This window comes from Grammomys surdaster, unplaced genomic scaffold (assembly GCF_004785775.1).
Source record: "Grammomys surdaster isolate TR1022 unplaced genomic scaffold, NIH_TR_1.0 126163, whole genome shotgun sequence".
NCBI classification, from domain to species: Eukaryota; Metazoa; Chordata; class Mammalia; order Rodentia; family Muridae; genus Grammomys; species Grammomys surdaster.
In genome coordinates this window covers 6,981,692-7,110,771 of record NW_021620970.1, presented here as the reverse complement: position 1 = coordinate 7,110,771, position 129,080 = coordinate 6,981,692, and the positions used below count along the sequence as shown (strand labels likewise).

Genomic DNA, 129,080 nt, shown 5'->3' with positions numbered 1-129,080 from the left:
ACCCTTTGGTCTGGTGTTGTCTGTTCCAAGCTGCGCACCGAAGTCTAACGTGTGTGTGTGTGTGTGTGTACACGCACGCATGCTCATGTATATACATGAAATGAAAGCTAAAGGAGGATGGGGATTTAGTTTTGTGTTGAAGGCTTGCCTAACATGTGTCACAGCTTGGGTTGGATGCTCAGTGCTATTAAAATAATAATACTACAGGGGCCGGCGAGAGGCTTCTGTCGGTAAAGGCACTGCTGCTATGTCTGACCAGAGTGCAGTATCCAGAGCCCACATGGTGGAAGGAGAGAATGGACTACCCCCCCCCCCGAAAAAAATAAATGCAATAAAAACAAATAATATAAATAAAATATAATCAAATAATAAATGAAATAACAAAAAGCCAACAGTATTAAAGCAAGAACCAGACAAATCAACAATAGTATTGGGAACACTGCGATGTTCTCGTTTCAGTCATTGTTACAACGTCTAGGCAAGTGACTGAGGAGAGAGAGCCTACGAAGCACATCAGCAGCACTACGTGGCAACTCACAACTGCCTGGAACTCCAGTTCCAGGGGCCTGACATCCTCACACGGGCATCCATGCAGGTAGAACACCAGTGCACATAGGATAAGTCATTTAAGCTGGGTGGTGGTGGCGCACGCCTGTAATCCCAGCACTTGGGAGGCAGAGGCAGGTGGATTTCTGAGTTTGAGGCCAGCCTGGTCTACAGAGTGAGTTCCAGGCCAGCCAGGGCTATACTGAGAAACCCTGTCTCGAAAAACCAAAAAAAAAAAAAAAAAAAAAAAGTCATTTAAAACAAAACCTGTCAGATTGGTGTGTGACGCATTAAAAATGGTCCCTACATATGAAAATGTGCCTGAGCTGTGATGTTACTTTAAGTTCAACCAAGGACAATCCAGTGAGGGCAAAATCACTTGTGCAGACCCATTAACAGGCCTTTCTGTCTGTCCCACATTGCAGAGACGAAATGGTTTTGTAGTCCCTGGGATATATGTCTGCCAGTCTTAGCCAGTCTGCCTGTTTTTCAGTCTCATGGTAGGTACCTCAGGGCTGGTTCTCAACACTGGGACTGTTGTCCTAGAGGATACTGTGGAACAATCGGCATTCTAAGCCCATAAACTTGAAGGCAATACCATAAATGCTACCACTTTCCAAATGGAACTAAGAACTCAATGTAATCCCTATTAAACTGTAGCTGTGAGGGCAGGGAAAATGGCTCAGGAGTCAAGAGCACTTGCAGCTCTTGCAGAGGACCCTGGTTAGGTTCCCAAACTCCTAAAGGTAATTCGCAATCATCCTTGACTCCTGTTCCAGGTGACCCAATGCCCTCTTCTGACCTCTAAGGGCACCAGGTACACAGACAAACATGCAGACAAAACACTCTTACACAAACAACAAAAAGGAAACTTTTTAAGGTTTTAAAAATCATAGTTGTTTTCTTTTTTGTTTTCTTTTTTTTTTTCTTTGTTTATGTTTTTCACAATTGGCAAGCTGATCTTAAGATGTAAGGAAATGCCAGGAACACAGGAAGCCATAACAATCTTGAAAAGGGAAATCCATTTGAATTCTGCATGCCTAATTTGAAAACACATAGCAGGATTATTGTAATTAAGTAGGGGAGTTGGCATAAGAATGGATATGGAAGCCGGATGTAGGTGGTGTTTACCTTTAATCCCAGCACTTGGGAGGCAGAGCTAGGTGGATTTCTGTGAGTTCAAGGCTAGCCTGGTCTACAGAGTGAGTTCCAGGACAGCCAGGGCTACACAGAGAAACCAACCCCCAAAAAACAACAACAAAAAGAGTTCAAAGCCATCCTCAACTTCAAATCAGTTCAAGGCTAGTCTGGGTTACATAAAAGCCCATGTCAACAAAGACAAAACCCTGAACACAAGCAAGCATAGCTACAATTTCAGTACTCTGGAAGCTTAGGCAAGATTACAGTATGTTTGAGGCCAGCCCCAGCTACATAATTCCAGGCCAGCTTGGACTCTAGGAGACTCAATCTCAAAAGCAAACAAATAACAAACAAACAAAAGACAAAATGATAAACTTCATGGTGTTTAAATGATAATAATTTTAATAAAGTAGTTATATCTGTATCTATATGTCATATATATATAACTGAAAACTAAATACAAATTTATTGAAATCGAGTAATACATGGAAATCATATGGCCATTAATGAATTTCAAAGAAAACTAGTCTAGCCAGCAGTTGGCTGCAGATTTTCTGGGATTCATTTAGTTGATGAAGAAGTGCCCTGTTCTTCTCTAGAATACCTCAGCATCCGCATTTCCATGTCACTCGAGATGCAGTCTGCAGCTGTTACCAGTCATTGGAACTTCCCTAGAATATCAAACATTGTTCCTTGGGCTGAGTTTATATTACATATTAAATAGTAAATTCTGACTTTCCAATCTCGGTCTTTGTTTATAGAAAGAAGGGAGTATATGTATGTGTATTATTGTGTGTCTGTAGATCAGAGGACAATTTGCAGGAGCTAGTTCTCTTCAGGGATCAAACTAGGTCATCAATCTCGTTACAAGGGCCTCTACCAGCTGAGACATCTCTATGGCCCCTGCACCTTAGTTTTTGAGACAAGGTCTTTTACTGTACCTGGAACTCACCTTCTGGGATTATACTGGATGGTTAAGGAGCCCAGGAGTCTCTTGTCTCTGTAACACTAGCACTGGGGTTACAGATAGTGTACAGGTACCAGTCTTTTTATGTGATGCTGGGTATCAAAACTCAGGTCACCCTGATTGTGTAGCAAGCACTTGCCTGCTAGTACCAATGTAGGTTTTATACACAATAATTCAGAGAATTTGTGGCAAAACACCTCCAGGGAAGCGGTAATTTGGGTTTTGAATGACCTAAATAGATTCTCTCCTAAGCAGCTTCCCTGGCTAGCCATTCATCACTCTATTCTGCTACTGCAGACCACTGATCTGAGGAGAGATAGAATTTTTATGTTAATGAACACATATCTACTTTCTCAGGCTGACCAACAGAAGCAGGAAAAACTGTTCCCTGGGTAACAGATGGGCTGGGATGCTGACTGGCAGTTGATTTTGGTCAGCATAAAAAGCACAAGGAAGAAAAGTAGATAAAAAGTTTTAAAAGTTCAAGGAAGGGGTTTTAGGTCTAGTTTAATATCATACTCCCTTTATATTAGTTAACAATAAGAATATATATATATATATATATATATATATATATATATGACTTTATATGTTCATTTTTGAGATAGGGTTATGGGCCTTCGCCATGATGCCTGGTTTTCCACAGGGCTGGGATCAAACTCAAGGCTTGTTTGTGATAGCTATCCAAGCACTCTAGGATTAGGATTCTTTGAGAAACCATGACATTGTTATCTGAGACGAAAACAATCAATAGTCATCACTTAGTATATCCAGAAAAAAAGTTTAAAAAATTCTGCAACTTCTCCAACACACATTTTGCAATTGATAATATTCTTCATAAAAATAAGGTTACTGAAAAGTTTTTACATTTTGTAGTACATTTCTCATTTCTACTTTTACTGTAGAAGTACATTTTTACTTTTGCAAATTAGGTTCTACTTTTCCTTTAACTAAGCTTATTGGATGGTACTCATGCATCTAAGTATGCTAAAGCAGGACAACAGACCTCTTATTTACCGGTAAGAAAAAAATTTCCTCAAGACAAAAGGAACAGGATGTTAGCAAATTATGGAAGAGTTTATTAGCCTTGGAACAGGAACAACTGACTAGGAACACAGGGTATCTAGCATTTACAACTACTGTTTGGTTTTTGACTCTACTACCAAGGGATATGGCAGCTATAGTGAATCATATAACAATGTATCAATATTCTAGGATTTATTTTAAGTGCATCACTTAAAAAATGTTTAGGAAAACAATGATGATCCCTGGAAGACAGTTATTACTTAGAATTAGCCAATATAAGATAAACTTACTATCATCAAAAAACTTTTTATTCTGAAACAAAGTTTAGACTTATCAAAATTGCAAAAAAAAAAAAAAAAAGCTAAGCTTAGTGTTTTATGCTTGTAATCCTAGCATTTGAGAGGCAGATGTCCATGAGTTCAAGGCCAGGCTTAGCTACAAAGCAAGTTCTAGGTAGTAAGCCCTTGTCATAAAACCACAAGTTGCAAAAATTATTTTTAAAAATTCCTATTCAGCCTTTACCAAGGTTCCCCAAATGTTGTTGGGATTTCATCGATGATATAAATGAATTTCAAGCAGGTATTTGAGGACTGGCAAGATGGCTCAGTGAGTAAAGGCACTTATCACCAGGACCGATGATTCTTCTACCTACATGGCAGAAGGAGAGAACTGTCTCCTACAAATTGTCCTCTGACCTCCACACAGATACCATTGGCACATACGGACATTCACATACACTCTCTCTCTCTCTCGCACTCTAAATCAGTAAATGTAATAAAAAATTAAAAGTATTTGACTAGATATCCATTAAAATTTTGGAGACAAATATATACATTCTGTATTATACAGTTAATTTTTAAATTCCACTTTGTAAATACTGTCAACTTTTACATAAAAGCATATTAGAATTCACATTTCTAAAACGGGAGTAAGTTGAGGTAGTCACAGCTGTTACACAGGCACACCAGAGAATAGTACCTAATGGATGGATTGATAAGGGCTTGAAGAAATGTTGGTATGTCAGCTTTTGAAGGGTATGTATTTATTCACCTACTAAAGGATGTCTTAGTTGCTAGTATTTTGTGGAACAAAAGGCCTTGTACATAATAAGCAGAAGAGCTCCAATGCTGAGATAGACTCTGTCTTTTTCCTAAATTTTAACAATTATGAATAAAATAGCTCTAAGTATCTGTATGCACCTTGTGGTCCGTGCCTGCGATCCCTGTACTTGGGAGGTGGTGGGAAAAAGACCCAGAGGACCAGGTCATCCTCAGCTACATAGTGAACTGGAGGCCATCATGTGCCAAGTGAGACCTGATCTCAAAAAACAAAATGAAACAAATAAAAAATCCCCTCAAAAGTTTTCAGCATTGGACTTAAGTTTTCAGCTCCTTTGGATAAATAATGAGGGTGGCTGATTATCTGGTAAAGGTATATTCTTTATATATATAATCTTTTCTCTATATATACTTTATTTTTTGAGATAAGGGTTCGCTATGTAGCCATGAGTAGCCTGGAACTCACTGAATGCATCAGGCTGGTGTTGAACTCATAGTGAACTAGTGCCTTTGCTTCCTGTGTGCTGAGAGTAAAGGCATATACCACCTCGCCCATCTATTTATTTATTATTAGTGTATAAATGATGTGTCAGTGTGGGTGCGTGAGTGCCTGGTATGCATGTGGAGGTTAAGACCATATCTTCTTGGCAGCCTCAGTTTGTGGACTGTTAGAGCAGCTGAATTATGCTGACAGGTTTTGACGGCTCTGGTAGGCAGCTGTGGACATCCAGGTGGGATGTTGAATAAATTTGGTCTGAGGGCATCTTACTGCTTTTTAAATTATTTTTAAGTTTTTAGTGTGTATTGATTGGTGTTTTGCCTGCATGCTTGTCTGTTTGAAGGTGTAGGATATCCCAGAATTGGAGTTACAGATATGAGCTTCCATGTGTGGGTGCTGGGAATTGAAACCCAGTCCTCTGGGATAGCAGCTAGTACTCTTAGCTGCCCCCAAACATCACCTTGTTATTCCTGTTTTGGAGAATACATATTTGTGGCTTTTGGTTCAACTACCTTTTTTCTCCCTAGCCCAGCAATAATCTAGAAGCAGAAGAACCTTGGTACCTTTTTAAAAATATTGTCTGTTTTCTTAAAAAAAAAAAAAAGAGTTTATGGATAGAATGTTGCCTGTTATTTGTACATAACAAATTTGTTTTGTTGGAGACAGGGTCTCATTATATAGTTTTCTGGGCTGACCTCAAACTGCCAGAGACCTTCCTGCTTCTGACTCCTGAGTGCCATAATTAAAGGTGGGTGCCATAAATAAAGCAACTTGTAAAGTAAAAACAAAACAAATCCCTATGAGTTTTGGGAGTTGGTTTTCTTTCTCCCTTCTTTCTTCCCTGCATCATACTGTAGCTGGATAGCTGGTCTGTAAGATTCCAGGTGATTCTTCTGTATCTGCCTATCTCTCTTAGGAGGTACTGGGACTGCAGGCACCTGTCACTGCCTGCTGCTGTTATCTGAGTTCTAGGTCTAGGTCGTTGGCTTTGTCCACCACTGCTTTCACAAAACCAGTCTTTTTTTTTAAGAAACAGCTAAAATATCTCACACTGTCACTTTGCATGGGAACCAAGAGAGAGCTCCGGCTCAATCACACTCTTCCAGCGTGTGGTGTCCTCCGGCTTTGGTGTTTCACCCTTCTAATGATGTTTAGAAGTATTGTGTTCCTTCCTCTCCTCTGCTCCCCTTTCCTTTCTTGAGACAGGATCATTCTATGTATTCTAGGCTGGAACCCAATTCATTATGGAGCTGAGGATGATCTTGAACTTCTGACTCTTGGGGCTGTGATGGGAATCATAGTCTGTCCCACCATACCCTGTTTAAGAGCCTGGTTCTATCCAGTCCTGGGCATAGAGCTCAGGCCTTGTGTGTAGTAGTTAAGTACCCTACTAACTGAGCTGTATCTATAGCTCTAGAGTATTAGTTTTAAATTTCTTTTCCTCGAAGATTTATCTGTATTACTTTTACATTATGTGCACATGTGCACATCTGTGTGTGGGTAAATGCATGTAAATGCAGGTGCTCGCGGAGGCCAGAGGCAGCAGGTGACCCTGGACCTGGAGTTGAGACAATAGTAAGCTGTCTGATATGGGTACTGGGAACCAAACCCAGGTCTTCTGTAAGAACAGACCAGCAGGGAGTATCTTCCGTTTCTCAAGGACAGGTGACGTTAAGCATCTTGCCAAATGCTTACTTGCCACCGGTATGTCTTCTTGGTTAAATGTCTCTTCGGGTCTTTTACCATTTTTAATCAAAGGTTTTTCTTACTCTTGGGTTTGAAGAAATTTTGATTCGTTCTGTCAACAGTCCTGAACTAGCTAAGTTGTTTGAAAGTATTTTTCTTGTTGGAGAACTCTGGAAACTTCGGAGGTGTGAGCCATTCATAGTCGGTCGAGGTAGATTCCAGGCATCTGTATGTGAATAAACACATTGTGTTACATCTAAACAACTTACTACTATTCAGCATTAAGAACAAATGAGCTCCCAGGCCAGGTGTGATACACTCTTGTTGGCATATTCAGGAAGCTGAGGCAGGAGGATATTGACTTTGAGGCCAGCCAGGGTTACATAAGCATTCTTATTTCAAAACAAAAAAGAAAAACAAATAGCAAAAACAAAACCAAGTAAAAAAAATCCAGTACGACCAAACAAAACAGCGAATAAATGAGCTACCAAACTATAAAAAGTCACAGAGGACCCTTAAAGAGTGCTAGTGAATTTAAAAAGACCTTCTGGAAGGGCTATATGGATAGTATGTTTCCAACTATACGCGATAGTTTGCAAAGGGCAAAAACCATAAACAAAGAGATGAGTAGTGGGAACTTTCGGTCCTTAGCCCTACCTGGCCAGGAACACATTATATCGAACAAGGTAGTCCTAAGTTATTCTCTGTACTTTCTGTCCAATTTGCTGTGGATCTAAAACTCTTCTAAAGAAAACTTTTCCGGGTGAATCTAATGTGCTGCTACGGTTGAAAACTAGTAGCCTCGGTCTTTGTATACAGTTTCTTTCTAAAGTTAGGTATTTTTTTTTTGTTGTTGTTCGAAAGATGATGAATAAATGAGAGTTCAGTAAGGAGTCTTTTTCTTCCTCTTTCTCTCCTTTTGCTGCACCTCCTTCATCACCACCATCACCACAGCCGGGTCGCCCAGACAAGTCCGGACCTCATTGTAGCCAAGGATGACCTTGAACTCCAGCCTCCAGTTCTCTAGTGTCACAGTTACATGAGGACTCCACTAGCAGCGGGAGCATTTGATTTGCAATGTCCATGAAGTAAAGGCTTGACGGGAATAATTACGGAAGTCCTCGTGACCACAAGTCGAAGGCAAATGTGTTGAAAGCCCTCGGTGCCTGCTGTTACCCGGGACTCCGGGGTGGGCAGCCAGGAGGCACGAGTTCCTGCAGCCTCCGTTCTCCCATCTGCACCGAGGCGATAACGCCCGACTGGGCAGCGCACACCGAGTTCCCAGGCTCGCTGTGAAGCGTTCCGGTAAACAGCTGGGTGATACTCCTTACAACTCCAGAGGAGGGGGGTGACCTGAGCGCCGAGCGCCTCGGGGACGGTGGCCTCCGTTCCGCAGGACTCCGGAGTGGCCCGCGCTGGGCGAGACGGGCGGAGCGTGCGCGAACCAGCTGCTGGCGGCGCGCGCGGATTGACAGCGCGGCGATTCGGGCGCCGGGAGGCCTGGCTGAGGACAGCGGTAGCCGACCGCCGAGGGAGCCCGGCGCCCCCGTCGTCGCCCCGTGCGGCGGGCCGGCCTCCGCAGCGCCCCAGGTGGCCGCGGGCAGGGCGGCCGGGAGGCGTTCGCTCCGCCTCCGCCGGCGCGGCCTTCCCCAGCCTCCCCGCCCGGCGCTCGGCCGACCCTTCTCCTGCCCCCGCCCGGCTGGCGATGGACGCGGCCTCTCCCCGCTGCCGCCGGCAGCTCCGCGCGGACCTGGCTTTGAACCGCAGGGTCTGAGGAGCCGCGTGCTGGGGTCGGGACCCGCGCTGGCTGCCGCCGCTCGGGGGAACCTCTCGCTTCCTTGTCACCGGGTCCCCGAGGAGGAAGGGGAGGGACGAGACACGGCTTTTCCTGTGCCGCCTGCCTGGCTCGACCTGCGCGGCCTGCGGTTTCCTGGGAACTCGAGGGCCGCGGCCGGGCCAGGCTCTGCCCGCGGCCTGCTTGGAGCTGGACCGGAGCTGTTTGGTACGGCGAGCCAGGGTAAGAGCCTGCGGTAAGGGTAGGCGGGGGCGCTGGGCGCCGTCGGCAGGCTGGGCCTGCGCGAGGATCCGGGCCGCCGAGTCCGGCGGCGGGCGCGGAGCTGGACCCCGGCGCGGTAGGTCGGTCGTCCGCCGTCGCCTCTGCGTCTCGGGCCCTTTGTTCCCCTCCCTGGGCCCTACGGGGCTTGGCTTGCTGGCTCCAGAGCTCCGGCTACGCTCCCCATGTCCTTGGTGAGGCTCAGCTGCCCGGCGGGGACCGGGGATGTCCGGCTGGGCCTCCGAGTTCCGGGAGACCCGCACCCTGGCCGCTCGGCGGCTTCCTCTCGAGCTCGTAGGCTTGCTGCTTCTCTAGAACTTCGCCCTGCTCCCAGAGGGAGGTAGCTAACTTAGCCAGGTTGGGTGTCAGTGTCGCGGCTCCGGCCTTGATCGGGCCGAGGACGATGGGGCAGCCCCGCCGGGCGCGGCCGATGGGAGCCCACCGTGACCCGCCTCTAGGTTCCCACACCGGCAGGTGGATTTCGTGGGACCCAGAGCTGTCCTTTGGTCAGGCACCTAGGAGCTTTTGTAATGACTTGCCTGCCTACACTACTTCTCGATTTTTTTTTTTTTAAATAAAAACTAACTGCTCCATCCTGTGGGAACCGGGAAAGAATTTCATTGGGGGGGGGGGGGGGGGCGGGGGGAACCTGTTAGATGCATTTACTTTAGCATCAAAAGCTAAAAACAAAAAAAAGTTTTAAGAACATTTGCCAAGATTGCCAGAAGTTCTTATCAGTATTTCCTCGAATAGGCAGATTTCATATCTAATTACTATTTGTAGTTGAACATATTTAGGAATAAGTTTGAGAACTCAAACTTTGTGAGAAGAGAAATTCACTTCGAAGGGGAATTGAATCGGAAAGTGTGGTCTTTAAAATTGCTGGATCTGACCCGGATCTGAAGCCCCGATTTTTGGCGAGGTTTGGGGGCAGGTTGCAGGGAGAAGTTCACTGGTAAAAGAACTTTTTTGTAGATGTTCTTTGCCTTTTGGCACAGACATTTGTGATAACAACACTGGGATCCAAAACTTGTTTCATAGTGTTTGACCAAGACAGCTCTGGTTTCTAGTTAACTAGCGAACTAATCGGTATATAGTCCTTCGGTATATAGTCCTGTGTTAAATTGTTTTGTGTTTAGTGTATCTGCATTAAACCCAGGAAGTAGAGGGAAGTCCAAAACTGCTGCATATATAGCATACTTTTTGAAGTAATACTTTGCAGTTTGGAAGGTTTTTTTTAAAAAATTATGTTTATTTGTTTATTTTGTATGTGCGTGTGCATGTCACAGTGCAATATGGAAATCAGAATAGCTCTGTATGTACACACACACACACACACACACACGTCTGTCTGTCTTTGTGTGTGTGTTTATCTTGAGGACCTTACAGAAACTTGGTTCTAGCAGATGGACAAGAAAAAAGTCTATACACAGCAAATGTTTGAAAACCCCTTTTCCATTTTTCAATTTAGGCAAAGGGGCATTGTAAAAGACCATGGCAGATGTGGATCCTGATACGTTGCTGGAATGGCTGCAGATGGGGCAGGGAGATGAGAGGGACATGCAGCTGATAGCTCTGGAACAGCTATGCATGCTGCTTTTGATGTCTGACAATGTGGATCGGTGTTTTGAAACGTAAGTGCATTCCTCCATCACCTTCCTCTAGGGCCACTGTGCTGACATCTGTTTCCAGCCATTTGCTGACTTCAATTTGTGTGAAAACTTTGCTAGGGAACTTTAAAATATCCCTTTAGACATTTCTGCAGTTGTCTGTGGATAATGGAACCCTAGTAATGATAATCATGATTATGTAAATACATATTTGTTCAGTGAGTATGGATTAGACTAATACTAACCCATAGCTTGGTTGAGTCAGCTATGAACCATCTCATAAATTAAAAAGATTATAAATGTTTATCTTCTTTAAATCCGTTTCTATATTATATGACTTGGAGAATAAGATTAGAACTGCCTGTTTCTTTGGTTTTTGTATGTCATTGCTTTTGTTAAAATAATTCTCCTGTTTATAACATTTCATTTTGGATGATATGTATATATATTAATTATACTTTTTGGAGTACAGAAGCTCTGAAGTTATATTTGTGTGTGTGTGTATGTGTGTGTGTGCGCGCGCATGCATATGTGTCATGGTGTGCATATGGAAATCAGAGGGCAGCTTTTGAACTCGGGTTCTCAGGCTTCATGGTAAGTACCTTTACAACTTGAGCCATCTCACCACCCAAATTTGGAGCGTTTTACACAGTTATATTCAGAGGAAGATAATAGAGACTGCATAGAAACAGAAAAGGAAATTCTCTGCTGGCCCGGCCACTTACGACGCCATGCTTTCCTTTTGTGTGATTCTGGTTCAGTAAGGGAATAAACATTCTTCTGAGTTCATTTATATTTATTGTTGTGAATTCCTATAAGTCATTAACTTATATATATGTACTTTAATATGTGCTTTTATGTGTGCTTTAATGCTCTTTAAAGGTAATTAAAAAAATATTTGAGATATTGGCTTAAAGCTTGGTGTAATTAATGCTTTTGAGGTGGAAATAGACTATATTCCTTGCTAAATCTCCATTTTTTTTCTTGATTTTTAAGTACTAGTTTGTATTTTTGTTAAAACAGTATTATTTTAGCTGGCTATGGCTCATGCCTTTAACCTCAGCAAGTGGGATGTGGAGACAGAAGGAGCAGCAGTTACAGGTCATCCTCGGCTACATAGTGTGGACGGGCTGAGCTAGAGGACACTGTGTCTCAAGAGAGAAAAAAGTCAAAGTAAGGGTGCCTGTGGAGGTGGCTCCGTGGACAAAGGGCATGACAGCCACTAAGGCCAAGGACATGGGCTCAGTGCTCAGAGCTTGTGATGGAGACGGTGGGCACCGGCTCTGATGAGTTGTTCTCTGACATCTCTAGCATCTCCTCATACACAGATTGATAAAAGTTCTTATAAACAAGCATCCACATCACAGTGCTTTGCTTAATTCCTTTTTATCAGATTTCTTTTTTTTTGAAATTATTTATTTTATGTATATGAATATACATAAAGAACTTTTTTTTTGTTTTTGCTTTTGTTTTTTTTTGAGACAGGGTTTCTCTATGTAGCCCTGGTTGTCCTCGAACTCACTCTGTAGACCAGGCTGGCCTCCAACTCAGAAATCCGCCTGCCTCTGCCTCCCAAGTGCTGGGATTAAAGGCGTGCGCCACCACTGCCTAGCCCATAAAGAACTTTTTTTTTTTTTTTTAAAGAACTTTTTAGAAGGAAATTTTAACAGTGTAAAATTGGTTCTTATGAAAAATTCTACAACTAAACAGAACAGCTGTGTTACATTTTTTACTTTCCCTTCTGTTCCCTTTTCATATTTCATGTAATGAAATTTAAAAGAAAAAGAAGTTAAAATGATTTCAGATATGATGTACTATGTAAAGGAATAAGGATTTTTTTTTTTTTTTTAGTTTTAAAGATGTATTTATTTTTATTTTATTTATATGAGAGTTTTGTCTGCCTTGTGCACCATGTGTGAAGGTACACTTGGAGACCAGAAGAGGGCATTGGGTCTCCTGGAACGGGAGTTAAGTCAACTGTGAGCTGCCAGGTGCTGTTGGAAACTGAATCTGGGTGCTCTCCAAGAGCTCTTATTCATTGAGCCGTCTCTTCAGCCCCAGGATATTGTCAGTTAGACTGGTTAGTCCTGTGTCATGTAACATAGCAGCTATGTATTCAAAGTAGACATCTGTTTACATTTTGTGACCTTTGCTTTTCTAACTACCCCTCTTATTAACCTTTGTTTTTCCATTTTTTTTATTTTATTTAAAAATTTTCTAAAATGTACGTATAACATGTTGTGATGTATGAGTGTGTGTGTGTTTGCCTTTACTTGGTGGTGCGTGTGGACAGCAAAGGCTAACTTACAGGGCCTGGTTCTGTCCTCTCACTCTGCTCTGGGGATTGTTCCTAGGTTTCCTTTTTAGATCTTGGCTTGTTTTTTTATCACTCCACAGCCTTGTATATTTCCCACAAGAAGTTATCTTGTTAGGCTGTGTGGTAGCACATGTCTTTAATCCCAGCACTTGGGAGGCAGATGCAGGTAGATCTCTGAGTTCAAGGTCAGCCTGGTCTACAGAGTGAGTTCTAGAACAGCCAGGGTTACACAGAGAAACCTTGTCTTGAACCCCCCCCCCCCCATGAACACACAAAGTTATCTTGTAGTTTTTGGTTATGGCATTATGGTCCTAGGTTCAAGTTGTTTTTATTAACATTTATTTCTATTATATGTGTATGAATGTTTTGCTTGTATGTGTGGACATGTGACTTACAGTGGATGCCAGAACCCCTGCAGCTGCAGCTGCATGTGGTGTGAGGGACCATGTGCATGCTGGGAATCAAACTGGGGTCCTCTGCAAGAGCAGCAGCTGCTTCTAACCACTGAGCAGTCTCTCTAGCCCCAGGTTCGACTTCTTGTAGTCTGCTTGTCTGTTTAGCTCCTGAGAGAACCTTAGTTTGTTCTCTGTAAAATGACTTTTGTCTTATTTCAGTGGATTTCTTGTGGGGATTAATGGAGAGAATATATGTGAAAAAAAAATGTTTCCTGTGAAGAAGTGATATAATACCTAATTTTGAATTATATTTTGGTACTTTTATTTCCTGAAACTAATTTGAGAGTCTTTCTTGTTTTGAGACAGGTTCTCGTGTAACCTGGGCTGGCCCGAAATTTGCTGTCTAGCCAAGGTGGCCTTGGATTCTCTTGCCTGCACCTGCTGGCATTGCTATCTTTTGTTTGTTTTTTGAGCCAGGGTATCACTCTATAGTCCAGTGTGGCCTAGAGCTCATGATGTAATGCAGCCTGCCTTCCAGCTCAAGGGGAACTTCCTGAGTGCTGGGATACCAGTTTATGCATCACATCTGTCTTTCCTTCTGCCTCAGCTTCCTCAATGCTGGAATTTCAGGCAGGAATCCCCCAAATCCAGCTTTTAAAATTTTTTAAAGTCAACAAATAGGGCAAATGAAATCAAGACGTACATATTGTGAATATACCAGAGGAAATCTTCTAGTTGGATTTTATAAGGTTAATAGTTTAGGTTATGTCTAATAAATTACATGTTCATATATTTGATACATTTTCCTTAGTGGTTTGTACTGAAAGTGTGCGTCTGTTTAGTTAAGGCACACAGTGCATGGCAGACCATGGCCTTGGAGACGGGCCAGAGCTGAGTTCAGGGTCCTGCCTTTCCCGCTCCGAGTAGTCATGCTTTAAGCCTCATTCCTAATCCTTGTTGGGTTTTTATGAAAATCAAGTGAGATTTACTCCTGTGAAATGCTATCAGGTGCTTTTTGCTTGATAGTTAAATAATTTCCCCTTTGATTTGTTCTGAATTTTTATGGTCTTGTTTTGGCTCTCCTTTTGGAGTGAAAGAATATGCTTTTTGTGATGTTGCACTGCTTCTTAATAATGCCCGAATTTACCAAGGCAGTAAAGTAAAATAAGCTGGAGGTTCATGTGTAATTATCTTTAGCCTCACAAATGTAATAGGAATCATTAGCTAATGAGTGGTCTTTGAGAAAAGGATTTCACTGGGTTTGCTGGCTCACATCTATAATTCCAATGTTTGGAGGCTGAGGCAGGAGGATTATCATGATCTTGTAAGCAGCCTGGGGAACAGACTGAAACCCTGTTTCAAAAGACAAACAAAAAGGGAAGGGACTTGATTGAGGGCAATTGAGATTATAGGAGGACAGGACTTTTGGGAAGACGCTGTGGCATCCAGTTGGGGAGATGCAGGGCAGGGGAGGTGCAGGGGCAGGGGAGGTGCAGGGGCAGAGGAGGTGCAGGGGCACTTAGCCTCATGGAGTAGGACTGGCCTGCTGAGTCTGTGTATGGTGCACAGGCGTTGGATTCTTATTATACGGGAGTACCGGGAGGGCATTGGAATGCTGCCAGTGAGGGTTATGATGGTCTTTATATTTTTTCTTTCTGTGCTTCTGGGATCAAGTTCACCTACCCAGTTCTTAAATTTGTCTTTTAAAATGATTACTTAAATCAAGTATGATAGAACATACCTGTAACCTAACTCAGGCCAAGGCAAGACCTTGTCTCAAAAAAACAAGCCATAGACTAGGGGTTGAACTCAGTTGTAAGACACTTGCACGTGCCAGGCTTAGCATTCAGTCCCTAGCACTGTGAGGGGCTCCTGCTAAAGGCTAGAGGCCATGGTTTGATCCCTGGAACTCACTGCAAGAGGAGGCTGACTCCTGCAGTGTGTCCTTTGACTTCCACATATGCACGGTAGCATACATATCACACACAGAAGTAAATGTACTTAAATAGGAGACAGCCCATAATGCAGCAGGCTGCACACAGAAGCAAGTAGGAGAGAGAATAAGGTCTCGTCCATTAGGCAGACTTCCGAGATGTATAAACGATGTTAATTACTGCCTTACTTCTGGTCTTCTCGCAAATGTGTTATTTGTTTATTTTATGTTAACTCCATTTTTACAAGCTGTGTTTAACATATAAGAAGGCTATCTTATTTTCAGTTTTGTTTATTTAATGAAGCAGAGTTGGGGTGCTTTTTCTAATTTTTAAAAAATGGCTTATTTATTTTATGTATTTTGCCAATGCATGTATGCCAGTGTGAGGGTGTCAGATCCCCTGAAGCTAGAGTTACAGACAGTTGTGAGCTGTCATGTGGGTGCTAGGGATTGAACCGGGGTCCTCTGCAAGAACAGAAGGTGCTCTTAATCGATAAGCCATCTCTCCAGACCCACTGATTTTCTAATTTTTTATTACATTACATTTTATTACTATGTGTGTTATTTTGTGTATGTGTGGATATGTATGCACATACGTATGTATGTATGTATGCATGCATGCATGAATGCATGAATGCATGCATTTGAGTGTATGGGAATGGCATGCTGGTCACGGTCAGAGGATGGCTTGCAAGGCGTTGTTCTCTCCTATTATGTAGGTCCATCAGCTAGCTTGCTATAAAAGCCTTTTTTTTTTTTTTTTTTTAAGTTAAAAAAGAAAAAGAATAAAAAGGGGGTTGGAGAGATGGCTCAGCAGTTAAGAGTACTAACTGCTCTCCCAGAGGTCCTGAGTTTAATTCCCAGCAACCACATGGTGGCTCACAACCATCTGTCATGGTATCTGACATGTCATCTGTCATGGATCTCTTCTGGTGACAAAGAACTGGTGGCAATAGTGTACTTATATAAATAAATAAATCTTTAAAAATAAATCTTTAAAAAATTAAAATAATATTTTTTATTTACTTATTTTACATCCCATTCTCTGCCCCCCACCCCCTCCCACAATCCTCTCATCCCCACTTTCTTCTCTGAGCTGGTGCCCCCCCACCCCCCCGAGTCTTCCCCTACCCTCTCATATGAAGTCTCTGTGAGGCTAGGCACAACCTTTCCCACTGAGGCTAGACAAGGCATCCCAGCTAGAGGAACATATCTAACATATAGGCAATGACTTTTGAAATACCCTCCCCCTGCCTTCCCACCCCAGTTGCCTAGGTCTAGCCCGTGTCTGTTCTTTGGTTGGTGGTTCAGTCTCTGAGAGTTGCAAAGGACCAGGTTAGTTGACTCTGTTGGTCTTCCTGTGGAGTTCCTATCCCCTTCAGGACCTTCAGTCCTTCCCCTTATTCTTCCATAAGAGTCTCCAAGCTCCATCCACTGTTTGGCTGTGGGTGACTATATCTATCTGAGTCAGGTGTTGGGTGGAGCCTGTCAGAGGACAACATGCTCCTGTCTGCAAGCAAAACAGAGTGTCATTAATAGTGGCATGGATTGGTGCTTGTCCATGTGGTGGGTCTCAAGTTTGGCCAGTTATTGGTTAGCCATTCCTTCAGTCTCTGCCCTATCCTCCTTTCCTGCATTTCTTGTAGACAGGATAAATTTTGGGCCGAATGTTTTGTGGGTGGGTTCGTGTCTCCATACTCCACTGGGTTCCCACCTAGCTACAGGAGGTGGCCTCTTCAAGGTTCACATCTCCAATGCTGTGAGTCACAGCTAAGGACACCTTCTTTTTTTTTTTTTTTGGTGACAGGGTCTTACTATGTAGTCCTGCCTGGAACTTACTACATTCCAGGATAGCCTCAAACTCAAGAAAGAGGTCTGCCTGCTCTGCCTCGTGAGTACTAGGAAAAGGTGTGTGCCACCATACCTGGCCTAAAGACTTTTAAAATAGCAATTTTGAGCATGAGGGTTAGGAGAAAGAAGGCACTTGTGAGGCTATACTAGAGCTTGGAAATAGACTTCTCAAAGAGAGTTACAGTTTGTTAAAAAGACCTGTGTGAGTGTGTGGGTACTTATGGAGACCCTCAGGAGCTATCCAGGTTTTTAATTTAAGTTTATTATTGGGAGTAAGTATATATGGCAGGGGCTGTTCCTGCACCTGCCATGGCCTGAATTTACCGGTCAGAGGACAATTTTTTCGGAGGTGTTTCTTTCCTGGCTTTATATGGGTTCTGGGGGTTAACCTCAGGTCATCAGGTGGGAGGCAAGCTACTTACCAAATGAGCCATCTCTCCAGCCCCACCTACTCTGTTTTGAGACAAGTTCTCCCAGTGGAACAGGAGGCCTGCCAGACTAAGCTGGCTAACCACATCTCTACCTCAATAGTCCTGGGACTACAAACCACGACACATGCCCAGCTTTTTTTTTTCTTTTGTAGTTAAGAAAAATTATATTTTATTTGTGTGCTCGTGTGTGTGTGTGTGTGTGTGTTGCAAATGCACATGTCAGAATAGTTTTCTGAAGCTGGTTCTGTTCTACTACATAGGACTCAGGAATCAGACTCATATTCTCAGGCCATTTTAAAATGTACAGCTATGTGTGTCTGAGTGTGGGTATGGGGGTATGAGTGTGATGCTCTCAGAGGCCAGAGATGCTAGATCCCCTAGAGCAGGAGTTACAGACAGTTGAAAGTTGTCTGATGTGACAGAGGAACCAAACTCTGAACCTCTGCAAGAGAAGCAAGTGTTCTTAACCATTGAGTCATTTCTCTAGCCCTTAAAAGACATTTTAACAGATTTTAAGCATGGATGTTCTAGAAAAGAATAAGACATACATCAGAGTGGAAGTGGCACATACCTTTAATCCCATCACTTGGGAACCAGGGTCAGGTAGATCTCTGTGAGTTCAAGGCTAGCCTGATATATAGAGTGAAGTCCAAGACAGCCATGACTACACAATGAAACCCTGTCTGAGGGGAAAAAAAAGTAAGACGTGTAAGTGTGGGAAGCTCATGCTGGAGAGTTGCCAGCGTCTATTTTTTTTTTTTTTTTTTTGGTTTTTCGAGACAGGGTTTCTCTGTATAGCCCGGGCTGTCCTGGAACTCACTCTGTAGACCAGGCTGGCCTCGAACTCAGAAATCCGCCTGCCTCTGCCTCCCGAGTGCTGGGATTAAAGGCGTGCGCCACCACCGCCCGGCGCCAGCGTCTATTTTAAAGTAAACTGTAAATGCATTTCTAAGTTCCCCGGATTCATTTGAGTGTAGCTGGGAATCATAGGTGTAAGCCGTGCGTGGCTTCTGCAGAGCTGAAGATTGGACTTAGGGTTTTGTGCATTCCAGGCAGGAGGCCTACCAGGTGAGCTATGGCTCCAGCTTTCCAGCCCCTTTAAAACCATGGTATGTGAAGACAGAGTCTTACACTTACTGCTTAGGCCAGCCATGAATTTACTCTAGCCTAAGCAGGCCTTGAATTTGGTGTTCCATCTGTTTTAGCCTCCCAAAGCAGGGATTGTAGGCATGAACCCTCAGACCTGCTTGATGTGTCTTATACGTTAAGTGAATGACTCCTCCCCCCCCCTTTTTTTTTTTTTCGAGACAGGGTTTCTCTGTGTAGCCCTGGCTGTTCTGGAACTCACTCTGTAGACCAGGCTGGCCTCGAACTCAGAGATCCACCTGCCTCTGCCTCCCAAGTGCTAGGATTAAAGGTATGTGCCACCACTGCCCGATTCCCCTATTTTTAATTTTATAAAATCTTCCATTGGTCATGTGGAAAATACTTTCCACTGGGTCATACAGATATTTTAAATGTTGACATATTTCAATCTAACATTATGAAAAGCATATGTTTGTTATTTATATCAAAAGCATCTTTATTAGGATGCTGTCAGCTCTTTGTGGCAAATATATTCTGTAACTTTCCCTTGAAAGCTTGAATGTTTTTATAGTTGGTAATAAGCCCTGTATTAATTGTTTTACTTGCAGTAAAAGGTATGCTTCATTAATTTTTGAAAAATGTTTACCAGATGTCTTAATTACATTTTATTGATTGAGTGATTGTGCATGTGTGTGTGCACGTGTGTGTGCGCGTGCGTGTGTGCATGCTAGTGCCACAGTGAGTCTTGCAGAGGTTGGAGTACAACTTTTGAAGTCCATTTTGTTACTACCTGAGTTATTGGGAATTGAACTCAGGTTATCAGGCTTGGTGGCAAGTTTCTTTGCTTGCTTAACCATCTACCAACTGTTTGCCAGACACTGAGCCTGTATCCTTTGTTCTTCGAGTAAAAAGTTTCCTGCAAGAACACAGCCACTGGTTCGCCTCTCGGACAGCTGAGCAGTCACTTTCACTGACTTTGCTTATGTAGAAGTGCTTTGTGCTTATTTCAGATTTTCTTTGTAGAATATTAAAAAGATTTATATCTGAAGGGTTCAGATTTAGTAAAGTTAATAATTTGGTTGCTTCATCAGAGTTGTTCTTTGAGATTGGCCTTCATTTCTGTGTTAGTTCCTACAGTGAAGGATACAGTTACTAATATTAACTGCCTTCATCAGGGTAGAGCACTGGCAGTTGCTTGTTTGTTTTAGAGACAGGTTCTCACTGTAGCCCTGGCTAGCCTGGAACTCACTCAGTAGATGAAGCTGAAGTCACAGTGGTGTGCATGCCTCTGCCACCGGTTTCAGCAGTTTTATCCCGCCTTGCTCCTACGTCATCAGTGCCCTTGTCTGCACAGAAACAGTGATTCAGGAAGAGAACGTGCAGTTTCCTGGAGCCCTGGTGAGGTCAAGTAGAGTGAAGATTGAGAGGTGTCCTTTGTACTTCAGCAGTGTTCTAAAGGGTGCTAGCCAGGAGGGCAGACTGAATGGACTGAGGAGTCCCTGGGAATGAAGATGTGGAGATAGAACTTATGGAAAGCTTCTTTGAGTTGTAAGGGGAAAGGAGGAGGGTCAGAGGATAAATAACCCATAGTGTGAATTGCCGTTTGTCTAGGCAGTGCTGCCGGTTTCAGTTCTGGGGTCAGACCGAGAGCCTTGTCTTAGGTAAGAGCTGTACACTGAGCCAGCCCTGAGCCTTAACTTCTAATGTTCACAGTGAGAGTCACCTCTGGGGCCCTTGCTAAATCGAGTATTCTGATTAAGTTGTCAGTATTCCTTTTTTTTTAATTTTTATTTTATATATGTGAGTATTTTGCCTGCATGTATCTGTATACCGTGTGTGTGTGTGTGTGTGTGTGTGTGTGTGTGTGTGTTGTTCTTAGTGGCCAGAGAGAACATCTTATTCCCTGGAACTGAATTTACAGACACTTATGAGTCCCCACATGGGTGCTATTAATTAAACCTGGGTCCTCTAGAAGCAACAAGGGCTTTCAACTGCTGAGCCATCTCTCTAGGCCTTGTCTACATTCGTAATATGGTTCTAGGTAATGCAAAGAGAGTTGGCCAGAAAATTCCACATACCTGTAATCCCAGCATTTGAGAGGCTGAGGCAAAAGGATCACCAAGAGTTTGAGGCCAGCCAGGACTATGCAGCACATCTGGCTCAAAAACAAATAAACAAAGAAATAAACAACAAACAAATCTATTGGGTGGCAAATCTCAGATGTACTGGTTAAAGATAGTTATAGAAAAAGGTAAACAGTCTAGGTTCAGTGGTGAGATGGTGAACCCATTTTAGTCTGACCTGTACTTTGTCTTTGAGGTAGGAGGTTAAAAGGATTGTTTATATCTAGGATTGGTATGGGGAAATGCTTATATTCATGTAGTAACTAGTGGCTTCCTGAGCCCTCTCTAAGCTAACCAGAGTTACAGACTTAAAATACTATTATTGGCCTTTAGAGAATCTATCTTCTTTTTAAAGTTAGTAGGTCAATCTAAAGACTACTTTTATAGTCTCATGTGTGTGTGACTACTGTTTACTATATTAACTATGAATTTTTCACTGGATTATGAACTCATTGCCCCTTACCCTCTCCCTTGGCACACAAATATTTAAATGCAAATGCTGATTGAATTGTAGACATTCTCTTGTTTTTTTGTTTGTTTTGTTTTTTCGAGACAGGGTTTCTCTGTGCAGCCCTGGCTATCCTGGAACTCACTCTGTAGACCAGGCTGGCCTCGAACTCAGAAGCCACCTGCCTCTGGCAGGTGCTGGGATTAAAGGCGTGCGCACGACTGCCTGGCTATAGACATTCTTTTTATTGGATATATTTTCCACTTCATCTTGAAATTCCTGTGTAGAATATTTCCCGAGTCTGGACACTGCTTGTGAGAGTGCTAGAGAAAGATTTAGGTTTTTCCGTGTTAACCCTGTCTTCGTCTCCTTACTTACCCAACAGGGAGTGAAGTTATTCTGTTCCCTTCAGTACTATCCTCAACTAGATAGCTTGTTGAGGCCAGCCTGCATACACTGTGGACCTTACCTCAAAATACCCACACTAGAGGATAGTTAAGAAACCAAATTCATTATTTTTCAGTTGAAAATTTAAAAGTTTTTATATTTATATAATTGTATTTTTAGTGTTTTCATTCAGATATAATAATGGGTTTCATTAAGGTTTTTTTGTTTGTTTGTTTTTGTTTTTTTGAGACAGGGTCTTTCTGTGTAGCCATGACTGTCCTGTAACTTTCTGTATAGACCAGGCTGGCCTCAAACTCATCTGCCTGACTCTGCCTCCTGAGCTTTAAAGGTGTGTCTCACCAGGCCTGGCTCAGTCATAGGGTTTAAATTATTTTAGGTTTATTAAGGAAAAATCAGAAAGAACTCTGGAAAGTGGGAGGGATACCGAGGGAGGAATAATGCTTCAGCGGCTGCCACCACTGCCTCCTCCTTCCCCTCCTCCTCTTCCTCTTCCTCTTCCCCCTCCTCTTCCTCTGTTTTGTTTGTAAGTGTAGCCTTTAATACCTGAGCCATCTTTGTAGCCTCTATCCCTGTTTTTTGTTTTTTACTTTTAATAAAGGAAGTAGCCCATAGACTGCTAAAAATATCTCCAAAGAAATCAGGTAGGAAGTTCCATTAACAAATAGTTTCAAAAGAAAAAACAAGAGCCTAGTAATAAAGCAAAGAGGTAGAAGACTTGTGAATTTACAAGGTAAAGTACTGGCGACATGGGAAAGGATGCTAGGAGCTGGTGAGCACCACCGTGCCGTGGATGGGCAGAGTTCTGTTGTGAAAATGGCTGCAGTACTGGAAATGATCTGTAGATTCCAGAGCCATTCATTCTTCATAGAGAAAAAGACTCTTAGGAGCTAAAGTATTCCTACACAGAACAAGCAAGGCTGCAGATCTATAGCACCTGAGCTTAAAGTATACTCCAGAGCCATAATGACAAACACAACATGGTCCTTTTACAAACACAGATGTGTAGACTATAGAGACCAGAGGACCTAGAAGTAAAGCTAGTAGGAACAGAAAAGAGGCCTTTATTAGACGACTTATTGTAGTCTGGGTACTACAACAAGGGTTGTCTTCACAGCAGACAGGGAGAGAACCAGGACCTGCTTAGTTTCTTCAGCAGTCTCAGTCTGGTCTGAAACCAGATTCCTGTGAAAGCTCTGCTCTTCAGTTTGTTAGTAGGTCAGAGAAGCTGATGTTAGCAAAAAAAATGGCAGTAGTAGAAGCAGCTGGATGAGATGAGTTGCCAGCAACCTGAAAGGCATCTCTCAGGCAGAAAGCAGAGCCATTCTCTTCTTTTTGACTTCTTTTTATCTAGTTACCGTCAAAAAATGGCACTAACATGAAAGGTAACTCTTCTTACTTTGCATACCCTGATGAAGAAAGTCCCCTAATGGGCATGCACAGCAGTGTGTGTCTTAGTTGGTTCCAGGGCCTGTTAAGTTGATAACCAAGATGAACTATCCAAACAGTTGTTTGTGACCCAGTTGTCAAAAACTTATATTGGAAAAAAGATGTTCTCTTGCCGGGCGGTGGTGGCGCACGCCTTTAATCCCAGCACTTGGGAGCCAGAGGCAGGTGGATTTCTGAGTTCGAGGACAGCCTGGTCTACTGAGTGAGTTCTAGGACAGCCAGGGCTACACAGAGAAACCCTGTCTCGAAAAACAACAACAAAAAAAAGATGTTCTCTTTAATAAATGATACTGGTAAAATTGATTTTCAACATGTAGAAGAGTGAAATTTCATCCATCTTTCTTACATTGAACAAAAGTCACTTCAAATGGATTATCAATCAGAAGGCCTGAAATTCTGAAGCTAATAACAATGGCATTTCAGCTGTTTGACATTGTGACATGACTCTGTGATCTATAAATGCATTGAGTCACATTCATAACTACCCTAGGTGCATCAGGTCACAGGGTGGACATACTTGTAATTATTGGTAAACACTTAAAGGTGTAGGCATAGGCAAGGACTTTCTGAAAAAGACTTAAAAAACTCAGGAAATAATTTCAAGAAATGGAATTGTATAAAAGTAAATCACTGTTAAGCAAAGGAATTGATCACCACAGCCTAGAGAATGGGAGAAATTCTTGGCCAATTATAAATCTTAAAGGGGATTAGTATTTGGAACATAGAGAGGACTCACAGCCAGGCATGGTGACATATTCCTATAATCCTAGGATTTGGGAGATGGAGGTAATAGAGTCAGGAACTCAAGGTCATCCTTGGCTACATTCGTGGTGTGAGGACATCTTGAACTATATAGGAAACCCTGTCTCAAACAATACTAACCAACCAAACATAAAAACACAAGCTGTCTAGCCAGTGGATGGACAGAGGAATTGGGCATGATAAGCTGTACCTACAGTTCCAACGTTTGGGAGGCTAAGATAGGAAGATCTTGAATTCAAGGTCAGCTTGTGTTCATAGTTAGACCCTGTCTCCAGAAAACCAAACCAAAACAAGAAAGCGGAAGCGGGAGGATGACTTCTCCACTTAGAGTAGAGCTGCGGCAGTCAGGACAGTGATGTTGATGGTGACAGGACAGACAAGTAGATCAGTGGAACAGAAAGTAGTTCAGAGACAGACACATGCATGGATGAGTAACTGTTGAAGAAATTAGTTTTATTTTGTATTTTCCTGGAACAGAGTGTTTATGTACCACTGGATAGCCTGGAACTTGCTATAGCTAAGGATAACTTTGAATTCCCAGTCCTCCTCTCTCTACCTCTGATTGCTGGGATTACAAGGTGCTGACAGTGCATTAGTTCTGGAGAACTTATTCTGACAGTGAACCAAAGACAGTTGAGTGGGAAAAGAGTAATTCCTCCTCCCCCCTCCTCCCATACTGAGAATGAAACCCAGGGCCTCACACACATACAGCACTCCATCGCTGAGCTGTTCCACCAGCCCAAGGCTTTTCCACGGGACTGAGACATTATGCTGGGCCGTGGAAGTGTATGCCTTTAGTCACAGTACTCAAGAGGCAGAAGATCTCTCTGTGAGTTCGAGGCCAGCCTGGTTCTGGGTAGGGCTACACAAAGAAATCCTGTCTCAAAAAAACAAACAAACAAAAATGAATAAAATTCACATCATACAATGTATAAAAATAAACCCAAAATTATAGACATAAATGTATAGCACAAAGCAGTAAGACTAAAAGAACATGTAAGATGGGCTGGAGAGATGGCTCAGTGGTTAAGAGCACTGACTGCTCTTCCAGAGGTCCTGAGTGCAATTCCCAGCAACCACATGGTGGTTTATAACCATCTGTAATGGCATCTGATGCCCTCTTCTGGTGTGTGTTTGAAGACAGCTACAGTGTACTCATATACATAAAATAAATAAATAAATAAATCTTAAAACAAAACAAAAAAGAACATGTAAAGATAACTTTCTGCTGTTGTGTTAGTAGGCAAATATTCTAGGCAAATAGCAAAAGCACAGCCCATAAAAGAATAAATTCATGTGTCTGAATATTTTCACTATTAATTGAGTTTCTTTAAACTACTTTAAAAAAAGTTTTGTTTTGTTTTTTTTGAGACAGAGTTTCTTTGTGTAGCCCTGGCTGTCCTGCAACTCTGTACACCAGGCTGACCTTGAACTCAAGAGATCCTTTTGCTGCTGCCTTCTGGATGCTGTGTGGGATCAAAGGCATGTGCCACTGCCTGGCTCACTTTTTAAAATTTGTGTGTGTGTATTTCTTTCCTTTTATGTTGGGGCCCTAGAGATTGAGCTCAGATCATCAGGTTTGGCATTTACCTGCTGAGCTATCTCACATTCCCATTTTAGGTTTATTTATCTTATATGTGCATGTACATCTGTGCAATATGTATGTTCCTGACACCCAGGGAGGCCAGAAGAGGGCACCAGATCCTCGCTGGAAACTGGAGTTACAGATGGTTTTGAATTGCCATGTGGCTGCTGGAAATTGAACATAGGAATTGAACCTTGAGCTTCAAGTGCTCTTTATATCTGTCTAGCCTCCCAGGGATTCCTTTGTTTGTTCTTTTCTCTCTTCCACCATCTTTTAACCCTTCAGCTCCCAGGAGCTCTTTTAATTAGTCTTCTATGTAGAAAGCTAAGTCGAGTTTTTAGCCATGTTTTGTCCCACTCTCCATTCCATTATCTTGGCCGGTATTGACTTTGTTCTCATACTTGGACTACCCTCAGGATGAAAGTGGTGAGAAAATGGGTGTGAGGAGGTAACAAGAACACCTGATAACAGGATTTTTCTCAGGCTCTTTGGATCATAGGAGCCTTGTTCTGAGGTCCCAGGAGTTTTGAAGCATGTGCTGGAGCCAGCTCTGGGGCCAGATTAGGAGTCCCAAGGAATCACCCCACATTCCCCTCTTCTCAGTTCTGTTGTGTGCTTCTGCTACACAGTTTTGGTATGTGGCTTTGCTATGCTATGTTAGCTTTCTATAGCTATGAGAGAATTCTTGAGAACAACTTAAAAGGAAAGATTCCTTTCAGTTCATGGTTTTATGTGTTTCAGTATGTATTCATTTGGCTTTATTGCTTTAGGGTGTATGGCAGGGATCCTGGGCTAGAGCAAAGCTATTCACCATGTGACAGCCTGGAAGCTGAAAGGAAAGGACTGGAGCCCTTCTATCCTGCTGTTGCCTGCTGTGGATGACCCAGCTTTCTCTACTAGGCCTTAGATCCCAAAGACTGCTTATTACTGACACAGTGCTGCAGTCTGCTTTGAACACATGAACCTCTGGGGGGACATTCAGATCTAAGCGATAAGCAGAGGCCAGAGTATGAGAGAGAAGAGAAAAGGGAGGAAGGGATGGCTCAGTGGTTAGGAATGTGTACTGCTTTTGCAAGGAACAGAAGTTCTAGCTCAGTTCCCAGTTCCCACACTGAGTGACTCAATACTGTGTGTAAATCCAGCCTTATGAGTTACATGCACACTAAATTATTATTATTTTTAAAATATGTATTTATTCATTTAATACATATAAGTACACTGTAGCTGTCTTCAGACACACCAGAAGAGGATATCAGATCCCATTATAGATGGTTGTGAGCCACCATGTGGTTGTTGGGAGTTGAACTCAGGACCTCTGGAAGAACAGTCAGTGCTCTTAACTGCTGAGCCGTTTCTCCAGCCCACACTAAATTATTTTTAAAGAAAGAGAAGAAAGGTTGAACTCTACCTTTGTAGTGTTATTGTTTATGTTCTGACCTCTGTTCTAGTATGTCTGCTGTTGGATACTGTTTTGGAGTCTTTGATAATTTTTGTGGATGTGAAGGCTGTAATAAGCTTACACTATTGATAGATAGCCATCAACGTTTAAATGTATTTTTTGTGGCAGATAGTCACTTTTTGACTTAAGATGGGGTTATAGCCCAGTAAATTTCCTGTTAGTTGAAAATGACGTCAGATAGAAATACATTTAACACATCTAAACTACTGGAAATCATAGTTCAGCAAAGAGATTGTTAGGAATGTGACTATTTGATGATGTACAAGTAAACAGGTCAGAATGAAAGTCACTCAGCAAGGCAATCTATTTGCAAAAAAGGGTATGCTGAACCCATACCAGCTAGCAAGTACGCATGGCCAAAATGACCTTTAGTTTTTATTCCTGACTTAGGTGATAATTGTCTCATTTTGTTGTCGGTAGATTACTTTGCAATATATTGTAAACTGGCAGATTGTCACAAAAGAGAAGGGAGAGATCCCTTGGTGGGCTAACTATCTTTGATAGAAAGGGTACACTGTATGGAGTGGTTGTTTACCCTCATGATATTGTGGCTGCCTGGTAGCTAATGTGGCAGGCTGCCACTGCAGATCATGAGAGGATATTTGTAGCCCAGGAAAAGGTCAGCATCCAAAAATTGCATTAGGCTTTCTCCTGAATATGTATTGCTTTCATACCATTGTGGTCACAGTGTTTTGTTTCTTGAGACAGCAATTTCTTGTGTAGCCTAGGCTAGCTTTGATTTCACAGTGTAGGCCAAGATAGTCTCAAACTTCTGATTCTTCTGCCTCTGCTTCCTGAGTTCTGGGATTACAGGTGTGGGCCTCCATTAGAGGTCTACGTTTAAAACTTGAATATTTAATTTCTGTTTATTTCTATATTAAAAACCTTCATGCAAATGGAGGCCCAATGTTGATATTGCCAGCCTTCCTCAGTGGCTCTTCTACCTCATTCTTTAAGGTAGGATCTCGCAATCAAAGCCAAAGCTCACTTATAAGACTAGTCTTTAGAGCTAGCTTCCTTCAGGGATCCAGTCTCCTCCATCCACGGCTGGGATCACAGGCTAGCCTTCATATTCAACCAGCATTTATGTGGGTTTTGATGATCCAAACTCCAACTGTCTTGCTTACATAGCAAGAGTTAGCTGCTGAACCATCTCCTCAGCCCTCCACAGTCCACGTTAGTCTTTTGAGACAGAGTCTCTTTCTAGCCACAAACTCACAGGAAACCCTCCTGTTGTAGCCGTTATTATTATTAGCTGGATTATAGGCATGAGCTACTAGAGACCCAGTGTAGCTCCCATTATCTTTAGTATATTTTTCTGATCAATTTCCCTGCATGGTTGCCCTCTTCCCCTGTGTCTCCTCACATACCCTGGGCCAGACGGCCTCCTTCTCTCCATGGATATCCTTCTCAGCATTAGTGCTAGGCACATTTTTATATGGACATCTAAGGGTTGAAATGGTCCTGCGTTAGAGTTTTAAAAGAATGGAGAGAAGCAAAAAGACTGAGGATGTGTGTTACAAGGGTAGCTCATAGGAGTCAGCTGATTGCTTGGATGTGTAATTGTGGGGAACAGGAGAAAAAGAGGATGACCTCAGGTTTAGGCTTTCTGGTTAGTTGACATTAACTGTGAGGGAAATTTGGGCCTATAGAGACATGAAGCAGGGACTGTGTCTTAGATGTGCTTACATAATATATCTGTGCTGATTCTAGTGGGAGACCCTGATAGGGACTCAGTCGGTCTGAAGTAGAGATAGGTAGTTTCTTAGCATTTCCAAAGAGGTCTTGTTTAGATAGATGATTCAGCCTGAGCGCTATGGTTACTGAACAAGCTCTTAAATATTTTTTTGAGCAAGCTCTTCACTTTGTGAGCCTTGTGGTATGTGGGTTAGGGATAGATACATACCCACATTCAGATAACTCAGGGAGTAAACAAAATTAGTCAAATAATAGTAATAGGAGAGAAGAGAACGAACTTTTAGAAAGAGATTAAAAGCCGGGTGGTGGTGGTACACACCTTTAATCCCAGCACTTGGGAGGCAGAGGCAGGCGGATTTCTGAGTTCGAGGCCAGCCTGGTCTACAGAGCGAGTTCCAGGACAGCCAGTGCTACACAGAGAAACCCTGTCTTGAGAAAACAAAAAACAACAATAACAACACCCCCCCAAACAACAACAACAACAACAAGAAAGATTAGAATGGACAAGCTAGAGGCAGAAATGATGTGGTAAATACTTATTGCAGACAGTTGGGGAGTTTTAGGTACAGTAGACATTCAACATTGATGTCATAAGCTTACAGTGAGGTCAGTTTTCCTGATTAAGCAGACTTTTTTTTAGTGTATTTTTAGCAGTGGATTCAGACCACAGAAGGTGAATTGTGGCTGTAGTCAGGAAGTAAGGGATGCTATTTGAAGGGTTTGCTTGTTTGTGGATGGTACTCAGTGTTATATGACTAATAGTGCAGCTGAAGTTTAATTATTTGTCAACAGCCAGGGGCTCTTCTAACACGAGGGCAAGAAATTTCCTCACCACTTTATGCAACCCAGTAAAATTAAATAAAGAAAGAAACCTAAGAAAGAATCCATCAGCCAAGGACTGAAGAGCCAGTAAAAATCTTCCGCAGAGGCAGTAGGAAATCGGGAAATCAAGGGAATGCATCAGGGAGGAATATGCATTACTTACTTGCTTTAGGTTTGTATGAGTTTAAACTAGCATAACTATAGTCCTTTCAGCTAGTCTGTATGAGATGGCTCCATGGTTAGGGAGCACTGGATCTATTCCAGAGAACACCACTTCAATTCCCAACACCCACATGGCAGCTCATAACCATCTGTAACTCTACTTACAGGGGCTCCAACACTCTTCTGCCCTCCATGGGCATCAGGTACCCATGTGGTTCACATGGTGCACACAGACATTCACATAAAATCCAAAAAATAACTTTAAAAATGTTAGTGATGTGTGCGTGTGCGTGTGTGTACACATGTGAGAGAAGGATACATCCATATGGAAACTGCAGGTTGACATAGGGAGTCTTCCCAGTCATTCTCTCAAAAATAGCAATAGCCCCCTGATTGGCTACTCTGTCTGGCCACGGAGCTCTGGGGTCCCCCTGGCTCTGTGTCTCCCTCCTCAGTGCTGGGTGGGATTATAGGCACATGCCACTGGATATGCAGTCATAGCCTCATGCTTGTGTGGTAAGCACTTTACCCACTGAGCCATCTCCTCAGTCTCCCAAATTAGTAATTTTACATGTGTATGAATAAACTCGTAATGCCTTAGTGTTGAAAAGTAATAGAACCCAGTGTAGTGGTGCATGCCTTTAATCCTAGTACTTGGAGACAGAGGGAGATGGCCCTCTCGAGTTCAAGGCCAGCCTAGTGTACAGACACAGTTCCAGGACAGTCAGAGCTACACAGAGAAACCCTGTCTCAGAGGAAGAAGGGGAGGAGGCAGAGACACAGAGACAGAGATGGAGATAGATAGAAAAACATTTGCATGTTTAAAAAAATCAATTATTTATCAGATATTTTGTGCTTTCACTTAAAATCTCATGAGCAAAATGCCTAGATGAAGAATGCCCTGGAACCTTGGGATCTCAGCCCGTGGTTAATTCCAGGCCAGCCTGGGCTACATAGTGAAACCTTGTCTCAGAAAACCAAAAGGAAAATAAAGCATGCAAAGTAGATTTTCATTATAGTTGGCATAAAATAAACCGTGTTTTATGTAGAGCATCTTAGGTTTGTTTTTATCTCAGAAATAAAGTTAATTACACTGAAAATTAGAGACTCTATGAGGTTAAAACTTCGTGGGCTTTTCTTTCTTTTCTTTTTTCAATTATTCTAGGTATCAGACCCAGCCAGGGTCATGTGCATGCCAGATAGGCCGTGTTCTACAGCTAGGTATATTCCCAGCCTTGTCTCTCTTAAACTGGTCCTCTTACAGTGCTTGATCTTGTTCTTCACATTTTGGAGAACACACATCATGGTTTTCTAAATTAACAAAGCCTCTCGTTTTCCTATTAAATACATGTTCCAGCTACTGGTCTATTGCTGTGAAAAGACACCATGACCAAGGTAACTTATAAATGAAAGGATTTAATTGGCTTGCTTACAGTTTTAGAGGGCTCATTCAGGATCATTATGGCAGGAAACATGGCAGCAGGTAGACAGGCATGGCACTGGAGCAGTAGCTGAGAGCTTACATCTTATCCACAAGGAGGAGGGACGGAGGGAGGGATAAGACAGACAGACAGACAGACAGACAGACAGACAGACATGAGAGACTGACTTTGGGCCTGGCATGGGCCATTTGAAACCAGCAATCCCACCCCACTGACACATCTCCTCCAGTAAGGCCATACCTCCTAGCTCTTCCTAAACAGTCCAGTTGGGAACCAGACATTTAAATATATGAGCCTAGAGTCTGTTCTCATTCAAAACACTACAATAAGTTTATGATAAACATTTCTATTTTTTTTCTCTTGAAACAAGTAGTCCACGGATGCTTGGTACTTGCAGAGGTTAGAAGAGGGCATCAAATCCTTGAACTGGCGTTACCAGTGGTTGTGAGCCTCCGTGTGGATGCTAGGAGCTGAGCCTCAGTCGTCTGCTAGAACAAGTGCTCTTAATAGCTGTGCCATCTCTCCAGCCCCATAACATAGGGAATCTTACTGATATCTCACTGACTTTGGTTGTGGTTTTTCTTTTTAAAATTATTTTAGGTAAATGAGTGTTTTTGCCTACATGTATGCCTGTGTACCCTATGTGTGTGTAAAGCCCGCCTACATGTATGCCTGTGTACCCTATGTGTGTGTAAAGCCCGCAGAATCCACAAGAGGACATTTGAACTGGAGTTCTGAGATTGTCTCTGAGGTTACTGCTAAGTGAGCTCATTCTTTCTAGTTCTTTCTGAACTCTGGCTGGCTGGTTCAACTTAGCTGTTTTGGCCCAAACTCCTCTCTAAGCTGACTGATTTAATGTGACTTTTCTCAAGTTTTCACTGAATTGCTCTGCCTGGCCTCAAACTAACTTTGGCAATTTGTTCTAATCTTGCAACTCCTTCTCATTCTCTGGCTTGTTCTGTTTTCTTCACCTGTGTCTAGGTTGTTATTTCTGCAACCTGTCTCTGTAAAACTGTTCTGTAAAAACTGCCTCTGAATGAATGGCCAGACTCCACTGCACTGCCTTTCTTCTCATTGACTCAGCCTGACTGACTGGAACCCAGAGATCCTCATGCCCCTGAATGCTGGGACGAAAGCCATGCACTACCGTGCCTAGTCCTAAGCTTTTCTTTACTTGACACTTGCTCTATACCTGGCTGGCCTTGAACTCAGAGATCTCCTTGCCTCTGTCTCCTGGAATTAAAGGTGTGTCTGTATTCCAACCAGATCACACAAACCTAGAAAGTCTTTGGATGTGATTCCTTTCCAGAGCAGCCATGTTGCTGGATTAAATTCTACAGGTGCTGAGTTAACTTTAATGTGTAATTTTTCCTTTATGATAACCATGTAAAGTAGGTGTTATTTAGATACTGTCTTTGCTTTTCTAATGAGGAAATAGGCTTAGAAAGACTACAGAGTTGTTATTTTCTGTTTTAACTCTGTTGTTGAGGTTTCAGAGAGGTGCTTGCTTATCTAAAACACGAGCTGTGGCTAGTGAGATGGTTTAATGGGAAAGGTGTTTGCTGTCAAGCCTGATGATCAAAGTTTGATCCCCTGGACCCACATGGTGGAAGGAGAGAACCGATTCCCACAAACTGTCTTCTGACTCCTGAGCTGTAGCATGTGTGCATCTAAATGAGCGCATGCGCGCATGCACACACACACATACACACACACACACACACACACACACACACACTGTGGCATGTGCACCTACATGCACACACACAGAGACAAACAACGTTGTAACGTGTGTGCCTTAATGCATATACACACACATTGTTGCATATGTGTACCTTCTTGCACACATACACTGGCACATGTGCACCCCCACACACATACACTACACACACATACACACACACTTATACCTGATCTTGAAATAAAGAGATACATTAACTGTTATGTGCACTGGTTTTATTAGGTTTAAGGAACAGGGTATACTTAACTATTTGGCGTAAAGTGCTGTTGCTTTAAACAGTTCCAGCTTGGTATTTGCCCAATGATGAAATATGTGTATGAGTATTGTAGAGGAAACAAAATAATGTAAAAATACTACCTAATGTTTACATATAATATTGAAAATAATGTTGTTAATATTTTGTCTAGCAATCTTAATCGTAATACGATTTCTTTCACTGTAGATGTCCACCTCGTACTTTCCTACCAGCTCTCTGCAAAATTTTTCTTGATGAAAGTGCTCCAGACAATGTCTTAGAGGTGACAGCCCGTGCCATAACCTACTACCTGGATGTATCTGCAGAATGCACCCGAAGGATTGTAGGGGTAGATGGAGCTATAAAAGCACTCTGTAACCGCCTGGTGGTTGTTGAACTTAACAACAGGACCAGCAGAGACTTAGCTGAACAGTGTGTAAAGGTAAGCATTACGTACATTGTAGAGAGAATAGAAAGTACATTTTACTGAAAAAGTAAAACTCTGACATCATTTTTCTTTGAGCGTGGTTAAGAACAGTGGAAGTGTGACAACCACTGTGGTGTCAAAGGTTGGCACATGAAATCTCTGGATGACGGTGGTAAGTAGAGATGTGCTTCCTGCTTTGCTTCCGTGGGTTTCAGTGGGTGATTTTCAGTTCTGGTAGTCACTAGCACTCGAGAAGTTATCATGCTTTTACCCAGAGTTATTACATATAAAAATAGTGACAAAGTTCACCATGACGAATAATACTAGCACTCAGTACAGGCAATCTTCTGAGCAGTTTTAAATCATCATGGTAGTTCTGTGAGTGGTATCATTAATATCATAGCTATTTTACAGATGCAAAAAATCTATGTAGCCCAGGCTGGCCTAGAATCTACCAACTGAGTTACATCTCAGTTCCCTATTTGGGGTTTTTGAGACAAGATTTTGCTATGTAGGCAGGCTGGCATTGAACTCAAAAGATTCTTTTGCCTGTTGTTTCCAGGTATTGAGAATGTAGGTGTGTGCCCACTATACCCAACTAAAAGTCCGTCCCCTCCTTTTGTTTGTGAACCTAGCACTTTGAGCATTACAGGTGAATGATCTACCAGTTGAGTTATATTTCTAGCCTGTTTAAACCTACAGTTGAAAAGATGGTACAGTTAACATCTTATGTTCACTCAGACTTGCCAGTTAACAGTTTTTCTTCTACTCACTCCATTTCGTTCTCTCCCCTAGCCTTCTCCCTGAACTCTTGAAAATTAGCTGTGTTCATAACAACTCATATATAAATATTTAATACATATATCCTAAGAATGATAATATTCTGTAAACTACAATGTCATTATTCTATGTAAATCAAGCGAGTCTGTTATATATGCAATTGGTAGACTCTGTTTTCCAGACATGGTTTTTTTTGTTGATATAAAAAAATACTCAGGATTAAGTCTTACACTTGATATTATCTTTTTATTTCTTTTCCTTAGACACTGTCCTTTTTACAGAGTCCAAGACATTTACGTTTTATGATGCTCTATATTCTAGGATTGGTTGTGATTAATTTCATTCTTTTTTTAATTGTCTGTTTTGAAACTGGGTCTCACTATGTTAGCCCCTGCTGGTCTCACAATCACAGAGAACTCCTTGCCTCTAATTTTCTTCTGAAAACTTTATTTGCAAGGTGCTATGCTGTTGCTTTTGTTACATAATTCATGTTTTGTAGCATTAGAAGGTATATGTTGCAAACTATTATTGGTAGTTTGCTACCTCAAAAACAACAACCAACAATCCAAAATGACCACACAAGAAAGCAAAACAACAAAAAGACCTAAAAAACCAACAACCAAAAAAAAAAAAAAAAAGCCAAAGACCTTTGTTTATTCCAGTTCAGCCATCTTCCTGGCATAGCCAGCTCCTAGAAAGAGTAGCAAAAAGTAAACTTCTTAAGCCCACTGAAATCAGGTTTGTGATTGTTTAACGCTCCTGAAAACAACCAGGAAACGGTTACCAGTGACATCACTTATTTAGAGCTCTAAGCTTGGATCTTGGGGAGGTTTGATATATTGACTTTCTTTATTCTTTTCTCTTTTCCCCATGTAGCTTAGGTTAGCATTGTACTCTCTTGCAGCCGAGGATGGTTTTGAGTTCTAATCCTCTTGCCTGAGTCTCTCAAGTGCTGGCATGACAGACTTGCATCACTCTACCCGGTTTATATCAGTTATTTTTCATTGACTATAGGTTGCATTTATAATGCATTCTGTATATTGGGCTAAATAAAAATTGGGTTGATATAAAATTTAATTTCACATGTCTTACTGTTTGAATGTAGTTATTGAATTTGGAGCATTTGTTATGTTTCCTGTGATTCTGACAGGCTCAGTGTTGCTGTCCTGTATGAATTTTGTGTCACTGTTGTAGGTGCTGGAGCTGATATGCACTCGTGAATCAGGAGCAGTCTTTGAGGCTGGCGGTTTGAACTGTGTCCTCACCTTCATTCGTGACAGTGGACACCTGGTTCATAAAGACACATTGCACTCTGCAATGGCTGTGGTATCAAGACTCTGTGGCAAAATGGAACCTCAGGATTCGTCTTTAGAAATTTGTGTAGAGTCTCTATCTAGTTTATTGAAACATGAAGATCATCAGGTAAGTAAATTGCTGTTGTATACAGTTATTTTTCAAAAGGGACTTTATAAATGTTCCCTCTTTAGAATGTTACATGTACTTATCTAATATTTCTACACTGTAAGCTTTTGGGAGGGCAATGAGATGTATTATAAGGTAGGCATGGTGGTACAGGCCTTTAATCCTAAGCACTCAAAGCAGAGACAAGCAGATCTCTGAGTTCAAGGCTGGCCTAGTCTACGTACTAAGCTCTCAGGCCAGACAGGGTTACAGAATGAGGCACAAAACAAAACATTTCATTATGAAAGTAATATATTTAAAATTTAAATGCTAGGGAAGTGCTATTTTTATAGCTGTACTTGTATTTAGTCACATTTTGTTAATTTAGTGAAATATTTACTGAAAACAATAGGCTAGATCTTACCAAAGTAAAATAACCTAGTATTTATATAATATTATTTGTAAGCTTTTGTGAATCACCATGTTAGAAAACAAAACTAGAATTTTCATGCCTTTTTACATTTAGATATTATCTTACCTTACATTTATAGATTATCTTGGCAAATTGTACATAGTAAGTTAATTTTTCTGAGTTTTTACTATTTACATTCTTTATATGTCCTACCTCTAAGCAGGCACAGTGAGTTGTAGGTAGTATTTTTAAACTGTTTGACAAATGAGGAAACAGGCCTTTGATAGGTATGTAACTTTCTCAGACTGTGGAGTTAACAGAATATGGAGCTGTCATTCTAATCCCCACAGGGCAGGTACTTTATCATTTTGCTCTAGCTGCCTTTCATTGGTGTTTGTATTGAGACGACTTGCTGCTGGAAGTTTTGTTTACATTGTTCTCCACCATTAGGTTTCAGATGGAGCCCTGCGGTGTTTTGCATCACTAGCTGACCGATTTACTCGTCGTGGAGTGGACCCAGCTCCATTGGCCAAGCATGGATTAACTGAGGAGCTGTTGTCTCGAATGGCAGCTGCTGGTGGTACTGTATCAGGACCATCTTCAGCATGCAAACCGGGTCGCAGTACCACAGGCGCCCCCTCTACAGCTGCAGATTCCAAATTGAGCAACCAGGTGTCGACAATTGTAAGTCTCCTCTCAACACTCTGCAGAGGCTCTCCGCTAGTAACACACGTAAGGATGCTTTTTCATCTTTTGTTTTTTGACCTTTTGGAAAAAGTGTTTTTGTATAATGGCAAATATATTAGGTGTTTTTCTCCCATTCTCTTTTTAGGATCTTCTGAGGTCAGAGCTTCCAGATTCAATCGAAAGTGCATTACAGGGTGATGAAAGATGTGTGCTTGATACCATGCGTCTGGTTGACCTCCTCTTGGTGCTGTTATTTGAAGGACGGAAAGCTTTGCCTAAGTCTAGTGCTGGGTCTACAGGCAGAATCCCAGGACTCCGGAGATTGGATAGCTCTGGGGAACGCTCCCATCGGCAGCTCATCGACTGTATTCGAAGTAAAGATACCGATGCTCTCATAGATGCAATTGACACGGGAGGTCAGAGCTTTTTCTGTTAAATATAAAAATCATAGCCAGGTTGTATACACCTTTTGTCCTAGAGGCAGGCAGATCTCTGTGAGTTCAAGGACAGCCTGCTCTACAGACCAAGTTCTAGGATAGTCAGGGCTATACAGAGAAACCCTGTCTCAAAAAACAAAGCAAAAAAACAAAACAAAATAAACCAAAACCCAAACCAAGTAAGTAAAGAAAAACCATAAGGTGAGGAAATATAAGTTATTTCTGGGTGACAGCTTTGGGCAGTATGCTTAGCAGTTGTGCTAAGCTGGGTGTTAACCGTTTAGGCATGCCTCTCCTCGTATGTAGAGTTGCGTAAGTATCAGCCTGATGCTGATAATGCTTGAGTGACTTTGACAGAAGGCTGAAGGAAAGTTTCCTGGCCAGTTCTTTCTCTTCTCCTCTTTCTTTCTTTCTCTCTTTGTCTCTGTCGTCTGTCTGTCTGTATGTCTGTCTGTCTATAATCTGTCTATTTAAATTTTGTTCTCTGTGTGTTGGTGTCTGCCTGCATGTATGTATGTGCACTGTCTGTTTGTGCCCTGAGAGGTCAGAAGTTGGATCTCCTAGAACTGGACTTCTGGGTGGCTGTGAGCCATTGTGGAGCTGCTGAGAATTGATTGGTCTTTAGCAAGCACATCAAGTGCTCTTAACTTCCCTGCCATCTCTCCAGCACCTATTATGGAATTTTAATGCAGATTTTAAGTACTAGGGTTAAGAATGTAAGACACTTGTGTAGGTGGTTGAGAGCTTTTCAAAGGGGTGTCATAATCTTTCCATTCTTAGTTCACATTTATTTTTAGTGTTTAAAACAGTGTAGTTCATCAGTTATTTGATATCCTCTCATTTTCCCCAGTTCTCAAGTGTTCCTTTGTAACTTTGGCTGGCCTAGAACTTGAGAATGTAGAGTAGACAGGCATAAATGTACAGTAACTCTCTTGCTTCTGCCTCATGATTGCTGGGTCATAGGTGTGTGCTACCATGCCTAGACTGATTTCAAGTTTTATAATACATTTTCTTAGATGGCTTAGGTTTGCTGGTTGAACCTAATATAGTTGAACTCAGTTAAATGCCGTATTCCTGTACTTAGTAAAGTATTCATAGCAATCTTAAAATTGTTTAAACTTCAGAAATTTGAGTGTTATTGGCCTAAAAATAAAAGATTTTTTTGTTCTTTTAACTTTCAGCCTTTGAAGTAAATTTTATGGATGATGTGGGCCAGACTCTATTAAACTGGGCCTCTGCATTTGGAACTCAGGAAATGGTAAGCTAATAAAAGGTGGTGTTTTAATTAAAGTGTTGAAATATTAATGGAGTAGCACTGTGACTCCTTATCGTATTGCAGGTAGAATTTCTCTGTGAGAGGGGCGCAGATGTTAACAGAGGTCAAAGGTCCTCATCACTACACTATGCTGCGTGCTTTGGAAGACCTCAAGTAGCAAAGGTAAAACCCGGATTTAAAAGAAAGATTATCTTTAGTCACTCATTGTGTGTGTACTTGTGTGTGTGTTTGTATGTGTGTGCCATGGCATACATGGCCAGACGACAACCTGCAGGAGTCAGTTTTCTACTCATCATGTCAGTCTCAGGGATTGAACTCAGGTCACTAGGTTTGGTGGCAAGCACCTTCATCCCCTGAGCTATCTGAACACCCCCATGCTGTTAGAGTATTATTTTAACAACTGCTTGGTTCAGAAATTAGAATAGTAAAACATTTCATTTTCATAAGTGTACACTTCCATCTGCCTGTGTCTGTTGCTGCCATTTCTACCATAACTAGCTTTAATTAGTTTTTAAAAAATAGATTCAGTGTTTCTTAGCAAAAATGTATAGTTTCTTCTACTTTTGACACTCCTCTTTCTACTTTGAGAAACTGAAATTCATAAGCTGGAGAGATGGCTCAGCAGTTAGAGCACTGGCTCCTTTTCCAGATGAGCCAGGTTCAGTTTCTAAGACCCGTACTGTTCACAGCCATCTTTCACTGTGATACCAGGAGATCTGACAGTCTCTTAGAGAATCATACACACACGGTGCACAGATACCCATACAGGCAAAACACCCATACGTGTAAAATAATAATAAAACGTTAAAAAAATTAGATGTTAAATGAAAGTGTGTCTATCAGATGTATGATATGGGACTTTAGTCTACTCTGAAGTCAGGTCTTCAAGTTTCAGCCCATGTACAAAAAGTCACTGAGTTTGTCTTGGTGTCTTGTCTGAACAGTGGTTATATTACTGTTAGAATTGGGAGAAATAGAAAAAATAGAATGCATGTGGATGCCTCAGGTGTTGGAGTGATAGCTGCTGTTACTGTCTCGACATCTTAGACTGTGACGGAGATTCTGATAACCACCCTTGGGTGGCCTTCTTCTAACTAGAGGAAGGCAGTCTCTTCACGCTAGCAGTGTGAACTTACTGGTGTTTAGAGAGAGCCAGGCCTTTGATGGTAATAGTAAACAAAGCAGGTCTTTATTTTAGAGAGAATTAACTCTTAACTGCTCAGCCATCTCTCCTTGCACTCCATTCTAGGGATCAGACCTAGCAAAGAACATTTGGGGTCTACTCTGTTTCAGTTATTTTTATATTGTATCAATTCCATCATTATAAAAAGTATTTGAGCCATTATGATTAAATAGACTCACCATGAGGTTATAAAACATTTAGTAGGAAAAAGAGAAAAGAGACAGATCTTGATGCATTTTTGGTCAAAGAATTGGTGAGTGATATTGTATAGCACACGCTGAGGCTGATTGCCTATCATAAACCAAGCAGTACTTCTGTTAAGTGAAAACTGGGAGGACTTTGAGAAGTAACAGAGCCAGACTTAAATATATCTTAATTTAGGGATGATAAATCACCAAGTGAAATTATGTATAATTTTTTTGAGATGTGAACATCTGCTTTTAAGGTGATAGGTACAAGATGAGGTTTGTATTAGTATCTGCCTTTTTGATTCTGGGAAGCCTTTTTAAAGACTTTTAAAAAATTTTTTTTCTTTTGTGTGTGTGTGTGTGTGTGTGTGTGTGTTTATGTGTTTCAGTATATGTATGTTTACCACTTGTATTCAGGAGCTGTTATAGGTCAGAAGAGGGAATAGGATACCCTGCAACTAGAGTTACAGGTTTTTGTGAGCCACCATGTGGTTGTTGGAATCTCACCCAGGTCCTCTGAGAGCAGTCAGTGCTCTTAACTGCTCAGCCATCTCTCTAGCTGATAGAAAATCTTTAAATTGTAGAGTTGAATGGTATAAGAAATGTTGTATTGAAATGAAATGCTTTTCTTTATAAGACTCTGTTACGGCATGGTGCGAATCCAGATCTCAGAGATGAAGATGGGAAAACACCTTTGGATAAAGCTCGAGAAAGAGGCCACAGTGAAGTAGTAGCAATTCTCCAGTCTCCAGGTTAGCTGTGTGCGCTTTCCTTTTAGGCCATCTGGGTTTGCTGTTCAGCTTTATTTCCACAGACATCCTAACAATATATGAATGCACTGTTCTTAGAAAGCCAAATAATTCTGTATAATATATATATATATATATATATATATATATATATATATATATATATAGTGTGTGTGTGTTAGAGAGAGTGGAAGAAAGAAAAAGAAGGAGAGAGAAGAGAGGGAGGGAGGAAGGGAGGGAGGGAGGAAGGGAGGGAGGGAGGGGCATTGGAGAAATCTTGGACATCTTACTGATCTGTCTCCTTAGAATGTGTGTGGGTCTGGGTCTGTGCATGTGAATACAGTACCTGTGCAGGCCAGAAATCAAGTCTTCTGGAGCTGGAGTTATACATTTCAGCTGTGAGCTGCCTGATGTGGGTCCTGGGAACTGAAATCAGGTCTTCCGGAAGAGAAATGCTCTTAAACACTGAATCTTCTTTCTGGCCCCTTTTCCATGTCTCTGAGACTGGATGTATAAATCCAGAATGAACAAAACATCTAAGTTTAAGGGGTTGTCATGTAAGAAATAATTAGAAGCTCTGTAAATAGAATGATCTGAATATTTTTTTTAAGTTTTCAGGGTAGGTAGGGCTTTTTTGTTGTGTTCAAAATTGGACTCTATTCTCTAGGTAATTTAGTTTGAAGTGAATGTACCATAACATTTTTTTCCTTGAAGGAAATTGTATTTCAAAAAGTGTTCTTTAAAATAATATTTTGTAGGTGATTGGATGTGTCCAGTTAATAAAGGGGATGACAAAAAAAAGAAAGATACAAACAAAGATGAAGAAGAATGTAATGAACCCAAAGGAGATCCAGAAATGGCACCGATATACTTGAAGAGGTTACTGCCCGTGTTTGCACAAACATTTCAGCACACTATGTTGCCTTCAATAAGGTAGCTCGTCATACTGCACTTCAATAATACTGATAGATGATACATCCCACCTTTTAGAAGAATCTGGGATTTGTTTTAATGTCTGAAAAAACATAATATAAATTAGGTTGGAAATGGGAACATCATCTTTTCTTCTGGTTTATTTTATTTTATATTTGGAAATAGTGTCTCACTATGTAGCCCTGACTGACCTGAAACTCACCATGTAGACCAGGCTGGCTCTGACTTCACAGAGGTCTGTCTGCCTACCTCTTACCTCCAAGAACTGGCCTTAAAAGCTGTGCCCCACCACACCTGGCTTCTGGTTGAGGAGAAAATGTTAGAAAGTTAGTAGTCTTGAAAGCTAGTGTCCCCAAATAACCACATGTCATGCCTGTCTGATTAGGTCACAGTTATATCACTCATTAAACATTGTTGACAGTTCCCTGCATTTACCTGCGAATTTCATTTTTCGTGACTGTTAAATAATATTCCAGAGTGTATATGCACCACATTTTCATTATCTGTCCACCTGCTGATAGACATTTATGCTGTTTCCGTTTCTTGGCTAAAGTTACTGTAAGTACAATATAGTGTCCTTTGGGTATTCGTCCAGGAATGGTACAAGTGGGTCATGTGATAGATCCATTTCTAGCCTTCTGAGGAGTCTCCACACTGATGGCCACAATGGTTATACATAGTTTCATTCCTACCAACACTGAATAACACTTTCCCTTCTCACACATCCACATAGGCATTTGTTTTTCTAGCTCTTGAGAACTCTCTAAGAAACAATTCCATGGTCCAATTTTCTTTTCTTTTTTCTTTTTCTTTCTTTTTTTGTTTTTTTGAGACAGAGTTTCTCTAATAGCCCTGGCTGTCCTGGAACTCACTCTGTAGGCCAGGTTGGCCTCGAACTCAGAAATTCACCTGCCTCTGGCTCCCAAATGCTGGGATTAAAGGAGTGTGCCACCACTGCCCAGCCCATGTTCCAATTTTAATTGAGTTATTTTCTTCATGTTTAGGTGTTTTTTTTCCTTTGTATATTCTAGATACTAACCCTATCAGATGTATACCTAGCAAAGTATTGACTGTTGTTATTTGCTGTACAGAAGCTTTTTAGCTTCATGGTGTCACAGGCTAGCCTCAGATTTGCAGTCTTCATGCCTTTAACTGTATACTAGAACTATAGGTGTGGGTCTCAGCCACCACGCCTGGCTTTCTGGCCTTCTTGAAATCAGTTTGCAGGTGTGGAGGCTGTACTCATATGCATTCAGTCCGTATAAAATTGTTCAAGTGCTTAGATGGACTTCCTTTCAAGCTCTGCGTCTAGAAGGTGGGTCCCACGAGGGGTCAGCATAAGGATTGAGAAGCATTATTTCTGCTCCGGGCCAATCTACCCAGGCCACGGCATGATGTTCATCTGCAACGACTGCAGGGTGTTCTGATTCTGCATGCAAGTGTCATAAAAACTTTAAGAAGAAGAGAAACCCACGCAAGGTCAGGTGGACTAAAGCCTTCCGGAAAGCAGCTGGCTAAGAACTCGTGGTGGACAACTCATTTGAATTTGAAAAACGTAGAGATGAGCCTATGAATGAAGAGAGTTGAAGAGATAAACAGACGCGCCAGGCTACGTTTATAATGAACAGGTTGAGGAAAAACAAAGAGCTTCAGAAGGTCAAGCAGAACATCCATCTCTATCTGGGCTCCTCTTGCAGGCAAAGGAAAGCAGCTGGAGGAAAAAATGGTCCAGCAGTTACAGGAGGACGTGGACATGGAGGAAGCCGCCTAACGGTGCTGCCTGCAACCAGCCCTGTGCACACTGAAGTAAAGTGGAGACTCTCGGCCACTAAGTTATTGATTAGTTCCATAAGGTCCCCCAGACAAGGGTGATTCAGTGTGCTTCCCCCTTAAACTTAAACCCTGCAGCCTGTAAAAGCTTCCCCTAGTGGGTGTTAGGTCTCAGCTCCGAGTTCTGCTTCACTGTGTTATACTCTCACAAACAGGAAAGTTTGTGTGTGGATGAAGACATGAACTGTGGGCGTAACATGGTTGAGCCAACTGTCTTCCATTGTGAGATTTGAAATGCTGTGCTATTTCCCTTGCATTGGGCTAGGCTGTGTATTAGGGTTATTGGAATGGAGGGCACACAAGGAACTGACTGTTGTTATGTCTACCCGAGCCTCTTTTGTTTGGTCTGGTATGTTTTGTAACTTCTTAGAGTTGCACAATGGGAACATACAACACAGATGAATTATGTTGGGCCGTCTGACCTGCCTCAGCCATTCTATTAGGCAGCTGTGAGGTTGGAGGTAGGCTGGGTTGATGAGCTTTGCCTGAATGGCATCTTGCTGTTTTTGCTTTGGAGAATGCTCAGTTCCAAGTTGTGACATCTGTCCCAAAAGATTGTCCTCTCCTTCCATCCCAGCAGTGATCTAGAAGCAGAACAACCTTGGTGCCTTTCAAAGTTTAGTGTGTTCTTTTCTTTCTTTTTTGGGGGTGGGGTGGGGGTTGGGGTGGGGGGACAGAATCTCTTTGTATAGCTCTGGCTGTCCTGAAACTCACTCTGTGGACCAGGCTGCCAGGAACTCAAAAAGACCCACCTGCCCCTGCCTTCCAAGTTCTGGGATTAAAGCTGTACACCATCATATCCAGTGTTTTTTATTTTTTAAACCATAAACAACTAAAAAGAAACTCTGGCTTTTGGAAAGTAGAATTTATGGATAGAATGTTAACTATTATTTGTACATAAATAAAGCCCTTTTTTTTTTTTTTTTTTTTTTTTTTTTATGTATTTATTTATTTTATTATGAGTACACTGTAGCTGTCTTCAGACACACCAGAAGAGGGCATCCAATCTCTTTATAGATGGTTGTGAGCCACCATGTGGTTGCTGGGATTTGAACTCAGGACCTCTGGAAGAGCAGTTTGTGCTCTTAACCGCTGAGCCATCTCTCCAGCCCCAATAAAGCCCTTTTTAAAGTAAAAAAAACAAAAACAAAAAGTGCTTAGATGGATAAATCTATTCTGTGTATTAAAGAAGAAAGACCTTTCCCCATATGATGCTGTTTTTAATATAATAGAAAAATACTTTAAGAGAACTTAATTTATAAAGTAGTGTTAACCAGGAAGTTTTATATGCATGTATAAAAATATAATGATAAAGATAAGATGGATTTGTTATCTCTGTTTTCTTAAGACAGTCTTTGTAAAACTGAGATAACAAAACCTACTTCATGTGGTTTGTTGTATGGTTTAAAGAGTTGTAATGTTTTAAAATATGAGGCAGAAAGAATTCCTGCCTCATAATGGGTCCGTGTGTGTGTGTGTGTGTGTGTGTGTGTGTGTGTGTGTGTGTGTGACACAGAGCCAGAGAACAGGAGACCTACTCTTAACTATTCTTACTTTATTCATTATGTAAAACGACTATACTCAGTAATTTTTCACAACTGTAACAGTCTTTGATTATTCCCAATAAAATTGTCTGACCTTTGTTCACTCACTTTATTTTTTATTTTTGTAATTAAGTTTGTAATAATTTAGATTTTGTTACCGAAAATGGAATAATGGAATGTTAAGAATTCAGCTAGACAGAATTAGAATGACTGGGGATGTAACTCTGTTAAAACACTTGTTCATAGTGCTGCAAAAAAAAAAAAGAAGAAAAAGACAAAAAAAGAAAGAAAAGAAAAGAAATGTTTTTAATCCCAGCACTTTGGAGGCAGAGGCAGGTGGATCTCTCACTTGGAGACCAGCATGTTCTATAGATTTGAGTTTCAGGGCAGCCAGGACACAGAGAAACCCTGTCTTGAAAAACCAAAAAAGAAACCCCCAGCCAACCAACCAAACAAAACTGAGGGGTGATAGTGGTTCTGGTGCAGGAAGAGTTAGTGAGGGAGACAGCCTGGGATGGCAGGAGCGTATTGCCTCTTGAGCCTTCCGTCTGGTCACCTCAAGGGTAACAGTACGATAGCTTGGTGCCTAGAGTATTGTTAGATCCTCAGGATAGAATTGTAAAATGGATTGCAGTGAGTTGTACAATAACTTTTTTGTTTTGTAATTTCATGGGTTTTAAAAGAACAGGCCGTTTGTAAAGTGGAACTTGATTGTGTTGCTTTGGGTGACTGTTATGTTCCCAGTGACAGTAATGAGGAGCAGAAGTTAACAAAGCATTTGTAACTGGGGGATTAGTATCCTGTATCTTTGTTTATTTAAGAAATAGCTACAGTGAGTGTGGAGTTTTCAAATTGCCAAAAAGCAAAAGTAACTAAAAAAAAATATTTGATTAGAGCTTTGTGTTTTGCGTTACAGGAAATTTTAGGTTAGTTATAACTTACACCAGTTCTCTTTGCTTCTTTACCCCTTTTTCTAAAATTAACATGCTGTCTCAGCAGCCAGGCTGGTTTAGTGGGATATAAAATAGCATTTAACAAGATTATTAAGGACGATTAGTTTTGATTAACACTGTATTAATAGAAAATAAGCCAACTAAATAGTAACCATAAGCTGTTGTCACAGCATAGAGTCTTAAGTTTTTGGTATTCTCAAGTGTATCCTTTTTCTTAGCACTTATAAAATTGTTGGAAAAAGTTTTTACCAATGTATAGCTGATTATTTATCTAATTTGAGCTTTTCCGGTCCCTAAAATTCTTTTTTTCCCTTCTTAAGGAAAGCCAGTCTTGCTTTAATCCGAAAAATGATCCACTTTTGCTCTGAAGCGCTGTTAAAAGAAGTTTGTGATTCTGACGTTGGTCACAATCTGCCCACAACACTGGTGGAAATCACTGCCGCTGTCCTTGACCAGGAGGTGCGTTGCTCGTCTTCCTTTGGAGGGTCATCAATCATTAAAAGCAAAGCATCGCGTTGCTCAGTGACAGTACTTCCTGTTGCCGACGACCAGGATGTATTTTAACTCACTTTCCCTTGACTTCCTTGCTCTCATCTGCTCCCTCTTTTTCCTCCTCAGGATGACGATGATGGCCACTTGCTAGCTTTGCAGATCATAAGGGATTTAGTAGATAAAGGTGGTGATATTTTTTTGGATCAGCTCGCCAGACTTGGTGTAATTAGCAAAGTGTCAGCTTTGGCAGGTCCTTCTTCTGATGATGAGAATGAAGAGGAATCAAAACCAGAAAAGGTGACTGGTCCTAATTATTATATTGAGAACAGGGTTTGTTTTAAAGAAATGTATGTTTTAACTTAGGATGGTTTTTGACAAAATAATTGCAATATAAAGTAGCACTACATATGTATCTTTTTTTCCTTTAAAAATTTTGTTATCATTTTCAATGTAGAGCAAGGTTCCAAATGTAGTTAAAGAATCTAAGAGCTCTCATCATGTCCACTGGTTGTTAACATTTTGTCCCATTTGCTTTATCATTTTTTAGGTACTTATGTGTGTGTAAATGTTTTTGGAGACAAGATCTCATATAGCCTCTTTTGTTGAGGGTGAAACTGAACCTGCCTCCTAAGTACTGAAGGTACAGGAACAGCCACCACAGCCAGCCTTGTGTGGACATTTCAAAGATTTAGAGAGCAAACTATACGCAGCATTCCCCTGTTTAAACCTAAATGCTCTATCAGAACCCCCCAGTACATTCTGTTACACTGTCTCGGCGTAGGCCGGGGTTCTAGTCCTTGCCTGATATGAGGGATGTGTGGAGTCGGATCCCCACCGCTGCCAAAACAATCATCATCTAAACAGTGGCCAAAGTTTGCTCTTGTCCTTAATAGCAGTGTCTCTGTTATCCCCACTGTGTTTCCGACCTGGAATTCAGGCATGCATATTGCTTACAAAAAGATGTCAGGCCCTTGGTTAGGATTGTTGGGGCCAGTTTCTTGAATGAAAGACCTGTAGATGGGGCTGAGAGTGCAGAACTCGGGCATAGCATGTATAAGGCCCTGGCTGAATTCAGTCCACAGCACCCCACGCCAAAGGAAGGAAGGAGAAAAAATAAAGGCATCCCAGAGATTAGATATGGTACTTTTTATGGTTACAAACTAGAATTAATGCACTGAAAATTCTCTGTCAACTATATTCCATATCTTGCAATTTAAAAAAATATGTTAATACTGTGTCATCCACAGTAACTTTCTACTGAATGTTAGGATTAAAGTTCACAGGCAGTTGATAGAGATGGATAAATTGTGCTTTATTTTATTTTGGGTAGTTCTACAAGCTAAGTAATGAGAATGTGATTTTTGTCCAGGTGCTCTACCAGAGCTGTGCCTAAGAACTCAAGGTGTTGTTACTGCCAAAGGGTGCTGTGCTGCTGAACCGCATCCTCCGCCCTGAGGTCTCTCCGTCCGTGTGGTTCAGGACTTAACTCAGGTTCTCAGGCTTGGCAGCCAGTGCCTTTACCCAGTCAGCCATCTCAGCCCTTGGTTTCTTGACAGAGCATCTCAAAGTGTAATTCAGGCTGGATTTGAACTTCCTGTGTAATGTAGGCTGTTCGTAAACTTACTATCTTCCTGCTTCTGTATCTTAAGGGTGGGATTATGGGTACTTGTCATATCTGACGTATTATTAATTTTACTTTTTAATAGTTATTTAGTTATAATGTGTGTATGGTGTGATTATTTGAATGTAGACACTGATGTGTGGTACTCAGAGGACAGCTTTCAGAAGCTGATTCTCTCCTGCCACCACATGAGTTCCAGAGAGTAAGCTCAGGTTGTCAGACGTAGCAGCCTTTGCCTGCTGAAGCGTCTGACCAGCTGTTCTCATTCTTTAAATGTCAGTAAACATTGTGACTCCTTGGCTATAGGAAAAAGTGGTTACAGATTAATTTTATTTCAGTTCTTAAAAAAAGCATTTCCTGGGGCTGGAGAGATGGCTCAGCGGTTAAGAGCACTGACTGCTCTTCCAGAGGTCGTGAGTTCAAATCCCAGCAACCACATGGTGGCTCACAACCATCCGTAATGAGATTGGATGCCCTCTTCTGGTGTGTCCGAAGACAGCGACAGTGTACTCATAAATAAAATAAATAAATAAATCTTTAAAAAAAAATAAAAAAAATAAAAAAAAAAGCATTTCCTAAGGCAGGAATTTCAAAGGTCATCCTTGGATACCTAGCTTTTGAGGTACATGAGGTACATGATACCCAGTCTTGGCTACATGAGACCCTTTGTCAGAAGTAGTATTTACCTGACTAGGAACTGAGGCTTGGAATTAACTTTCATTCATTCATTTATTTCTTGAATTTATTTATTTATGTAGTCAGTCATTCGCTTTGCATCCTAGTTGCTGTTCCCTTCTTCCCTATCCTCTCGTCACACAGTTCCTTCCCCCATCCCACCCTCCCCTTCTCCTCTGAGAGCGTGGAAGCTCCCCTGGGTATTCCCGCATCATCCTGGCACATCAAGTCTCTGAGGGCTAAGTGCATCCTTTCTCACTGAGGCAGACAAGGCAGCTGTGTTAGGGGAAAGGGATCCACAGACAGGCAACAGCTTTAGGGACAACTTCTGCTCTAGCTGTTGGGGGACCCACATGAAGACTGAGCTGTACATCTGTTACATATGTGTTCAGGACCTAGGTCCAGCCCGTGTATGCTCATTGTTTGTTGATACAGTCTCTGAGAGCCCCCAAGACTTTCATTTCTTTTTAATATTTAACTGGCACATAATTACACATTGTTGGATACAGCTTGATAAGATTATTAATATGTGCAATGTGTGATGATCAAATCAGTGATTAGCATTTTTCCTTCAAACACTGGACGCTTGTGTATTATGAGATCCTTCAGACTCATAATTCAAATAAATTGCTGTAGACTATGGTCACCGTGCTGTGCTATAGAAAATTAGAACTTCCTGTATGTTGTACCTGTTACCCAACTTCACTGTGTTCCCAAGCCCTCTCCCCCTTTCTGTTCTTTAGAGGGCATGTTCTTCTCCTCTTCCCAAATACTACTTTAACTTCTACAGGAGTGAGAGCACCTGGCATTCACGTGTTTCTGTGTCAGATTTATTTCACTTAACATACTTTGTGTTATCCATGGTGTTGCAGTAACAGGATTTCATTCTGTTCCAGTGTATATAATCTGGATATGATATAATTTACATAGTTATTATCTTAAGATATTAAGATTTAGTTAATAGGTAATTAGTTTATGGCAATATGTATTGAACTACAAGCAACTAATATGTTTCAGATGTCTTAATTTTAATCCTGGTTCATATTCATGTTTTTTAAATGCTTATGAATACTTGAAATAAAATCATTTCACATATTTCATGGGATCATTCTACATATTTAGGAAGACGAACCACAGGAAGATGCTAAAGAATTGCAGCAAGGTAAACCGTATCATTGGAGAGACTGGTCGATAATTCGAGGAAGGGACTGCTTATATATTTGGAGTGATGCTGCAGCTTTGGAACTATCCAATGGCAGTAATGGATGGTTCAGATTTATCTTGGATGGAAAACTTGCCACCATGTATTCAAGTGGCAGTCCTGAAGGCGGATCGGATAGCTCAGGTAATACTTTAATTATTTTCTTAGCTTATACAATTTGGTTTTATGGCTCATAGTTTTGCCACTGTTGTTGGGATTTTTTTTTTTTGTTGTTGTTGTTTTTTTTTTTGTTTGTTTGTTTTTCGAGACAGGGTTTCTCTGTGTAGCCCTGGCTGTCCTGGAACTCACTCTGTATACCAGGCCAGCCTCGAACTCAGAAACCCGCCTGCCTCTGCCTCCCAAGTGCTGGGATTAAAGGCGTGCGCCACCACCGCCCAGCGGGATTTTTTTTATTATTATTATTTTAATAGAAAATCACTGTACTGTAGCAGGGCATGGTGACATGTGTCTGTAATCCCAGCATTTGGGAATTGGCAGCATGATGATTAGGCATTCAGTGTCATCCTCAGCTACATAGTGTGTTAGAGGACAGTCTGGACTGTCTAAAGCCCTGCTTCAAAAAAAAAGGTGTAGTAAGAAAATACTTCACAGATTCCTTTTTATGTGCCAAGGAATACTACTGTAGCTTCTTTAAATCTCATCATTTCTTTTGTTATGAAATGGTTAATTGCATGGGTATATAGATGTCTTTTCTAAGATGTATCTATAGATGTATCTTTTCTAAGAAGCTTCATTTGTACTTGTAAAAAAAAAACCAACCAAACAAACAAACAAAAAACAAAAACAAAAAAAGTGTCTGTAAAGTTGCTTTAAGCCTGAGCCTGTGTATGTTTAAAATTCTGAAGAGCAAAGCTCTTAATACTGACTTTCTAGAAGTTATATTTTAGTAAGCCAGCGTATTTGAAAGGGTAGATTGTTTTTAAAGCAATTATTTCTGTTTTTATAGAAAGCAGAAGTGAATTCTTAGAGAAGTTACAAAGAGCCAGAGGCCAAGTAAAGCCGTCTACTTCAAGTCAACCTATCCTGTCAGCACCAGGACCCACGAAACTAACCGTAGGGAACTGGTCGTTAACATGTTTGAAAGAAGGGGAAATTGCTATTCATAACTCGGATGGTCAGCAAGCTACAATACTGAAAGAAGATTTGCCTGGTTTTGTGTTTGAATCTAATCGAGGGACTAAACATTCGTTTACCGCAGAAACGTCTCTGGGTAAGTGTGGGGCTGTGCTGGTTCTGCAGGTAAGAATAAGTGCAAATACTGTAGTGTAGTAAAATGTCTTCTGTGAAGTCTTCTTTGACCTTTTTTGCTCTCCCCTCCCTCTCAGGTTCAGAGTTTGTGACTGGCTGGACTGGCAAAAGAGGCAGAAAATTAAAATCCAAGTTGGAAAAAACAAAGCAAAAGGTATATTTATACACTTTTCTTTCCTCTTTTTTATGTTGATGGTAACTTTTCAGTAACAGCTGATGAGCATTGGAAAGATTAGACACAGCCTCAGCTTCCCAAAGAGAACATTTTTAGTTATGTTTTTCTCCTTGTTAATTTTGCACAATATTATGTTTAGTATGTATATCTATACCAACGTGAAAACCTGTGAAAATTGGAATTAATGAGAAAAAGAGTGAAACTTTAGTTTCATTTTTAGTTTTACTACCAGGGAGATGACTCAGTGGGTAGGGTGTTTGCTGCCAAATCTGACAGCCTTGATTTGATCCTGGAAACTCAAACACTGGAAGAAAAGTACCAAGTCCTGTCAGTTGTCTCCGAGGTGCATGTGTGCATACTCACACTAAATAATAAACTAAAGACGGCCATTTTACTCCAGAAGCCCAATTTAGTAGTTCATGGAGGTGCAGCTTTCCTGCTTGGTTCTTGATTTAGATAATTTTAGTGCTTGATTTGATGGCTGACTTAGCTGAGCTTCGGATGCTGGAGATGAAGAGCCTAGGGGTAGAGTGTGGAGCTGCTGCCTAGCCTGGTTCCTAGCACACCCACACAGAACAAACTCAGACCTAAGCGGTCAGAGAAGCAGCTTGCTTGGTTCAAAAACACCAGAGTATTAATTTTAAAATGTTATTTATCAGATATACATTGATCTTTGAGAGCATGGCTAGTTGTTAAGGCTTGTGGCATGGACTTATAACCTAGCCACTCAGGAGGCTGAAGCAGGAAGATTAACAAAGTCAAGCTTGCCTGGGCTACAGAATGAGTTCAAGGCTAGCCTGTGCAACTTAGTGACATCCTATCTCAAGAGGTAAAAAAGAGGGATGGAGATAGTTCAGTTGAAGAGTGCTTGGATTTACTCCCAGCACCAAAAAAACCTCAAGTAAGTAAAATAAGGCCAGTATAAGGTGCTATTATTTTACCAGTCACTCTTACATTTGGCATATTGAAAAGGGAAATTAAAATTCTATTAGAATGAACATTTTCTAGCGACAGATAGGTGTATCTTATCTGTAATGGTTACACAAAATGGTTTTTCACTATGTCGTTGGCTTGTAACTCACTATTAGACTAGACATCTCAGACATCTCAGAGATTTGCCTGCTTCTGCTTTCCTGTATGCTGAGTTTAAAAGCTGCCTGGCCCAGGAAATACTTTAAAAAATACAGTGTATGTAGCTACTTGAGATTAGGGAAAAGATACAATAATGAGTTTTATTGGAGCAAAAAACTCATACTTTTAAAAATAGAAGGAGTAATGGTAAGGCATGGTGGCCATACTTTGAGTTGAGGCAGGTTGAGTTTGAGGCCAGCCTAGGCTATCTGTATCACAAGACACTGTTATTTTCAAAAACAAAAACCAAAAAACGATTACAAACAAAATTAGATACTCATATTCTTCTGTTTTTGTTGTAAATGTTCTGGGTTGTCCTGGAGACATTTTCTGATTGTAGAGTTTAGAGACTTTATCTCAGTTTTTAAAGGTGAATCTAAAGCCATTAAGATGGCTCAGTGGATCAGACGGTACCAGGAGAGGACCAGGTCCTCACAAGTTGTTCTCTGACACAGCACCACACACTGTAAACAGCAGCAGAATCTAGTGTGTGAGTTACGTAGTCCGTATCACCTATAGCTGTTGTTATCGTTATCATTACTATTACTATTTTGCTCTTGTGTGGTTTTTAAAAAACATAAGGTCAGATATTACTTTCAATTCAGAATATATTTGAAATACTTCAGACAGAAATATCTTACTCACCGAGAGTGCTGTCATAAACTTTTAATCCCAGTACTTGGGAGGTAGAAGAGGGCAGAGTTCTGAGTTTGAAGCCAGCCTCCTCTACATAAGAGAGTTTCAGGGCAGCCAGGGTTATATAGTTGGACTCTGTCTTAGGAGGGAAGAAAGGGAGGAAGGGATATCTGACTTAGCTATAGATATCTATTAGGTAGTAAGTGGAATTTGGAATGAATATAGCATTCATTATTCACAGAAATTTTGTGGATTCGTGTAAAGGATCTTATTTTTGTGTGTTTCTGTTAAAATGTGTAGTGTTGATTTCAGCACTTTGCTTCTCCATAGCATTGCCGTGCCTGAACAAATCTTTTTTTCTTCTTAAGCAAAAGGCTGGTTTTCTGTGAGTCATGGTCAGATTGTGTTTATGAAACACATTGTTTTATGTGTTAACTGATGGAATTAACTAAACAACAGTGTAAATGTAAAATAGAAATGGAGAGTGCAGAAGACATTTGTTCACTTTGTTCACAAGTGTCACATTATTTGAACTGAGCTAGGAACATGAACATCTGGCAACACAATTTTTTGGTTGAGCTTCACATTTTCATGAAGAACCATAGAAGTACTAGACTAGATCTTAAGAGTATAAGTAAGTTTTACTGACTAGGCAAATGTGTGAATATGGAGTCCTTAAATACTGAGGAGTAACTCTGTTTTTATAAAGTCAAGAGCTATCTCAGGAGTTTCTGGGAATACCTAGTGCTTTATTAGTTGTGGAAATGTTATTCTTTTTAACCAAATGTGGTTTACAGTTAAAAATTTTCCGGGTTTCTGCAAATTTTGTATATTCATGAGTTACCTTGAGGGAAGGACCCAGGTCCTCTCCTAAGGAAATGTATTAGAGCACTTGCCTAGCATGTGTGGGGTCAATGGTGTAAAGACCAAAACAAGTTTATTTGTATTTTATATGTACCATGTGCAAATAATTTTCTACAGTATTCTTGATTTCAGTACTAAGGATGGAACCCATCATGGCCTTATGTGGTCTTGGCAAGTGCTGTGCCTTTAAGCTTTGTTCCCAGCCCTGTATATGATGGCTTTAATTTATGGTGTTACATTATTAGTTAAAAGGTTTTAGGTTTTGGAATGTCTGGGTTTTAAGAACAGTATGCTTGGTTTATATGAAGTATCCGTCAACCACATCAGATTCACAACTAGCTGGAATTTGATCATGAAGTTATACGTCAGTGAGAGTGTTGGCTCAATCCTACATTTTTTTATTCTTGTAAAGTCAGGCAAGATTAATGTTTCACTCCATCCTTGTCCTCTTTCTTTGTCTTATTCCTGAAGATAAGACCTGGAGTTGTATGCAGTGTTACAAAAGCATTCTATTTCTGAGCTGCAGCCTAGCTCTTGATTGGCTTATTCTGTTCTTAAATTTTTTTTTTTCTTTTTTGAGACAAGGCCTTATGGTGTATCCCACAGACTTGAACTCTTGTCAGGTTTTGTGCTTCAAGCCTTCTGGTTCCTGGAATTACAGGCATCAGCTACAACTTCTTGACTTAAGATTGACAAGTCATTAACCAGTGGGCTATTGGCACATAATATCAGTATGTTTCAAAATACATTTATTTTAGGCATGAGTGATTTTAACCTCAGATTTATTTATTTATTTATAACACCATTTTATATAATATAATCTAGGACTTGCTATCTTTTAATATAGAAAGCTATACCAAAATAAAATGGAAAGGTATTATTAAGTACTTTCAAGGAATGATTCAAGCCTGGCTTGTTGGTGTATGCTATTAATCCTAACCCTCAGCAGGCATACACAAGTGGATATCTGTGAGTTGGAGGCTAGCCTGGTTTACAGAACTAGTTTCAGGACAGCTAGAGCTACACAGAGAAACCCTGGCTCAAAATGGTGGAGTGAATGTTGTATTTGTTTAGCGTGTGTGTGTGTGTGTGTGTGTGTCTGTCTGTCTGTCTGTGTCTGTCTGTCTGTGTCTGTGTCTGTGTCTGTGTCTGTGTCTGTGTCTGTGTCTGTGTCTGTGTCTGTGTCTGTGTCTGTGTCTGTGTCCGTGTGTCCCTACCACCTGTATGTAGTCCATGAAGGCCAGGAGAGGGCATCAGATCCTGGGAGCCATCCATTGTGAGTGCTGGGTAGCAAACTCCTTTGCAAGAGTATGTACTCTGTTAACCTCTGAACTATATTTCCAGCCCCTTTAGTACTTGAAGGATATTTTGTTTTCTTTTGCATTAGAGTTATAATTAAAACCAAATTAAACTCTATATTTGCATTTGCTAATTGTACAAATAGTCGTTTCATTAAGATAATTTATATAATCTGTAAAGTTATTAAATAGTGTAACATTTGTGAGTAGTGTCATGTACTAAAATTTACCAGATCTTAGTATGGGTTGTTCTCTCAGGCACTTTTACTTCAATGGCAAATTATTAGTACTCAACTGATAGTCAAGTCATTCCTTTTCATAGTAAAATCTGTAAATTCTTAAGTGTAATGCATATGATATATGAATAAGACTTACAGATCTGGTATATCCTGGAGTTTTACATGGGTAAGCTTTTGTTGTTAGAATTGATTATAAGTGGTTTGATTTTCCTTTTTAGGGGAGGGTTGGTGTTAATTTGTGTTTCTAATTAGTTAACCATGAATAAGTTACTTTTATTTTTTTAAAAGAAAGGACACTCTAGGACATTGTAAAGAGTTATTTCATAAATATTTAAGATCGATCAGAGTGTCTTTGCAGCAGTTAGAACATGTGAGTGAGAATAACAGCAGCGTGGAAGCTGACGTGGGACAAAGAGACAAAGATGCTTCTTGTTTTGTAATATCGTGTGGTGGGGAGGATTGACCTTTGCGTTCGTGTTAGGCAGACCGCTGAGCTACGCCCCCACACCTCATCTTCTCAGTCCCTAACGGTCTGTGAGCAAGTGTCTGGGAGGAGGGGTTGGGGGAGAAGGAGCTCGAGAGTTGGTTAAGCTGTTAATTATAGTGAAATTTATAATTGCTTTGCTTCTTTTGATAGGTACGAACTATGGCTCGAGATTTGTATGATGACCACTTTAAAGCTGTTGAAAGCATGCCTCGTGGAGTAGTGGTGACACTCAGAAATATAGCAACTCAGTTAGAGTCATCCTGGGAACTTCATTCGAATAGACAGGTATGTCAAGCTCTTTTGTTTTCAGATTTTTAAAACAAATGTGTGTTTGCCTACATGTATATGTGTATGCACCACATGTGTGTTTGGTGCCCACAGTGGATGAAGGCATCAGTCAGAACCCCTGGGTCTCCTGTTGCAGACAGTTGTTTTTGTGAACCACCATGTGGGTTCCGGGAGCTGAACCTGGATCTTCTGCAAGAGCAATAGGTGCTGCTAACCGCTGAGTCTCTCCAGCCCCTGCTTTTTATTTTTTTGAGGCAAGGTTTTGCTATGTAGTCCTGGCTAGCCAGGCTGGCTGGAAACTTAGGAAGTCCTCTGCCTAAGGGTCCCACATGCAGAGAGATAAATGGGCATGCACCACCATGTCTGACTTACCTGCATAGCTCATAATGGTCTTGAACTCAGGTCTTCTTACCTCATGCTCCCCAGCCCTTTGGTTTCTGGGTTTGTATGCTTACTCTCAGTCTCTCGATTTTGAGATGAACAGTGAATTTTAGTGTGTGTTATGTCCTCCTCTTGCCCTGCTCCGTACCCTGTAACTTTTATGTTCTGAGTAGTGAGTAGGAGCCAGGAAGTTATTATACTCCACAAGCAGATCTTTCTTACACCTAGTTCTGTGTGGTTTTGTGAGGCAAGAACAGTTGTTACGCTTATGGGTTTTTTTTGTTTTTTTGTTTTTTTTTTTGGTTTTTTCGAGACAGGGTTTCTCTGTGTAGCCCTGGCTGTCCTGGAACTCACTCTGTAGACCAGGCTGGCCTTGAACTCAGAAATCCACCTGCCTCTGCCTCAATGCTTATGTTTTTTTTTTTTTTAATGCTTATGTTTTTTAAAGGTATTTTTGTGTTATGTGTATGAGTGTCTACCTTCATGTATGTACTTTCCAGCAGAGGTCAGAAGTGGCCATAGGATTCCCTGGAATTGGAGTTATAGATGGTTGTGAGCCACTATGTACATACTGGGAAGTGAACCCAGGTTCCATGCAAGAACAATAGATGCTCTTAACCAGAGCCATCTCTCTAGACCCCAGTTTTTATGTTTTTAACAAGGGAACGTTCATGATACATGACAATTCTATGAAGATCAAATGCTACTTTTGTTGAATTGGTTTTATTGCACATACCATGCTGATTCACCTTCACATTCTCTGTGAGCGCTCTGCAGTACTGCAGTAAGCAAGGCTTAGTAGAAGTGCTCTATAGTACAGCAGGACTGGACAGAGGTTATGGGACTTAATGTAACCTAAAATAGTAGGCCTGGAGAGAGAACTCAGCGGTTAAAAGTACATTGCTTTTGTAGAAGACCTCAGTTTGGTTCCTCGCATACAAATCGGGTGGCTGACAACCACCTGTAACCTTAGCTCTGGGGAGATTTGACGCTGTGGGGCTCTACATGCCCAGCATACTGTGTAACCCCTACATAATTAAAATATTTTTTAAAAAAAACGCTCTAAAATATTTACCGCATGCTTTTTTTTAGAGACAAGTATTGCTGGCCTATTCAAAAATAATTTGCTTTAGTAATAGGAGCTTTTAATCTAGTGTTAAATTATTCAGTTTCCATGGTGTTGTTATATGTTATTTTCTTAAGGACTGTGTAGTTTTACATTGTTTATATTTTTTTCTTCCAGTGTATTGAAGGTGAAAACACTTGGCGAGACTTAATGAAGACAGCATTAGAAAACCTAATTGTCCTTCTGAAGGACGAGAACATGATCTCACCGTATGAAATGTGTAGCAGTGGCTTAGTCCAGGCACTTCTTACTGTTCTAAACAATGTAAGTATATTTAGTACTGTAAAACAAAAGCATAATAAAGTTCCAAAAGTGTTTGTGACCATGCTTTTGGTAGATTGATTTTAAGTACTGTTATTCAGGAAGTATTTTAATAATAAGTAAATGTTAATATTTCTAACTACCTTGCCTTTAAGTTTCAGCATTACATTAAACCAATTGAATGAAATAATTGAACTTACTTGATTTTAAGTTTTTTGGTTTTATTTATTTATTTGTTTGTTTTTTCTTGAGACAGGGTTTCTCTGTGTAGCCCTGGCTGTCCTGGAACTCACTCTGTAGACCAGGATGGCCTCGAACTCAGAAATCCGCCTGCCTCTGCCTCCCAAGTGCTGGGATTAAAGGTGTGCGCCACCACTGCCCGGCTTTGGTTTTATTTTAGTGAACGGTTTGTTGAAAAAACATTTTATCCTAAGACTAAACATTTAGTCCTTTAATTTCCTCAGAGGTTACATAAAATAGAGTACCTTAGTTCTTAAATCATATGCATGAAGTTACTTTGTAAAACAGTGTTAGAAACCATAATATATTTCTCTTATACTTGATCTACTGTAAATATGTTCTATAAAAGTATTTTCCCTTATTTCAGTAAGGAAAAGCTTTCTTATATCAGTTCTACTTGCCATTTTAGTTCCTTTTTTAACTTGAAATTTTAAAATTATTTTATGTGTATGATTGCCTGCATGAGTACCTCATGCATGCAGTGCCCATGTGGGCCACCAGAGGGCGTTGGATCCAATGGAACTGGAGTTACAGGCAGATGTAACAGGAGATGTAGCAGATCTGTCGGTGTGGGAAAAGAATCTAGGCACTCTGGAAGAGCAGCGTGCTCTGACTGCCAAGCCCTGTCTCCAGCCCCTTTACCATAATTCATCCTTTCTTTTGTTTTTTGAGAGAGTGGCTTTTTGAGACAGGATTTCTCTGTGTATTGCTGGCTGTCCTGAAATTCACTGTAGACCAGGCTGGCCTTGAGAGATCTGCTTGCCTCTGCCTCCAAAATGCTGGGATTAATGGCTTGTGCCCCACCATCAGGATCTCACTTTAATTTTTAATTCTTATATTTGTATTTGTTGATAAAGTTTGAATTCTCTTAAAATCTTTAACTTCAGTGGGTTTCAAATTCATAGTTTACCTTTTGTATTTATTTCTATTTACTGAAATTATAGTAATAATTGATAATATATTTTATTAATATCTATTAAGCCGTGGTTTTGATTTCTTTCACTTAAACGCATTGAACTAGTAGAGTAAAAATGGAAACTAATTGATTCTCATTCAGTGTGAAATCACTGGGGCTTCTTTGAGAAACACTGATATGAGAGCATAGTTAACACGAGTGAAGAGAAACGCCCGTGTGTCAGTCACTGCCTGCTGACCTCACAGACGCCCGCGTGTCAGTCACTGCCCGCTGACCTCACAGGAAGATCTGTTTCTTTTTTAATTTAAAGATTGAATGAGTAATAGGTTTACTGAAATTGTCTTGATAATTTTATAATATTCAGTTTTTATAAGCTTCTAATAATTTACAGTAAAATCTATAAATATGTTTTTATTTGACATACTTTTTGTTTTTCTTTAGAGTATAGATTTGGATATGAAGCAAGATTGTAGTCAACTGGTAGAAAGAATAAATGTCTTCAAAACAGCCTTCAGTGAAAGTGAAGATGATGAAAGGTAAACCACAGAGACGGGGGTATGAAGCCATCAGGCATGCTGGTCACATGCCTGTCGCATGCTGGTCACATGCTTGTCACATGCTGGTCACATGAAGACCACATGCCTGTCACATGCTTGTCACATGCTGGTCACATGCAGGTCACATGCCTGTCACATGCTTGTCACATGCAGGTCACATGCCTGTCACATGCTTGTCACATGCTGGTCACATGCTTGTCCATGCTTGTCATATGCAATGCTTGGATATAATACCTAGTGCCAAAACCAGAAATTATCCCCAAATTTCTTTTACTTTGATACTTGTAGTGTTCATATACTTGATATACTTCCTTTAAATAAGTCTGTGTTTATACACATACATGGAATTATTTTATTCAATAAAAGTAGCTTGATAAATATAAAATTTAAAAAATTTCAGTCTAATAGAATAAAACATGTTTGCCAGGAGCTCAGCTGATAACTTAAGGTACATGGCTGTTTAAGACATAGTCAAGCTACGTAATTCTTTTGGGCAGCCTGGACTGCATAAGTTAAGCATTTGTTTCACAATTACAAAAAGCTGGGTGTTACACACACCTGTAGTCCTATACCTGAGGAGATGACAGCAGGAAGATTGTGAGTTCAAGACCAACCTGACCTGGGCGGTGGTGGCACACGCCTTTAATCCCAGCACTTGGGAGGCAGAGGCAGGCAGATTTCTGAGTGCAAGAGTTCAAGGCTAGCCTGGTCTACAGAGTGAGTTCCAGGACAGCCAGGAAATTCTTCTACAATATGTGACTTTCACTGAGTGTACATAATATCTTCAGGGATAACAATTAATTTAAATATTTCTATATTAGGCCAAGTATAGTGGCAACATGCATGTAATGCTTGCACTAAGTAGGCAGAAGTAGAAGAATTCCTGACTTACCAGGGCTACAGAACAAGTTCCAAGAACCCTGTCATCATACATCCCCAAAGGAAAAAGAAAGAAAAAAATCTTTACTAAATATAACAAATATTATAGCTGTCTAAATATAAATATATACATATACTTTCTATATAATTGAAAATTTTATAAAATTTAAATATTTTAGTCTTTTTTAAAGTTTTACCTTTTTAATTGTGTGTCTGTTTGTGGGTGTGTATAAGCACAGGTACTACCCTCAAAGGCCAGAAGAGGGCATCAGATCCACTGGTGCTGGTGTTACAGGTGGTTGGGAGCCCCCTGGTGTGGGTGCTAGGAACCAAACTCAGGTCCTCTTTGGGAGCAGCAAATACTCTTTGCTACTAAGCCATTCCTCTAGCTCAAATATTTTATTCTTAAATGAAGGGAATTTGAGTTGGGAGAATATCTTGAACCACTCAGAAGTTGCTAAGTCTATGTGATCTGAGTTCAGTCACAGAAATTTACATGGTGAAAGGAGAAAACCACTCCTTCAAGTTGTTGTCTGACCTCTTTACTAGTCACACAAAGAAATAAATGTAAGGAAGGGAGGTGTCTCATGCATCCTATCTTTGTACCCCTAAGTAAGCAGAGGGTTATATGAAGTTGGTGACTGAGGCTTGTACATGAATATTTACACGAATTACATCAAAGCTCTTACTTTTGTCTTTATAGTAGACCAGCAGTTGCATTAATTCGAAAGTTAATAGCTGTACTAGAATCAATTGAACGACTACCTCTCCATTTGTATGATACACCAGGATCCACATATAACCTCCAGGTAAGTGTGAGAGACAGAGCTGTTACAACCAAGTATATGTAGGAACAATGATATGCTTTATTTACAGAAAAACTTTTCATATTGGATTAAGAAAAATTTCACAGCCGGGTGGTGGTGGCGCACGCTTTTAATCCCCAGCACTTGGGAGCCAGAGGCAGGCGGATTTCTGAGTTCAAGGCCAGCCTGGTCTACAGAGTGAGTTCCAGGACAGCCAGGGCTACACAGAGAAACCCTGTCTCGAAAAACCAAAAAAAAAAAAAAAAAAGAAAGAAAGAAAAATTTCACCTTAATCTTTAAGATTCTAGTTTAAATGCCACTTGATTTTGTAAGAAAGATTTATTTATATGTATGAACATCTTGCCTTCATTTAAATGCACCACATGTATACAATACCAGAGGCAGCTAGAAGATGGTACCAAGTCTCCTGGAGCTAGGATCATAGATGGCTGTAGACTGTCATGTGGGTGTTGGCAACTGGAACTAGAACAAATGCTCTTAGCTATTGAACCATCTCTCTACCCATTTGATTTTTTAAATTGACCTATTATATGACTCTTAGGTGTTATTTTAAATCTGTTTTGTGTGATCACATGTTATATAATATTACATTTAATAAACATAAGTAAATTATATTTTATAGACTCAAGTATTTTTTTAAGTTAAAAAACAAAGTTAAAAGGTTCAAGATTATAAGTTGAGTTTGGTTTTAGTTCAGTTGCACTGTTATAAGAAAAAAGAGATACCAGATACAGTTCTGGCATTTGTATGTAACAGCACCAGCAGCTTTGGTGTCTAGTTTATGGCTTTCTCTAACCATGTGTTCACATGCTAAAGAGAAAGAACAAGCTCTAGCAGGTTTTTATCTTTTATTTTGTTCGTTCTTTTTGAGACTTTTTGAGTATGATATTTTCATACTCTATGGTCCTGGCTAGCCTGGAGCTCAGAGAGATCACTTGCCTCTTTGCCTTTCTAATACTGGGGTTTACAGCCATGAATCACCGTGTTCATCCCTTCTTTCTAACGCCTAATTAATTTCTGAGGGCTGTACCCGCTGGACTTAATCACTTTCCAGAGTTCTACTTCCATATTTAGGCTGAAGTCTTCTATCAGGTCTCTCCATTGGATATCTGTGTTGAGATATAGAACATGAAAAAGTGAAACTATTTTAAACATGGAGGTTTGGGGTTTTGCTTTTAACTTGAGACTGAGTCTCATTTTGCCAGCGACTCTTCAAATTCACTATGTAGTTGAGGATGACCTTGGACTCTCCCAACCCCAAGTTTTCAAATTAAAGTTTTTTCATTTGTTTTTAGTTTCTCTGTGTAGGCCTGGCTGTTCTGGAACTCACTTTGTCCATGCTGGCCTTGAAACTCAGAGATCCACCTGCCACTGCCTCCCGTGTGCTGGGATTAAAGATGTGTGCCTCCACCACTACCTAGCTTCCAATTAAACTCTTTAAAATATCGTATTAGATTTTTTTTTTTACTTTATACATTAATTCATTTTATTTTGATCAAGTGCCTCCTCTTCACCTCCCCTTACAACTCCTCCTGGGCCCCTTCCTTCATCTCCCCAATTTCATGTCACATATAGATTTAGATATAAAACTACTGAGAGTAGTTAGGTTTACCTGTGTGCATGTGCTTATAGAACTGTCCACTATAACACGGGCAGACCTATCCCTGAGGAAAAACTGACATCTCCCACTACCTGTTGAAAGTCTGTAGTTCCCCAGCTAGGAGTAGGGCCTTGTGAGCTCCCACTCCATACTACAATATTGACTAGTATTGATCTTGTGCAGGCATTATGGGCAACCACGATTGTTGACAGTTTGGGAGTATACCTGTCCATGTTCAGAAGCATGGTTCTAGTTCTTCCTGGCCTCTGGCATTTACACTCTTTTCTACCCCTTTCCTCAATGTTGACCGTGTCTTGGCTGGGAGTGGTAATAGATGTCCTGTTTCCCGGGAACCTTGATCATTTGTGGTTCTTTGTATTAACCTCTGACCACTGCTAAAGTAAGTTTCTTTGATGAAGGGTGAGAGCTGGATGGAGCCTCCTGAGTGCTTTGAACTCTTGATCCTCCTGTCTTCATCTTCAAATGCTTGAATTATAGATGTGTCACCATGCTCAGTCTCTTCATGGCTTTCTGTATCATTGGTTAGAGCCTTCAACAGCCTTTCTGTTCTTACTAACCATGTAATTTTATGGCCTGGTTTTAGACATATAGCTAGAGATATGATATATCACAATCATTCATTCCATTATTTTGCTAATAGCCAAGATCTAGATAGGGTAAAACAGAACAAAAACCCCAAAACAACAAAAACAAGCCCATATTTTACTGCTGATATCCCAGCCATGATCTGTGTCACATACTGTATGAATTAATTTAGTATTGCCTAGAAGGTCCTTCTTTAGTAAGTTTGTACCTTTATTTAACTTATTCTATATGGAATTGTTACAGTATATAGAATAGTTTCTTTTAAACTTAGCATTTAATAATCAGTTAATGATTTACTTTGCCAAAGCAGTGCCTCCTCGATGCTAGTGAAGTTTTTGTAACTGCCAAATCTTACTTGTTACATCTTGTAAGATCTTAAAGAAACCAAACCCAACCAACCAACCAAAAATAAACAAACAAAACTCACCTAACTTTTTTTTTTAAAGATTTATTTATTTATTTTATGTATATGAGTACACTGTAGCTGTCTTCAGACACACCAGAAGAGGGCATCAGATCTCATTATAGATGGTTGTGAGCCACCATGTGGTTGCTGGGATCTGAACTCAGGACCTCTGGAAGTTCAGTCAGTGCCCTTAACCACTGAGCCATCTCTCCAGCCCCAGAGAGGAGGCAGGCAGCTTTTCTCTCAGGAATTCAGCTTCATGTAAATTTAGGGCTGGAGAGATGGCTCAGCCGTTAAAGGCTAGGCTCACAACCAAAAATATAAAACTCACCTAACTTAATAAAGCCACTAGCCTCCAGCACTACAGAGCTTGTCCATCCAGGGAGTCTGTGATTATAAACATACTGAAAAAGATATTGAAGGTTACTGTGTGTTCCAGTTAGGCAACTTATAGGAACAAAGATACTGAGCCATTGATTTTTGCCTTTATCCTTCCTGAGAGAATTGGAGGATAGTCTCAAAGTCTACAAATTCACTTCCTCAAATCTATATAGGATTGCTAATGTCTTCAAAAAAATTCTTATTATGTCTTATTATGTGTCTAAGTATTCTGTCTGCATCTAAGTGTACCATATATATGTCTGGTGCCTGCAGAAGCCAGAGGAGGGTATTAGATGCTCTAAAACTGGAACTGAAGATAAGGTTGTAAGCTGCTTGCAGATGCTGGGAAACAAATCCTGGTCTTTTGGAAGAGCAGAAAGTGCTCATAAAGGCTGGGCCATCTCTTCAGGCTCCAAGTGTCTTTTATTTTATACTTAGTCAGTGTTTTTGTTTGTTGGTTTGTTTGATTTTTTAAGATGGGGTTTCATACATCCCAGGCTGGCCTTGAACTCCCTAATGTAGGTAAGGATGCTCTCGAGCTCTCAGTCTTCCTTCTTCCACCTCCCAAGTACTGGGATGACAGTTGTGAGCCACCATGTTGGGTGTCTGTGCTGCTCGGACTGAACCCAAGACAGGTGGTCTGCTGGCTGAGTCATATCCCTAGCCTTATGTACATTTTCATTTCAGAAATCTGTGTAAAATCCAAAGAAACAAGGTCAGAAATGTGCCAAATGTCTAAGGGAATGTTTAATAGTTTTTCTGTAGGAATTAAGTAAGATTATGTAGAAATAAACCTTACTGAAATCTATTACATGCTAAAATGTTTCGGATCAAAAATTATCTTGCATTTTTAAGTTTATTAGAGCCTAGTATCTTAGTTTTATTTCTATTGCTGTGATAAAATACATTAATTAAAAGCAAATTAGAGGGTGAAGGGGTTAACTGACCTCAATTCCATATTATAGTTGTCTTAGGGTTTCCATTGCTGTGAAGAGACACCATGACCAAGGTAACTCTCATAAAGGACAGCATTTAATTAAGGCTAGCTCACAGGTTCAGAGGCTCAGTCCATTATCATCAAGGCAGGAAGTGAGGCAGACATGGTGATGGAGAAGGAGCTGAGAGTTCTACATCTTGATCTGACTGCAGCCAGGAGAGGCCTGTCTCCTAGGCAGCTAGGAGGAAGGTTTCAAAGCCCACCCCCACTGTCACACATTTTCTCCAACAAGGTCACACCTCCTCATAGTGCCACTCTCTGGGCCAAGTATTTTCAGACCACCACAACATATCCACTGTTGTGGAAAGTCCCAGAGGCAGGTGTTTTGAGACAAGTCACATCACATAGGGAGCAGAGAGAAGGTGCCTGTGCTGTCCGAGCACTCCTTCAGGCAGCCTTTTCCACTTTCAGTGGTGCCGCCCACATTTCGGCTGGGTCTTCCACACTAAGATGAGACTACAGAACACACTGATCTAGACCTCTCAGTGGAGGCTCTCCTCTCATGTCATTCTACGTCCTAGAAAGTAATGGAAGCCAGCTGACACTTAAAAGTCACTTTTGGGGCTTCAGAGATGGCAGATAAAGCCATTTGCAACCAAGCCTGAGGACCTGGGTTCTATCTCTAAGACCCACGAGATAAAAGTAAAAGGAGAGAATTGATTTCCACAGTCATTTTCTGACTGTCACATTTCCCACCCCACTAAACTAAATAAAGAAAGTATAATAAGAATATTTTAAAAGGAAACAACCAAAACCGTGACTTTTACAGCCAGTGAGTGCTTGCTGCCAAGCTCGATTCCTAGACCCAGTGGGGTGAAGGGAGAGGATTGTTCCTTTGAGTTTTGCTTGTGCTAATGTTCGTTCACTTACACACACAGTAAATAAGGAAATAGAGAAATAGATGCACACATTTATAAAAGGTTTGTATATATGTTGTGTCTTCAAAGGAATAAGTTGACTAGATACTTAAAGAAATTTAACTAATTTATGACTTATAAGCTATATATTCTGTGAAAGCATTTCATTTGTTTATTTTTTGGGTGGTGGGGTGGGATAGGGTCTCACTATGGCTGTCCTAGAACTCTGTGCAGATGAGGCTGGCCTCTTTAAACTCACAGAGTCTCACCTAGAACTCACCTGCTTCTGCCTGCCAGGCGCTAGGATTAACGGCACGTGCACCACTGCTGAGTCATCTGAGAAAGTACTTTATGGTTTTACTTAAAGAATGTACATTTGCGAGTTAACTTGTCTCCTTATAATTAATATCAGTCATTGGACCTTTTTACAAGGCATGTAGAAACATGTATTGATGTAATTCCTTATGTTCTTCTTTCTTTTTTATTTTTTTGAGGCCAAGTTTTACAGGTCACCCAGGCTGCCCTCAACCTTGTGACAATTCTCCCGCCCCATTCTCTCAACTGTTGGTATTGCAAATATGCCACCACACTTGGTGTTATCCTGGCTATACTTTATAATAAATCTCAGTTTATGTTTATGAATAATGTTTGTGAATAATTTTTACAATGATAACAAAACAAGGGCTTCTCTGAAGATGTTGATGGGTTTTGTGTAGATACTTACAAGAAGATTACGCTTTCGGTTGGAACGTGCACCTGGTGAAACCGCATTAATAGACCGGACAGGCCGGATGCTGAAGATGGAGCCCTTAGCTACAGTTGAATCTCTGGAACAGTATCTGCTGAAAATGGTGAGCTTTGTGTGGCAGGGCTTCGTGAAATAGACGTTCACCACGTTACTTTAACCCTTTGTAGGAAAGTCATGTAAATGTATATCCAAAGTTATGGTAGTACTACTTCTAGAAATCTGTTTTAGAAAACATGTCTTAAAAATAATTTCAACATAAAGGTGTTTATTCATGTTCATTTAATATTGAAATAGTAGACAAAAGTCTTAGTACTGTTCAATAAAGGAGTAGGCAGTCATTTCTAAAGTATTTATTAGCATTACATTCTTTTGAGACAGTCTGCTATAGTCTGGGTTGTCCTGCACTAATTGTGCAGCTGAGCTGTCTTTGAACATCCTGGTCCTACAGACCACCATTCCCATCTTACAATGTTGTATTGAAAAAGTAACAAATTACACATGTGAGTCACTGCACCTAAGCTCTTATTTTTAATAGAGAATTATGACAGTTACTTCTTAATTTGAATATTATATAGCTTTAAAGGTATTTGAAGACCAGTGATAATAGAAAATGTTTTTGTTTACTGTGACGATGGCATTTTATAATCAAGGCCATTTTTCTGTTAAGTTCTGTGAGGAGTACTCTGGCTGGGTGTGTGTTTCAGTGATCACGTTTGAGCACATGCAGAGCCCTGGCGTGCTTCTCTATCTAGCAGTGTAACACAACAGCAAATGCAAGCACACCGTGTCACTGATCACAGAGCTCTTTGACTGGGGACACCTTAGTTTTTTTGTGTAGTCTTCAAGTGTTTAACTCTTGGCTAGGTGGTCATTTTAAAAGTATTTATTGACTTTGAAAAGGTTGGAAAGGGTGGCTTAATGTTTTTTAAAATAGACTTATTAAAATGAAAGTCTTCTCTATTTACTTTGATTTAGGTAGCAAAGCAGTGGTACGATTTTGATCGATCCTCATTTGTTTTTGTTCGAAAATTAAGAGAAGGCCAAAATTTTATATTTCGACACCAGCATGATTTTGATGAAAATGGAATCATTTACTGGATTGGAACAAATGCAAAGTAAGTTATTTCATTTAAGCTACAGTGACAGTACTTAACCGGGAAAACCTTTTAGTTAGTAGAGTAAAATGATTAGGTGTTTACTGAACATCTTTCTACTTACGGAACTTTATCTTATGTGTTGAATTTAAGATTATACCCCAGGTTGCCCTTCAGCTTGCTGTGTAGCCAAGGGTAATCTTGAGGTCCTCATCACTTTCCATCTGTTGGGCTCAAGAAGTGGACCACCATTCTCAGTTTGTAATTTGGAATTAAAAACTAAATACAAACAAATGCAAATTGCCTTACTTGATTTCTCCTTGGTTTCTGTTTTTAATTTACAATTTTTATTTTTGTGTAGAACTGCATATGAATGGGTAAATCCTGCAGCTTATGGGCTCGTAGTCGTAACATCATCAGAAGGAAGAAATCTGCCATATGGCCGCTTGGAGGACATACTAAGTCGAGATAATTCAGCTTTAAATTGTCACAGCAATGATGATAAAAATGCCTGGTTTGCCATAGATCTGGGTGTCTGGGTAATACCATCAGCATACACACTTCGTCATGCTCGTGGCTACGGAAGATCCGCACTGAGAAATTGGGTTTTCCAGGTATCCAAAGATGGACAGAACTGGACTTCTTTGTATACCCATGTTGATGACTGCAGTCTCAATGAACCAGGGTTAGTTCAGGAGTCTTTGAAAATTGGGGAAATTAGTAAAGAGCTTTGTTTATTTTTATGATTGTATATTATATAGAGCTCTATTTTTTTAAATATTAAATAAGATACTTTTTTTTTTCTAAAAACAAATCACTTGATACATAGTTTAGACATTGAAAGTTTGAAATACTGGCTTTACTGAAACTGAAAATAATCAGATTGTGGGCCAGCTCGGTGGCTATGGGGTAAAGGCTTTTGTTGCCCAGACTGATAACCTGAGTTTGAGCCTCAGAATCCACATGGTGGACAGAGAGAAGGCCAACTCCTACAAGGTGTTCTTTAACAGATATGTTTCCTTGGACATGTGCTCCCATGTGCATGCACAGACACACACAAACACACACACGCTAGCGGCTGGAGTTGGCTCAGAGATTAAGAGCACTGCCTCCTCTTTAGAGAACCTGGGGTTTTGTTCCCAGAACCCACATGGCAGCTTATAGCAGTGTTTAACTTTATTCTCAGGGGTTCTGACATCCTCTTCTGGCCTCCGAGGATACTGCATGCACAGGGCATATACATGCAGGCAAAACATGCTTAAAACATATTTTAAACTAAAAATAGAAATTAAAAAATAAAATATAGTGTCTTTTATAAAGTTTAGATTACGTTTTGATAAGAAGCTGGTGCTATTTGCACAGGCACTTAGGAGAGCAGTGCAGCACACAAGTGGAGGACCGCTATCCGTGCTCCACACTGATGTAGTCATCATGTAAGGTGATAGGACAGGCAGATGACCGGCTCACTGGCAGTAGTTACTTGTTGCAGTGGTATGGCTAATTGAAAAATGTCTTATTTTTATGAATTCTTAATTTTTTTCTTTAGGTATAGGTATGAATTTGTGTGGTACTGAAAATTGAACAGAAGACTTGTGCTTAGCTGAGCTACACTATACCCCCAGCCAGAATATATATATATTTTCACAATTAGATTTAAAAAAAAATTTCTTTTAAATTGATTTCCATATTTGATATAGCATGAAAGGAAGTGGTATTATTATTAGGATTAGTGGGCAAAGTTTTTGAGTTTTAAAGGTAAAAATTTTTAATATGTTTAAAATGACAAGAATTTACAAAGAAATTTCATTTTAAAAATACTTCTTTTCCTTTTAAACATCCTTTTGTATTAATCAAATCATTTGACACTGTAAATAAACTAAATATTTATTAAATTTTATGTTTAATGTTTTATCCATTTTTGTAATCAATTTGTTTTGTTTGTTTTTTGAGATAAGGTCTCACTGTGTAGCCCTGGATGGCCTGGTCTGGAACTCAGTCTGTATTTCAGGCTGGCCTTGAACTTACAGCCATCTGTCTGCCTCTGGGATTAAAGGCATGCAACACAATGCCTGGCTTTTCTATTTTTTGTAATCAGATTTTAAGTGACGATTAAGGCTATGCTCTTTTTTTCTAAAGTTTGTATAAAAAAGTGTTCTCGCACTATCTTTTTTCATATAATTTTTTTAAAAATCATTTTAAAACTTTTTGTTTAATGCATTTACAGGTCAACTGCAACGTGGCCACTTGACCCAGCGAAGGATGAAAAACAAGGGTGGCGGCACGTGAGGCTGAAGCAGATGGGGAAGAACGCCAGTGGACAAACGCACTACCTCTCGCTCTCTGGCTTTGAACTCTATGGCACTGTAAATGGCGTGTGCGAAGACCAACTAGGTAATGAAGGACATGAGGCCTCTCTAACTTTCTACAACTGTTTAGTAAAGTGACTTGGTTTATATTTCTCTAATTCTGATCTCCTAGGGAAAGCAGCTAAAGAAGCAGAAGCTAATCTTAGAAGGCAGAGGCGCCTGGTGCGCTCTCAGGTCCTGAAGTACATGGTTCCAGGAGCACGTGTTATCAGAGGCCTTGACTGGAAGTGGCGAGATCAGGATGGCAGCCCGCAGGGAGAAGGCACAGTCACAGGAGAGCTGCACAATGGTGAGTTGGTGGTTAGCACTTGGTGGTGAACCACGTGTCTTCCTTTTGTCTTTGGATACTTTGTAGATTGTATAAATATACCAGAACTTTTTAGAAGAACTAATAATGACTTAACATTAAAATGAAAAAAGCTGGAAGTAGTGGCATCTGTCTGTAATCTCAGCACCCGGAGGCAGAGGCAGTGAATCTCACTGAGTTTGAGGCCAGCCTAATAGATCCAGGCCAATCAGAGCTTCATGGTTCAGACCCTTTCTAAAAAGTAACAACTCAATTACTTAGAATAAATAATTAAAATAAAACAAAATCTTAGATTTTGGCTAGAATCTATTTGCTAATATTGTAAAGTGATTCTTGAGCTAGTATAAATAAAGTATTTCAGATCCATTTCTTCTTTCTTAGTTCATTGTTCTCAAGTTACCATTAATTCCTGACATGAATTTCTTGGTTGTTTTAGGATTTAGGTAGTGCCCTTTTACTGTACTAAAGACATAGAGAAGAGAAAGGATTAGTGTTCACAGTTATTTTTTCTGTAGAGCAAGAAATAGTTTCTTGATCACTTAGTAGATTATTACAGTCTACCAGCTTTTGGAGGGAATTTATCTGTAGTAGGGCTACAGATACCTTCTGTAGTAGGGCTAATTGTACAAAGAAGGTAAATTCATTTTAATCTTTGTGCTGTAGATTTTTAGCAAAAGTCCTTACCCAAATAATAAGCTACTGTTAACTGCCACAGCAGCTGTCCTGGCTAGTTTTTTGGAACATTTAAAAGGCTTACTTGGTAGCAGGTGATTTGCTTGAATCATAGTAAGTTCTTTCTTATCAATCGTACTGAGCACTAAAGAATGTAAAGTGTTTATATTCTTATTTTCTAATATTTAAAGAGCTATATTAAAAATTATGGGACAGGGACTTTAGCTCAGTTGGTAGAGTGCTTGCTCTATGGATATGAAGCCCTGGGTCTGATTCACAGCATAAATCCTAGCTGGAGGTGTTCCTAGGCTAGAGACCTGTCTATAAAAATAAAATTTAAAGGAAGATAGACCTTAGGAGAATAGTGGTTATTTTTTTTTTTTTTTTGTTTTTTGTTTTTTTTTGGTTTTTTTGAGACAGGGTTTCTCTGTGTAGCCCTGGCTGTCCTGGAACTCACTCTGTAGACCAGGCTGGCCTCGAACTCTCAAACTCAGAAATCCACCTGCCTCTGCCTCCCAAGTGCTGGGATTAAAGGCATGCGCCACCATCGCCCGGCCTAATAGTGGTTATTTTTAATGCATTTACTTTTAAGTGATTAAAAGCATTCAATTTAAATAACTAATAAATTAGTAAATTCTATTGTTTTTAAAGTTTCCATTCCTTAAAATTTTTATTACTAACCACATTTCTATAGCATTGAACCCCAGTTACAGACCACTAAAATCATATACAGGTTTATAGGGAGATAAAATACCAGCAATGGTTGAGATAAAAGAACACCATTCTAATAAGATATTTAAAAATTTTAAGTGTCTTATTCTTGTTAATAAGTTCATATTCTCTCATATAAATTGAAGTGTGTGTCTTACAAGGCAGGTGATAGCTAGTAATATGCGATACAGTTCATTTTCCTCTGGAAGGAGTCAGCTGAAACCACCACATAGAAATTAGCATCTTAATTTCAGAACTTAGAACTCAAGAAAGACACATGCTTCTAATCCTCTAAATGTTGAAATCCAGTTTTAGCTTCAAGAATGTCAGAAGTTTTAGTTTTCAAATACATTTCCCAAGATTGGTAATCTTACTAACTCTATCTTTTAATCTATGTTTGGAGCATAGGAATATTTTATATTTAGGTATAAATATGTTCACCTTTTAAAAGTTTTCTCAAGCCTAACATAAATGGTGTATACTATTTAGTATATTCCCACATTGCATCAGGTGTATCCATTGCTCTTCTGAAGAGTCTGTGTTGGTAGAACTACCCATTTATCTCCTTATTCTGCAGAATTGTAAAGGGACTTTGTTAAACTTCATCTATTCGAAGGTCAAGGCAAAATATAATTCACCTGCCTTCTGGGTAAAGCAAATGCATATTTATATTTAATAATATTCATATATAGTTTGGTCAATTAAGTATATATTGGTATCAATGCAATACAAATCTCAACTTTATTAATGCTAGCATACATTATTGCACCTTTTCTTATGCTTTTCTGTGTAGCAAAAGGTAGTTAAATGTTGGTTCTTTAAAAATTATTTCAACATACAAATACAAAATACATATAATATGTTTATATTATATCTGTAATGTATATATACTATCTAAGTATAGTATACTTACTTACATAGACTTGAGGCAGTTGGTTTTCCTTTTAACACCTCATAGACAGATAACGAGCAGGTGGCTCAGTGCTCCTCTGAGCCCCGTTATGAACATGAACTTAGTGTGTGGTGGTTGTGTGGCCAGTGGGTCAGTGCTCAGGTGTGCAAGAACTTCCTGAAGCCCTGTACAAGCTCAGTGTACTTCCTAGCTCAAGTCTGTAATGTGTGTTTCCCCCCTGGGTAGTTAGCTTCTAACTAAAGTAAAACTGAATTTTTTATTAGCTTCCTTCTCAATCAATTATTTTTTTTAGTTTTGGGATTTTATTACCCTTTAAAAAAAAAACCTAACATTTTTCATATATAAGTATAGATCAGATATCTTTTAGTTTGTTTCTAGCTTTAGTATATAAAGTCTCAAAGAACTCAGCCTGCTTTTAAGTTGTTTCTAAGATGTTTTTGTGCTTACTCAAATCTGTGAACTAAACCATAAAATCAAGTAACCACTAAACTTTGAGAACACAATTGAAATGCCAACTTAGTATTTTATTTGAGCTAGTAATCTAAAATTTCTATAAGTGGCATAGGCATGCTTTTATCTGGCATTTTTTTAGGGTTTATTCCAGCCTTAGAAAATAATGGTTGTTACTTCTTTCAAGAAGAAACATTTGATAATCATATAGTCATATTTATAACAGTTCAAAAATCTTCACTTGTTGAAATCTCATTAGTTTTTTTCTTTTACATCTAGTATTGTTTCTATAGCTGGAAATGTAGCTTAGTGCTAGGTGCCTGCATGTGTCAGGTTATGCATTTCACCCTCAGCATCAATTTTTAAAAGTCTTTTTTCCCCTTTAACAGAATAGATGTAAATATTACTTTTACAATGTTTTTATATATCACTAGTTGGCCTGGTGGTGGTGGCACACGCCTTTAATCCCAGCACTTGGGAGGCAGGTGGAGATCTATCTGAGTTTGAGGCCAGCCTGGTCTTCAGAGTGAGTTCCAGGACAGCCAGGACAGCTACACAGAGAAACCCTGTCTTAAATAAAAAAAAAAAGTTTACCAGTCTTGGGCTGTCCAGAGATAAATGTAATGAAAGAAAGAATTTTGGAGATATCCCAGAATCCTTGTATATAGTGCATACTTCTTAACATTACTCTGTGATAATTAAATAGTATTTTCCTTCAGATAGACTAATAATAGTATCAAATAATATTTTAATTAATTTGAGTTCAAACTTGTCTTTTCGTTGGCAAGCCTGTTGGCTAGCAATTGAGGGAAGTACAGCGCTGATGCAGTGCTTGTCCCGTATGGTGGAGCGACTGTCTGATGCTCCTCTCTGCTTCCTGCTGGGTCTCACAAACTCCTGTCCCTTTCCAGGCTGGATTGATGTCACCTGGGATGCTGGTGGCTCAAACTCTTACCGTATGGGCGCAGAAGGAAAATTTGACCTCAAGCTTGCACCAGGGTACGACCCTGATACAGTGGCATCACCCAAACCTGTTTCATCCACTGTTTCAGGCACAACGCAGTCATGGAGCAGCTTGGTGAAAAACAACTGTCCAGACAAGACGTCTGCTGCTGCAGGCTCCTCAAGTAGAAAAGGAAGCAGCAGTTCTGTGTGTAGCGTGGCCAGTAGCAGCGACATCAGCTTGGGTTCGACCAAAACGGAACGGAGATCAGAAATTGTAATGGAACACAGTATAGTTTCAGGAGCTGATGTCCTTGAACCAATTGTTGTTCTTTCATCTGCTGAAAACGTCCCTCAAACAGAAGTAGGGTCATCATCCAGTGCAAGCACCAGCACCCTAACAGCGGAAACGGGAAGTGAAAATGCTGAAAGGAAGTTAGGCCCTGATAGTTCTGTTCGAGCTCCTGGGGAATCTAGTGCAATATCCATGGGAATTGTTAGTGTCAGCTCTCCTGATGTTAGTTCAGTATCTGAATTAACTAATAAGGAAGCAGCTTCACAACGACCCCTTAGCTCTTCAGCAAGTAACAGACTGTCCGTGAGCTCTCTGTTGGCAGCTGGGGCCCCTATGAGCTCTAGTGCAAGTGTACCTAACCTGTCCTCAAGAGAAACATCTAGCTTGGAGAGCTTTGTAAGGAGAGTGGCAAACATAGCACGGACTAATGCCACGAACAACATGAACCTAAGCCGAAGCAGCAGTGATAACAACACTAATACTCTGGGGAGGAATGTGATGAGCACCGCAAGTAAGTGAGCTTTTCCTTCTGGGACCCAATGCTTCCTTCCTCTCTGAGGGATCCCCAGGAAGTCCTGTTGGTCAGCTGTTCTGGCTACAGCCTTTAGCTGATGCTAGCCGTGTCAGGCAAACCTCGTCAGACGCAGCCCCTTGGAACTATGAAGTCAAGTTCTGAAGAATCTAAAATAGTGTAAGAGTCCCGAGAGCTTGCGTTTATAAGAAATGGTTAAACACAATCACGTGACAGATGAGATGACCAGTGAGTGCTAAGCAGTAACGTTCCTGTGGTCCAGCTTTTGCTCGGCTGTATTCACGTCAGCTTCTGAGCGCTGTCTCATTCTAAGTTACTAATGAGTTCTAGTAATTCCCGTAAAGATTATAATACAACTATTTCTGTTGCTTATTCTTTGTGAAAGCTAGACTTTAAATGTTTTGAAGATAACTATGTTTTTAAAAACAGTAAGTTTTAGTTGGTTTTCAGTTTGGTTCCCAAAGTTGTTGTTGCTTTTCAATGTTTTCAGTACTAATATGTTCCATGGAGTTTAAAATACATATCTTGATTCTTTTTTTTCTTCCTAAGGTGCCTTCAATACTGTATATTTAACTGATTTGCTTCATTTTTATTTTTAGCTTCTCCTCTTATGGGTGCTCAGAGTTTCCCTAACTTGACCACACCTGGTACTACATCGACAGTGACAATGTCAACATCGGGTGTTACTAGCAGCAGCAATGTAGCTACGGCGACAACAGTTTTATCAGTGGGTCAATCATTAAGTAATACGTTAACCACCAGCCTCACGTCAACCTCTAGTGAGAGTGACACAGGTCAGGAAGCAGAATATTCCTTATATGGTAAGTCACAGGTCAAAGTTAACTACTATGCAATCTAATTACATATACAAAGTTAATTAAGTATACAATCTAATCCGTCCGTCCATCCATCCATCCATCCATCCATTCATCCATCCATCCATCCATCCATCCATCCATCCCATTTCACTTTATCTTTGTAATTCTTGGTGGGGAATGGAGTTTGAGGTAAGGTCTTGCTTTGTAGCCTTAGCTGGTCTGGAACTCACTATATAGACCTGGCTGGCTTCAAATTCACCTGTCTCTGCCTCCTGAGTGCTGGAATTAAAGGTGTGCACTACCATGTCCATCCTTATATATTTTTAATCTTTTGTATAAAATGATGTCTTTGTATAAAACGGAAAAGCTCCATGATGTAAAAGAGAATTAAAAATTATCTGATTATAAGGGCTAGAAAGATGGCTCAGGGGTTAAGAGCACTTGTTGGTCTTACAGAGGACCCAGGTTTTATTCACAGCACCCACTTGGTGGCTTACAATCATCCATAACTCCAGTTTCAAGGGGCCTAACATTCTTCTGACTTTCAAGGATACAACATGTTTAGTTAAAAGTTTGCTTAGAAAGTTCTGAAGTTTTATCTTCATGCCTTCAATATAGTAGTCAGAGACAAAAATTATTTAATTCTCTTAATGTCCTTTAAAAGGGACTGGAGAGATGGCTCAACAGGTACTAGCATTTTGCTGCTGTTTCCAAGGTCCTGGGTCCAGTTCCCAGCACCCACATGGCTGATCACTACTATCTGGAATTCCAGGGAAACACCCTCTGCTGTTGGCTTCTGCTGGCACTGGGCATGCATGTGGCACACATGCATATATGCAGGCTAAACACTAATACACATTTTACAAAATATATATTTAAAAAATAGGTAGTTCTTTGAGCATATTAGAAAAAAACTAATAAAAAATGTGTAGAGTACTACCTTCCAAACCTGATCAGATACATGGCTCTGTGTGTGTGTGTTTGTGTGTGTTTTAAGCTAAAGGAAATTATGTCCTAGAATAGTTACAACTTTCTCCTTCCCATAGACATTAATATACAACTTAGGGTTGTATTGCTGTGGATCACCTCAGGTTTAGTTCTCTAAAATAATTACTATAAAACAGTTGTCTCCCTGTCAAGATGAGTTGAAATATTGTTACCACTGAGCCTTGTTCCTGCTGCTCATTTCCTCCCCTTTGACAATACTAGAAATCAAATCCAGGACTCGCGGGCTAGGAGAGCGCTCTGTCCTCCAACTGTATCTTCTGCCGCCTGTTCTTTTAAAAAATTCATTTGATACTTTCAAAGATAAGAGCTTATGTAAGGATATATTTTATTTACTTTTTAATGTATACTTCTTTTAAAGTGTTTTCTTTTTTTCTCTATAATATGATCTCTTCTAAGCCAAACATTTAATATGTGTTATGATTTTCTAAAAGTCATATTTTTCAATTTCTGTGTTTCATTTATTGAATGTGCAAAATTTGGTGATAATTACATCAAAGTCTTATAAAAAAGCAAGTTGTCATGGAGACCCTCTGCCCCTTTCTACTCATTTGCTAGTACAATATTTTTAAGTGTTAAGATTTAGTTTTAATTGTGTGTGTAAAGTGTGTATGTACATGTGAACATGGGTATTCTTGGAATCCAGAACAGGCTGTCAGATCCCCAGAACTAGAGTTACAGGTGACTGTGACCTGCCCAGCATGGCTGCTGGGGACTGAACTCATGTCCTTTGCAAGAGCAAGTGCTCTTAAGTGTTGAGCCATCTCTCCAGCTCTTCACTTTCGTTCTTGACCGTGGTAATCTTAAATAGGGCTGTGAGGATGCCATGTGAAAGGGAGTAAAATGTTGAGCTGTTGGCTATCTAAAGGTGTTAGGTGATGAGATGACTCTTCTCCGTGACTAACACTAACAGACCATTAACGACTGCTAATTTGAAGGATGGCAGTAACAAAGGTCTTTATAAAGCTTTAATTAGGTATAAAGTTAATGTAGTGTAAACTTTCTATTTTGAGAGACATAGTTGGTTCTGTGGCATATTCAGATATTTGAAATTTGGAGCATTTCTGGTTTGTTTCATTGTTCAGGATAGAATTTCACTGTGTAGTTCAACCTAGCCTTGCATAGTTGATCGTCTTGCCAACAGAGTCCCAAGAGCTAAGGTTATAGGTGTGGGCCACCATTGACTCTCAAGCTTTTATCGTTCTTGTATACTAATAACAAAAGGAATGTGGGGGAAATGACTTAAATGAATTGTAACATATCAGAAAATTTTATTGTAGACGTTAAGAGTAGATACCTTAAAACCTGAACCAAAAGTGTAATGGGTTTATATTGTATTCAGCCATATTATGTTCATGAGAGCTATTGTAAATTGTAGGATAGCCCTTCACATATCCTAAAGATGTATTTCACTAAACTTAAGATAACCATTGATTGTAAAAACATGCCACTGATGCTAACATTGTTGCCAGTCATGCTGGGATTTACCGGTAATTATAGGACACATACTGACTTTACAATGTTAAAATATGTTTACCTTTGAAACTAATTAAGTCGAATATCATGACTCTTCTACTAAATTTTGATTAAAAGACTTTTGGTTCAAAGGTCTGTAAATGCAATTTGCTAAATAATTATAGATAATTTGATGTTCATTATCAATATGTATTTTCATCTTTGTTTAGTTCTAGTATTGAGTTTGTATTCCCTTTACATAGCTAGTGAAAACTTTCTTGTTTAATCTCATTTTTCTTTTTTGTTTTTTAGTTCTCATTAAGAACAGATTGTTAATGTCTTTATGTTGGGCAATATAAACTTAATATATTTAAAAATTATTCTTTTTTAAAATTATTCTTTATTATCATTTTTTGTTTGTTTGTTTGTTTGTTTGAGTATATGGTGCGTGTGTGTAGAGGTCAGAGGACAACTTCCAGGAGACAAGTTTTCCTTTCTCTTGTGGATTCTGGGGATTGTAGTCAGGTTGTCAGGCTTGTGCAAGTGCTTTTGACCCATTAAACCTTCTTGATGGTCCTTGTTTTGTTTTCTTTTTTCTTTTTTGTTTTTTTTAAAGATTTATTTATTTTATGTATGTGAGTATATTGTACACTATCATTCTCTCCAGATACACATCAAATCACATTTTGGGTGGTTGTGAGCCACCATGTGGTTGCTGGGAATTGAACTCAGGATCTCTGGGAGAGTAGTTGTTTCTCTTAGCTGCCGAGCCATCTCTCCAGCCCTCTTGTTCATTCATTCATTCATTCATTCATTCATTCATTCATTCATTCATTCATATTTTTTAAAGAGAATCTTACTGTGTAGTTCAGGCTGGTTTTGAACTCATGATTCTCCTGCTTCAGCCTACTGAATGCTTGTATTACAGGTATGCACTGTCACTGAAGCATGAACCAATCTTCATTAGGAGAGATATCCTAAGAAAGAAAATAATACTATATACTTATTCCATAACAAATACATGTTATTCTTAAGTAGTCATTATCATTTAATAACTTGCCATGTCTAGACTTACTCCTTTTTGATTGGCTTTAATTCTGTATGTCTTCATAAGGTCTTGTATAAAAGTAGTGTCTATAGATATTAGTTATTTGTTTATTGAATCCTTTGTCTTCTGTAAGTTTTTTAGAGTTTTGGACATTCAAGTTTTGTTTCCAAGAGTATATATGTGATAGGACAGTTCTTGGCACATAATAGATACTCAGTAGGTATCTTTGGGTAAAATAAATGATTCCAAATTGTACTTTGTGAAATATTCAGAGAATGATGGTAGAATTGCTTTGTTTTGTTTTAAACATCATCTACATGGTTGCCCTTTCCTAGATTTTGTTGACTGAAATATACTTTGAGATCATCCATTTTTTTTCTGCCATGCTTGTGATTAGTCTGTTCTTATTATGTTATGTATATTGTTAGGATAAATAGGTGGCATCATTAATTGGCATTTATGCTTGAGCCTTTTGAATTTACCTTTGGTTTGTATAACCCCAGATGCCAAGATACCTTGCTGTCGTTTACTAGTTGTGTTGACAATAAGGTTGTTGGCTTTTCCTCCTAGATTTCCTTGATAGCTGCCGTGCCAGCACTCTCCTAGCTGAGCTGGATGATGATGAGGACTTGCCCGAGCCTGACGAGGAAGACGATGAGAATGAAGATGACAATCAGGAGGACCAAGAATACGAGGAGGTTATGGTAGAGAGAGTCTTCTGTTCCCTTCACTAATGTAGGATATTAAAAGCCAGGCATGGTGGTACTCTTTTATAATCCCAGCAATTGGGAAGTAGAGACAGAGAGATTAAAAATTCAAGATCATCCTCAGTACCTGAGGAGTTGGGGCTAGTCTGGACTGCATAAAAAGTTGTCTCAATAATAAAATAGATGGGATAAAATGTTATTAAAACAAAAAAACATTAGTGAAATGAAGAGCTTTAAAAAAATGCTTTTTAGTATGTATCATTTAATGGTGTATGCCTGGGGCACATAAGACTTGCTCAGTGGGTAAAAACACTTGCCACTGTCCCTGATGACTTGAGTTCAATAATCCCTGGAACTCGCATAGTGAAAAAAGAAACTGGATTGTTGCAAGTTGTCCTCTGATCTCTATTTGTACACCAGGTATATATATACATGTGTGTATGTACTCACAGTGTACCTACAAAATAAATAGTATGTATTTTAAAATAGTATATATTTAAAAAAAATTTAGATGACATGTCTGTAGTCCTACCACTTAGGAGCCTGAAGCAGGAAGATCACAAATTTGAGGGCAGCCTGGAATTCATAGTAAATTCCAGGCCAGACTGGGCTATATAATAAATTTGGTCTCAGAATAAAGTTTGTACTAAAAGGACTGGAGGTGTAACTCAGTGATAGAGTACTTATTTAGCAGATACAAGGCTCTGGGTTCAATCTCCACTATAGTGAAAAAAGAAAAAAAAACTAAGTATATTCCTTACAAAGAAGGTTAATATATAATACATGACAAATTAAAAACCCAAACCACCCCATCTTTGCTGAAGATGGCTGATGAAGAGAACTTTTGTTGTTGTTTTTATGGTCTTCTAGACAGGGTTTCTCTGTGTAGCCCTGACTATCCTGGGACCCTGAGATCCACCTGCCTCTGCCTTCTAAGTGCTAGGATTAAAGGCGTTCGCCACCACTGCCTGGCTAAAAGAGATTTTAAGTAACAATTTCTGGGGGCTTAGACTGATTGAAGAGTGTGGATCAAATAATTAAACATATGTCTCTTGGTGTTTTTTTAATCTTAGATTCTGAGACGTCCATCCCTGCAACGTCGAGCTGGCTCTCGCTCTGATGTAACACACCATGCTGTCACTTCACAACTACCACAGGTCCCTTCTGGAGCAGGCAGCCGACCTATTGGGGAACAGGTAATATCATATATATCAAGCCTATCATACACGCTTTACATTCACAGGACAGCATCAACCAAAACGCCTACAGTATGTATGCACAGTATGTATATACAGTATGTATGCACAGTATGTATGTACAGTATGTATGTACAGTATGTATGTACAGTATGTACCACAGGAGGAGAGGGGGGCTATCAGTTACAGAGAGCAGCTTCCCCTGCTGCTTAGGTTCTGTATTTTACAGAGAACTGTGATTACTCTGGTACAATGCAGGGGTGAGTTTCATCTTGGCCTTTGAGTAAACATAAGCATAGATTAAGACAGCTGAGGTTTATAGTAGTCATAATAATCCCGGTATTTCTCATAGAAGTAGCAGTAGTAGTCTTTTTTCTTTACTTTTTTTTTTTTTTTGAAATTTTTTCTGATTAAAAAATCTCTTCCCTATTCTTTTATTCTTTAACGAAGGCTGCCAATTGTGTGTGCGTAATCAGAGGAGGCAACATGGGGTCTTAGAGTTGCAATGTCTAGGTTTGTATTCTGAATCCCAAGCTACTACGGATCTAGACATTCTAGCACCATAGGTATATGGTGCCACTTTATCTATTGAAAAAGTTATTTCAGTCAAGTGTTTAAACCGAGAGGCATATGTATGCATGTATGTCATTTGATTTTAACAACCAACATGTCATCTATTTGTTATAGAAATTTAAGGCACCTCACAAGTGACTTATCTATTTTGTGTGAATAGTTCAGAATGAAATTAAATTGACAGTAAGGAAAACTTATTTTAAAATAATAGGCTCATAAATTGGAAAAGGACTATGAAAGGTTGCATATGCCTTTTGACCAGTTTTCCCTCCAATGGTTAGTGCTATACTACTAGATTGTAATATCAAAGCTAGGAAATAGAGGCTGGATATAGTATGATTTCTTTAACCACCAAACAGTATACGTTTGATAAACATGTATTTTTACACATTTGTATTAGCTTATTTTATTATTTATTTATTTATTTATTTTTTGTTTTTCGAGACAGGGTTTCTCTGTGTAGCCCTGGCTGTCCTGGAACTCACTCTGTAGACCAGGCTAGCCTCGAACTCTCAAACTCAGAAATCCGCCTGCCTCTGCCTCCCAAGTGCTGGGATTAAAGGTGTGCACCACCACCGCCCAGCTAGCTTATTTTATGCTTTAGCAATCAGTTCAAGTAAAGGAAGTATACAGCTCTTATAAAGAACTAAAGGACAGTAAGTTGGCTCAGTGGGTTAAGACTTTTGCCACCAAGCCTGACAAATGCAAATTTGATCTCCGAGATGCACAAGTTGGAAGGAAAGAACCAACTCCCACAAATTGTCCTCTGACCTCCACATAGACATAAAAATAGACGCATAAATAGGTGTAATTTAAAAGTTAAAGAATTACTTAACTTTTGGTAGATGGCTAGTCAGTTTAGGAAGAATTTCCCCTCTACTGTAACTGTGTGGGGAATCTCTTTGTAATAGGAAGAAGAAGAGTATGAAACCAAAGGAGGTCGCCGAAGAACCTGGGATGATGACTACGTGCTGAAGCGGCAGTTTTCTGCACTGGTTCCTGCCTTTGATCCTAGACCTGGTCGTACTAATGTCCAACAGACAACTGACCTAGAAATTCCTCCCCCAGGTACAGTATATTTAAGTGTTGTATTCTAGTTTTAATTGATAAAAAATCAGATGATCATATATAGTTTGCAAGTAAAGGGCTACTTGTATTTCTAGGTTATAAATAAAACAATTTTTTAAAATACTAACTTGTATAGATGTTGGGGCCAGTGAAAGTTCAGTGAGTAAAGGAACTTACTGCTAAGCCTGACAGACTGGGTTCAAACGCTGTAGTCCACATGGTGGAAGAAGAGAGCTTCCCACATGTGCTCTGTGGCATCCTCACCCCAAGTAAAACTTCAAATCTCAGGAACTATGAGATAATAAATTTATGTTGTAGGAACATGCATTTTGTAGTAATAATGAATCTTCACTTGTCATTTAAAAGATTAAATGAAGTAGTTTATCAAGGTACCTGATTGTGCTTCAGAAAGTAAATGCCAAGTATTCTAATTTATCATCCTTAAAGAAGATTTGTTACTGAGTATGTTTTATTGATATAAAGATACTGTGTCTAATCTGAAGGCACACGTAATTTGTAACATAATATTCTATGTGAGGTTAGATATAGCTTGAATAAAATGTTCTGAACTTGACACAAGAACAGTTAGTTAAGGAGTACACATAGCTCTAGACTTTTGTATCTGTCAGCTCTCTCAATGTTTTTCCTGTCTGATGGGTCTCTGTGAGTTGAGTCCAGCATGGTCTACAGGTGTACAGCATGTTCTAGGACAGCCAGGGCGACATGTAAGACCCTGTCCTGAAACAACAACAACAACAGAAAGTACAGTGGAATGTACTACAATGAATAAAAACTATTTTAAGAGTTGGATGATATAAAGAAGAAAAAAATTATGTGTCAATAAATAGATGAGTTTTTTCCTAAATATATCATCAATCTATTTATATTTGTGCTGATCTTAATTTATTCATTTATTGTAAATAAAAGGTTGACAGATCATTGGCTGAGTGTAAGGTCAGTGATAATTTTAGTTTATAATCTTTAAAATTAAACATTGACCATCTTCATAGTTACTAAGCATTTTAAATTATATATATATATATATATATATATATATATATATATATATATTATATCCTGTTCTATTATTCTAAGTAACCTAGGTGTAATAATTCCCACTTAAAAGCAAAACAAAACAGGGTGGAGAGATGGCACACCAGCTAAAACTTGCTGCTTTTCAGAGGACCCTGACATGGCAGCTCACAACCATCTGGAGCTGCAGACCCGGGGATTTGATGCCCTCTTCTGGCCACCTTAGGCATTATGTCGAGTATGTGGTACACACACATAATATTCATGCATGCAAGACAGACCATACATTGAAAAAATTTTTAATCCTTTATTTTTATTTTTAAGTAAAACAGTTATTCCAGTACTTGGGAGGCTCAGGGAAAAAAAAGATTGTCATGAGTTCAAGGCCAGCCTAGAATATGCTGTATAATCCAAGCCATCCTGAACTCCATTAAGAAGACCTTTTCTCAGAAACCAGATGTAGTAAGTGAAATCTTGAAGCTAGGAGAGTCTAAAGTGGACATAGATTAGTGAGTGCACGGCCTTGTCTCCTAGTGCAATGCCCTTTGTGAGGTTTTTTTCACATCTTTGATATCTTTAGGAACACCTCACTCAGAGCTCTTGGAAGAAGTTGAATGTACTCCATCACCTCGCTTGGCGCTCACATTGAAAGTAACTGGGCTTGGAACAACTCGGGAAGTTGAACTGCCACTTACCAATTTCAGATCAACCATCTTTTACTATGTGCAGAAACTGCTTCAGCTGTCTTGTAATGGCAATGTGAAGTCAGATAAACTCAGACGCATTTGGGAGCCAACTTACACGTAAGATTTTAACTTGATATTTAAGCAGACAGTGTTATTATCTATGAGCCAAGGAACAATGAGTCTTTGTATTTTTGGATTACAGAAACTTAAAAGATGTGCTTTCTGTTTCGTACTTTCTGTTTGTTGCTCTGCCAGAACCAATGAGGTTGTTTTCGACTCCATATGCAGGGTGCCTAAACTTTAGAGCTGAAAGAACCTTTAAAAATAGTCCATACTAATCTAGGCTCCGGCTTGAAAAGAATGTCAACTGGATTTTTATAATTGCATGTGACAGGAGCACTAATTATACGTTATTTGCTCTTGTAGCAGAATATCTGAGTTACTACCTCTTTTTCATTCTGCAAATCATGTCAATGACATGACAGATGTGATGTGCTTTCAGTCAAATCTCTGCCCGAGCTACACCCCCAAAGGTTGACCGTTTTTGCTTCTTAGTTCTGAAATGTATGACATGAAGCACTATTGTGAGGAGTTACTGGACTAACACATGTAAAGTGTTTTTAGCTGTTGTTTCTCGGACATAGTTAAGTGCTTAGTATTACGAGTAAGTAGTATTTTATAACACATTGATATTTAATTTTACATTTTAATTTGGTTTATGATGTTCTTTTAATAATCATAATCCTGGATGATATCTGATAATAGTAGAGCTTTTTGAGATAGATAATACAATGATTTTATCACCTTCTCAGACACTGAAAATTTATTTCACTGTCTTAGGAAATGAGCCCTTCTCTTCATTATTATCCTAACCTTTCTAGTCATAGGAAAATGTCTTACCCCGTTTTATTCCTGTAACAATAAAGGAAGCCAGAACAGTTAGTCTGGAGAGCACCCATATCTTTAACCTTTAGGTTTGGGGTTGTTGAGATGGGAGGTTGGCTAAAGAGTGCTTGATGCCAGGCCTGGCCACCCAAGCTCTACTTGATGGAAGGAGAGAGTTGACCCTTAGCCTCTGATTTCCACATGTTTTCTGTGGTGTATGTGCATTTACTGGGTGCCTGTGTGTGCATACATGCACACACGTGTGCGCCTCCCCCCCATATACACACACAGGCTATGGTGATTTTTAAAAATTAAATAAAAAACTCTAGAATTGATACACATTTTCATTGTCCTTTGTATGGTGGTTTTGTTTTGTTTTTTTTTTTTTTTTAAAGGTAGAGTTTCACGTAGCCCAAGTTGGCCTCAAACTTCCTATGTAGCAAAGGGTGACTTTGAGCTTACGAGCCTCCCCCCCCACACATACTTTTTAGTACTGGGCCTGTGGCACCATGTCTGGTGATGTATGCTTTCTTTGGATAATTTGCCTTAAAATTTCTTTTTGAGCCAGTCAAAGTGTCATGTGACTATAATCTCAGCATTTGGGAGGATGGAGGCAGAATGATAGTCACAAGAGGCTAGTCCAGCCTAGGCTACACAGCAAAGGTTGTTATAAAGAACAAGGGTTGGAGATATCTCAGTGGTAGGATAGTTGCTGGCCATGTCTTGAGTTTAGTGTTAGTGCATATCTATCCAGTGAGTTATCTTATTAACATACAGTGTTAAAGATGATTTATTTGAAAATAACTAAACCATTTGATTTATGAATTAATTGAATAATGTTTTTACTTTAGAATCATGTATAGAGAAATGAAGGATTCTGATAAAGAAAAGGAAAATGGGAAAATGGTAAGTTATTTTTAGAAAGTGTGTCTTGAACTCCTTTCCTTTAAATGTTTTACCTTTAAATGGTGCTCCTATTCTCAAACAGTACATTTGTATGTGTCTTTGGCTAGCTTCATCCCTTTTCATTCTAGGTATGTGTAAGAGTGATGACTAATATGTATAGGACAGTCAGTGCTGGATTGTCTAGAAATCTCCTCTGAGAAGGCGTTAATCTAAAACTCTTTAATTTTGCCTCAGGCAGATTTTTAGGAGAAGGGTAAAAGGCAGCCAAATTCTTAGTCAAAATATCACAAGAACAGTCTCTACTCCACTTACTAATATTATTTTCCTGGAGAAAATTTCTTGAGCTGAGAGACTGGAGTGGGTGGGTAGGTGGAGGAAGTGGGGGGAGGGGGTGGGGAAGGAGGAAGGAGAGAAAATGAGAATGAATATGGGGCCTGCATGGGCTTTTGAGACCTCAAAGCCCACCCCTAGTGACACACTCCTTCTAACAAGGCCACACCTCCTAATCCTTCTAATCTACCACAGAGTTCCACTCCCCAGTGACTAAGGATTCAAATATATGAACCTATGGGGGCCATTTTATTCAAACCAACACAGAGAACAGTTGAGGAGGAGGGGAACTAACATTGGATCATTGAAGTTAGATTAAGTGCATGAACTTAAGGCTAGTCATGTGATGCATGTGAGACTTCATAGACCTCATGACTGGGAAAGGCCAATGTTTGGTTTTTCCTGTTGTAGGGTTGCTGGTCTATAGAGCATGTGGAACAGTACCTTGGCACTGATGAATTACCAAAGAATGACTTGATAACCTACCTGCAGAAGAATGCAGACGCCGCTTTCCTGCGCCACTGGAAATTAACTGGCACTAATAAAAGTATTAGGAAAAACAGAAATTGTTCTCAGCTTATAGCTGCATATAAGGTATATATTGCGTTAAAACATTGGTTTGAGTGGAATGGCTTTGAGCTTTGTTTTAGTTTGGAAATTGAGGGGCTAGGGTACAGCTCAGTGATAGAGTGCTTACATAGCATGCAGAAGGCCTTGGATTAGATTCCTAGCACCAAAAAGAAAGAAGAAAAGAGAAACAGCACAAACGAATGGTTATTGGGATTTTTTAGAGTTTGAGTGAGCATGGTTTATGTGTCAGTGTTAAAATCCCAAACGCTGCTTGTGGCCTTGGATCTGAGGAAACCAAAGCTTGTGCTGGCTTCATTATCTTTGGCAGTGTGAATGGTTTTGAATAAAATTTTGTCTTGTATGATAATATTTATTTCACAAAAAGAAAAAATTTCAACAGTCTTATTAATACTAAGAATAATAAATATTTTTCATGAAAAGTGATTGCTAATTTTTTTAATTGTTTGTTCAGGATTTTTGTGAGCATGGAACAAAGTCTGGATTAAACCAGGGAGCTATTTCTAGTCTTCACAGTAGTGATATTCTTAATTTGACAAAAGAACAGCCTCAGGCTAAAGCAGGCAATGGACAGAACCCCTGTGGAGTGGAGGATGTCCTTCAGCTTCTGCGCATTCTCTACATCGTCGCAAGTGATCCGTATTCAAGGATATCCCAGGAAGGTCTGTAAGAAACCAACTTTTCATTCTCTATCAGAGAGAAAGCAAGCAATTCTTGATTTTTATTATGTTAATTAATTTTACAGATGGCGACGAGCAGCCTCAGTTTACTTTCCCACCTGATGAATTTACTAGTAAAAAGATCACCACAAAAATCTTGCAGCAGATTGAGGTAATCTAGTTGTGTGGACCTTTGGTGTCCTTTCCTTGGTTGCCTTTCTCTTCTGCCTCTGCTGATGTCTTCATGGTTCTTTAGCAGTCGAGCGCACATAGTCTGTGTTCACTGGACATTACATTTAACGCCGCTCAGCACTGATGTGTCTCATGTTCGTTTGCAGGAGCCGTTGGCATTGGCAAGTGGGGCTCTGCCAGACTGGTGTGAGCAGTTAACCAGCAAGTGTCCTTTCCTAATCCCATTCGAAACTAGACAGCTTTACTTCACCTGTACTGCGTTTGGTGCATCCAGGTAGGGGGTGAAACTTTGATGCTTATAGAATACAGTTGTTTTTAATTATAGAAGTTCATGCAAATACTAAGATTGATAGAGGGAATATATTACCTTTAGTTTTTGTGAAACATTGTCAACATCTGAAAGTTCTCCATTTTCAGTTGAATACGTATGTTCTGTTGGTACAGCATGGACTGTAGCATCCATTTTTATTTCCTGACACTCCAGGTTCTTTGTAGCTTACATAGATTATTAATTGTCAGAATTCTCAGCCACATAAAACTGAATGCTGGCAAACAGCCTTTTATTTTTATTAATTGCTAGAGTCCAGCCCAGGCCCAGTGAACGGCAGCTGGACAGGTCTCAGCTGTTGAGCAGTCGCCCCTCTTTTGCAGATAGTCTTTGTATCTAAGATGACCTTCACGGGCACATCAGATGCTCGGTCATTGATCACCACCTCTTTTTTGTTTTTTTTGGTTTTGGTTTTGGTTTGGTTTGGTTTTTCGAGACAGGGTTTCTCTGTGTAGCCCTGGCTGTCCTGGCACTCACTCTGTAGACCAGGCTGGCCTCAAACTCAGATATCTGCCTGCCTCTGCCTCCCAAGTGCTGGGATTAAAGGCGTCCGCCGCCACCACTGCCCGACAAGAAACTGATTCTTAAACCCCTTAGTTGTGTGCTCACCACTTCATGTATGTGCACACGCTCTCTCCTGCACTCATGCTTGTATGCAGTTCCTCTGACTTTCACGCACTCAGTTAATAAAGTAAAAGAAAGTGTTATTTCAGTAGGCAAAGATGCTTGCTGCCAAACCTGAGAACCTGAGTACAGTCCCTGGAACCCATGGGGTCGAACCAGAGACCTGACTTCTGAGAGTTGCTCTCTAATCTCCACACGTATGCTTGAACACACACACACACACACACACACACACACACACACACCACACACTCGAAAAAATTGTTTTAAAAATAACTATCTTAATGGTGGTTGTTCAGTGCCTGTCATATTAATAAAGATGGCACAACCACTTTTTGGTTTCTCTAACACTGTTTTTATGTATTATATAGTGGTTGTACCATAGACCTTTAGTTTTATTTAATTGATAATGTAAAAAAGGAAAATATATAACCAATTCTTCTGCATTTGTTTAAAGAAGATTATAATAAAATGAATTTGTGTGTTTTTAGTTAATAAATTGCTGCATAAAAAATTAACTAGTTAGGTATATTGGCTTACATCTATAATTCCAGCATTCAGGAGTCTAAGGCAAAAGGATTGTTAAGAGGCCAACAAGAGTTACATAGTTCCAGGCCGTCCTGGGATATCATCAGACACTGTCTCAAGAAACAAACAAAAAATTACCTGACTGAACGCATTCTTAATATTCTAACTGAGCACAGCATTACGTAATCCTGGGAACTGGTTGATGGATATAGAAAAGCCTGTCTCAGAACAACATTTTTTAAAAAATTGAGCCGGGCAGTGGTGGCACATGCCTTTAATCCTGGCACTTGGGAGGCAGAGGCAGGCGGATTTCTAGTTCGAGGCCGGCCTGGTCTACAGAGTAAGTTCCAGGACAGCCAGGGCTACACAGAGAAACCCTGTCTCGAAAAACAAAACAAAATAATAATAATAAAATAAAATAAAAATAAAAAAACTGAAAACCAGCCCTCCCTCCCAACATTTACCTTCTCCAGCTAGTTTAGCAGTCGTTTCAGCTGCTGTAAGGGCTCTGGTGTTGTGTTTCAGAGCAATAGTGTGGCTACAGAACCGACGAGAAGCCACAGTGGAGCGAACAAGGACCACGAGCAGTGTGCGGAGAGATGATCCTGGGGAATTCAGAGTTGGTCGACTCAAGCATGAAAGAGTAAAAGTTCCCCGTGGAGAGTCTCTGATGGAGTGGGCTGAGAATGTCATGCAAATACACGCAGACCGGAAATCAGTGCTCGAGGTAACCTCCTGTCAAGGAGAGGCTCCGGTTTGTTTTTATGGAAATGGACGCATGGGAACCGGGTAATCTGTGTAAAACCATGGCAGAAAAACAAGGAGAGAGGTTCTTTAATCCTTGTAGAGATTTTCTCCCTGGCACATCGTCTCAGAATGCTTGCCCTCCTTCTCTTTTGATATAAAAGACTGGGTTGTGATTTACCTAAGTCTGTCTGAATTCTTTCTGTCCAGCTAAATTTGACCCTTACATTAAGCCATGCTGTTAGATAAACTGTGTTTAGGGCAGATGGTTTGCAGTATCATTTCACCTAAGTTACGGTGCTAGGTTGGGCTGTCAGCACTGGCATTACTTACTGCACGGATGCTGCTATGGCGTGTCACGGAGTCTTTCATCCCTGGGAAGAGACCACAGACTCAATCCAATTATAATCAAAAGATTTATTGACTAGCTATTAGTAGGACAAACAATGTCTGAGCCAAATTTGAGATTGCTGTGAAGGACAAGTATAGGGAAGGAATTTTAAAGGGGAAGACCACATGAAGACCTTTAATAGCTATGCAAGCCAGCAAAGCTGCTCTGTTCTGCAAAGTTAAGTGATAAAGCAATGGGTATCTGCATGTTACAGAAGCAAAAAGAACAGTTACTTAAATCCTAATAAGTACATGGTGGGAGTCACTGAGTCAGGGTTACTGGGAACTTAGCTTCCAGGGACTGGTGACTACCAAGATGGATGCCTACATAAAGTGGGGCTTCTTTAATTTGTTCATCAGTGTCATGTCTCTAGAAGTACAAGGCTCTGCTACTTTCCCTCTGTATACAAGCTTTCTTTGCTTTTATCCTGTTCTTCCATCACATTTTTTAACTTTTTGTTTTGATATATGCTATATTAAGTTTTTGTGAAAATTTTATTATTTTTGTATCAGATATAATATATTCAGAAACTTTCAAGGTGATTGTGTAAAGTCACAATAACTGGAAGAATTTAAGCTTTAGGTCACAAAAGCTGACGTGGAAAAAAGCCTTTCTATCAGCCTTTCCTCAAGCAAGTAGCAGAACCACTTTATCTGAGATTTGAATTTCTCTGATGGAAATGTTGGATTTAATTATTCTGCTGAGTTGTGATATATAATTTCCAAAGTTGTTATAAGAAGTAATTAATTTTTGCACAGTACTCAGTGTAGTGCCTGATGGTCCAATAATGTCAAATGACGAACTTTAGAACACTCAGAGTCATATGTCTGTGCTGCTTATCATAGTCCACCTTGTTCTGAAAAAGGAGATGCTGCTGGGTTGGATGTGACAGAACTGGTCCATTTAAAAACAAGATGCTCCAGGTGCATCTAGAGGCAGGCAGATCTCTGAGTTCAAGGCTAGCCTCATCAACAGAGTTCCAGGAGATACAGGACCACACGAGAAACCCTGTTTTGAAATAAAAGCACCAACAAAAAAACTCAAATGTTACACTAAGTAACCCTTTCTCTATCATTCTTTGTTGTTTCAGGTTGAATTTCTAGGAGAAGAAGGAACTGGCTTGGGACCCACTTTAGAGTTTTATGCTCTTGTGGCAGCAGAATTCCAGAGGACTGACTTGGGGACTTGGCTTTGTGATGATAATTTTCCAGATGATGAATCTCGCCATGTGAGATTGATTTTTTTTATCTTGTGTTTTGAGTTATGACTGCTTTCAAAAAAATGTTAAAATAGGCTATGCTTTTAGAACATGAGCCAGGTTTTCTGCCTACACGTGCTGGCTTGTTTTTTGTCTGTTTGTTTTTTTAATATATCTAGTTGATTTTACATGTATGAGTGTATTTTCTATATGTACATATATGCACTGCATGCATGCCTAGTGCGGGGCGGGGGGAGGTCTGACACAGGCATTGGATTACTCGGAGATGGAAATACAGATGGTTGTGACCACTATGTGGGTGCTGGGAACTGAGCCCAGGTTCTCTGCAAGCGGAGCCAGTGCTTGTGCTTTAACTGCTGAGCCAGCTCTGCAGTCTCCTACCTTCAATACTGATACTAGGAAAGCCCTTCTTAAATTAAATGTGTGTATGTGTGTGTGTGAGTGCGTATGTGAGTGTGTGTGACAGAGAAGGGGAGCAGATCAGAGGACAACTTTCAGAAGTTGGTTCTCTTGTAATGTATGTAGGTTCCAGGGATTAAACTCAGGCCTACAGGCTTAATGGTGATTGCTTTACCAACTCAATCTTCTTGCCAGCCAGGTTTTTATTTCTTTAAACATTTTTTTAATTCACTTTACATCTGTGTGGGCAAGTGCATGTATGTAGCTCTGGTGCCATGTTGCTTGTGAACAGCAGCTTGTGAGAACAGTGTTCTCTGTTACTACTCTCCGGGTCACAGATGCTGAGCTCAGGCGATTGACTTTAATGGCAGTACTTCTTCCCAGTTAGACAGTTGGCAACCCTACAACTGGTTTTTTTGGGAAAGAGTATTACTATTTTGCCCAGGCTGGCCTCTACTTTTATTACTAAATAATCTTAGTGCCATTAAAATATTTCTAAAGTATTAAATTTTGTTGCCAAATGAATTAACATATATGCATCTTCAGATGACTAAATTTGAAAAGATGCTTTATGTTTGTGATTCTTTTTTTGTGGCAATGGAAGGTTTGGTTACTATTATATTTATTTAGATATTTATTGATTTGTTGTTTTTCCGTTCTACAGGTTGATCTTGGCGGTGGGTTGAAGCCTCCTGGATACTATGTTCAGCGATCATGTGGACTGTTCACAGCACCGTTTCCACAGGACAGTGACGAGCTTGAAAGGATCACAAAACTCTTCCATTTCCTTGGGATTTTCTTGGCCAAATGTATTCAAGACAATAGATTGGTGGACTTGCCCATCTCTAAGCCCTTCTTTAAGCTTATGTGCATGGGGGACATTAAAAGCAACATGAGCAAACTGATGTATGAGTCCCGAGGCGACAGGGACTTGCACTGCACTGAGAGTCAGTCCGAAGCATCTACAGAAGAAGGCCATGACTCCCTCTCAGTAGGAAGCTTTGAAGAGGATTCAAAATCAGAATTTATCCTTGATCCCCCGAAGCCCAAACCCCCGGCCTGGTTTAATGGAATTTTAACTTGGGAAGATTTTGAACTAGTAAATCCGCACAGGGCCAGATTTTTAAAAGAAATTAAAGACCTTGCTATTAAGAGGCGCCAGATTTTGGGCAATAAGAGTCTTTCTGAAGATGAAAAGAACACAAAGTTACAGGAACTAGTGCTCAAGAATCCATCAGGTTCTGGACCTCCACTTAGCATAGAGGATTTAGGGTAAGATGTTTATTATATACATTCTTCAACCTAACAAACGAGGACAGTTAAAGGTCTTCGTTTCTCTGTCCCCGTGGATCTGTAGTCTGTCAGTAAAGTCTGTAGACTAGAAAATGATGGTTGTCTGTTTGAACCTTTGGTTTATTGCTAGCCTCATATATACTTTTCAATGTTTGCTAATCATAAGAAATGGTGTTTAGTTATGCATTCATATGCTACATGAGTATTTCAGTCATAGATGGACCACATAGACAACGCTGTTCCCATACAATTAACATGGATGTAAAATTCTGTCACTTGATCTCTTCATTGGATCTTTGCTATGCTTAGCTGGTTTTTTGAAAGATTTATTTATCTTATGTATATGAGTGCTCTATCTGTAAGTACATTTCCATGCCAGAAGAGGGCATCAGATCTCAGTATAAGTGGTTGTGGACCACCATGAGGTTGTTGGGAATGGAACTCAGGGCTTCTGGAAAAGTGGACAATGCTCTCTCAAGCCTCTGTTTACCTGTGCTTAATCAGGGACACTTAGCGTTAGCATTGTAATACACTTGCCTACTGTATTCAGCAGAGTAACATGCTGTACAAGTTTGAGGCTGAGCAGTAATATGCTTTGTCATAGAGTCTGGGTGTGTAGTAAAGTGAATCATTCCGATTTGTTTAAGTACAGTTCATGTCTGTACAACAGAAGAGTTGCTTAATGGACACACTTCTGTCATTGTTAGACAACTGCCAGCTGTGGTGTGCGTGGCAGCTGTGGTGTGCGTGGCTTTCAACTGAGAACTGGGGATGGAGGAGGGAGGTCTCTATGAGCTCCACAGTCCTGTGATCGGCATAGTGAGTTCCAGGCTACATAGTCACAGACTATCAAAAAATCAAAAAGTATTAGATAACTATGTTAAAGGATTTGTTTTTCCCCCCTAAATATATATGTGTGTGTGTGTATGTATGTATGTATGTATGTATACAAAATGTGTATACATTGTGAATAATGAAGCAATAGTTTCTTCTCAGAGAGAAAAGCCCTATAAACATTTTCCTAAAATAAGTCACTATGGAAATCTTCAGTTGGATAATTTTTTTTCCTTAAAGAGAAAACGATACATGGCAAGCTATGTTTTTATGTAGTCTTGGCAAAGCCCAAAAAGTTTGCAAGCAATTGTCTTAATAGTTTTTATGCACAAGGTTTTGCCCTTAAAAACGCAAACTCTTATACAAGGCCCTGGGTTTGATCCCCAGCATTTCAGATAAATACAGAAGAAAGCATGGGTAGGCCTGATTTTACTCTAGCTTGTGTGTAGGTTTCTGTTGGTGGGACATGGGAGCATTTAAGGTTTTGACAGCATTGTTATAAATACGGACAGCTGCTGAATAGTAATCAAATCTTTTTTAACTTTCAGTTTAAATTTCCAGTTTTGCCCTTCTTCAAGAATATATGGCTTTACAGCTGTGGATCTCAAGCCAAGTGGTGAAGATGAGGTAAAGACTTTTTGCTCTTAGTACAGTCACTAAGCTCTGAAACATCCTCTTAGCAAAGCGCTAATAGCAAAAACTTCGCTTTTCAGATGATAACAATGGATAACGCAGAAGAGTATGTGGATTTGATGTTTGATTTTTGTATGCATACGGGTATTCAGAAACAGATGGAAGCTTTCCGAGGTAATTTTAAAGGACAGTGCATCCCTTCTACTTTGACATTCACATCACCACTGCTGAGCATCATGAGTTTGCACCTAGGTTCTGGTCCAGCAGAGCAGTCAGGACAGGTTTGAACACTAGCTCTATCATTCTGTCCTCTGACTCCTCTGGAGGGATGGAGACTTCTCACCCTCATTCGTTCATTTGTAAGTGGCTATAAATGTATCCACATACTATATAACACAATGAGGGGGAATTATACTGTAAGTCACCTGAAAACAGGAACACAACCTTGGCTGCTGTTATAACAGAGAGTGGTGAGGTCAGACTGATAGTTACAATAAGTGAGAATTTGGCTATTGACTATAGTGAGTAAATATTCTTTTTGCTCACATTTGTGTTATTAAGCATTGATTTTGTTTGTGTTTTGAGGGGCGGGGTGCTGGAGACTGATCCCATGGTCCATCTTTCTCCTCCAAGATTTGCATTTGTAATTTTTGGAATCATGACTTAAGTACTGAGTCTATTCTTTGCTTTTTCCCCCTCTGTCTGTGTGTGTGTGTGTAATATAGATGGGTTTAATAAAGTTTTTCCAATGGAGAAATTAAGTTCCTTCAGCCATGAGGAAGTCCAGATGATTCTTTGTGGAAATCAGTCACCATCCTGGGCAGCAGAGGATATTATCAATTACACTGAACCTAAGCTTGGCTATACACGTGACAGGTATGTATTGATAATTCCTAAGGTATAGACTTTTTCATGTTTAAAAATTGACTGACAGATTTCTAAAGAACTATGACTTAGATGACTACATTCATCAAAAGTAGGCAAGGAGAGGGCCCGTGAGGTGGTGCAGTGAGGAGGCTGAGGTGCTCCAGGAGGCCGAGTGACAGCCGCGTGCAGCCGCAGCCATGCACACAGACACCTCTCACTGACTTCAATCATTATTTCCTAAATTGGCTAAATTGTAAACCCTTAGCTACATTGCACAGACGTTTTTACTGAAGTGTGACTGCGAAGCACCAGACTTATATCCAGCTTCAGGAATTCTCACAAAATAGTCACGCCTGGGTAATAGATGCTGGATAAGACACAACTGTGGAAGCCCACCGTCTTAGGATATTCTTTTCTAGTAATTAAAACAGCCATCGATTCACTTTCTTGGTTTTGAATTTTAATAAGTGAAACCATGCAGTCTTTTGTATATTCTCTCTGGTCTGGTTTTTAACAGTATGATTATAAAATTCATCTGTGTTGTGACATGTGGTAGTAATGTATTTCATTGATAGGTTGTATTCCATTTTACTTTAGTAAAAGGTGTCACAAGATTTGACTAATGAAAATAGATCAAATATACTCTGATAAATTTAGCCTTGTCTGCTAATTTTACAAGTGTATCTTAAAGTCTGATTTTGAACCTGTTTGAGTTCACTCTCCTCATTGTCTGTGTCCTGACTCTGTGTACAGTAACCTTTGAGGTTTTAAGTAGCTGTGTCAGCCATTTCTTACCCAACTCAGCAGTTTCTAGACAGTCTTCTGCATACTTTTTTAGGAGGTTACTGTTGACTTAACAAGAAGCAGTAGTAGTCGCGTGTTTTGTTTTCCTTACAGTTCATGGTCAAATCAATATAACTGTATTTTTATTTTTTCAGTCCTGGCTTCCTTAGGTTTGTGAGGGTTTTATGTGGCATGTCCTCAGACGAAAGGAAAGCATTCCTGCAGTTTACCACTGGCTGTTCAACTCTACCCCCAGGTGGACTGGCTAACCTGCATCCACGGCTCACAGTTGTACGAAAGGTACAAACTGACTAGTGGAGAACCAGTGGGAGCGTAGTTATGTTAGGGTTAAGAGGCAATGAAACCAGTAAGAACATGCTGTTTGTTTTGTCTCTTACTGTAGGTTGATGCTACTGATGCGAGCTATCCATCGGTCAACACTTGTGTCCACTATCTCAAGTTACCTGAGTATTCCTCTGAGGAGATCATGAGAGAACGCTTGCTAGCTGCTACAATGGAGAAAGGCTTTCATCTCAATTGAGTTTTGAAATGCAGAAGAGAGACAGAGTCTGGGTGAAGCCTCTTGCGTTTGTTTGCAGAGAAGTGTATGATTCTCCACAGTAATGACACTTGCCTTGTTTTCCACCATTAAGGCTTTGAGAACATGTGGAATAACTTCCTTAGCTGCTAATGACAAAATAAATCCTTTACCTACCCAGCCAGCAGGTATCCAGCACAGGACACTGTGTTGCTTTACAAGGGCTCACGTGACTGGAAAAGGTGGTTCTACCTAACTGTTCCACAGAGCAGCCTCAGATCTTCAGTGCTCACTGTAAATGTAACCGTGTTTGTATCACGTTTGTCATCGTTTCATACTTCATACACTACAGTTGCCATCACTGACCCCTGTTTTGCTGGCTTTTTAGCTACTTGGTCAAAAATACTGCTTCCTTAAAACATAGAGTGTTAATGGGCATCTCCAGCTTTCCTTTCCTCTTTAATGACACCTCACTAGCAGAGTGTCCAGTGCTCTCTGTCTGTTCGGCATATAATCATGCACACCCTTGTCATTTCTTTAAGGTGGGAGTATATTTTTTTTTCATAAATACCATTCTATAAAGATTTAATTCTAAAGTGTGTTTGTGCAGATCGAAAATAAAGATATATTAGGGAGGGGCAAACACTGGTCTAGGTGCAAGGCACACTCACAGCAACTTTTATGTTTGGTTGTATTTTCTTTGTATATTATAAACATTTATTTAACTTGTTGCAGTTTGAAGTAAATTTCTGAAATGTATGCTCAACAATAATCATTAAAATGTTTGCAGCGTAGGAAACTGTGTCATGTCACTATTTTACTGCAGCCATCAGACCTAAGAGCCTAACCAGCCACTTTTTTAACTCATCACAGTAACATAAATTTCCTTTTTTGAAAACAAAATAAAATATAATAAGATAAAACAAAAGCTATCACATCAAAGTTGGACGAGGCAAACCAACAGGAGGAAAAGAGCCCCAAGAGAAGGCTTGAGAATCAGAGACCCACTCGTCAGCACTCTCACAAGTCCTGTAAAAATACTAAACTGAATGCTAGGGTATGTATGCAGAGGACCGGATGCAGACCCACTTCAGTCCCATGAGGTCATATGAGTTTTACAGCCCCAGTCCAGCCATAAAATCTCTTTTCCCTTCCCAGGGAGAGCTGTGTATGTTCTCCCTGGTCCCTTCCTCTGTGCCTAACTTCTCCGTGCCTACCAGCTGTAGCTTGGTTGTCATTTTTTTAATGGCTGATATCCACATATAAGCAAACACATACCTTATTTATCTTTCTGGGACTGGTTACCCCACTCTGGATGATTCTTTTTAGTTCTATCCATTTGCTGGCAGATCTCATAGTGTCCCTCCCCCCTACACACACGCACACACACACACACACACACACACACACACACACACACACTTTAAACAGCTGAGTAATATTCCATTGCATAGATGTACCACATTTTCTTTATCCATTCCTCTGTTGAAGAACATCTAGGTTGTTTCCAGTTTCTGGGTGTTTAAGCAAAATGAACATGGTTGAGAAAGTGTCCTTGTGGTAGGATGAAGTGTCCTTTGGGTATATGCCCAGGAGTGGTATAGCTGGATCTTGAGGTACAGTAATTCCCAACTTTCTAAGGAACTGCCATTCTGATTTCCATAGTAGCTGTACAAGTTTTCATACCCACCAGTAATGGAGGAGTGTCCCCCTTGCTCCACATCCTCACCAGCATGAGCTGTCTCTCTTATGTTTGTTTTTAAGATTTATTTTATGTATATGAGTACACTGTAGCTGTCTTTAGACATGCCAGAAGAGGGCATCAGATCCCATTGGTTGTGAGCCACCATGTTGTTGTTGGGAACAGAACTCAGGATGTCTGGAAGAGCAACCTTAACCTCTGAGCCCTTTCTCCAGCACTGCCTGCTTTTACATTTTTGATCCCAGCCATTCTGATTAAGTGTTAACATGAAATCCCAGCATTGTTTTCATTTTGCATTTCCCGATGGCTGAGAATGCTGAACATTTCTTTAAAAGCTTCTTGGCTATTTGTGATTCCTCTGTTGACAAGTCTCTCTTTAGATCTGTACCCCATTTTTAAATTGGATTATTTGACTTTGGGGGACAATGTTCTTTCTATTTCTATTTTGTGGAATAATTTGAGGAGTATTAGTGTTAACATTTCTTTGAAAGTCTGGTGCTAAAACCATCTGGCCCTGAGCTTATTTTGGTTGGAAGACCTTTTTGGTTTTGTAAATCTTATTTTGAGACAAGGGGTTTCTTCTCCCTGTTGCCCTGGCTGTTCGAGTTCTAGAACTTGATCTGTAGACCAGGCTGGACTCAGAATCACAGAGATCTGCTTGCCTCTGCCTCCTGTGTGCTAGTAAGAAGTTTGTTTTTTGCAAGAAGAGTTTTTTAGATTTAACATTTTCTTTGCTATATCCATTTTTTTCTTCCCTATCTTGAGGACCTGAGATTCTTCTGTCTCTTGTATTCTGTTCATGAAGCTGGCTTCTGTAGTTTCTGTATAAATTCCACATTTCTCTATTCCAGAATTCCCTCAGTTTGGGTTTTCCTCTGGATTCTGATCTAAAGGTCTTAGACAGTTTTGTTCATTTTCTTACAGTGCTCATTTATGTTTTCCTAGATTTCTTGAAGGGATTATTCATTTCCTCTTTAAGGACCTCTGTTATATTTATAAAAACTGTTTTAAGGTCTTTTTCTTATGCTTCAGCTATATTGGAATATTCAGGGCCTGCTGTGGTGAGAGATCTGGGCTCAAGTGGAGACATGTTGTCCTGGATGTTACTGTGTTTTTACTGTAGCACCTTTGATCTGGGATAGGAATGATTATAGATGTAGGAACTGTTACCTGGTTTTGTCTCTGTTGGGCTAATGTTCTGTTCCTTGGTTTCTGCTTCCTCCCTGGATTTTAAGGGTGTAATGGCTGTGTGCTGCCTGTTAGGAAACTTTTTGTGAACTTATTTCCTTGGCCTACTCAGTTGGTATGTTCCCAGGGAATTCCTACTGGTGTTGGAGGCTGGAATAAGGAGGAGAGTTGGGGTGGGAGGAGGAAAGTTGGAGAAGATATCTGTGATCTCCTGTGCATGGGATCAGAGAGGAAATGGAGACCACAGTGGGTGTTTTCTCCAGAGCTGGGATGAGGCTGGATGAACAGGAGGCACGACTCTCAGCTCTCAGGTGAGTAGGAGGTGGGGCTGGGACAAAGGCGTGGGTAAGGGGAGGGAGGGTAGAAGATGTGTGAAGTCTACCACAGATAGGGACCAGGTGAGGGAAGGTGCCATAGTGCTGCAGAGCTGGGGATGACACTGGATCTGGGGAGCAGAGGGAGAGGTGGAGGTCTGCCCCCTTTTTGTTTTCAGTTACTCAGTTTTATAAAAAGACAAGATGAAATGGACTTTTCTACAGGAAAGATACTTGGTAAAGCTGGAGAAGTGTAAGAAATACCTGCCATGTTTGGTTAATAACATACCCTTCAGCTGGAAATGAACATTTATTTAATTTTTAAATATTATTTTGAGACAGGTCTTAACTCTAGAGCCCAGGCTAGTCTGGCACACCCAGTGTAGCCCATGCTGGCCTTAGACTTTGGTGTTCCTCCTCCCTGTGCCTCCTGAATGCTAGACTACAGGCATGAGCTACCATGCCCAGCTAGTGTTAACCTTTTTTTTTTTTTAAAGATTTTATTTATTTTATATATGTTGAGTACACTGTCACTGTCTTTAGACACACTAGAAAAGGGCATCAGATCCCATTACAGATGGTTGTGAGCCTCCATGTAGTTGCTGGGAATTGAACTCAGGACCTCTGGAAGAGCAGTCAGTGCTCTTAACTGCTGAGCCATCTCTTCAGCCCCTAGTATTAACTACAGTAGATCTACTATTTAGTATCTTCAAGGAGGAGGAGGAGGTGTGAGATCAAAAATGACTTCCTATATTCTGTTAGTGTGGAAAGGAACCAGAATACTACTATTTTTCTGGTTTTAAAGAAAGGAGTGTCTTTCTAATTTCCATACTCAATAGCTACCACAGTGGCTTCAGCAATAATAATACTAATAACAACAACAACCTGTATTTTTTTATTTTGTGTGTTACTTGCACAAGTGAGTGTACCATGAGTGCAATACCTGTGGAAGCCAGAAGAGGGCATAAGATAATGCTTGGACTGGTGTTACAGGTGGCTGTGAGCCACCTTATGGGTGCTGGAAATTGACCTGGGTCCTCCAGAAGAGCAAGCAATGCTCTTAACCACTGGGCCATTTCTCCAGCTCCCCACAGTGACTCTTAACAGGCGTTTGGGGCATATTTGAGGTTGCTCAGTACCACAAGAGATACAGAGCCCAGACTACGGTCAGTGCTCTTGTGTATCAGAATCCTCGGAGGATTTGGTTGCAGGATGGTCTTTTACATAAATCACATAGTATTTGCATATGTCCTGCCCCATCCTCTTGGAGGCTTGAAATTTTCCAAATATTGTGAACCTGTTCTCCGGTGAATCCTTGGCTATGGAACCAGTGTAGTGACTGTGTAGCCAGAGCCGGGCTTTATGTATTTCACCTCGTCTGTCTTACACCTGACTCTGAGACTGAAAGTTAAGACCTAACAGCAGCATTTTGGCATTAACTTTCAATCAGAAAAATAAAGGGTTTTTGTTATTATTTGATTGTTTTAACTGTTCACTGAAATCATGGCTACACAACTAAAACTCCATACTGGAATTGAAACTCACTTTATGTGTACAGGGTTGCCATCATTTAAATTTCTAAGCAAGATGAAAACCTTGTGTGTAGTGAGCTTTTGTGAAGGCTGCTGGGAGGAGGGAGAACAGATCATGGTTTGCTGCCTGTCCCTGTTGACTGTGTGGTAAGTGTAACATTAAAATGGTTTATCTTGGGCTGGAGAGATGGCTCAGCGGTTAAGAGCACTGACTGCTCTTCCAGAGGTCCTGAGTTCAAATCCCAGCAACCACATGGTGGCTCACAACCATCCGTAATGAGATTGGATGCCCTCTTCTGGTGTGTCTGAAGACAGCTACAGTGTACTCACCAATAAAATAAATAAATAAATATTTTTAAAAAATGGTTTATCTTGTTTTTAAACACTGATTTGGGATCGGTGGAGGGTGGTATACCTCTGCACTTGGATGGAGGTACAGCTTGTAAGTGTCGGTTTTCTCCAGCTGGGTGTGGTGGCGCACACTGTTAATCCCAGCACTTGGGAGGCAGAAGCAGGAGGATCTCTGTGAGTTCCATCCAGGGCAGTCAGTGAAATTCTGTCTTGGAAAGAGAAAAAGGAGCTGGTCTCCTCCCATGTAAGTCCAGGGACTCGCATTCAGGTCACCAGACTATGTGACAAGTGCATTTACTCACCACCCCCAGGATTTTAGATGGTTAAAAATACAAGGTAGTATTTTATGACATGAAAATTTTTTTTCCAAGATCTCTGACCTAGGCTGGCTTCAACCTCCATGTAACCAAGAACGTTGAACTTGTGGCTCCTCTGCTATCTCCCCAGTGTTGGGATCATAGCATGTACCACTATGCCTGCTGTATGCTGTGCTAGGCTCAAACCCTGGACCTCATGGATGCTAGGCAAACATCCTACTGACACTCCCAGGCCTGGAATGTCCATCGTCTTAGAACAGTCATGACACTGTCTGAGTGGGGAAGGTAGCCAAGACTGGCTCACATACTGTAAAATATTCAACCCCTGCCTGTTTGAGTTGGCTTGCCAGGTCCTAGTCTAGCAACTTGCTACTGTGGGTTATGTTGTGATTTTTAGATCAGTTTAAAAGTTACTACAAGCACTTAGCTGGAATGGTGGTCACACAGCACGTAGCCGACAGCCAAATCACAGCTCACTAAGAGTCAGATGTTGTCAGACACACCAGGGTCTCCAAGCACAGAGTCTCCAAGTGTATTTGCTTATGGTATCTACTTAATGTTTTTTTAAAACTTTAATATTCTCTAAAGGGACTAGAATCTGTGCCAAGATATAATTCATCTACTATTTTAGTGTGACCCAAAAGTTAATTTTGTCCACTCCCTAGCTACTTGTGGTGTACCAGTTTCTGCAGTTACCTCCACAGGCTACTGATTAAGTGCCTACCAACTAGGACAGTGTTTCCCTGCTGCTGTGTCTCTGCAAGACGTCCGAAGGTCTTTGATGTAAATGGGGCTTTCCCCAACTCCTGAGGCCGTAGTACCTGCAATGTGCATTGCTCCCATGGGCCAGAAGCCATCCCATGCCTCCCAAAAGAGTTCAGAACAACCCACATTTGCTTTAGAGTCTGGTATGACTCGTTTTCTGGTCTTTATAGATCAAAACTCTAAAATCCGTATATAGAATTTTAGAAAAAGAACTCTCCTCTCCCCATCCTTACACGAGAGCAGCACAGTGTATACCTCTCGGAGGACTGATACAGGTGGAAGAAGTCCTGCATAGTGTCCAGAGTTCTGCTTCCCCCAGTGCACAGCCCCTTCATACCCGTGTGCACATATATGCTCTTGGAAAGACAGTGCAGTGTCCTCTGTTGCCTGAGTGGCAGAAGGTTTTGGAAGGGTGTGGGGAACAGGTCCTTCTCTGTACTGACAGTTTCTAAACCACAGAAGAGGAGTAAGACATGACTCGGGCTGGCTTCAGCAGCATGTACAGTAAAATTGAACGATACAGAGATTAGCACAGGCCTGTGCAAGATGACATGCACATTCAGCAAATATTCCTAAGTTCTATAAACTATATAACCTTGTGGGTTAATTTAAAAATGAAACTTTTATATAGAATAAGAGGAAGGAAAGTGCCTATTTTGTACCATCCTGATAAAATTGTTTTGTTCTATTTCTTGCAACTAAAGTAAATTTTATTAGTGAGCTTAGTAGGAAGACACTTTAGAATATGCCATAACCAGAGGTGATAACCTGTAATCCCAGATCTTGGGAGGCAGAGGCTAGAGGATTTGGAGGTCCAGGTCATCCTCAGCTACATAAGAATTTTGGGGCCACCCCTGGCTACAGTGAAACCCTGCCTAAATATGCAAATATAAATAGTAAAATGTAGCATCATAATACTTGTTAGAGCTCTTGTAATGTTTAATGATTATTTCACAGCACCATGAAGTTAATTACATGTTGGCATCATAATCGCTAAATATCCTTAAAATGGGTATCAAATACTTCCAGAAACTGGCAAATAAAACTGAATTTCTTAGGTGTGTTTTAGAATTAACTTCTGGGTGTTTGTTTGAGACAGAACTTTAATACACATCTCAGGTAGGCCCAGAACTCACAAGGTCATCCCTCTTATAGATGCTGCAGGCACTACAGATAACTGTGTATAATAAAAAATAAAAATAAAATAAAATAAAATAAAATAGGTCCAAAGAGAAGGCTTAGGTGGTAAAGGTGCTTGTACAATGCCAGGAACCCAAGTCCAGATCTTCAGCACTTAAGTGCAGTAGAGCAGTGCATGTCTGTGATCCCAGCCCTGAGACGCTGAAGACAGGATCCCTGTGGCTTGCTGGCCAGCCCAGCCAGTCTAGCCCAATCAGTGAGTTCTAGACTCAGTGAAAGACCCTGTCTCAAAAACACAAAAACTAACAAACAAACAAACAAAAAAATGGGGAGTGAAAGGTGAATGTGATCAAATACACTGCACACACATAATGAAGTTCTCAAAGAATAAATTAGAACTATACTTAAAATACAGCAGAAGCAATTGTGGAAGCGTGCGCGCACACACACACACACACACACACACACACAGACACACACAATTTAGGAAAGGTGGTGGAGTGCCTAGGGCTATATGTAGCACAGTGGAGAGAAGAATGCTCAGGGCTTTAAGGAAAGAGGTAGCAAGCAGGACTTTACTCAAATGTCACATGGTCAGGTCAATTTGAAGTTTATTAGATGATGGACAACTGCCACGCGTTCTTCACACTGCAACCCTGCTGTTCCTGCAGAAGGAAAAGCAAGCTTACAGTTACCAAGTAAAACTGTGGCTCTGTTAAGAGAAAAATGTTGTTTGTACACATGAATTGTTTGCTTCCTCTTTAGGAACTAAGGGTGACAGCGAATGACGGTTTTCAGAAGGCTGTTGTTTGTCTTCCTTCCTTGGCTGTCACATCGCTCATGCCTCCTCAGTCTTCATCAGCTTTCCGACATCTTGTCCAGAATCAGCAGAGGGGCGAGGATCCTCGCTCTGTTCGTTTCCACAATGCAGCCATTTAACACCATCTCATCCAAAATGATATGGACTTTATCCAAATTAAACATTATCTAGGTCACATTAAGGAAATTAGTTGGAGAATTTAATAAATATAAATAGTAACATGGCTTAGCCTGGTATTTCCTGCTGTAGATAAACCTAAGCAAGATTTTTTGTTTTTTTTTAAGCCGGGCAGTGGTGGCGCACGCCTTTAATCCCAGCACTTGGGAGGCAGAGGCAGGCGGATTTCTGAGTTCGAGGCCAGCCTGGTCTACAGAGTGAGTTCCAGGACAGGAGGGCTATACAGAGAAACTCTGTCTCGAAAAAACCAAAAAAGATTTTTTTTTTTAAATCCTTAGTAGACATTACCTCTATATACGTGTACATACCTATATTCACCTTGGCTAAGAAAGTGGGATAAGTAGATATTGAAATGAAACAGCTACCTAAATTATGCTTGTGTGTGTGCGCGTGCACGTGTGTTTGTGAGTGTGTGTGTATGCATACATACGAGTGTATGTATTTGTGCTTTGGTGCTTAGGATGGAACTCAGGGCCTTACACATTGGGTAACACTCTAGCATTGAGCCACATCCCAATCCAGAACAGGATATAGTGGGGTAGAATGTTTAAGTGCCAGAGAACACAGCAAGTAACAATTCAGCCTCAGTAATAGCAGCAATGCTGTTGGAAGCTCAGGAGGGTTCCAGGCATTGTTATAAAGTTCAGTCTTCTTTACAATCCTCATTTTATTCAGAAGTAAACAGTCTAAAGTCTGGCCACGGTCACAGAGCAGGTACAAGCCAGAGCTGGGCTGGACTGACTGCTCTGTTCTCCAGGCTTCTCTCCAGGAGCCCCAGGCTCTACCTACCCACACCAACCGTCGTTCTCGGCCTGCAGCATCAGCAGTCTTCTCTGCCAGACAGAAGGAAAAGCAGTCCAGAGAGAAAACAATATAGAAGCGGAGGCTAAACTTCTCCAAGATCCAGGCTCAGAGTTTCACAAATGGAATCTCTTCAGATTCTGAAGCCTTAACTTGGTGAAGCACTTTACTGGAAAGCTAGTCTCCAAGGGAGAGGGCTCTGGCAGTGAGGAACCAGAAGGCACTGGACTCCCTGGGAATCCTTCATCTGAGCATCTAATTATGGAGCAAGATGGTTGCAATGGTTGGACGTTTTTTAATTTTAGATTTGAAATCTGAGATTCTGTTTTTTAAGGAGCTGTTTGAAAAGAAAGAAACAGCTGCTTCAAATGGAAAAACTTCATTCAACAAATAGGTGATTAGAAGCACCAGTGAATTTGTAATTAGTGAATATTTGCAAAACAAATCATTACCTGATATTGTTCAATTCCTGATACTCAAAGTCTCTATTGTACTTGTTCAGTGGAGTCTGCCTACAGAGAATGGGACAGCCTGTGAATGGCTTCAGCTTCCATTAGATTCTGTTAACATCTCATTAAGTTCTGTGCAAATAGCCCTCTAGCAGAATAAGCTTTTTCATGAGCCGATGGGAACTGTCCCTAAGTGACCCAGAAAAAAAAAAAAACAACTTTGCTCTGACATACCTATTAATAATGTCTTCCAATTATATAGATGATTGCTTTGTGCTTTGTCCTAGGCCAAAGTAGGACTGGAATTCAGTTAGGCTCAGGCCTGTTCATCAGAACCAGTGGCCAGAGTTTACAAGCTGAGACAAAATGGGAACCCAGTCAGACAACTAGAGCTGAAGCTGGGAAGGGGTGCAGCTCAGTGGGCAGTGCTTGTCTAGCTCTTATGACATCCTGGGTTTTATCCCAGCACCCTCTGAACAACGTACAGGAATACACACCTGTAATCTCCACTCTTGGGAAGTGAGGACAGGAGGCTCAGAAGTTCAGGGTCATTTTTGGCTACGAAACAAGCCAGAGGTTTGCCTGGAATAGATTGAACAGCCTGTCTCAAAAAAAAAAAGGAGCTACGCAGCTCAGGCGGCTGAATGACACAGACTCTTGGACTCTGTAGGCATCAAGGGCAGGGGCTATAGAGGCTTATTTTCCTGATCTTTGAATCAGGAAACCTCATTTTATCTGTTTAAACTGTCTCACTGATCAAAGTCTTCCATCTGCAGGATAGAAACAGCTGTTGTTTGGATGTCCCCTTGAGCAACTGCCGACGGTTCTGAAATTCGAATCAGAATTTATTGCTGAATCATATCAACCACTGGCACCCCACATCGCAAGGACAAGGTCCTGTGGCAAGCCTGACTGTCCCAACCTCCTGGAAACACAAGTTAGTCAGTGAAGTCATGCGCTGTGGGCACATGACTGCCTGGCTCTCTGTGTATCTGGCTCAAATCCTAATGACTGCCCAGTTCTGCACCACACGAGCAAACCCTAGACCAGATCCCAATGCGAAGCAAAGGCCTGAAATCTGACGGCTCCCTAAAATCACCTGCCTCCTTTAAAATAGGAATCCAGCTGTTGTTCAGATCTTGATTTGGTTTATGAGCAACTTGTGCACACGGGTGGAGCCAAGATTAGTAGCTTTCGGGCCGTATGCCAGGGACCAAGAAAGCATCCTATATGCCAAGCCTCAAGGCAGTAAACAGCTGCTTTGAGGAACAGGAGGAAGCAAGAAGGAACTGGACTGTGGTCCATGAACTCAAGCAACCAGGGAAAGAGCTTCCTTCAGCCTGGGTTGAACATGACGGGCCACATATAACTTTCCAAGGAGCACATTGACTAAATCCCATGTTTCTCAACATGGCAACCCAAGAACGTCATGGATTTCTATGGAAGGCAAACTGTAATGGGCACAAGGAGCTGGTCCCCAGCTCCTAAGACACGTTTCTTACATGGTTTATTCTATTTTCCTTGAGCCAGGATCTTAGGTAGTCTGACTGGCCTTGACCTTGCTATGGTAGTTGAAGATGGCCTTGAACTCCTGACTCTTCTCCCTCTGCCTTCCCACTGTATTCAACCCTACAGGATTTTTAAATATGAATATGGTGGGTTAATTGTCTTTAGGAAGAGAGAGAATGGAGCAAACCAGGCCCTAATGGAATTTCAGGACAATTGCAAGGCACAGCCTGGCCTAGACACCAAAATGGCTTCCTCTAGGGAGCTAAAGAGAAGGCTCAACAGTTAAGAACACCCACACAGTAGTTCATAACCATCTGTAACTCCAGTTCCAGGAGATGGTGCACCCTTTTCTCAACTCCTTTGGGTGTTAGGCACAGATGTGACACACAGAAATACACACAGATAAAACACGTGAACATATCAAATAAATCTAAAAAAGATGTTTTTAAAGTATGAATGTAAACTGTGTGTGTGTCTGTATTTCTAGCTTGCCTTCCTGGGATTGAACCACAGCCTTTGGAATGCTAGGCTAGTGTTCTCCCAGTGAACCACACCCCAGCTCAGCACGAGGACAAATGAGCCCTAACCCCTGCTGCTTCTTGTAACTTGTTGTTACTACTTTTGACTAAAATAACCAAGACACAAGGGACAAAGTGAGTGGGGCAAGACAGGGCTTTGGAAGAGATGGTAGCAGGATATGGTACCGTGGAGCTTCAGAGAACACATTTAAGATAAGAGCCGGAGTGGCTCACAGCGTAATCCCAGCCAGCACTTGGGAGGATGGTGTGAGACGCATGCTCCCCATAGAGGGGACTGAAGTCACCGAGGCGCTCAGTCTCAAGGGGACAGTTTGGTCACTGGACACCATTGCACCAAGGGGGTTCCACATACTGGAACGAAGGGTCTCAACAAGCCAGAATTCCTGAACTGATTTCTTGTGTTTGGGTCATTTCTGTTTCAATCCCATCTATCTGATTTTGTAAGTCTCAGCTGGAAGGAGAACAGTAGTGTGTACAGAGGAGAAATGTAAATGCTCTGCCTTATTTCTCAAAGCCCAGTGCAGGGAACTTCAGCCTTAAACATCACAGTGAGGAAAGGGGCTCTGACACCCCTCCTCTGTAGCCACACCCAGACCCATCCTCGCTCACCTGTGAGCAGAACAGGAAGGATTTCTCAAAGACTGAGGGATCCGAGTGTTCAGTGTTTCAAACGTGGCAACTGCTCGTTGTCAAACTTTGAGGCTGAAGAGAGCACTTCTGGGAGCAGCCACTGCCCTAGCAGCTTCTGTGGCATTGAAGAGTGAGCTGCAGGAAGTGTAGCCCTCCCCGCGGAAGGCAGGAACTAGAGTGGACCCTCCACGGACTGCTGATTCTCTGCTTCAGGATTCTCTGAGGTGATGTGCCACAGAGGACCGTGTGTGAGCCTTGAGTTTTGAATCTGCTGTTTTTTGGATGGTTCCCTCGTACTAACATACACAGCACGGTGAGGAAGGAAGGTGAAATGAAAGCACGTGGTCTATGTGTGGTGGTACACACCTTTAACCCCAGCAGGGGCATCTGGTCAGTTCCAGGCCATAGCAAGTTCAAGACCAGCTAGGGTTACTACATAGAGAGACCCAGTCTCAACAACAACAACAAAAAAACACAACAACAACAACAACAACAACAAAAAGGTAAAGGAGAGCTAAAAACACAAATTGTGGTATAGGAAATAAGTTGAAACTAGAAAGCTGGATCATTCCAGAAGTCTATAAAGACAAACATACCTGCCTCTCCACTAAACACTAGTCAGCATAAACTACTCCAACACAACCAGTGAAACTCTAGTGTATATACACAGCTGCTCCTTGGCCAGTCTCAGCCAGATCTGGAAGAACCCTTCTTTGGGTGGCAGGTTATTTAGTCCCTTCCCTGGAACCACTGAGAGAGTACCCAAGCTTCTCTAATCTGATAGTTAAGAGCACTGCTGCTCTTCTTGTAGACCTGAGTTCAATTCCCAGGTCCCACCTGGTGGCCCACAATCATCTCTAAGTCCAGTTCTGGGGGAATCTGATGCCTTCTTGTGGCCTCCAAGGGCACCAAGCACATACATGCACAGACATGTACATACATGTACACACAGAACACCTCCACACATTAAATAAATAAATACATACGTAAATATTTAAAAAAAAAAAAAGACTGTCATATACACTGCCTAATCTTGGCTCTTAGGCCAGAAGGATCATAGGTTTAGGTCATTCACCACTAGGGGGCAATCACCTTTCCACAGTAACTTAAAAAGAAGTCTCCACATGATTTAAGATGGCTATTGCTCCAGAAGATTGTGCTGATGCAGATACACTCATTCGAGCAGTGGCTTCACATAAACACATACATATATGAACTTCATGTTATACTCCTATATGTTATCTGCTAATATTATACATAAATAAATAGTGATTATTTTAGATTTAAAATTGAAGCGTTTTCAGCCGGGCAGTGGTGGCGCATGCCTTTAATCCCAGCACTTGGGAGGCAGAGGCAGGTGGATTTCTGAGTTCGAGGCCAGCCTGGTCTACAGAATGAGTTTCAGGAGAGCCAGGGCTACACAGAGAAACTCTGTCTCGAAAAACCAAAAAAAAAAAAAAGATTGAAGTGTTTTCAAAAGCTGTCTTTATTACTTTCAAATGATAGGCATATTTTAATAAAATGTTTATCTTTTACTTTATGTGTGTGCGCATGAGTGGGTTTATTTTATTGCTTTTTTGAGTACTGTTTCTCACTGTGTAGCAATGGCTGGCCTAGAATTCACTGTGTAGACTTAGCTGTCCTGGAACTTACAGAGATCTGCCTGTGTCTGTCTCCTGAGTGCTGAGATCAAAGGAGTGTGCCCCATGCCCAGTCTCAGGTGCAGTTATGTGCACTCCATGTTCTTAGGTGCCCGAGGATTCCAGAAGAGGTCACTAGAACCCCTAGAACGGCAGTGTCAGGCGGTTGTGAGCTGCCTGACCTGGGTGTTCAGAGCTAAGCCCAGGTCTTCTCGGGAGCAGTCTGCATTCTTAACCACCGGGCCTTCTCTCTGGCTTCAAAGCCAGCAGAGAATCTTAGAAGTCAAAGTACTATACTTTTGGAGACTTACAAAAGCCTGCCGAGTGCCTGCCTCCATCTGGGACCTGGGGTATGTTTATTCTGCTGTATGATGCTAGGTCTGAACTCAGGGCCAGGCACATGCTAGGAGGTGTTCTACCACTGGGCTGCATCCCCGGGACACACAGACAGATGAGATTTAAAAGAAAAAAAAGAACTTTTTCTGCTATAAAGGAGATGAACCCCCATAATGCCTCCTTCTGTTCACGAGGAGCTTTCTGAAAATGTATCGCGGAGGCCTAAAAGTTCAGTCTCTCTGAGAAAACCAAGCACTTCATCTGTGGGATACACATTTTGAACAGATCTATCTGATACATATAAAAAAATAGTTATTCTTTAATATATAATTTATTTTTATTTCATGTGCATTGGTGTTTTGCCTGCATGTATGTCTGTATGACAGTGTCAGAAACTCTGGAACTAAAGTTATAGAGAGTTGTGAGCTGCCATGTGGGTGCTGGGAATTGAACCTGGGTCCTCTGGAAGAGCAGCCAGTGCTCTTAACCACTGAACCATCTCTCCAGGCCCGTAACAGTTATTTTTAAATACCACTACCTCAGTTCTTTGGAGAAAAAGAAAAAGGAACCTTACAAAGTACCATCTTAGAAAGGGGAAGGCTGGGAAGTTCTGTGGCATGTATGATTCATGCCTTGGCAGAGTAGCAGATGAGTGTCCTGGATTCTGCCAAGTCACCCTCCAGCGTGATGACACTTACCTGATTACATCCAGAGTGTGCTTTTGCGACATACCATGGAAAAATGTATGGAAAAAGGATACATCTAGTTCACTCTGAAAAAGGAAACAAGAACACATGGTGAGAGGATGACCCCAGAGAGCACCGTCAGCTGAACAGTCAAGGGCTGCCCTGCCTCCCAGCCTGGAAGCGGCAGGTCTGGCTCCTACACCTGCTGGAGCCCAGAGTGGGAGCCGAGCTGGAAACTGAGGCAGGAACGTGAGGAAAAGAAAGCTGCAGGTTAGAGGACAAGTGGTAGTGGGAGAGCTGGGGTTGGTGGCTTATGCCTGTAATCTTGGGAAGCTGAGGCAGGAGGATTGCTACAAACTCAGCCCTGTCCAGGCTAACAGAGTAAGATCCTGCCTCAAAATACCAGACAGAACCAAAAGCAAACAAAAAGTATGGGGAATAATAAAGTGTCTGAAGCCTCAGGAATGTGCCTTCTCTTTGCATCCATCGATTTACTTCAGGGGCTTATGGTAAGGAAGCTCAGGGAATGGTGACAGGAGAGTCAGAGTGAAGCTATTACCACTGCAAACTATTGGTAGTAATCCAAGGAACTATCAAGGGGGGATTAGGTCAGTAAATTATAGCCATCAACAAACAACGGTGTAGATGTCTAATTACTAGCAAGCTGCAAAGTAGAGTGCAGGTTACCAACTGCTGTGCAAGCTGGGAGAGGCAGCTCAGGGTACAGTGCGTATCTGACATTTTTAATGCCCTAGGGTTGATCTCCATACCACAAAATTACATAAAATTAAAAAGTGGTATGTAATCAGTCCTCTGCATTCATCAATTCCATAGTCATTGATTCAACTAAGCTGTCTGTGAAATACTTGGAACAAGCTGTGCTTGTACTGAACACACAGACTTTTCACTCTGCCACAATGGCTTAGGAGTAACAACGGCCCATCTAGCGTTTACCCTGTGCAGGTGCTAAAAGAGGAGCTGGATGAGTAGCTCAGAAGAGTTAGAGTTAACGGGGGGGGGGGGGGGTGGTGTCAGACATATGCCGACGCCAACCACTGGACAGAGGGACTTAAGCTTGTAGGATTTGGTACCCACAGGGCTGTGGTGGGGCCTAGGACTTATCTCCCAGCACTGTCAGTATTATCCTATAGACAGATGCATATCCAGATGTCCAGTCTCAAAGTTACAGGTGGGTGTATCAGGTCTAAAGGGCATGTACATCTAAACAGACGTCCCTAAATGCTGGGCCAGCTGACGGGTGGAAACCCGCTTTGAAAGCATCCTATCTGAAGCACTTTGAGGTTCACAGTAAAACTGAGCTGAAGGGATAGAACTATCTCACATGCACAGCCTGCCCAGATCTTTGTTCACAGTGAGGGGCTTTGTTACTTTACTGCTTGCAGGTCACTCCCACGGAGTCCACGCTGGGCGCCACTCTGGCGGTGTATAATCTGAGTCTTAACAGATGGAAAATGCCTCGAACCCATCTTCTTTGTTTTCCTGCTTCTCTGTACTGATTTTTTTTTTTTTGTCAATAAAACAGTTGTGCAGAGGGAACAGGAAATGGAAATGAAATCATATGTGACAGGGAGGGAGAGGAAGCCCGGCTGACTCTCTCCACAACAGCAATGCTCACTGGGAACCTCCAGAGGCCAACCAGTTTGGCTTTTGTTTTCAAAAGTATGACACTGAGATGCTTTTCCCGGTGCAACAGCATGAAATGCATTCCAAATTTAAGCTGCTGAAACTCTCTAAGATAAAAATACCCCAGGAAGAATGCTCAAAACTCACAAAGCTAAAAATAAGTCTTAGCTGACGGGGCACCCTCGGTGAGGGCTGGGGCCTTGTTCCTTCCCCTCGCTCTTGCTCTTCCCTCTTCCTGTCGCTTGGCTCTGGTTAGATCCTGACAGGGTCATCCCTGGTGCAGCACAAGCCCTGCACTGTCGCCTGGGTTAAGTTAAATCCGACTCTTGACTTTTGTGGTTCATTCAGTCACTGGCTCGCTCCCTAAAATGACAGCTATAATTCTACATGTGCTGTTTGTTTTTAGTAACTGGATAGAACAATGACTTAAACGCCTTGCAGCAACAGTGTGAGCCTTTTTTGTCCTCCCTGCTTTAAGACATTTTAGAAATGATATTCTTTCTGGGCGAGTGTCACTTGAAAGCGGCTGTGGGTGTCACAGCCCTGGCTTGCATCCAGTCTACTCTGACATGCAGTGGTCTCCCCGGGGGAGCAGGTGCCAGCACTGCTGCTGATAATACGGCCACCACCTGCCCAGTGTGGGTTTAACTCATTACAATCCAATAACGTTTCAATTTCCTAGTCACGCTAAGTGCACTGTCCATGCTCAGCGCTGCACACAGTGGTAGCTGGCGGGCTGGCAGTATTTCTAGCACTAGGAAAGGGTTATAGACATTGCTTACCTACGAGTCTCTGTCTACACGGTCAACACAGACATAGGTTCAAGGCTACTCTCCAGTCCTCTATCCCAGCATGTCCAGTTTTGGAAATCACTTGATCTCTTTTCTGTTTCCAGCCTAGGGGGAGGTGCCCATCCCTTGGAGATGCATGCCTTGTCATGCCACAGGCCAGCAGCCGTCTTCCGAGCTCCATCAACTGAAGTAGGAAACTGCTGACAGGCCTTATGCATTAAGGTTACCTTAGTGCTCCCAAAGTTCCACATGTATCAGAATCACTGGAAGGCCTGGTAAATCAGACTGAGGGACATGGCAGAGTTCCTGATCCTGTGACACAGGGTGGAGGCCAAAGCTTGGATTTCTAGAAAGTTTCCAGTTTATACTGCTGTTCAAGGTGCCAGACTCTGGGGGCCACTGCACTGAGGCAATGAACTGGCTGGTTCCCCCAGGAAGAGCTTCTAAAATTCATTTCAGGTCATAGAAATTGGATTAAAGACATAACTTCCTTGTTCTTTTTGAGACAGGGTCATGTGCTATCTAGGTTGGCTTCTAACCCACTATGCATTCAAGACCTAGAACTTCCAATCCTCTTGCCTCTCTCTACCCTTCATATACCTCAGAAGACATAGCTTCGAAAAGGGTGTGGCCATCTGGTGTTAGCGTGCTCAGCATTGCTGACTACGGAGCAGTGTCCACTCACTGCCACAGGAGGCGGCAGTGTGCATCAGCGCCTTCCTAATCCTTTCATATAAAGGCAGAATGAAATAAACACACTTGAGAAACAGTAAGTTACGGATGTAGCTCAGTTCATACAGTGCTTGCTCAGGAAGCACAAAGCATTCAGTACTGTGCCAACTGAGTGTGGTAGTACTCATCTATAAACCCCAGCACTAGGAGGTAGAGGCAGGAGGAAATCTTCAGAATACCTAGTGTGGTGGTTTGAACATGCTTGGCCCACGGGAAGTGGCACTATTAGGAGGTATAGCTTTATTGGAGGTGTAGTCTTGTTGGAGGAAGTGTGTCACTGTGGAGTCGGGACTTTGAAGCCTCATATATATGGTCAAGTCTGGCTAGTGTGGTCCAGACCCTCCTCCTGGTGGCCTACACAAGACAGTCCCCTTCTGGTTGCCTTTAGATCATGATGTAGAACTCTTGGCCCCTTCTCCAGCACCATGCCTGCCTGCAGGCTACCATGCTTCTTGTTATGATGATGCTAGGCTAAACCTCTGCAACTGTAAGCCAGCCTCAATTCAATGTTGTCCTTTATAAGAGCTGCCTTGGTCATGGCGTCTCTTTAGCATAAAACCCTAACTAAGCCGCCTGGGATACTGGAGGCACTGTAGTTGGTGTTGCTAATAATACCAACCATCTCCACTGATTCTTGTTTAAAAGATAGCTTCATTTCCAACTTACTGTAGAGCTATATTAGTCAGGATAGTATGATACTAATAATGTTATGTTCAACAGAATAGAAATGCCTGGCCCACGGGAAGTCTGGAGCTAGAGATAAGTTTTTGCATTTGATTTAATTAAAACTGCTGTTTTGTTTGCTGAGATGGAGTCTCATGCAGCCCAAGCTGGCCTTGAACTTATTTTGCAGCTCATGGCCCTGAACTCCCTGCCTTCCTGCCTCTGCCTCATCTGTGTATCACCCTCCCTGGCTCAGTCCTTACTTGTGAGCAGTTGCTTCACAATAAGAAGCTAAGACAGCACAGGGCAGTGGTGGTGCACGCTTTTAATCTCAGCACTTGGGAGGCAGAGGCAGGTGGAATTCTGAGTTCGAGGCCAGCCTGGTCTACAGAGTGAGTTCCAGGACAGCCAGGGCTACACAGAGAAACCCTGTCTCAAAAAACCAAAAAAGAAGAAGAAGCTAAGACAGTCATGGATGGAGAAGGACAGTTCTTTCAATATTTGCTCCAGAGATGAATAGATACCTACATATTAAAAAAAAATGATGCTGTATGCTTGTGATTCCAGCCTTTGGGAAGCAGAGGCATGAGGATTATGAGTTCAAGGCCAGTTTGGAGCTATACATCCATCCAAACTAAAATAAGAACAAAATAAATCAAGATAATCTATAATTTACAACATAGAAAAAAATTACTTAAAATGGATTCGAAACAAATTTAGAAACTAAAATCAGAAAACAAGGGGGTGAATCTAAAGGCTTTCTAAACACAACACTAAAATATAAGCAACAGGGAAAATCATTGTTGTAGTTAGGGTCTCCATTGCTCTGAAGAGACACCATGACCAAGGCAACACTTACAAAGGCAAATATTTAATTGGGGCTGGCTTGCAGTTTCAGAGGTTCAGTCCATTATCATCATGGCGGGAAGCATGGCAGTGTGCAGACAGGCATGATACTAGAGAAGGAGCTGAAAGTTTTACATCTTTATTGAAGGGCTGCAGAAGGAGCCTGTCTTCCAGGCAACTAGGAGGAAGGTCTCAAAGTCCACCACCACGGGACCACCGTGACACACTTCCTCCAACAAGGCTGCACCTACTCCAAAAGGCCGCACCTCCTAATAGTGACACACCCTGGGCCAAGCATATTCAAACTACCACAACCATAGATTGACTGGTTGTCATTAATAAATCTTTAGTGCCATTTAAAACTAAGCAAAGGATTAAACAGACATTTTTCTAAAGGTTGACCTCTAATTCACTTCATACTCAGTAGGATGGCATGGTGATGCCCGCTTTTAATACCAGATGGTAAACACAACAGCATTTATTTTAGCTTTTACATGTTAATTATATTAATATATAATATTAACATGCACCCAAATAACTCAATTTCTAGAGAACTGGGTTGACTTACCACTCTGCTGAAGTATTCATCTAAAACTTCCACAAAATTGTGTATGAATTCATAGATAGCCATCTCATTCTGAAATAAAAGAAAAGTGTAATTAATGTTATCATGCCCTCAGGTTAAAAAAATGCCCAAATTTAATAGTATGATTGACAGGCTCCTGTGCTTGTGTGACCTGTCCCATTGTGTAACAGGACAGGAGGAGGGCATCAGTACTGCTCACGATAAAGAGGCACTTCTTGTCAGACATGGCGGCCCATATGTAGTCCCAGCCACTCTGGAGGCTGAACTGGGGAGACTGAGCCTCCAGGTATGACACCAGCCTGGGGGGCATAGCAAGAGGTTGCCACGACAAAACAGAACAGAGCAAAACAACATCGAAAACCCACACACAAAAAGGGCAAGCAAGATGGCTCAGAGGGTAAAGGCACTTGTCACCAAGCCCGATGACCTGACTTTGCTCCCCAGGACACACGTGGTGAAGAGAGAGAATCAATTCCTGCAAGTTAACTCCACATGTATTCTGTGGCACAAATAGATAAAATGTAATAAAACAGTTGAGTGCGGTGGTATAGGACTTTAATCCCACCGCTCAGGCGGCAGAGACTAGATCTCTATGAGTTTGAGGTAGCCTGGTCTTTGTAAAATTCCAGGTCATCCAAGGCTATACAGTGAGAATGACTCTAAATAAATAAACAAATAAATAAAAACTCAAATAAATGAGAGAAAGCAAAAGAGAGAGACAGAAGAGAGAGAGAGAGAGAGAGAGAGAGAGAGAGAGAGAGAGAGAGACAGAGAGAGAGAGAGAGAGAGAGAACCAAAACCAACAACAAACCCATACACATAAAAAGGAAAGCATTTTGTAATTTCTGGCCTCTTTAACTGTAACCTGTCCATCTAGAGCAATAAGCATCTCGAGTCTCTTGGGGAGGAAGTAGGGAAGAACCTTTGTGTTAACGAGAATAGACGTCTTGCATCTTCCAAGGCCTTTCTAGCATCTTACCTCAGTGTCATTAACTCCAACCACAACAAAGAGAGCTGCGTATTGCCGATAGATCAGTTTAAAATCCTTGTATTCAATGAACGAGCACTAGACGAAAGACAATTAGGTGTTAATGTCTGGTTGAACAGCATGCATAATTCCTAGGTTACATTTTGAGTACCTAGAAATTTAAATTGTTAAACATTAAAATGTTAAACAGCGAAGTAAATTGAAAAATGTCTTGGAGAAAGAGTGATGCACAGGTTCCCCCTCTGCCTCTTGTTCATTCCTTCTCCCGGCTCCCTGTGGAGCTCAGCAAGCAAAGCTGATGCGGATAAAGCAAAGATTATCCGTCGAAGGCACTCGAATGTGAAGATGCACAGACATGCTGACCGGCTTCTTTCTAGCTTTCCGTGAACTCTTGGGAAGTGATTAGATCTGCTCAGTTCTGTACTATCCAATAGTCATGGAGGAACCAACACGAGGAATCTTACCATCCCTCCATCCATCATCTACCAGGGTGTGCGAAAAGAACCAATGTGGATTATTTTATAAATTATGTAATAGGAGCCTTTGTACAGCAGACGCTAGACAAGATTTTCCATTGTGAATATTGCTTCTTATGAATTAATAACTAGCTTACTACTACTGGCCTGAAGATAAAACAACTTTCTCATTTAACTATTTCCTTCAGCGTCTGTACATAGGGATATGAGCAGGAGACAGAAGGCTGAAGGCACAGTGTAAATCTTCAGTGTCAAGGTGTGCTTGGCCAATGTGACATGGACTTAGTGGCTTTGCTCTTGGACATCCAATGTACCTGGGAATGAAGCTACATGTTTTGACTATGGAAATTCCTCCATGGGGAGGGTTCTTGGCAGCTTATATACCACGGAGGAATTTCAGGATTTAATGGAGAATTAGGCTAGAGCCAATCGGTGGCTCAGGCCTTTAATCCAAGGCTGAGACAAGGGCATCTCAAATGTATGGACAGCCCAGGATTCAGAATGTGGACCTGTCTTAAATTTAAAAAGCAAATATGTTGCGCGCTGCCTTGATGCTGTTTGCATTTTGATGTTAATTCTGCTTCCTCAGTAGGGGCTGTCCCGGATGAGGAGTAGATCTCTTACTCAGGAGGTCTCACTGAAACTTCTCCTGTTCTAACTGGTCAAATAAAGGCTAGAGCCTATGGTTGGGCAGTGGAAGGGAAAGGTGGGACTGGAAGTCTGGGGTGTAGGGAAGGGCAGAAGGAGAGAGGACAGAGGAGGAAGAGGTAGAAGCCAATATGGAGCAGAACCACTGGCCAGGAAAAACTGCAAGTAGCAAAGAGTCTCACAGCTGAGGAGTGAGAGAGGGTAGTGATAGTGCCGCCCATCTAGGCAGACAGCTTATAACTATAATAACAGGGTTGTGTGGTTTTCATACGGGCTTATTGGGGCTGGAAAGTACCATGAGTGGCTTGAGTAACAGTTTTCAGTCTCACAAGAGGTTCTGACATAACAAAACAAAACCAAGCACATCTTTGGACAGAATTAAACTAAGCTGATAGAATACTCTGGTGCCTGAGGCCAAAAGTTCAGCGGTTTCTTTTTAAAATAAAAATAATTTTAGAGTACTCCAAAAATCCACCAGTATCTTTACACCCAAGGGCAAACATCAGGTGGAAATGCTGTTTAAATTATAGCAGGCTTGTGGACAGTGGGAAGGTGCCAACAGGAATGTCTCTCAGTGTGTTTCCCACATGTAGTGACAAACACAGTTCTTTAATAGTTCCTGTTTCCATCTGATGGCATGGTAGCAGCGTTGTGCCCACAGCAGGCCACAGTAGTAATCAAAGAGGAACCAGGAGAGATTGCAATTGGGAAACTGATTTTGAAGCCAAGGGAAACACACTTGGGACATGCAACTTCTGAGTGTTGACGTAACTTGGTATTGTATGACAGCTGATGCTGCCACAAGCACCCTCTCCAGGGTGATGAGAGGGAGAACTGAGAAAAAAATGAGTTATTCTGACTTTGTAACAGCTGTCCAACACTCTCTAATGGAGGACTCTGATTAAATAATTCTCTAAATTCTTTGAAAAAATGGACTCAGCTCTTAAGGTGGGCTACAGTTAGCAGAGTGGTAGAGCGTGTGCCTACTAAGCACACAGATGGCCTCGGGCTCCAGTACCACAAAGCCATTTTTTATTATGTAGTGAGCCTCTGGGTTCTGGCAAGAGGAATAGATTTGTTATTTTATATGATCTGTTGACTTCCTTTTCCCTTATTTTACATAATAAAAAAGCAAGTTCAAACTAAGTTTGTTTTAAAATGACTAGTCCTGGTTTTATATTGATTGTACATTGTAGGATATTTAATCATACTGTGAACCCTGATATTGTATTATTTACTGAAAAAAAATCTGTTTCCAGTTGTGGTGTGGCTCAGCCCTTAAGCACACACCTTTAACCCCTCTGGCTGGAATACAGACATGCCTTTAATCCCAAACAATAAAGGCAAAATTAGTTTGTAGAAGGAAGCACCCATGTTTCAAAGTGACGTCTAATGGAGTGGCAGACGAAGTGATGAATCAGAGAAAGATTCTGATAGGACATCCCCACAGTGCAGAGGAGAAAGGAGGCAGTTTTATCGGGACAGTTGTACAGAGACAGATTGTAGAGAAAGAACAAACTAGACACAGGTGAAGACAGAATGAGTCAGAGAATGAGAAGGAGCCATAGGATTAGAACAGATTGCCGGAGTTAGTTAGAAAGAAGTCAGAGGCCAGAGAGAAGCCAGATTAAATCAGTCATCTTGGAGAGGATTTGAGTCAGAAGAGCTGAGTTGAACCAGCCAGCCAGAGTTCATAGAGAACAAGAAAGGGTGAGCTTATTCAGCAGCTTATTCAGAGGCTGAAAACATTCTAGGACTAGATAAGATTGTACAGAGGCCAGAAGCTTCCAGGACTAGACTTAGATTAGCAGAGAGAGGCAGTAAATAAAGCTTTTGAGATGACAATTGATTCAGGAAAATAAAAGTTACTTTTACAGCTGTATATTTACAAGAGATGGTAAGCAGAAAAGAATTATTATGTACATGGAAATCGTATTATTATCCTCTGGCACCACATGGGCCTTGAATTCCGTGGCCACGCCAGTCATCTGACCTTCATGTTTTGGCTTACAGAAAGCCACCAGCTGCAGACACTGCTGAGAGTTCCAAGGGCTGAATTTATATGAGCAAAAAAAGATTATGTCTTCAAGCAAGAGTAAATTTAGCAGCTATTTCTATGATACACTAAGACAACTGTCCTAAATAAAAACCCAAGGCTTGCCTGGCCTGCCTCTTGTTCTCTTACAGGGATGGTAAGAGCCACACTTCTTCTCATCTGCCTTTCCTTAGTCTTTATTTCCCTACCAGCCCTTGAAGGAATATAGTTCAGAGAAAATAATGGCTCTTGAGATAGCAACAACAAACCAGTGAAGACAGTTGTCTACACAGGGAGTAAAGAACAACAGGCACTTACTTGTTCACTGGATCGAGACAGACAGCTCTTGCTGACCTCGGTTTCCAGAAGCGCACGTTTATTAATGTCTACATGCTCATAGTACTTAGACAGTCGGGTCTGCCCTTGCTTGTTCACCATAAGGAAAAACTTTATCATTTTTTCGCCTTTGGCCAGTTCCTTTCCAAATATCATCTAAAAGTTATGGCAAGGGATGTCAGTAGCTAGAACCTGGGGAATAAATGAACAACAGAAAGGCAAGATTACATTTCTCATAGACTCACACCACGTCTGTCTTATAGAGCAAGCCAGAAGTAAATAAAATATTGGACACACACAGTACTCATTCCTATGAATGAAATGAGGTTTAAAGAAGTAAGAGCCAAACACAATTTTCATCAGTTACCACAAAACATACACAGTTCTACTCCTGCCCAGCCAATTTGTTCACTACGTTTGATGAGTTCCAAGTATGCCAAGCACCAGAACAATAAGGAAATGAAGGTGTGATCATTTGCTGTTTTTCTGATTATACATATATACATATATATATCTCACAAAGATGCTAGACTAAGAAGTAACAGCAGTACAAAACTGACAAACTGTAACTGTGACAGGCGCACTTCCAAGGGCCCACAGAGGGACCATCACAGACTGATTAGGAAGGACATCCCAGGGAAGGGCACAGTAGTAGTATCTTGACAGATGACCTAGGAAAGAGTCTGTGGCTGGGAAAACAGGGTGATGAGGGCTCTGGAAATTCCCTTTGGTTAAAGGTTAGGGCACAGCAAGAATAGCTGGGCGGGGGGGCTGGAGAAATGGCTCAGCAGTTAAGGACACTTGCTGCTCTTCAAAGGATCAGCGCTCAGTTCTCCTCATCCACATGGGCAGTTTACAACCATCTCTAACTCCAGCTCCAGAGGATCTGACACTCTCTTTTGGTCTCTATAGGCATCTGTACTCATGTGCACACAACCCACACAGATACATGCAGACACCCAGTAAAGAATAATAATAATAATAGTTTAAAGAAGATTGGCTGTCGGGAATCCCGCTGCTCTCAGAGAACATAAAGAGCTTCAGTAGTTCCGTTATGGAGCTGGATGCCATGTGCAGGAGGCCATGGAAGGAAAACTGACACGTGTCTAAGGCCAGTCTGGGCTAACAGTGAGAAACTGTCTCAAAAAACTAAACCGAGGCCATGCCAAGGAACCTGAGCTTTATTAGCAGCAGTGAGGGAAGAGCTGAGGTATTTCTACATTAGTAGGAGAATAAGTAGTATTCACTATTGCCAGACTCCTTTAATAGGCCATTAACAGCTCTGTGCTCTGAAGCCCGGAAGTCATCGCCTCATCCCCTCACCCAAGAGAGGGGGCAGGCGCTTCTGCCACCCTTACTATAGAGCACAGGAGAGTGAACACTACAGAAGTCTGCAGTACACTGGGTCAGAGGCAGCATCCCTGGACAGGATCTGCAGCATCCTAACTCAGTCAGGGGCTCGTGCTTGAGGTTCTATTTCTATACAGTTGTGTTGAGTTTCACATTTGTTCCCTTTACGTTCAGTATAAAGTCTGAAATAATGAATACAAAAGACCACAATAATTGACCAAAGCTGATCTTTCTTTTATGAAGAGAATATCTTGTGTATAGGGTCTCTGGATAATACCACATCCATTCACATTTTGTAATAACTGAAAAATCAAGAAAAATACTAAGCTGAACAATTCTTTAATTACCTTTTAAAATTTGGATATTTTAGAGCTGTAGAAAGCTACACAGGTGAAATGCTTTTTTTTTTTTTTTTTTTTTTTTTTTAGTTTTTCGAGATAGGGTTTCTCTGTATGCCCTGGCTGTCCTGGAACTCACTCTGTAGACCAGGCTGGCCTCGAACTCAGAAATCCACCTGCCTCTGCCTCCCAACTGTTAGGATTAAAGGCGTGGGCCACCACTGCCCGGTGAAATGCTTTTTTTATTGTTAAAAATCTAAGGTAGTTAGCCCACAAGGGCTCATAGTTCCTGAATCCATGGGTTCATATTTCCTGAATCCTCCTCAATCTCTGCACCCATTACCCAAGCACTTCAGACTGTGAGTCTGATGTCCTGCCAGTGGGATGAGACCCAGTCACCACCTATGTCAGGGACAAAAGACAGAAGCCATGCTGGCCTTGATGTGTTAACCTGATTTGTGTGTGGTACAACCTTCTTCTGTACGAAGAACTTGCCTTGCTGGGCTGCTTTCACTTTGTTTTTGTATTCTCTCGTGTAACACTTGAGATTATTCTTTGTTTCTTATATAAAGTCATTGTTAGACTCTGACATGATCAAGGCACGTTAGTTAAAACTAAGAAACTAATACTAGGCAGCTAGAGGGATGGCTCAGCAGTTACGATGCACACTACTCTTGGAGGACCCACACCAGAGAGCTTACAATCACCACATATAAGTGCTCCAACACACAAAGATACATATGTATCCATAAACAAAAATATCCAATAAAGGTTTTTTTGTTTGTTTGTTTTTTTGAGGAAGGGCTTCTCTGTGTAGCCCTGGCTGTCCTGGAACTTACTCTGTAGACAACGCTGTCCCTGAACTCAGAGATCCACTTGCCTCTGCCTCCCAACCCAAGTGCTGGGATTAAAGGCGTAACATAAAATCCCCTCCCCAACATCAAATCCAATAAAAATAAAAAAAAAAGCAGTACTGACTGACACATGGTGTACCCAACTACAGGCTCAATTTGGAGTTCAGCCATTTTCCTTTACACTTCCCTTTGTTCTTGTGTTCCACCTGGAACGCCTATTACAGTGCCCAGTCACTGTTACTCATGGCTGACAGTTTTGATGATACTGCCAACTGCCTAATACAAAGTCCTTGTGGTAGTTAATTTTGATGGTCAACTTGATGAGATTTAGAATTACCATGGAAACAAACCTGACTACATCCACAGGGAGTTCTAGCTAAGGTTAGTTGTTAGGAGAGCCCGGCCTATATGTGGGTGGCAGCATTTCATGAACCTAAGTTCACCAAGTAGAAAGGAGATGTGACCTCAGCGATCACTGCTTTCTACTTCTTGATTGCAGCTTCCATGTGACCAGAACCACAAGCCACCACCACATCTTCCCTACCGTGATGGGCTGTGCCCGTAAACTGTGAGCCAAAGTAAGTCTTCCATTCTTAAATTCCCTTTGTTGGCTATTTCATCATGGCATCGAGAAAAGTAATGAATCCAGGCCCCTCATTTAGATTCGCCTGATGCTTTCCTTTGGAAAAAACAAAACTACAGAAGCATGAAGCCTGGTGGCGTAGTCCTAGAGTCCCTGTCCTAGCACTAGGGAGGCAGAGACGGGGAACCAAAGCAAGTTTACAGTCAGACTGTCTCAAGACACCAAAATGACTAAATGACAGGCTGGAGAGATGGCTCAGCAGTTAAGAACACTGGCTGTATTTCCAGAACACCCACGCTGGATCGGCAGCACCCACATGACATCTTACAGCCATGTTCCCAGGGATGACACCCACTTCTGTCCTCTCAGAGCACCAGACAAGCAAGTGTTGTGCGCGCGTGTGCACAAACACACACACACACACACACACACACACACACGTATATGTGTGTGTATGTATATATTCATATATACACATATATTTGATGGAAAACATACACAAAATAAAATATATGAAAATAAATTCATACATGAATAAAACCAACAACAAAGTAGGTGAAGTGTCCTTGTCATCACATTGTATCCGAGGTATATGACATCTAACTGACGTATGTTAAAGGTAAATAACATTTGAATTCACTTCCTAAAGTATATTAAAGGACCTAATTGCTTACATAAAGACTCTCTTACTAACATGAGATAGGTGTAGCTTTGTTTTTCTTTTTTATGTCAGGATATTCTAAGCATTAATATTCATTTATCCTGTGGATGGATGGAAATATCCATATACAGAGTTTCTCTGTGTAGCCCTGGATGTCCTAGAACTCATTCTGTAGACCAGGCTAAGCTCAAGTGCTGGGATCAAAGGCGTACACCACCAAGCCCAGCAACTTCCTGGGGAGTTTATACTGTGTGCTAGCAGATAACTATGAAGTATGTTGTCTTCTAATGTTATCTTAAATGCATTAAGCCAGACTATAGATCCTGAGAAGAACACAAACACAGTGAATCTTTTCCAGAAAACTGTACATATTGGTACATATGACTAATACTGCACCACGGCTTCAGTGTAGACTTCCCTGACACCTGCCCAGTGGTCCAGGCTGGAAACCCCCAGTAGGATAGGGCCATTTGTAAGATCTCTTAAAAATAAGCCAACTTGACAGGCATTGTGGCTTATGATGTAATCCTAGCACATGGAAGGCTGGGCAGGATGGTTTGAATTGGAGGCCAGCCTGGGCTGCAGTTATGAGACCTTGTTTCAACCTCACCTTGGGTAAAACCAAACAAAACAAACCAACCTAAACCAAAACAAACAAAGAGCGAGCCGAACCTGAGTCAGGAATACTCATGTGTCCCTGAGCTTGGAATCAGGGAGGTCAAAGCAAGAAGGGGCCAGCTTGCACCACAGAGCAGACACTCGTCACGTCTACAAACAGATTTCCAGTTTTCCTGGGATAGGCTCTCACCATGTGGCTCCAGCCAGTCTTGAATTTACATCCTCCTGCCTCAGCTTCTTCTTTTTCTAAGGATAATGTATTTATTTTTATTCATACGCATTGGTGTTCTGCGTATGAATATTGGTGTTCAATGTATGTCATGCGTGCGAGGGTGTCAGATCCCACTGGAACTGGAGTTAAGACAACTTTGAGGTGCCATGTGGGTGCTGGGAATTGAACCCAGGTCCTCTTGACCTGGGCAGCAAGCGTTCTTAACCACTGAGGCATCTTTCCAGGTCCCCTGCCTCAGCTTCTTGAGTGTTAAGATTACAAGTGTGTACCACATCACCTTTTCCTAAAGACTTTTATCTTCCCAGGCATTTTATTACTACTTGGTACCTACAAATCACACTATAGTCTAGCCAGGCATGTACCTGATGCAGGAGGATGGTGAGATGGGGCCCACCTGGCTACATAGTGAAACCCTATCTCAAAATGCAAAAACACACCCAAGAAAATCCATTGTATTCGTATCTGCCATACATGAATGAAATGGTGTAGGCTTAAGTTTCTCAAATCCTACTTCTAATATGAGTTGGTTTTTTGTTTTTGTTTTTTTTCAAGACAGGGTTTCTCTGTGTAGCCCTGGCTGTCCTGAAACTCACTCCAGGCTGGCCTCAAACTCAGAAATCCACCTGCCTCTGCCTCCCAAGTGCTGAGATTAAAGTTGTGCGCCACCACTGCCCTGGCTCTAATAAGAGTTCTTAACACTTTACCCTCTCTTCTATCCCACCACCTACCAGAGGTAGTGGAAAAGAAAGGTTATTAGGATAAACTGTTCTTTGGAGCAAATCCAATATGCACTGCCAGGAAATCAGCACTTTAGTTCACAGGAATCAGCAGTGGCAGTTCAATCCACTTGCGAACACTTGGCAAATATACCGGTTCAGTAGTATCGGGAAGAACAAATAGGAAACAGAGCTGTGGCATAACCCAGCATTAATAGCCAGGCCTCCACCCAACCGGCACAAGTCAGCAGGAGTGACCAGAGCCAGCAGAGGTGCCAGAGTTTCTCTGCCGTGTGTCTCTCTCAATGAGTGAAGATCAGCTAAGACCTGAGACCAAGAACGTGGTGAAGCTAGCTATGCAAGCCCTCGGTCACTGTCTGTCGTGTCCTATTTATACTCCCTTCAGTCATCGTGTGTCCTCACACAGGTCTTGCCTCAGCATGTGAGTCTGACTTAGCAAAACTCCATGTGTGTCTGTCTCAGTGGACATCACTCTGCCAATCAGCTTGAGTCTGAGGAGACAGCAAGAAGCCACCAGAACATCACCAGAAGGGTTTTGTGTGTGTTTTTTTTGTGTGTGTGCGATTCTCTCTATGGAGTCAAAAAAAAAAAAAAAAAAAAAAGGAGCTCAGCAACACCATGTAAGCCAAACCAATACATACAAAGAATCCTTCACCACGAGTCCTTTTACGTGTCTGCTTTAGCAAGAGATCCTTTCACCTGTGTCTGCTTTAGTAAAACACTCCTTCATGTGTCTGGCCCAGCAAAGCATCGTCCGAAACAAATGAATTTCCAAAGAAGCCAGAAATTTCCACTTTAAAATGGAATAAAACAAGCATGGCACACAGGTTAATTGTTAAGGCCTGGGTAGCTGCTGCCTGTCTAGCCACCCATTTAATGCTATTACTGTTACGAGCAAACTTTCTCTCTCTCTCTCTTTTTTTTTTTTAAGTTTTTTTCGAGACAGGGTTTCTCTGTGTAGCCCTGGCTGTCCTAGAACTCATTCTGTAGACCAGGCTGGCCTCGAACTCAGAAATCCGCCTCCCTCTGCCTCCCGAGTGCTGGGATTAAAGTCGTGCACCACCACCGCCCGGGTACGAGAAAACTTTCTCATGCCCAAGTCGACCGTACATTCTGTTACGTTCTGGGCTTTGGTGATCTTGGAAACCAATCACAATAAAGGTCAGTAAGAACTGATTTGTATAATTAGCCACAATAAGCTTAGACCCAAACCAACTGCCAGGCAGCACTTCCTGCACCTGTGTATGAGCTTTTACGGTTTTTGCCTTTATAAGCTCCTCTGGGATGGACCCCTTGTAAGAGAAACCTGCACCAATATAAGAAGCCATTTGGAAAAAGACTTCCATTTTGAGTAGGGGTCAAATAAAGTTTTAAGTTCCCAAGACCTCCCTGGGAATTGACGTCCTACTTGGCAGAAGGAGTCATGTATGTGGGTAACTGACATCCTTCCTGGTTGGCAAGTTAAGACATGAATATTAGACAAGGCAAGTCCCCACCCACAGTTGAATATCCCAGCCAATAGGAATAGGAGAAGTGTTCCTAAGGAAGTCACCTATCCCTAATCCTGA

At 40.9% G+C, this 129,080-nt stretch overlaps 3 protein-coding genes and 1 pseudogene across 7 annotated transcripts in view; 2 read left to right on the top strand and 2 right to left on the bottom strand.

Moving 5' to 3' along the window:
* Positions 1-8,249: 8,249 nt before the first annotated feature.
* Positions 8,250-9,569, bottom strand: LOC114612519 (proline-rich proteoglycan 2-like). Its single transcript, XM_028757488.1, has 3 exons — positions 9,562-9,569; positions 9,196-9,429; positions 8,250-9,114 (listed from the first exon to the last, which is right to left on the bottom strand). The coding sequence occupies exons 1-3, from the start codon at positions 9,567-9,569 to the stop codon at positions 8,250-8,252; spliced, it is 1,107 nt and encodes a 368-aa protein (XP_028613321.1).
* Positions 8,606-98,297, top strand: Hectd1 (HECT domain E3 ubiquitin protein ligase 1). 4 transcript variants are annotated; one of them, XM_028757437.1, is made up of 43 exons: positions 8,606-8,939; positions 10,447-10,609; positions 33,137-33,371; positions 35,331-35,558; positions 36,400-36,681; positions 36,782-37,052; positions 38,255-38,331; positions 38,413-38,511; positions 40,358-40,472; positions 41,228-41,402; positions 46,050-46,188; positions 46,348-46,518; positions 49,640-49,862; positions 50,686-50,949; positions 51,065-51,141; positions 55,968-56,102; positions 57,730-57,876; positions 59,471-59,565; positions 61,169-61,274; positions 66,856-66,990; positions 67,863-68,002; positions 68,343-68,666; positions 70,206-70,372; positions 70,460-70,636; positions 74,312-75,148; positions 75,769-75,990; positions 80,066-80,199; positions 81,276-81,398; positions 82,883-83,039; positions 84,652-84,874; positions 86,494-86,548; positions 87,290-87,472; positions 87,921-88,128; positions 88,212-88,297; positions 88,464-88,591; positions 90,323-90,524; positions 92,023-92,160; positions 93,215-93,822; positions 95,226-95,304; positions 95,391-95,484; positions 96,036-96,186; positions 97,116-97,260; positions 97,364-98,297. In XM_028757437.1, exons 2-43 carry the CDS (start codon positions 10,470-10,472, stop codon positions 97,499-97,501), a joined length of 7,833 nt encoding a protein of 2,610 aa, XP_028613270.1. In that variant the 5' UTR covers positions 8,606-8,939; positions 10,447-10,469; the 3' UTR covers positions 97,502-98,297. The 4 variants fall into 4 exon arrangements, with proteins under 4 accessions (XP_028613270.1, XP_028613272.1, XP_028613271.1 ...); XM_028757439.1 differs by having other exon boundaries at positions 8,841-8,939; positions 74,453-75,148; XM_028757438.1 differs by having other exon boundaries at positions 8,841-8,939; positions 80,066-80,193.
* On the top strand, positions 42,686-43,267 carry LOC114612512 (annotated as a pseudogene).
* Positions 98,298-105,393: 7,096 nt separating the features above from the next.
* The window catches only part of Ap4s1 (adaptor related protein complex 4 subunit sigma 1), a 44,237-nt gene continuing 20,550 nt past the window's right edge, over positions 105,394-129,080 (bottom strand). For both annotated transcript variants that reach the window (XM_028757474.1, XM_028757475.1), the window contains exons 2-6: positions 122,122-122,331; positions 118,636-118,722; positions 117,639-117,707; positions 112,469-112,480; positions 105,394-105,794 (exon numbers count right to left, since the gene is read on the bottom strand). In XM_028757474.1, coding sequence (XP_028613307.1) covers positions 105,666-105,794; positions 112,469-112,480; positions 117,639-117,707; positions 118,636-118,722; positions 122,122-122,295 — 471 coding nt within the window. In that variant the 5' untranslated portion in view covers positions 122,296-122,331 and the 3' untranslated portion in view covers positions 105,394-105,665. The remainder of the gene's footprint in view (positions 105,795-112,468; positions 112,481-117,638; positions 117,708-118,635; positions 118,723-122,121; positions 122,332-129,080) is intronic.

Excerpts from the sequence above, each read along its gene's own strand:
- LOC114612519 (XM_028757488.1), bottom strand. Across the intron at positions 9,115-9,195 it reads GGCCCAGCCGGACATCCCCG|GGCCCAGGGAGGGGAACAAA; the intron begins GTCCCCGCCGGG and ends CAAGCCCCGTAG.
- Hectd1 (XM_028757437.1), top strand. The coding sequence starts at position 10,470 with ATGGCAGATGTGGATCCTGATACGTTGCTGGAATGGCTGCAGATGGGG. Across the intron at positions 36,682-36,781 it reads GCTCTCCGCTAGTAACACAC|GATCTTCTGAGGTCAGAGCT; the intron begins GTAAGGATGCTT and ends TTCTCTTTTTAG. Across the intron at positions 49,863-50,685 it reads AGGCGGATCGGATAGCTCAG|AAAGCAGAAGTGAATTCTTA; the intron begins GTAATACTTTAA and ends CTGTTTTTATAG.